This window comes from Oncorhynchus clarkii, chromosome 32 (genome assembly GCF_045791955.1).
Source record: "Oncorhynchus clarkii lewisi isolate Uvic-CL-2024 chromosome 32, UVic_Ocla_1.0, whole genome shotgun sequence".
In the NCBI taxonomy this organism is placed as follows: domain Eukaryota; kingdom Metazoa; phylum Chordata; class Actinopteri; order Salmoniformes; family Salmonidae; genus Oncorhynchus; species Oncorhynchus clarkii.
This window is the reverse complement of record NC_092178.1, coordinates 40,446,757-40,590,935: the sequence shown is the minus strand read 5'-3', so window position 1 is coordinate 40,590,935 and position 144,179 is coordinate 40,446,757. Positions and strand designations below refer to the sequence as shown.

The 144,179-nt window shown below is 43.7% G+C and overlaps 1 protein-coding gene and 1 pseudogene across 1 annotated transcript; both read right to left on the bottom strand.

Annotated features, from left to right (window-relative positions):
* Positions 1–46,886: 46,886 nt before the first annotated feature.
* Positions 46,887–99,737, bottom strand: LOC139391971 (uncharacterized; annotated as a pseudogene).
* A 4,605-nt stretch (positions 99,738–104,342) lies between these two features.
* Positions 104,343–124,844, bottom strand: LOC139392111 (T-cell differentiation antigen CD6-like). Its single transcript, XM_071139829.1, has 12 exons — positions 124,683–124,844; positions 123,429–123,494; positions 122,602–122,883; positions 120,410–120,727; positions 119,968–120,279; positions 119,750–119,815; positions 119,474–119,620; positions 116,950–117,066; positions 116,654–116,773; positions 116,246–116,320; positions 115,641–115,724; positions 104,343–104,660 (listed from the first exon to the last, which is right to left on the bottom strand). The coding sequence occupies exons 1-12, from the start codon at positions 124,732–124,734 to the stop codon at positions 104,524–104,526; spliced, it is 1,776 nt and encodes a 591-aa protein (XP_070995930.1). The 5' UTR covers positions 124,735–124,844; the 3' UTR covers positions 104,343–104,523.
* Positions 124,845–144,179: the final 19,335 nt, after the last annotated feature.

Here is a 144,179-nt window from a genome sequence, read left to right as displayed (position 1 = left end):
ATGTTAATAGAATCCCTCCATTTCATAACCCATAACCCATACAAGTGGACAGTTATTACCCTGGAGCAACATTTTACCATTTCAAAAAGGTCCTGGAGAAAACAGAGGTTCATTTAGACACCAGCATAGTGGTTCTCTCGGTTGGGCATAAACAATATGGATAATGACCCATACAAAACATCAAACAGAATGCATCAATGCACAAGGAAGCAAGAGTCACTTTTTCCCTAATGCAATTATTTACATCCCCATTATTAACCACTCACACCTCCTTTCAACAGATCGAAAACGGAACCTCAAAGTCATTAACGGTTACATCACCACACATGGCCCATTTCTCTTGGAGATACCCCATGATGAATTCCACACAACAGACCTGATACACTGGACAACAACCACAGCAGACCTCATTTTTAAGAATTGGTGTGAGCAGCTAAATTTAGAATAGGCTCTACCCACAATTTGGATCCACACCACACCCTTCTTTTCCCCCCAACCCCCTGTACTCTCCCCCCTTTCCTCCCCCATAAGCCACCACAAGACCTCAAAGCTCACAATTTCCATTTTCGACAGATAAAGTTCATTATAAACATACCAGCTGCGTGCTTGCAGACGCGATAAAGACACGCAGGTTAAAATATCAAAACAAAATATGTGACCAATGGCATTAAATTGGGGACAGGCCGAAAAGCATGAAACATGTATGGCAATTTAGCGAGTTAACCCGCTAGCTAATTTGTCCTGTGATATAAACATTGTGTTATTTTTTTACCTGAATTACACAAATTCCTCTACTCCGACAATTAATCCACACATAAAACGGTCAACTGAATCGTTTCTAGTCATCCCTCCTTCTTCATCTTTGAATTTATATGGTAATTGCCATCAACACAAATCAGTTCTTCAATCAACCACGTGAGTGAGGAGATATCACGTGCATAGGCAGAAATCCCAGGGGGGACACGACCCCCCTATCCTGGGAAAAATATGATTTCCCCCCCCAATATATCACTGTAAACATATCTATGTAATTTCAATAATATGAATGAACGCAATGAAAGCACTTATGCTGATTATAGACACTTAATAGCGCGTTTTTAAGTTTCAAAAGATTGCGACCCCCGCCCTTTGCCTCACAATGGTTTGATCCACTGCAGGTCATTAGTTTTGTTGGAAGCGTTCAGACACACACACCTGCTGAATTTGCAGAGCTGGCGCGCAAACTAAAGCAAACATTAACTATCAGGCTAGCTAGCTAGCACCCCTCAACTGAAGCTAGACAGCTAACTACCAGCAAACCATTGCTAGCGGTCTTCAGTTAACCGGTCATCAGCTAACCTTCAGCGCGGAAAGCTCTCGCCAGTTCGAACAACGCGACTCTAACCAGAGCATAACGGACCTATTATTATTATTTTTTTTTTATCCCCGGATTCCCACCGGATTCCCACCGCAAACGGAACATTTTCAGCTGGGTCTTCACAACTAGCTAACTGCAACCCCGGATGTTAACTCCTGGCTAGCGTTTCCATCCATTTAGCTTGAAGCTAGCCCGGCCAGAGCTCCTGTGCTACCACCGAAGCATACTCCTGGGCTACAATATCCGGACCCACGACAGGTCTATCGATGTCACCGCATGAAGAGGCATAAACAGACTCACCCCATCGCGACGTCCCCCAAAGGCTAACTTTCTAGCCCTTGCTATCTCCTTGCTTGCTAATTCGGCCTGCTAACTGCTAGCTTGTTTAGCCCCGGTCCGCTAACTGCTACCTTGTTCAGCCCCGGCCTACTAACTGTTAGCACAGGCCTGCTAACCGTCTGAATCGCAGCGTCCCAACCACTCACCGGACCAAATATTTTCTTTCAATCTCTTTTCGATTTTTAATTTGATTATACCTTCCGGTAACCTGCCTCACCCAATGTGATACGGAATCGCTATTATTTTTAATTTTTAGAACACATTCAAGAACCTCCAGAAGCTAACCAGCTAACTAGCTACAAGCTATTTAGTCATTGTTAGCCACTGCTAGCGGCCTTTACCTTCTGCACAGCCAGCCAGTTTTCTTAACCTGGATAATACTCGCCAGTCTAGCTTCTCTGCCCCACCCACCGCTGCCCCCTGGACACTGATCACTTGGGTACAAAACAGTATACAACCACAGACACAGCTAAGGACAATAATAAAAAGACTACGACCAACACTACATCACAGCAAAACAATGGGACTTTCTCAACGGTACAGACACCTCACGACCTAGACTATTCTACTTACTGTTAAAAGTACACAAGGGGGGGGATCACGTGACCCTTGAACGAGATGGCCGCATGAACTAAGAGCTCCGCACAAGTAGTTTCCAATTCCTAATCTTACCTCCACTCCAAGTTCACACTCATTTAGCTTTAGCAAGAAAAAAGTCATGGCGGCTACAAAAGGCGACACTACAGGTGACATTTTTACCCGGACTCGAGTATTAGCGACGGAAAAAGCCTCCAAGAAGAAGCTAGCTTCAGAAAAAACTAGCGCCATTAGCCAGGAGCAAGAGAACCCGCTCCCCCACGAGGCACAACGAATGCCAACCTCGCACTCTGTCGAAGACATCCTTTCTGAGTTGAGATCCCAACGTACAGAACTAAACATTAAATTAGATGCCATTAATTCTCAGCTCAGTGCGATAGGGGGCAAGGTGACAATCCTGGAAAACGCTTTGCCTGACATCAACAACAAGGTAACATAAACGCGGGGCGCCTGGACGAGGCAGACGGGCGAATCCTATCCATGGAAAACTTATTGACAGATGCCATGGAAACAATAGCATATGCTAAAAAGAAAATCGAGCATCTGGAAGAGAAAACAGAGGACCTGGAAAACAGGGGGCAAAGGAATAATTGTGTTCTATTCAATCTTGGCGAAAAAGAAGACATGCCACTGATCCGCTACCTGCAAGACACACTTCCCGAGTGGCTCCACCTGCCCACCGACAGGCCCATAGAACTCGAGAGAGCTCACCGAGCACTGAGGCCCCCACCAGCAGCCAGACAACCAGCGCGCCCAATCACCATACGTTTCCTGAGATTCACCGACAAGGAACGAGTCCTACAGGCGGCGAAAAACAACACCATCACAGTGGGAAACGCCAAACTCGCTTTACACCAGGACCTGTCAGCTGGAATACGCCGAAAGCGCCGAGAATTTGACGAAGTGAAGAAATACTCCATTGACCGAGGCATCTTCAGGGGATTCAAATACCCAAACGAGCTCAGGATTCTTCACCAAGGAGCCTTGCGACACTTCAAAACTCCCGAAGAGGCAAAACGTTTTTTGAAAGACAATCCTGGCCAATGAGAAACAGACCAATGACTAAATGCGATTAATGCCATTACTAAAGGAGGTAAGACGACATATAGCCGATATCCAGAGATCCACCCCCTAAATGTCATTATAGCCGTCCAATTTATATTTATTGTCCTTTAACTGAGAGGGATGGGCTGTATAGCCTAACCTAGGCCTACTAATGTTTCAGCCTACTTTTATTTCCCAGTTTTTTTGTTGTTGCTATTATTACCTGGGGTTCCCTATGTCCCTTGGGGGAGGCATATGTAGGCTGGGCTATTGATTTTATTTTTCTCCCCTCTTTTACTGGGGTCTGGACGAGGGCAACTGTGTTATTTACTCAATGCGGGGTGGAGAGGATGAGGCATTTCTTTGGTGGGGAGAAGGAGACGTTGTGCGTTGCTAACTGTTCCCGGTTTTTGTTTTATTCGGAACACAGAATTGAGACGGAGCGGGGGGGTAATAGATCCAACGGGATGTGTCGAGTTGTTTGGGAACTCGGCTGGGGTGTTCAGATATTATTATTTTATGTACACCATTTATTTTCCTTTTATGTGAACGCAGCTGTAATTACTATCCACTTTTACCCAGCGATGACTTGCACTAAAGTTCGATTACTGCTCGATGACGATGACTAGTACCTTAAATCTATTGACATGGAACTGCCATGGTCTAGGGCATGCAATAAAACGAAAAAAGATACTATGTGCTCTAAAAAAGGAAAAAGCAGACATTGCGCTATTACAAGAGACACACCTCTGTGATGCTGAACATGCCAAACTCCGCAGAGCTTGGGTGGGACAGGTGTATTTCTCATCTTTCAAATCAAACAGTAGAGGCACAGCCATACTTATCCATAAAAATGTTCCATTCATAATTGACAAAAACATATCTGATCCGGAGGGGAGATTTATTTTGATAACTGGGTCACTATATGGTCAACCAATTACTATATTAAACATATACGCCCCTAACACAGATACTCCTGCCTTCATGTCAAAAATTATAACCCTGTTCAATGAGCATTGTGTCTCCTTTGGCGTGGTGGCCGGAGATTTTAATTGTACCCTTAACCCAACCCTAGACAAATCACCTCAAGTCCCCACCACAAATCCTAGATCTGCAAAGATGTTGAACTCTCTTACTAAAGAGATGGGACTGATAGATATCTGGAGAGAGAATAATAGCTCATCTATGGACTATACATACTACTCTAATGTCCATAACGCCTACTCCCGTATAGATTACATTTTTATCCCAAAGAGTTTCATAAATTCAGCCACATGTACAATCGGACCCATAGCACTTTCAGATCTCGCCTTTGTCCACCTCTGCTTTGACCTCTGCAAAAACATCCCGAGGTCAAAGAGCTGGAAATTCAACACCTCCATGCTATCAAATGACGAGTTCCATACATTGGTAACTACATGGATAGACAACTACACACAAGACAATAAAGACTCTCCTGTTTCTCCGGCCACAATGTGGGACGCTGCTAAAGCCACACTAAGAGGTCATCTAATTGCATATGCTTCCTCTAAGAAAAAAGCAATGGAAGCACACAGGCTAGATCTTGAGAGGGAGCTGGAATGCTGTGAAAAAATACATAAACAATCCCTAGACAGCACCTCCTGGAGGTTAAAGCAGCCAAAGCCAAACTGAATTTGGACTACACTCGGGAGATAAAAAAAAAAGTTTTCTTTACTAAACAGAAATACCATGAGTATAGCAATAGGCCCAGTAGATTGCTTGCTTACCAATTAAAAAAGGAGCAGTCAGAGCGTACAATCATGGCTATCCGAACAGCAGAGGACGAGGTCACATATGACCCAAAAAAGATCAATTTAACTTTTCATGATTTTTACTGCAAACTATATACCTCTGAGAGAAAACACACAGAGGCAGAACTCCACTCTTTCCTAGAGGGAATCTCGCTACCTAAACTATCAGAGACCGACCAGGAAGATCTCAACTCCCCCTTGACTCCTGAGGAGATCCTGGAGGCAATTACCTCCATGCCACCTAATAAGTCCCCAGGCCCAGATGGATTCCCCAGAGAGTTCTACAAAGCTTTTTGGCCCCAGCTCAGCCCTATCTTCATGCCAATGCTGGAGGATTTTTGCAAAAACGGAGTTCTCCCAGACTCAATGCACACAGTGCATTACAGTGTTGCTAAAAAAGGACAAGGACCCCCTATCCTGCTCGTCCTTCCGGCCCATAAGCTTGTTGGATTTCGACAATAAAATAATTACCAAATTGCTCGCCAAAAGACTAAACACTCTTCTTCCCAAAATAATAAAAGCGGACCAAACTGGATTTATTAGAGACAGATACTCTTCTGATAACATTCGCCGTCTTTTTGATATTATTGATCAAGTAAACGCACAAAAGACCCCTGTCCTGCTGGCTTCACTGGATGCTGAGAAGGCGTTTGACAGGATGGAGTGGAGCTTTCTGTTTTCAGTCTTAGAAAAGTTCAACATGGGCCCACATTTTATTAAATGGATCAAATCACTATACTCTCATCCAAATGCCATGGTGACTACTAATGGACTGAACTCTGACAGATTCCCTCTGGAACGGGGCACAAGACAGGGGTGCTCGCTGTCCCCGCTGCTCTACTTGTTGGGGGCGGAGCCTCTGGCAGAGCTGATAAGGAGCAATCCAAGTATTATGGGTGTTTCTGCAGGTGGCCTGCAGCACAAGATTTCGCTTTACGCGGATGATGTCTTGCTCTACATATCCAACCCTGAGAAATCCCTCCCTCTCATTTTAGACACAATTGCTCAGTATGGCAAGTTTTCAGGTTATAAGATCAATTTTAACAAATCCACTGTCTGCCCTCTCAATATTACACTCACCAGCTCTATGAAGACACTTTGTCCTTTCCAATGGAAAACACACGGGTTTCAATACCTCGGGATCTTCATAACACCAGATCTGAATAGCCTTTTTAAGGAAAATTATCTTCCACTCCTGGATCGAATCAAGAACGATCTCCAAACCGGGATCTCCCTCCCAATTAGCTTAGTAGGAAGAATGAATGTAATCCGTATGAACGTCCTCCCTAGACTAAACTACTTATTTCAGATGCTCCCATGCTATCTCCCAGTTTCCTTCTTCAAAACAACTAACCAAAGCATCACCAAATTTATATGGGGCAATAAAAAACCTAGGATCAAGTTTTCCACTTGATCAAAACCTGAATCTAAAGGTGGTCTTGCCCTTCCCTCCCTTCAACTGTACTACTGGTCTGCCCAAATCCGCAACATGCTAACATGGATCACAAACAGACAAGAGTCAACGTGGATTCAGATAGAAGCCCAATCCTGTGGTTCATTGCCCTTAAGTTCAATTATATTCATTAATAACTTTAGTGAAGTGGGCAACATAGCCAAAACCTTTGCGATTTACAGCACCCTACTAGCGTGGAGGGACTGTAAGAAATACCTGGGCATTTCCTCCCAAATATGTTCTCACTCGCCTATAGTAGGCAACCCAGACTTGCCAAAAGCCCTGAGGGATGCCAACTTTAATCTTTGGCATACTCTAGGAATCAGGACCTTTTCAGACCTATTTCATCAGAAAACCACTACACTGAAATCCTTTCAAGAGCTCTGCAGTGAATTCGATGTGCCAAGATCCCATTTTACGGCATCACCTGGTACTCGAAATGTCCCATCGGAGTATTGAACCCAGTCAACCACTCGTCTCCCTCCTTGATCCGAACCAAATGATAAGCATTACGTAAATCCAGCTTCGTAAAAACCGTAGCACCCTGTAAAGAATCGAAAGCCGAGCTCATCAAGGGCAGGGGATACTTGTTCTTGACCGTAATATCATTCAAACCCCGATAATCAATACACGGTCGAAGAGAGCCATCCTTCTTGCTCACAAAAAAAAATCCTGCTCCCAGAGGTGATGACGAGGGCCGAATGAGACCTGCAGCTAGAGACTCCTTGATGTAGGTCTCCAAGGCCTCACGTTCAGGTCGAGAGATACTGTATAACCGTCCCTTGGGTAAGGAGGCTCCAGGAAACAGATTAATAAGGTCGGTGGGGAGGAAGGGACTGAGCCTTCTGTTTACTGAATACTTCACCCAACTCGTGATATGTTTCTGGAACCAGGGACAAATCAGGAGGAACAGAGTCACTGACCTGACTGGAAATGGCAGGAGAACAGGCAGTCCTAAGACAGTTAGCATGACAATCACTGCTCCAACTAGTTACCTTACCCGTCACCCAATCAAACGAGGGATTGTGTTCCTTCAGCCAGGGGTAACCAAGAACCAGAGGAACATGGGGTGAGGACAGAATGAAGAAGGAGATAAACTCTGAATGATTCCCAGACAACAACATCTTAACCGGTTCAGTCCTCATAGTGATCCGTGCCAGACTACTGCCGTTCAGAGTGGTTGCTTCAATGGCTTCCGGCAATTGCTCCTTAGAAAGCCCCAGCTGTTCCACCAAGTCGGCATCAATAAAGCTGCCATCGGCACCTGAATCGATAAGAGCGTTCATCTCTAAGCTCTGATCCTTATTCATAAGGGTCGCAGGAAAACGGGGTCTGACAGGATTCTGGAGAGGTTGAATCTGGCTCGCTAAAATTCCTCCCAAAACTAGCGAGCCGGGCAGTTTAACGAGCGCTGTGGACAAGTGGAGATGTAATGTCCTGAGCTACCACAGTAGAAACAGCTGTTGGTCTCACGTCTACGTTGGCGCTCCTCCTTAGTTAGCCCGTGTCGCCCCACTTGCATTGGTTCAGGATCTGGTGGCAAGACCCCTCCACTAATCCCGTGTGGGGAATAACGATCAATACGTTCTGGTTCACTTCCTGAACCGAATGGTAACCGAGTTGCTGATTGATTGGATGGGCCCCACTGCTTCTCCCTCCTTCTCTCTCGGACTCTATTATCTACCCGAATAGATAAAGTGACCAAGCTGTCTAGATCACTAGGCTCTGGATAGGATATCAGCTCGTCCTTGAGTTGCTCCGACAACCCCTGGTAAAAAGCCGCTTGTAGTGACTCCTCATTCCAACCACTCTCCACAGACAATGTCCTGAACTCGATCATAAAGTCTGCCACACTGCGAGCTCCTTGGCGAAGAGTGAACAAACGTTTAGCTGCGTCCTTACCTCGGACTGGATGATCAAAAAGCCTTCTCAGCTCTCCCGTGAATTCCTGGTATGAAGACATGCAGGTCCCCTGTCGTTCCCAAACGGCTGAAGCCCATTCCAGAGCTCTTCCACGCAGCAGTTCAATAACAAAGGCTATCCTAGCCTTGTCAGTGGCGTAAGAATGGGGCTGCAGATCAAACACTAACCCACACTGCATAAGAAACGAACGGCATCTTCCCAAATCCCCTTCATATTTATCAGGCGTCGGTACCTTGGGTTCACGGAAGGAAAACGCATCAGGCACGGCAGGTGAGATGGGTGAAACAGGTGGTGAATGAATCGCCAGCAAACTGAGCTGATACTGGATCTGTGTCAAGCTAGCAGATAATTTCTGGATTGCAACCGCTATCTCCTGTAGCTCAGTCTTGTGTTGTCCCAATGTCTTCCCCTGCTGGGTAATGGCATGGCAAACGGAATCCAGGTCCGCTGGGTTCATTCTTGGCCGGATCGTTCTGTCACGATTCTTCAAAGTCGAACCCAGAAGCAGACCAGGACAAGGAGAGTAGGAAAAAGGTGAGTATTTATTTACAAGTGAATGGGTAGATATATCCAGGTGGTGTAGCGGGTAGCGGTGATGAGTTGATGGGAGTAAATAGGTGGATCCAATGGGGAAGCGGAATCTTCTGACGACCAGGCGGGAATGGGGTAAATGATCCGGGTGAGTAACTGAAGACAGAACAAACAGAGGTAAGTTCAAGGCAAGCAATACGTAACAAACAACAAAACAACTTCTATCCAACTTGAGGCTGATACTCTGGCACAACATACTGTTCATGGCTAACGATCCGGCAGGGAATGGATGTCAGGTCCGGGCTTATAAAGAGGAGAGATGATGATCAGGACCAGGTGTGCAGATAGCTGATGGGATACAGGTGCGGGTAATCAGAAACCCCAACTGGCTACATTGCCCGGCAACCAGACAGGGTGCGTTCCAGGAAGCCGGAAAAACTCTCCAGGACAGAACATAGGCAAAAACAGACTCAGGAAACGGGATTCGTGACAGATTAAAAAAATAAATGCTTTTATTTGACTTTATCATTCATTTTAATTGTATTTTTATTTTTTCAAAAGTATTATTATTTTTTTATTTTTTATTTTTTTAAAGCCTGTCACATCTGTGAATGTGGAATGTGTTTTGTTGGTTGATTGAAAAACAAGAAAACTTAATAAAACTTTAAATTGAAAAAAAAAAGTACACAAGGAACCGGAGACATGGACAATTCCCTTTGAAGTTCCTCCTGGCAGACCGATTGTCTCAGACTGCAATAGTGAATCCTATAACATTTCACAATATATAGATCACCATATCAACCCTCTCTCCACAAGGCACCCCAGCTTTCTCAGGGACACCTACCACTTCATGGAGAGGATTGGACCCATAGTTGTTCCCTCCCATACACACATATTCACGATAGATATTGATAGCCTATACACCAACAGGAATACAAGCAATTAGAAATATCTTTAAGAGATACCCAGACCACACTAGACCGGACAAAGAAATATTACAACTGTTAGAAATCAGCCTGACTAGCAATGACTTTTTATTCAATGATCATTATTACCTGCAGGTGGAGGGAACAGCTATGGGCAAAAAAATGTGCACCTGCTTATGCCAATATATACATGGCTGAATGGGAGAGAGAGGCACTGGCCAAGTGTCCATATCAACCCACTTGTTATTACCGCTTTTTAGATGACATAATAGGAGCCTGGCCCCACGACATCCAGTTATTCACAGATTTTATAAACATTCTCAACGGTCATCATCCATCCATTTAGGTTAAATACACAATTCATCCGCAAGAAGTCAACTTCTTAGACACAACAGTTTTTTTCAGTAATAACAATCAATCACAGAAAACACTACACACTAGAGTTTACTTCAAACCAACAGACACACATGCTTTACTTCATAAACACAGTTACCATCCTAAACATACATTTAAGGGAATAATAAAATCACAAATTATACGGTTCTACAGGATATCATCTTGCAAGCAAGACCTGGATTATGCAATAAATACACTTAGAAGAGGATATTCAAAACGATTTTTAAGAACCATTAAAAACACATTGGCCGGCCGCCCTCCCTCCCATTCATCCAACACTCACAGACCACAGCAAATCATCCTACTCCTAACCTTGACCCCTCCCCAAACCTCACGCCTAACCCTAATGTGTACCATTACCCTGGTTCTCATCCTATCTCCCTCCCTCACCCTGACTCCCCTATGGAAAGTGATCTGCACCAATCACTAAACCGGAACACTTCCTCTGTCTCTTCTCCCTTGTCATCAATACTCAATCAACAGACAATTATCATCCCCCTAGTAACCACATTTTCACATAGAATTAGACCCCTATATCAATCAAACACAACTTCTCTACAGTTCAGCACACTTACATACCACTCAAACCATACAGAATTATTTCAGCATTTAGAAAGAACAAAAACTTAAAGGACCTCCTCACCAAAGCAAGATTCAGTAGAAAGCCACCACAAGACCTCAAACCTCATAATTTCCATTTTCGACAGATAAAGTTCATTACAAATATACACAGTCACACATCAGCACCAGTACAAGAATCATATTCATTGAACACACATAACACCATTTATATCATTACATGTACACTTTGCAATAAACAATACATTGGAGAAACCAAACACACCATAGAAACCAGACTCAAACAACACCTGTATAACATTAAAAGGGCACACCTACAAACGGAACTCATAACCCACTTCCAGGAGCACCCCATCACTCACCTTACCATATCAGGGTTACAGTCACATATAGGCTGGACCTGTGGGCAGCGAAAGAGGGTAGAACGGGAGTGGATCCAGCACCTACAGACAATAACACCAAATGGCCTGTATTAGAAAATGGGTTTTAACAGACAGGAAAATGGATGGAGAAGAACATGGTTTTATTCATAATTTATTTATTTTTACTCTATATATTTATGGTTTGTTTGGTTTTAGTTTGGCACTTCCTCTTTTAGGTTTTTCCTTTCCTTTAACAAAACAATAAAACCATTTAAATGCACAATATGGCGTTTATGTTCATATTTAACAACACCATGGTTGAATGAATCTCTCACCACATCGACTTCTGCACTGCCACCCAGAAAAAGAGGCAACTTGGAGCTTACCTCAGTTGAATTTATGATCCTAGGAGGACATCTACGGGCCTTTTTAAGTATTACACCAAATGGCAAGGTGGCAGATTGGAATTTTAAGGGAAATAAACCAATACTAGTCTTGGGAGACTCAAATGTTAATAGAATCCCTCCATTTCATAACCCATAACCCATACAAGTGGACAGTTATCCTGGAGCAACATTTTACCATTTCAAAAAGGTCCTGGAGAAAACAGAGGTTCATTTAGACACCAGCATAGTGGTTCTCTCGGTGGGCATAAACAATATGGATAATGACCCATACAAAACATCAAACAGAATGCATCAATGCACAAGGAACCCAAACTGTCCCAGATAGGAGGGTAAAGAACCTAATCAGAACCGACCAAGACACCCTTCACAACTATCACACCCAGGCAGATAGAGAGGACAACATCACCCGCATCGAAAGACAAGCCATAAAATAACTTTAACCCTCACATAATATTGAAACCGGCAGATAAGCGATCTAAAACAGTGATCCTAGATAAACATCAATACATATACGAGGCAAAAAGACAGTTATCCAACACCAATAGGAAACAGCCTACAACCACAGACCCAGACTAAATTACGTAGAATCATACAAACACTTTCTGATAAACGGCACATCACGAAAAAACAACGAGACTTTCTATTTGGACCAAACAATCCACGACCTAGACTGTTTTACAAAATTCATAAAGAACCAGAAACCTGGACTATTCCCTATGAAGTTCCTCCTGGCTTGCCAATCGTATCAGACTGCAATAGCAAATCATACAACATAGCCCAATATATTGATCATTATATCAACCCTCTCCACTAGACACCCCAGCTACCTCAGAGACACTTAGCACTTTCTTGAGAAGATCAAACCCATAGTTGTTCCCTCCAAAACATATATATTCACTATAGACATTGATAGCTTATACACTAACATGAATACAGCAACAGGAGTACAGACAGTCAGAAATATTTTCCATGCACACCCAGATAGCAATAGATCAGACAATTAAATACTACAATTATTAGAAATCAGCCTCACACACAATGACTTTATATTCAATGATAAGCACTACTTACAGGTGGAGGGAACAGCTATGGGCAAGAAATTTGCCACGGCATATGCAAACTTACATTGCTGAATGGGAGAGAGAGGCATTGGCCAAGTGCCCACATCAACCTACAATCTATTACAGACTTCTAGACGACATTATAGGAGCCTGGCCTCATGATATCCAACTATTCACTGAATTAATTAGCATTCTCAACAGTCACCACCCATTCATTAAGGTTAAATACATAATAATAGATCCATGTGAAGTACACTTCTTGGATACTACAGTTTCACATAAATCAGTCTCAAAAAAACAATATTCACTAACGTTTATTTCAAACCAACAGATACACATGCTTTACTCCACAAACACAGTTATCACCCCAAACATACATTTAGAGGCATCGTTAAATCACAAATTATACAGTTTCATAGGATTTCCTCCTGCAAACAGGACCTGGGAAAAGCAATTCAAACATTATTTCAGGCACTCAGACAGAGAGGTTACTCTAAACAATATCTCAGACCATAAAAAACAGCACCTTGGGGGCCCTCTCTCCCATTCAACCTACACACTCACATAACACAAGTCTGTCAATCACTCTTTTGGACCCCAACCTCCATTATAGAGGTTCCAGAGATATTTCCAAATCCTCCCTTCCCCTGATTTCAACCCTGACCACAACCTGAAGCCTATGTGGGTTATGAATGCCTTATGAACCTGTCTTCTATGACAGTCCATCAGACCACTATGAGGTCTACCTGTGTCAATTCTAAGGTTCCTGAAGCAACCGGAAGTGGTTAAATTCACCCAAAAGGTATTTTGATGTACATAACCTGCAAACGTGAAAATGACTGCATTCAACCCTGTGTAGATCAGTCAATGTTTAACATAAAGACTTTAAACTCAGGATTCTGTAAGAGAATACCCCAAGCAAGATATGTGTTTACGTATAGCTTCCTGTGCCAACCGGAAGTGCCTTTAATTGGGTCACACTGTCTGTTTTGAAGGGTTAAAAAAGTCACATCTTTCCAAAACTTCATATGTGTGACTAGGTAACCCTCCTAAACTGTAAATCAGTCATTTCCCCCAGCAGATGTCAAAGAAAAGCTCTCACACTGTTATATAAATATTCATACACATAGCTCATATAAACAAAGACATTCCATCGTAAGAACACATACACCCAGCCATAAGACTGACCCCCTCTGTTCTCTTCTTTCCTCTGCTCTCCTGTATCAGATTTCCAGACACACAAATATCTCCTTGTATAAACACACATCTCATCCCCCTCTAACTGGCCGGTCCCAAGAGCAAAGGACTTTTGCTGTGCACCAATGGGGCCCGCTCTGGCTAGAGCAAGGCCCGCCTCCAACTCTCCGACCAGTCAGAAGACCGAAACGACAAGACTCCACCTACTTTATTCTATGTATAAAAATGAATGTAACCTTTGTATAAGGTCTCTTTTTCACCTGACTCTTTGCCGAGTTATGTGAACTAGATCCGTGCACCTAAAACTGCGGGACAAGATATCTTTGACTCATTAAAACTGTCTTTTGTTACAACTGAAATCCACTCTGTCCAGCGTCCGTGATTTGGTCTCAACTCTCCAGTATTTAAACACTAACAGAACTTGGTAGCGTGAGGATGGTTATTCTTGAATTTGATCTATGATAAGTTAGTGTGAGAGGACGAGACTGATCACGGCTAAAAAATCCGACGGAAGAGTGAGCCATTCATCTTGCCTCAGGAAATCTGATCGGAGCGCTCTATATAAGGTGAGCAGAGCCTGTTAAATCGAAATCTGCATATTGTATTATAGCCTAAACCAAATTTTGATCAGAAAGTACTGGGCGTGAGTATGAATCGGTGCCCAAAATTTTTTACATAAGAACCTAAGACATTGATTAAAGATATCTTGTTTTGTAGAAGAAAAAAAAAGAAAAAAATATATTCTTATTAATTGGCCTATACTCAGTTATTTTAATAGGAATGTTTGAATTGTGATTGACCAATGTGTTAAATTCCTTCGGGATGCTGTTTGTTCTGAAATCTGCATAGAAAACTGTCCTAATCATATATATATTGGGTTGTGTATAGAGGTGAGGAAAAGCAGAGGCTGTGTTTTAACATGTAAAGGACACAATTATGGATGTTGGAATTTCAATGTGAAATTCGTATGAATGAATGTAGTATTGAGAAAACATATGAACCAAAGTTGACGTTCCATGATTTTGAGACCGGGGAAATTAAATTGAAAGAAACGTTTGTCGCGGAGTAAACCGCTAGGTTGGGATACGTAACTGGGCTATTATGCACACGTGCTGATAGACATAGCTACCTTAGTATCGAATGGCCGTGCAACTTTGATTGACAGCAGCCGGGCTGAAATACTGATTTTCGCTTTTTTCATTCCTGTTGATATTGTCTAAAGTTTAAAATTATTCTGACAATTGCTATAGGATCGCTGGAATTTACTGATATAAGTTCATAAAGGAACTTACTGAATTGTTTCTAGAAAGTATTTAAATAAGCCGCCGAGCTTAGTACAGACTTTGTTTGACAGATGCTAAAAGCTACACACTGATTTTTGGGTTTTTCTATTCTATCCATATTTCCTAAAGAGATAGAATTATTCTGACAATTGCTATAGAATCGCTCAAATTTACTGATATAAGTTCATAAAGGAAGTTACTGAATTGTTTACAGAAAGTATTTAAATAATTCACTGAACAACTCTTAGTTGTCTAGAAATTCTATCTATATTTCCTACAGAGCTAAAATTACTCTGAAAATTGTTATAGAACCGCATATATTCACTGATATATTGTTCCAAAAGGAAATCGCCGAATCATTTCTAGAAAATACCTAAACGAATCGCTGAACAAATTCAAATAAAATACCGGAGAAACACACACGTGGCGGGCGTCACATACTGATAACCCCCTTTGTATGCGAGGGTGGGGGTGGAAGAGATAAGCCAGAGCCAGCACAGCAGTACATCCCTGGTCTCGACCAGGGACGGGCTAAGCATACAACGATAGAAATAAACACCACATAGTAAGGATTGAATATACCTAAATAACGCATTATACACATTATCAGACGAACTAGATAAAATGTCTGCAGCCACCACGCCCAAACTAAAATTCAATGAATATTTAGATCAGAGTATGATTGATAGAGCGGGAGGTAAAGAACAGTATGGGAAAGTGAAGAAAGTGTGGAAAGGATTACGGATAAAATGGACACAAGCAGGTTATTTTAGCGGAGGACCACCTACAGGGGGGAAACTCCAAGATATGCAGACAGAATTAGAGGACGCAGTAGAGCATGCAAAAGCGAGTGAGGCGGAGAGAAACAAGATACACAGGTTCAAAAAAGTAGGTACGAGAGAGAGAGAGAGAGCGGAGGTGGAGCTCAAGATAGGGACATGGGCCATACAGGAGAGTAGGAGGGTGCTACCCAAAAACACACCAGACATGATGTGCGTGGCTATTGTGGCGTCGGGGGATGTTAAAGCTCCGCCTGAGAACTTGCCCACGGCTCCCCCTGTGGCCGTTTCTCCCTCACTATATCCACAATTGACAATGGAGGCAGTTCAGCCCCCGCCATACTCAAAGGGACAAAATCACCGGAGCCCGTCACACAACCCATTCCTGCCCAGGGCACCTCCCACAATACAGGCTCCAGTTCTGAGAATAGACCAAGGGGAGTTAAAAGGGGAAATGACACTGGGGATAACGGCTGGCCATATGGTATGTGAACAGTTCGAAACTGGGATTCCAGGAGCAGGAGGCCTCCCCCAGGAACGGAGGCCGCAATGCTCCTCTGTGAACTCTCTCACCTCTGAAACCAGAGGACACCTACAAACAAGATTAGATTCAAACCACTTCTATCAGACGGATAGGGAGGACTGTCATCAGAACATGGATATCGAAAACGAAGAAGAAATTGACATGGTGCTCACCCCAGCTCCGATGGGAGCTCCAAACGTGACTAAGATGCAGGAGCTGCTGAAATCATCAATAGCTCGAGCTAAGGAACTCAGGGAGCTAATAGCTAACCAAGATAACAACAGAGAGGGAGCCTACCGTGTGGAAGGCATAATGAGAGGAACAGTAACCAAAGTTACCGAATCAATGGGGTCCGAAACACTCCGTCAGTCCTCCAGAATTGCTGATAGAAGAGAGCGAGAGCAGGAGATGGCAGGACAGTACCCCCTGCGACCGACACCAGGTGATGCACACACTGTGGAGTACCAGCCCTGGAAAATGACTGATTTAACAACACTGATGGGACAGATGCCTAGCCTACATGGAGGAGCTTCAGCGTGGCTACTTCAACTGCAGACACTTACGTCAGGCCTGCAACTCTGCCTAGGAGACATGAAAGCACTTCTAGCAAGAGCTACCGACCACGGAACCATGGAGGCCCTCATGACAGCAGCTGACCTTGGATGGCGGGCCCCAACACTGCCCATAGACCACTTCTGTACCAGATTATGGGAAGTTCTACGGAGAGCATACCCTACAGAAAGAAACCATGCCACCTTATCCTCCTTTACAATCAACCCAGGTGAGCAACCTGCAGCATACCTGGGCAGGGCTAAGACCACATGGAGATCGGTCCACGAAGAACCATTCGATCACACTGATACCACACTCAGCATGTGGAAGGAAATGGTGGTCAACGGGTGTCCTGGAGATGTTAAAACCAAACTCAGAGGAACGGTAGGGTTGATTGCACTTCCTCTGACCCAATTCAATACGCATGTGCACCACCATGTGACCCAGCACAACAAGGAAAGAGGGGGTGCTGAGAGCCAGGTGCAGTCCCTCCAGGTACAACTCCTGAAACTCCAATTGAAGGAAGCACAACAAGGAGAAAAACCTAAGAAACAGATGGTGGCGGAAGAAACGAAGGAGCCAGGAACCAAAACAGACATCTCCCAAATAGTGGCCCAGACTGTCTCTCAGATGATCCAACAGCAGGCAGCCTCACTCACGGCCACTAGGGGGGCCCAACCACCCCAATACCCTCCCCCACAGCAGTATATCATGCAACAACAACAGCCACAATGGGCTCAACGAGGTCCCTACACTGGACAACCCAGAAAGGGAAACTACCAGTGTTATAACTGCGGAATTACCGGTCACTATGCCAGATATTGCACGAAACCACTCTCCCCGCACCAACTGCAATGGAGAGGAAGAGGAGGACCACCCCCTTTTCACTACAACCACCCAGGACCTCAGCAACAGCCAGCATACAACCACCCAGAATCTAGCCACATGCAGCAGGAGCAGCAAGATTACAACCAATCACAGTTCCAAGGCATGGCAGGGAACACCATGCCCTGTCCATAAAAGATGCCCACCACCCACGGCAGGAAAAGGAAAGACTGTGAATATCTATACAGACTCAGCCCATGCCCATGAAGCAGTCCACACTGATGGACCCAGAACTTTTATGAGAAGCACATGGCCCCACACACGAAGGCAAACTAAAGACCCTCCAAAAGGCCTCGCACATCTGGTGGCACCCTCACATAAAAAATATGACTGACTTATTTTATGACGATGATTTATTTTGTGACGAATGCAATGTTTGTGACAGACACAACCCAAAGAAACCATATCGAACACCTATGGGCTCATACTTAATACCTAATGCAGGTTTTCAGGATATTAGTATAGACTACACCGACATGGGCCCCGACAATGTATCTAAAGGCAAACGCTATCTCCTAGTTATAGTAGATAGGTTCTCCAAATGGGTAGAGGCAATACTAACAAAAGGGGAGGATGCTAGGTCAGTCTTTGAGTGGCTACAAACCAAACTAATACCCAGGTATGGCATCCCAAGACAAATCAAATTTGACAAATGGCTCACATTTTAGTAACTAACACCTGAGACAGGTGGAAGAAAGATTTGGCATAACCCACAGATTTGGATCTGTGTACAGGCCCCAATCCCAAAATCTGGTGGAACGTCAAACCAAAAGCAAAAGCTAAGATAGCTAAAGTGTGTGCAGGTTCGAAGTTGACATGGGTTGAAGTCCTGCCTCTGGTGTTGATGGCAATGAGAGCCTCACCAGGAGCAGGCACCCATCTCTCTCCTCATGAGATAATGACTGGTAGAGTCATGCCTGGTCCACCAAGGGAGGGAGGTCATATGCCCGCCCTTGATGTACAACAAATTGTAATGTCTAATTATGTGAAAAAACTGACGGTTCTCTCTGCAGCACTCTCTACCCAGGTTCACAAGGTCCAGGAGGGGGAGCTGCCGGGGGACACGCCACTACTGAAGGTAAAGGTTGGTGACTGGGTGAGGGTTAAAGTCCACAAGAGAAAGTGGCTGGAACCCAGGTGGACTGGACCGTACGAAGTGAAGGAGGTTACTTCACACTCAGTCCAGGTCAAAGGTAAATCAGGCGCACCTTGGCACCACCTGACACATTGCACCCTAGCCCCAACTCTTTCCAGAACACTGACTGAAGTCAGAGCTGATTTGAGCGGCCTAAATTCGATTCCAAATGAAGACACTCCTTCCTCAGGTGATGCGGCATCAAACTCCGCCTCCCCTGAGAAGGGAACCTCGCCCAGTTAGAGGGACATTTCTCCCTCCCTGGGTGAGGCTGGGGATATCTGGCCCTTTATTTGTGATATTCTTACTGATATCTGGGGTGTCCCTGGGTACTTTCACATGGTTAATTGAACAACTATTTCACCCTGCCACAACACGTACACCAACATGTCCCTAACTCCGTTCCTGATATCACTCCCTCCAATCACTCCCGTCCCAAACGTAGCACTACACCTACAGACCCACCATGCACACCAGACAAGGTTAGAAGCACCACCTACCCACGAATGCAACCACCACCATTGCACTATAGTTTTCACGTCTAATAGTTGTGAAGAGGGGGATTTGTGATATAAATATTCATACACATAGCTCATATAAACAAAGACATTCCATCGTAAGAACACATACACCCAGCCATAAGACTGACCCCCTCTGTTCTCTTCTTTCCTCTGCTCTCCTGTATCAGATTTCCAGACACACAAATATCTCCTTGTATAAACACACATCTCATCCCCCTCTAACTGGCCGGTCCCAAGAGCAAAGGACTTTTGCTGTGCACCAATGGGGCCCGCTCTGGCTAGAGCAAGGCCCGCCTCCAACTCTCCGACCAGTCAGAAGACCGAAACGACAAGACTCCACCTACTTTATTCTATGTATAAAAATGAATGTAACCTTTGTATAAGGTCTCTTTTTCACCTGACTCTTTACCGAGTTATGTGAACTAGATCCGTGCACCTAAAACTGCGGGACAAGATATCTTTGACTCATTAAAACTGTCTTTTGTTACAACTGAAATCCACTCTGTCCAGCGTCCGTGATTTGGTCTCAACTCTCCAGTATTTAAACACTAACAACACACACACACAGCAAGGATGGAGTGAAAAAGTGTGGTGCTGAAAGACACAGAGAGCAGGCAAGGGCATAAACATAATCTCTAGGCCGTGCCGAGTTCAACGAGATATATATTGAGATAGAAGTTGTTTTTCAGTCTCTCGGTCCCAGCTTTGATGCACCTGTACTGACCTCGCCTTCTGGATGATAGCGGGGTGAACAGGCAGTGGCTCGGGTGGTTGATGTCCTTGATGATCTTTATGGCCTTCCTGTGACATCGGGTGGTGTAGGTGTCCTGGAGGGCAGGTAGTTTGCCCCCAGTGATGCGTTGTGCAGACCTCACTACCCTCTGGAGAGCCTTACGGTTGAGGGCGGAGCAGTTGCCGTATCAGGCGGTGATACAGCCCGCCAGGATGCTCTCGATTGTGCATCTGTAGAAGTTTGTGAGTGCTTTTGGTGACAAGCCGAATTTCTTCAGCCTCCTGAGGTTGAAGAGGCGCTGCTGCGCCTTCTTCACAATGCTGTCTGTGTGAGTGGACCAATTCAGTTTGTCTGTGATGTGTATGCCGAGGAACTTAAAACTTGCTACCCTCTCCACTACTGTTCCATCGATGTGGATAGGGGGGTGTTCCCTCTGCTGTTTCCTGAAGTCCACAATCATCTCCTTAGTTTTGTTGACGTTGAGTGTGAGGTTATTTTCCTGACACCACACTCCGAGGGCCCTCACCTCCTCCCTGTAGGCCGTCTCGTCGTTGTTGGTAATCAAGCCTAGCACTGTTGTGTCGTCCGCAAACTTGATGATTGAGTTGGAGGCGTGCGTGGCCACGCAGTCGTGGGTGAACAGGAGAGGGCTCAGAACGCACCCTTGTGGGGCCCCAGTGTTGAGGATCAGCGGGGAGGAGATGTTGTTGCCTACCCTCACCACCTGGGGGCGGCCCGTCAGGAAGTCCAGTACCCAGTTGCACAGGGCGGGGTCGAGACCCAGGGTCTCGAGCTTGATGACGAGCTTGGAGGGTACTATGGTGTTGAATGCCGAGCTGTAGTCAATGAACAGCATTCTCACATAGGTATTCCTCTTGTCCAGATGGGTTAGGGCAGTGTGCAGTGTGGTTGAGATTGCATCGTCTGTGGACCTATTTGGGCGGTAAGCAAATTGGAGTGGGTCTAGGGTGTCAGGTAGGGTGGAGGTGATATGGTCCTTGACTAGTCTCTCAAAGCACTTCATGATGACGGAAGTGAGTGCTACGGGGCGGTAGTCGTTTAGCTCAGTTACCTTAGCTTTCTTGGGAACAGGAACAATGGTGGCCCTCTTGAAGCATGTGGGAACAGCAGACTGGTATAGGGATTGATTGAATATGTCCGTAAACACACCGGCCAGCTGGTCTGCGCATGCTCTGAGGGCGCGGCTGGGGATGCCGTCTGGGCCTGCAGCCTTGCGAGGGTTAACACGTTTAAATGTCTTACTCACCTCGGCTGCAGTGAAGGAGAGACCGCATGTTTTCGTTGCAGGCCGTGTCAGTGGCACTGTATTGTCCTCAAAGCGGGCAAAAAAGTTATTTAGTCTGCCTGGGAGCAGGACATCCTGGTCCGTGACTGGGCTGGATTTCTTCCTGTAGTCCGTGATTGACTGTAGACCCTGCCACATGCCTCTTGTGTCTGAGCCGTTGAATTGAGATTCTACTTTGTCTCTGTACTGACGCTTAGCTTGTTTGATAGCCTTGCGGAGGGAATAGCTGCACTGTTTGTAATCGGTCATGTTACCAGACACCTTGCCCTGATTAAAAGCAGTGGTTCGCGCTTTCAGTTTCACGCGAACTGCCATCAATCCACGGTTTCTGGTTAGGGAATGTTTTAATCGTTGCTATGGGAACGACATCTTCAACGCACATTCTAATGAACTCGCACACCGAATCAGCGTATTCGTCAATGTTGTTGTCTGACGCAATACGAAACATGTCCCAGTCCACGTGATGGAAGCAGTCTTGGAGTGTGGAGTCAGCTTGGTCGGACCAGCGTTGGACAGACCTCAGCGTGGGAGCCTCTTGTTTTAGTTTCTGTCTGTAGGCAGGGATCAACAAAATGGAGTCGTGGTCAGCTTTTCCGAAAGGGGGGCGGGGCAGGGCCTTATATGCGTCGCGGAAGTTAGAGTAACAATGATCCAAGGTCTTTCCACCCCTGGTTGCGCAATCAATATGCTGATAAAATTTAGGGAGTCTTGTTTTCAGATTAGCCTTGTTAAAATCCCCAGCTACAATGAATGCAGCCTCCGGATAAATGGTTTCCAGTTTGCAAAGAGTCAAATAAAGTTCATTCAGAGCCATCGATGTGTCTGCTTGGGGGGGATATATACGGCTGTGATTATAATCGAAGAGAATTCTCTTGGTAGATAATGCGGTCTACATTTGATTGTGAGGAATTCTAAATCAAGTGAACAGAAGGATTTGAGTTCCTGTATGTTTCTTTCATCACACCATGTCACGTTAGCCATAAGGCATAAGCCCCCGCCCCTCTTCTTACCAGAAAGATGTTTGTTTCTGTCTGCGCGATGCGTGGAGAAACCCGTTGGCTGCACCGCCTCGGATAGCGTCTCTCCAGTGAGCCACGTTTCCGTGAAGCAAAGAACGTTACAGTCTCTGATGTCCCTCTGGAATGCTACCCTTGCTCGGATTTCATCAACCTTGTTGTCAAGAGACTGGACATTAGCAAGAAGAATGCTAGGGAGTGGTGCACGTTGTGCCCGTCTCCGGAGTCTGACCAGAAGACCGCCTCGTTTCCCTCTTTTTTGGGTCGCTGCATGGGATCCACTCCGTTGTCCTGTTTTTAAGGCAGAACACAGGATCCGCGTCGCGAAAAACATATTCTTGGTCGTACTGATGGTGAGTTGACGCTGATCTTATATTCAGTAGTTCTTCTCGACTGTATGTAATGAAACCTAAGATGACCTGGGGTACGAATGTAAGAAATAACACGTAAAAAAACAAAAAACTGCATGGTTTCCTAGGAACGCGAAGCGAGGCGGCCATCTGTGTCAATGACTGTAAATCAGTCATTTCTCCCAGCAGATGTCAAAGAAAAGCTCCCACACTCACACACAGCAAGGATGGAGTGAAAAAGTGCGGTGCTGAAAGACACAGAGAGCAGGCAATGGCATAAACATAATCTCTAGGCCGTGCCGAGTTCAACGAGATATCCCGCTTGACCGTAGCTCGCTCGGTCTGAGCACAGCGACCATGAGAAAAAGTAGGCCCAAGATGAAGCCTAGCCCTAAATGTCATTTGTTTTGGGTGACAGTGAGAGAACTGCTAGGGTGAGAAGCACAATTCGACCTCAGGTACGTTCCTGAGGTCCTCCCGATCCGTGCAAGCCTAACCTTGACCGTGTGGCATTAACCCTTAGCAGTTAAAAGAAGGTGTTTACTTCAAACAGTTTGCATTGACTTCTCTCCCCATAGGAATACATTGCCTGCACCTCTAAATTCAACCTGAAGCCTATGTGGGTTATGAATACCTTATGAACCTGTCTTCTATGACAGTCCATCAGACCACTATGAGGTCTACCTGTGTCAATTCTAAGGTTCCTGAAGCAACCAGAAGTGGTTAAATTCACCCAAAAGGTATTTTGATGTATATAACCTGCAAATGTGAAAATGACTGCATTCAACTCTGTGTAGATCAGTCAATTTTTAACATAAAGACTTTAAACTCAGGATTCTGTAAGAGAATACCCCAAGCAAGATATGTGTTTACGTATAGCTTCCTGTGCCAACCGGAAGTGCCTTTAATTGGGTCACACTGTCTGTTTTGAAGGGTTAAAAAAGTCACATCTTTCCAAAACTTCATATGTGTGACTAGGTAACCCTCCTAAACTGTAAATCAGTCATTTCCCCCAGCAGATGTCAAAGAAAAGCTCTCACACACACACAGAGCAAGGATGGAGTGAAAAAGTGCGGTGCTGAAAGACACAAAGAGCAGGCAATGGCATAAACATAATCTCTAGGCCGTGCCGAGTTCAACGAGATATCCCGCTTGACCGTAGCTCGCTCAGTCTGAGCGCAGCGACCATGAGAAAAGTAGGCCCAAAATGAAGCCTAGCCCTAAATGTCATTTGTTTTGGGTGACAGTGAGAGAACTGCTAGGGTGAGAAGCACAATTCGACCTCAGGTACGTTCCTGAGGTCCTCCCGATCCGTGCAAGCCTAACCTTGGCCGTGTGGCATTAACCCTTAGCAGTTAAAAGAAGGTGTTTACTTCAAACAGTTTGCATTGACTTCTCTCCCCATAGGAATACATTGCCTGCACCTCTAAATTCAACCTGAAGCCTATGTGGGTTATGAATGCCTTATGAACCTGTCTTCTATGACAGTCCATCAGACCACTATGAGGTCTACCTGTGTCAATTCTAAGGTTCCTGAAGCAACCGGAAGTGGTTAAATTCACCCAAAAGGTATTTTGATGTACATAACCTGCAAATGTGAAAATGACTGCATTCAACCCTGTGTAGATCAGTCAATTTTTAACATAAAGACTTTAAACTCAGGATTCTGTAAGAGAATACCCCAAGCAAGATATGTGTTTACGTATAGCTTCCTGTGCCAACCGGAAGTGCCTTTAATTGGGTCACACTGTCTGTTTTGAAGGGTTAAAAAAGTCACATCTTTCCAAAACTTCATATGTGTGACTAGGTAACCCTCCTAAACTGTAAATCAGTCATTTCCCCCAGCAGATGTCAAAGAAAAGCTCTCACACACACACACAGCAAGGATGGAGTGAAAAAGTGTGGTGCTGAAAGACACAGAGAGCAGGCAATGGCATAAACATAATCTCTAGGCCGTGCCGAGTTCAACGAGATATCCCGCTTGACCGTAGCTCGCTCGGTCTGAGCGCAGCGACCATGAGAAAAGTAGGCCCAAAATGAAGCCTAGCCCTAAATGTCATTTGTTTTGGGTGACAGTGAGAGAACTGCTAGGGTGAGAAGCACAATTCGACCTCAGGTACGTTCCTGAGGTCCTCCCGATCCGTGCAAGCCTAACCTTGGCCGTGTGGCATTAACCCTTAGCAGTTAAAAGAAGGTGTTTACTTCAAACAGTTTGCATTGACTTCTCTCCCCATAGGAATACATTGCCTGCACCTCTAAATTCAACCTGAAGCCTATGTGGGTTATGAATGCCTTATGAACCTGTCTTCTATGACAGTCCATCAGACCACTATGAGGTCTACCTGTGTCGAATCTAAGCTTCCTGGAGCATCCGGAAGTGGTTAAATTCACCCAAAAGGTATTTTGATGTACATAACCTGCAAATGTGAAAATGACTGCATTCAACCCTGTGTAGATCAGTCAATTTTTAACATAAAGACTTTAAACTCAGGATTCTGTAAGAGAATACCCCAAGCAAGATATGTGTTTACGTATAGCTTCCTGTGCCAACCGGAAGTGCCTTTAATTGGGTCACACTGTCTGTTTTGAACTTGCATTGGCCAAGTGCCCACATCAACCTACAATTTACTCATAACCCACTTCCAGGAGCACCCCATCACTCACCTTACCATATCAGGGTTACAGTCACATATAGGCTGGACCTGTGGGCAGCGAAAGAGGGTAGAACGGGAATGGATCCAGAACCTACAGACAATAACACCAAATGGCCTGTATTAGAAAATGGGTTTTAACAGACAGGAAAATGGATGGAGAAGAACATGGTTTTATTCATAATTTATTTTTACTCTATATATTTATGGTTTGTTTGGTTTTAGTTTGGCACTTCCTCTTTTAGGTTTTTCCTTTCCTTTAACAAAACAATAAAACCATTTAAATGCACAATATGGCGTTTATGTTCATATTTAACAACACTATGGTTGAATGAATCTCTCACCACATCGACTTCTGCACTGCCACCCAGAAAAAAAGAGGCAACTTGGAGCTTACCTCAGTTTAATTTATGATCCTAGGTGTCTGGTAACATGACCGAATACAAACAGTGCAGCTATTCCCTCCGCAAGGCTATCAAACAAGCTAAGCGCCAGTACAGAGACAAAGTAGAATCTCAATTCAACGGCTCAGACACAAGAGGCATGTGGCAGGGTCTACAGTCAATCACGGACTACAGGAAGAAATCCAGCCCAGTCACGGACCAGGATGTCTTGCTCCCAGGCAGACTAAATTACTTTTTTGCCCGCTTTGAGGACAATACAGTGCCACTGACACGGCCTGCAACGAAAACATGCGGTCTCTCCTTCACTGCAGCCGAGGTGAGTAAGACATTTAAACGTGTTAACCCTCGCAAGGCTGCAGGCCCAGACGGCATCCCCAGCCGCGCCCTCAGAGCATGCGCAGACCAGCTGGCCGGTGTGTTTACGGACATATTCAATCAATCCCTATACCAGTCTGCTGTTCCCACATGCTTCAAGAGGGCCACCATTGTTCCTGTTCCCAAGAAAGCTAAGGTAACTGAGCTAAACAACTACCGCCCCGTAGCACTCACATCCGTCATCATGAAGTGCTTTGAGAGACTAGTCAAGGACCATATCACCTCCACCCTACCTGACACCCTAGACCCACTCCAATTTGCTTACCGCCCAAATAGGTCCACAGACGATGCAATCTCAACCACACTGCACACTGCCCTAACCCATCTGGACAAGAGGAATACCTATGTGAGAATGCTGTTCATCGACTACAGCTCGGCATTCAACACCATAGTACCCTCCAAGCTCGTCATCAAGCTCGAGACCCTGGGTCTCGACCCCGCCCTGTGCAACTGGGTACTGGACTTCCTGACGGGCCGCCCCCAGGTGGTGAGGGTAGGCAACAACATCTCCTCCCCGCTGATCCTCAACACTGGGGCCCCACAAGAATGCGTTCTGAGCCCTCTCCTGTACTCCCTGTTCACCCACGACTGCGTGGCCACGCACGCCTCCAACTCAATCATCAAGTTTGCGGACGACACAACAGTGGTAGGCTTGATTACCAACAACGACGAGACGGCCTACAGGGAGGAGGTGAGGGCCCTCGGAGTGTGGTGTCAGGAAAATAACCTCACACTCAACGTCAACAAAACGTCAACAAAACTATTAACGGTTACATCACCACACATGGCCCATTTCTCTTGGAGATACCCCATGATGAATTCCACACAACAGACCTGATACACTGAACAACAACCACAGCAGACCTCATTTTTAAGAATTGGTGTGAGCAGCTACATTTAGAATAGGCTCTACCCACAATTTGGACCCACACCACACCCTTCTTTTCCCCCCAACCCCCTGTACACACCCCCTTTCCTCCCCCAGTTGCTTTCTTAGATTACCCAGCAGAGGGGGTAGTTGACCCCCTCTCATCATGAATTTATCCAAGTCTTTTCAACTCACAACAGCACAGACCCAACTTTTGGAGAGGGGGGGTTGTCTTTCATTTCACTCTACACTCCAAATGTCATATATGTATATAATCACTTGCACATTTAGCAAAAAACACTACATTGGGGAAACCCAGTATACAATAGAAAATAGACTTAAACAACATTCTATACAATATCAAACGGGCCCATTTACACACAGAACTAGTGACTCATTTCCAGGATCACCCCATCACTTACCTCAATATATCAGGATTACAGTCGTGTTCTGGGTGGACCAGTGGGCGGCAAAAAGCAGTGGAACGAACGTAGGTGGATAAGAGACCTACAATTACACCGAGCGGTCCACAAATCACGAGAAAAAAAAAAAAAAAAAAAAGGTTTCCGGACCCGTATCTCCCATTTCCCAAGTGGACGCAAACACGGCAAAAATCTACCGCATACACAGGATCCCAAATGGACAAAAACGCGATGGTTGCTAGACCATCCCGGAGCGGGACAAAGTAGTAAGCCACCACAAGACCTCAAACCTCACAATTTCCATTTTCGACAGATAAAGTTCATTATAAAGACACGCAGGTTAAAATATCAAAACAAAATATGTGACCAATGGCATTAAATTGGGGACAGGCCGAAAAGCATGAAACATGTATGGCAATTTAGCGAGTTAACCCGCTAGCTAATTTGTCCTGTGATATAAACATTGCGTCATTTTTTTACCTGAATTACACAAATTCCTCTACTCCGACAATTAATCCACACATAAAACGGTCAACTGAATCGTTTCTAGTCATCCCTCCTTCTTCATCTTTGAATTTATATGGTAATTGCCATCAACACAAATCAGTTCTTCCATCAACCACGTCCTTCAATCAACCACGTGAGTGAGGAGATATCGCGTGCATAGGCAGAAATCCCAGGGGGGGACACGACCCCCCTATCCTGGGAAAAATATGATTTCCCCCCCCAATATATCACTGTAAACATATCTATGTAATTTCAATAATATGAATGAACGCAATGAAAGCACTTATGCTGATTATAGACACTTAATAGCACGTTTTTAAGTTTCAAAAGATTGCGACCCCCGCCCTTTGCCTCACAATGGTTTGATCCACTGCAGGTCATTAGTATTGTTGGTGAATTTGCAGAGCTGGCGCGCAAACTAAAGCAAACATTAACTATCAAGCTAGCTCACCCTAAAAGTGTTTTGAAACACATAACCTGTCATTATGAAAATCACTGTATTCAAACCTGTGTAGATCAGTCAATTCTTAACTTAAAGACTTAAAACTCAGGATTCTGTAAGTGGCTATGTCAATAAAGACAAGTGTTTACTTATAGCTTCCTGTGCCAACCGGAAGTGCCTTTAATTGGGTCACACTGTCTGTTTTGAAGGGTTAAAAAAGTCACATCTTTCCAAAACTTCATATGTGTGACTAGGTAACCCTCCTAAACTGTAAATCAGTAATTTCCCCCAGCAGATGTCAAAGAAAAGCTCTCTCACACACACACAGCAAGGATGGAGTGAAAAAGTGTGGTGCTGAAAGACACAGAGAGCAGGCAAGGGCATAAACATAATCTCTAGGCCGTGCAGAGTTCAACGAGATATCCCGTAGCTCGCTCGGTCTGAGCGCAGCGACCATGAGAAAAGTAGGCCCAAAATGAAGCCTAGCCCTAAATGTCATTTGTTTTGGGTGACAGTGAGAGAACTGCTAGGGTGAGAAGCACAATTCGACCTCAGGTACGTTCCTGAGGTCCTCCCGATCCGTGCAAGCCTAACCTTGGCCGTGTGGCATTAACCCTTAGCAGTTAAAAGAAGGTGTTTACTTCAAACAGTTTGCATTGACTTCTCTCCCCATAGGAATACATTGCCTGCACCTCTAAATTCAACCTGAAGCCTATGTGGGTTATGAATGCCTTATGAACCTGTCTTCTATGACAGTCCATCAGACCACTATGAGGTCTACCTGTGTCGAATCTAAGCTTCCTGGAGCATCCGGAAGTGGTTAAATTCACCCAAAAGGTATTTTGATGTACATAACCTGCAAATGTGAAAATGACTGCATTCAACCCTGTGTAGATCAGTCAATTTTTAACATAAAGACTTTAAACTCAGGATTCTGTAAGAGAATACCCCAAGCAAGATATGTGTTTACGTATAGCTTCCTGTGCCAACCGGAAGTGCCTTTAATTGGGTCACACTGTCTGTTTTGAACTTGCATTGGCCAAGTGCCCACATCAACCTACAATTTACTCATAACCCACTTCCAGGAGCACCCCATCACTCACCTTACCATATCAGGGTTACAGTCACATATAGGCTGGACCTGTGGGCAGCGAAAGAGGGTAGAACGGGAATGGATCCAGAACCTACAGACAATAACACCAAATGGCCTGTATTAGAAAATGGGTTTTAACAGACAGGAAAATGGATGGAGAAGAACATGGTTTTATTCATAATTTATTTTTACTCTATATATTTATGGTTTGTTTGGTTTTAGTTTGGCACTTCCTCTTTTAGGTTTTTCCTTTCCTTTAACAAAACAATAAAACCATTTAAATGCACAATATGGCGTTTATGTTCATATTTAACAACACTATGGTTGAATGAATCTCTCACCACATCGACTTCTGCACTGCCACCCAGAAAAAAAGAGGCAACTTGGAGCTTACCTCAGTTTAATTTATGATCCTAGGTGTCTGGTAACATGACCGAATACAAACAGTGCAGCTATTCCCTCCGCAAGGCTATCAAACAAGCTAAGCGCCAGTACAGAGACAAAGTAGAATCTCAATTCAACGGGTCAGACACAAGAGGCATGTGGCAGGGTCTACAGTCAATCACGGACTACAGGAAGAAATCCAGCCCAGTCACGGACCAGGATGTCTTGCTCCCAGGCAGACTAAATTACTTTTTTGCCCGCTTTGAGGACAATACAGTGCCACTGACACGGCCTGCAACGAAAACATGCGGTCTCTCCTTCACTGCAGCCGAGGTGAGTAAGACATTTAAACGTGTTAACCCTCGCAAGGCTGCAGGCCCAGACGGCATCCCCAGCCGCGCCCTCAGAGCATGCGCAGACCAGCTGGCCGGTGTGTTTACGGACATATTCAATCAATCCCTATACCAGTCTGCTGTTCCCACATGCTTCAAGAGGGCCACCATTGTTCCTGTTCCCAAGAAAGCTAAGGTAACTGAGCTAAACAACTACCGCCCCGTAGCACTCACATCCGTCATCATGAAGTGCTTTGAGAGACTAGTCAAGGACCATATCACCTCCACCCTACCTGACACCCTAGACCCACTCCAATTTGCTTACCGCCCAAATAGGTCCACAGACGATGCAATCTCAACCACACTGCACACTGCCCTAACCCATCTGGACAAGAGGAATACCTATGTGAGAATGCTGTTCATCGACTACAGCTCGGCATTCAACACCATAGTACCCTCCAAGCTCGTCATCAAGCTCGAGACCCTGGGTCTCGACCCCGCCCTGTGCAACTGGGTACTGGACTTCCTGACGGGCCGCCCCCAGGTGGTGAGGGTAGGCAACAACATCTCCTCCCCGCTGATCCTCAACACTGGGGCCCCACAAGAATGCGTTCTGAGCCCTCTCCTGTACTCCCTGTTCACCCACGACTGCGTGGCCACGCACGCCTCCAACTCAATCATCAAGTTTGCGGACGACACAACAGTGGTAGGCTTGATTACCAACAACGACGAGACGGCCTACAGGGAGGAGGTGAGGGCCCTCGGAGTGTGGTGTCAGGAAAATAACCTCACACTCAACGTCAACAAAACGTCAACAAAACTATTAACGGTTACATCACCACACATGGCCCATTTCTCTTGGAGATACCCCATGATGAATTCCACACAACAGACCTGATACACTGAACAACAACCACAGCAGACCTCATTTTTAAGAATTGGTGTGAGCAGCTACATTTAGAATAGGCTCTACCCACAATTTGGACCCACACCACACCCTTCTTTTCCCCCCAACCCCCTGTACACACCCCCTTTCCTCCCCCAGTTGCTTTCTTAGATTACCCAGCAGAGGGGGTAGTTGACCCCCTCTCATCATGAATTTATCCAAGTCTTTTCAACTCACAACAGCACAGACCCAACTTTTGGAGAGGGGGGGTTGTCTTTCATTTCACTCTACACTCCAAATGTCATATATGTATATAATCACTTGCACATTTAGCAAAAAACACTACATTGGGGAAACCCAGTATACAATAGAAAATAGACTTAAACAACATTCTATACAATATCAAACGGGCCCATTTACACACAGAACTAGTGACTCATTTCCAGGATCACCCCATCACTTACCTCAATATATCAGGATTACAGTCGTGTTCTGGGTGGACCAGTGGGCGGCAAAAAGCAGTGGAACGTAGGTGGATAAGAGACCTACAATTACACCGAGCGGTCCACAAATCACGAGAAAAAAAAAAAAAAAAAAAGGTTTCCGGACCCGTATCTCCCATTTCCCAAGTGGACGCAAACACGGCAAAAATCTACCGCATACACAGGATCCCAAATGGACAAAAACGCGATGGTTGCTAGACCATCCCGGAGCGGGACAAAGTAGTAAGCCACCACAAGACCTCAAACCTCACAATTTCCATTTTCGACAGATAAAGTTCATTATAAAGACACGCAGGTTAAAATATCAAAACAAAATATGTGACCAATGGCATTAAATTGGGGACAGGCCGAAAAGCATGAAACATGTATGGCAATTTAGCGAGTTAACCCGCTAGCTAATTTGTCCTGTGATATAAACATTGCGTCATTTTTTTACCTGAATTACACAAATTCCTCTACTCCGACAATTAATCCACACATAAAACGGTCAACTGAATCGTTTCTAGTCATCCCTCCTTCTTCATCTTTGAATTTATATGGTAATTGCCATCAACACAAATCAGTTCTTCCATCAACCACGTCCTTCAATCAACCACGTGAGTGAGGAGATATCGCGTGCATAGGCAGAAATCCCAGGGGGGGACACGACCCCCCTATCCTGGGAAAAATATGATTTCCCCCCCCAATATATCACTGTAAACATATCTATGTAATTTCAATAATATGAATGAACGCAATGAAAGCACTTATGCTGATTATAGACACTTAATAGCACGTTTTTAAGTTTCAAAAGATTGCGACCCCCGCCCTTTGCCTCACAATGGTTTGATCCACTGCAGGTCATTAGTATTGTTGGTGAATTTGCAGAGCTGGCGCGCAAACTAAAGCAAACATTAACTATCAAGCTAGCTCACCCTAAAAGTGTTTTGAAACACATAACCTGTCATTATGAAAATCACTGTATTCAAACCTGTGTAGATCAGTCAATTCTTAACTTAAAGACTTAAAACTCAGGATTCTGTAAGTGGCTATGTCAATAAAGACAAGTGTTTACTTATAGCTTCCTGTGCCAACCGGAAGTGCCTTTAATTGGGTCACACTGTCTGTTTTGAAGGGTTAAAAAAGTCACATCTTTCCAAAACTTCATATGTGTGACTAGGTAACCCTCCTAAACTGTAAATCAGTAATTTCCCCCAGCAGATGTCAAAGAAAAGCTCTCTCACACACACACAGCAAGGATGGAGTGAAAAAGTGTGGTGCTGAAAGACACAGAGAGCAGGCAAGGGCATAAACATAATCTCTAGGCCGTGCAGAGTTCAACGAGATATCCCGTAGCTCGCTCGGTCTGAGCGCAGCGACCATGAGAAAAGTAGGCCCAAAATGAAGCCTAGCCCTAAATGTCATTTGTTTTGGGTGACAGTGAGAGAACTGCTAGGGTGAGAAGCACAATTCGACCTCAGGTACGTTCCTGAGGTCCTCCCGATCCGTGCAAGCCTAACCTTGGCCGTGTGGCATTAACCCTTAGCAGTTAAAAGAAGGTGTTTACTTCAAACAGTTTGCATTGACTTCTCTCCCCATAGGAATACATTGCCTGCACCTCTAAATTCAACCTGAAGCCTATGTGGGTTATGAATGCCTTATGAACCTGTCTTCTATGACAGTCCATCAGACCACTATGAGGTCTACCTGTGTCGAATCTAAGCTTCCTGGAGCATCCGGAAGTGGTTAAATTCACCCAAAAGGTATTTTGATGTACATAACCTGCAAATGTGAAAATGACTGCATTCAACCCTGTGTAGATCAGTCAATTTTTAACATAAAGACTTTAAACTCAGGATTCTGTAAGAGAATACCCCAAGCAAGATATGTGTTTACGTATAGCTTCCTGTGCCAACCGGAAGTGCCTTTAATTGGGTCACACTGTCTGTTTTGAACTTGCATTGGCCAAGTGCCCACATCAACCTACAATTTACTCATAACCCACTTCCAGGAGCACCCCATCACTCACCTTACCATATCAGGGTTACAGTCACATATAGGCTGGACCTGTGGGCAGCGAAAGAGGGTAGAACGGGAATGGATCCAGAACCTACAGACAATAACACCAAATGGCCTGTATTAGAAAATGGGTTTTAACAGACAGGAAAATGGATGGAGAAGAACATGGTTTTATTCATAATTTATTTTTACTCTATATATTTATGGTTTGTTTGGTTTTAGTTTGGCACTTCCTCTTTTAGGTTTTTCCTTTCCTTTAACAAAACAATAAAACCATTTAAATGCACAATATGGCGTTTATGTTCATATTTAACAACACTATGGTTGAATGAATCTCTCACCACATCGACTTCTGCACTGCCACCCAGAAAAAAAGAGGCAACTTGGAGCTTACCTCAGTTTAATTTATGATCCTAGGTGTCTGGTAACATGACCGAATACAAACAGTGCAGCTATTCCCTCCGCAAGGCTATCAAACAAGCTAAGCGCCAGTACAGAGACAAAGTAGAATCTCAATTCAACGGCTCAGACACAAGAGGCATGTGGCAGGGTCTACAGTCAATCACGGACTACAGGAAGAAATCCAGCCCAGTCACGGACCAGGATGTCTTGCTCCCAGGCAGACTAAATTACTTTTTTGCCCGCTTTGAGGACAATACAGTGCCACTGACACGGCCTGCAACGAAAACATGCGGTCTCTCCTTCACTGCAGCCGAGGTGAGTAAGACATTTAAACGTGTTAACCCTCGCAAGGCTGCAGGCCCAGACGGCATCCCCAGCCGCGCCCTCAGAGCATGCGCAGACCAGCTGGCCGGTGTGTTTACGGACATATTCAATCAATCCCTATACCAGTCTGCTGTTCCCACATGCTTCAAGAGGGCCACCATTGTTCCTGTTCCCAAGAAAGCTAAGGTAACTGAGCTAAACAACTACCGCCCCGTAGCACTCACATCCGTCATCATGAAGTGCTTTGAGAGACTAGTCAAGGACCATATCACCTCCACCCTACCTGACACCCTAGACCCACTCCAATTTGCTTACCGCCCAAATAGGTCCACAGACGATGCAATCTCAACCACACTGCACACTGCCCTAACCCATCTGGACAAGAGGAATACCTATGTGAGAATGCTGTTCATCGACTACAGCTCGGCATTCAACACCATAGTACCCTCCAAGCTCGTCATCAAGCTCGAGACCCTGGGTCTCGACCCCGCCCTGTGCAACTGGGTACTGGACTTCCTGACGGGCCGCCCCCAGGTGGTGAGGGTAGGCAACAACATCTCCTCCCCGCTGATCCTCAACACTGGGGCCCCACAAGAATGCGTTCTGAGCCCTCTCCTGTACTCCCTGTTCACCCACGACTGCGTGGCCACGCACGCCTCCAACTCAATCATCAAGTTTGCGGACGACACAACAGTGGTAGGCTTGATTACCAACAACGACGAGACGGCCTACAGGGAGGAGGTGAGGGCCCTCGGAGTGTGGTGTCAGGAAAATAACCTCACACTCAACGTCAACAAAACTAAGGAGATGATTGTGGACTTCAGGAAACAGCAGAGGGAACACCCCCCTATCCACATCGATGGAACAATAGTGGAGAGGGTAGCAAGTTTTAAGTTCCTCGGCATACACATCACAGACAAACTGAATTGGTCCACTCACACAGACAGCATCGTGAAGAAGGCGCAGCAGCGCCTCTTCAACCTCAGGAGGCTGAAGAAATTCGGCTTGTCACCAAAAGCACTCACAAACTTCTACAGATGCACAATCGAGAGCATCCTGGCGGGCTGTATCACCGCCTGGTATGGCAACTGCACCGCCCTCAACCGTAAGGCTCTCCAGAGGGTAGTGAGGTCTGCACAACGCATCACCGGGGGCAAACTACCTGCCCTCCAGGACACCTACACCACCCGATGTCACAGGAAGGCCATAAAGATCATCAAGGACATCAACCACCCGAGCCACTGCCTGTTCACCCCGCTATCATCCAGAAGGCGAGGTCAGTACAGGTGCATCAAAGCTGGGACCGAGAGACTGAAAAACAGCTTCTATCTCAAGGCCATCAGACTGTTAAACAGCCACCACTAACACTGAGTGGCTGCTGCCAACACACTGACACTGACTCAACTCCAGCCACTTTAATAATGGGAATTGATGGGAAATGATGTAAATATATCACTAGCCACTTTAAACAATGCTACCTTATATAATGTTACTTACCCTACATTATTCATCTCATATGCATACGTATATACTGTACTCTATATCATCGACTGTATCCTTATGTAATACATGTATCACTAGCCACTTTAAACTATGCCACTTTGTTTACATACTCATCTCATTTGTACATACTGTACTCGATACCATCTACTGTATCTTGCCTATGCTGCTCTGTACCATCACTCATTCATATATCCTTATGTACATATTCTTTATCCCCTTACACTGTGTACAAGACAGTAGTTTTGGAATTGTTAGTTAGATTACTTGTTATTACTGCATTGTCGGAACTAGAAGCACAAGCATTTCGCTACACTCGCATTAACATTTGCTAACCATGTGTATGTGACAAATAAAATTTGATTTGATTTGATTTAGGAGGACATCTACGGGCCTTTTTAAGTATTACACCAAATGGCAAGGTGGCAGATTGGAATTTTAAGGGAAATAAACCAATACTAGTCTTGGGAGACTCAAATGTTAATAGAATCCCTCCATTTCATAACCCATAACCCATACAAGTGGACAGTTACCCTGGAGCAACATTTTACCATTTCAAAAAGGTCCTGGAGAAAACAGAGGTTCATTTAGACACCAGCATAGTGGTTCTCTCGGTGGGCATAAACAATATGGATAATGACCCATACAAAACATCAAACAGAATGCATCAATGCACAAGGAAGCAAGAGTCACTTTTTCCCTAATGCAATTATTTACATCCCCATTATTAACCCATTAATACACCTCCTTTCACCAGATCGAAAACGGAACCTCAAAGTCATTAACGGTTACATCACCACACATGGCCCATTTCTCTTGGAGAATTCCACACAACAGACCTGATACACTGGACAACAACCACAGCAGACCTCATTTTTAAGAATTGGTGTGAGCAGCTAAATTTAGAATAGGCTCTACCCACAATTTGGACCCACACCACACCCTTCTTTTCCCCCCAACCCCCTGTACTCTCCCCCCTTTCCTCCCCCATAAGCCACCACAAGACCTCAAAGCTCACAATTTCCATTTTCGACAGATAAAGTTCATTATAAACATACCAGCTGCGTGCTTGCAGACGCGATAAAGACACGCAGGTTAAAATATCAAAACAAAATATGTGACCAATGGCATTAAATTGGGGACAGGCCGAAAAGCATGAAACATGTATGGCAATTTAGCGAGTTAACCCGCTAGCTAATTTGTCCTGTGATATAAACATTGCGTCATTTTTTTACCTGAATTACACAAATTCCTCTACTCCGACAATTAATCCACACATAAAACGGTCAACTGAATCGTTTCTAGTCATCCCTCCTTCTTCATCTTTGAATTTATATGGTAATTGCCATCAACACAAATCAGTTCTTCCATCAACCACGTCCTTCAATCAACCACGTGAGTGAGGAGATATCGCGTGCATAGGCAGAAATCCCAGGGGGGGACACGACCCCCCTATCCTGGGAAAAATATGATTCCCCCCCCCAATATATCACTGTAAACATATCTATGTAATTTCAATAATATGAATGAACGCAATGAAAGCACTTATGCTGATTATAGACACTTAATAGCACGTTTTTAAGTTTCAAAAGATTGCGACCCCCGCCCTTTGCCTCACAATGGTTTGATCCACTGCAGGTCATTAGTATTGTTGGTGAATTTGCAGAGCTGGCGCGCAAACTAAAGCAAACATTAACTATCAAGCTAGCTCACCCTAAAAGTGTTTTGAAACACATAACCTGTCATTATGAAAATCACTGTATTCAAACCTGTGTAGATCAGTCAATTCTTAACTTAAAGACTTAAAACTCAGGATTCTGTAAGTGGCTATGTCAATAAAGACAAGTGTTTACTTATAGCTTCCTGTGCCAACCGGAAGTGCCTTTAATTGGGTCACACTGTCTGTTTTGAAGGGTTAAAAAAGTCACATCTTTCCAAAACTTCATATGTGTGACTAGGTAACCCTCCTAAACTGTAAATCAGTAATTTCCCCCAGCAGATGTCAAAGAAAAGCTCTCTCACACACACACAGCAAGGATGGAGTGAAAAAGTGTGGTGCTGAAAGACACAGAGAGCAGGCAAGGGCATAAACATAATCTCTAGGCCGTGCAGAGTTCAACGAGATATCCCGTAGCTCGCTCGGTCTGAGCGCAGCGACCATGAGAAAAGTAGGCCCAAAATGAAGCCTAGCCCTAAATGTCATTTGTTTTGGGTGACAGTGAGAGAACTGCTAGGGTGAGAAGCACAATTCGACCTCAGGTACGCGAGTCCTCCAGCCGCAGCGCCTGACCCAGCGCCTGACCCAAAAGCCCCACTTTTCGAGGACTTAACTGCCCCAACCCGCTAGGATGAAACACACGCTACTGAACATACAGCCAATCCAATTCTAAACTGATAGTCGTCCAGCGCGATACGTGAGTCTCCTGTTTTTGTGGGGCTGGGAGGGTTGAGCCGATTGGTCTGCCAACAGGTCCCCAAGAGGTCCCGAAGGAGTCCGGTCTATCCATTTCCTCCTGTCTTCTTGCTTGGTGTATGGAAGAGCCTAATTGCTTAGGGTTTAATCGCTGCGGGGGAGTCGCCAGGTCGGGGTCCCCAGAGTAGTTGGAGAAAAAAAGTTCTCGTCCGTTGGTGGGTATCTACAAAAAAGTGTTTTAGAAGGATGGTGGTAGTTTGAACAGTTATGTTTAAAACATTGTTTCCAGAGTGCATCAAACATGATTTTAGACCTTGTCTATGGAAAAGTGGTTATTTCTGTAGTTCAATTGCTGCAACTTGCTGAAAATTGTCCAATGTGTCAATATCAATCTAGTTTGAACAGTTATGTTAAAAACATTGTCAGAGGACACCCCCGGACAGGGCCAAACAGGAAGGATATAACCCCACCCACTTTGCCAAAGCACAGCCCCCACACCACTAGAGGGATATCTTCAACCACCAACTTACCATCCTGAGACAAGGCTGAGTATAGCCCACAAAGATCTCCGCCATGGCACAACCCAAGGGGGTGCGGCAACCCAGACAGGATGACCACATCATTGAATCAACCCACTCAGGTGACGCACCCCTTCCAGGGACGGCATGAGAGAGCCCCAGTAAGCCAGTGACTCAGCCCCTGTAATAGGGTTAGAGGCAGAGAATCCCAGTGGAAAGAGGGGAACCGGCCAGGCAGAGACAGCAAGGGCGGTTCGTTGCTCCAGAGCCTTTCCGTTCACCTTCCCACTCCTGGGCCAAACTACACTCAATCATATGACCCACTGAAGAGATAAGTCTTCAGTAAAGACTTAAAGGTTGAGACCGAGTTTGCGTCTCTGACATGGGTAGGCAGACCGTTCCATAAAAATGGAGCTCTATAGGAGAAAGCCCTGCCTCCAGCTGTTTGCTTAGAAATTCTAGGGACAATTAGGAGGCCTGCGTCTTGTGACCGTAGCGTACGTACGGCAGGACGTGTAGGTATGTACGGCAGTCCAGTATGTATGCAGGTATATGTACTTACAACCAGCCTTTCTTGGTATTGCTGGTTGTAAGTACATATACCTGCATACATACTGGACAGTAGGTGGCACTGTACACTGACTGTATGGGTGCAACAAACTTACCTGAGACTCCCTGTCTCTGCCAGTCTGTCCCTGCATATCTGTCCCCAGTTCTGCTGTCTGTTGCCTGCTCTGCCTAATGACATCATTGTGAAACATTGATGACATCTCTTTTTTCTGCCATTTTTCTTCCTGTCTGGCTGACCACACACACAAGGTTATTTACAGTAGGCGATGGGCTTCTATCATTCTATATGGACTTCGCTAGCCATTTAGCTAGCCATTTCACATCGGTTACACTCACCCCCCCCCCTTTTGACCTCCTCCTTTTCCGCAGCAACCATTGATCCGGGTAAATCCCAGCAGTTTTTCAATGAAACACACGATCTGTTATAGTCACAGCCGTGATTTAACCAGTTTTAGAAACTTCAGAGTGTTTTCTATCCACACATACTAATCATATGCATATACTATATTCCTGGCATGAGTAGCAGGACGCTGAAAAGTTGCGCGATTTTTAACAGAATGTTCGAAAAAGGAGGGGGTAGAAGTAAGAGGTTAAAGGAAAGGAAAAACCTAAAAGAGGAAGTGCCAAACTAAAACCAAACAAACCATAAATATATAGAGAGTAATAATAAAATATGAATAAAACCATGTTCTTCTCCATCCATTTTCCTGTCTGTTAAAACCCATTTTCTAAAACTTCTCGCTCAGGCCATTTGGCATTATTGTCTGTAGGTGCTGGATCCACTCCCGTTCTACCCTCTTTCGCTGCCCACAGGTCCAGCCTATATGTGACTGTAACCCTGATATGGTAAGGTGAGTGATGGGGTGCTCCTGGAAGTGGGTTATGAGTTCCGTTTGTAGGTGTGCCCTTTTAATGTTATACAGGTGTTGTTTGAGTCTGGTTTCTATGGTGTGTTTGGTTTCTCCAATGTATTGTTTATTGCAAAGTGTACATGTAATGATATAAATGGTGTTATGTGTGTTCAATGAATAGGATTCTTGTACTGGTGCTGATGTGTGGCTGTGTATATTTGTAATGAACTTTATCTGTCGAAAATGGAAATTATGAGGTTTGAGGTCTTGTGGTGGCTTACTACTGAATCTTGCTTTGGTGAGGAGGTCCTTTAAGTTTTTGTTCTTTCTAAATGCTGAAATGATTCTGTATGGTTTGAGTGGTATGTAAGTGTGCTGAACTGTAGAGAAGTTGTGTTTGATTGATTGATGTAGCGGTCTAATTCTATGTGAAAATGTGGTTACTAGGGGGATGATAATTGTCTGTTGATTGAGTATTGATGACAAGGGAGAAGAGACAGAGGAAGTGTTTTGGTTTGGTGATTGGTGCAGATCACTTTCCATAGTGGTGAGGGAGGGAGATAGGATGAGAACCCTGGTTAGGGTGATGGTACACATTAGGGTTAGGCGTGGGGTTTGGGTTGGGGTTAGAGTTAGGGTTAGGGGGTTGGGGTTAGGGGGTTGGGGTTAGGGGGTTGGGGTTTGGTTTCTAGTTTTGAGTCGGTTGATCCACTTCCATCTCTGACACGTGGAAACCGGAGGGGGGAAGGGCGCGTAGGCCGGAGGGGGGAAGGGCGCGTAGGCCGGAGGGGTCCGGGCGCGGCCGGCCAAAGTTGTAGGCCCCATGGTTGCCCACTTGTTGGTTGGGTTTAAAGACGGTCTGTCTGTAGGGTTAGGGTTAGGTATAGTTTTTAGAATGGTTTAGGTAAGTCTGTCAACTCGACGTAGGAACAGGCAAAACCATAGAGTTGCGTACCTTGTGCAGGTCCGGACCTCAGTTGTGTAGCGGTATTTATTAGAGAGGGGTAAAGAAAGCTTTTGTTCGGGCGCCAGGCAGGTATTAACCATGCCGAAAGGAAAAGAGTAGAATAGAGAGAACCACTACCAGACCCACACACATCAGCAGAAGAGACTGCCTAGAGTGTAGCCTGTTTTCCAGATAGCCAGTGGAGAGAAAAGAGAATACACACCATATAAAACCCACATCACAGCACAGGGGTAACCCAAACAAGAATACCTCATACAATAATACTAATAATGGCATAGCAATTCAACAGCAACTTCATACAAGAACGAACCCAGTCATCAACATAGGATTTGCAATAATCTGTATTATTTTCTAGTGGATGAGTGCAGAGGGTATGAATGTGGGGGGGTGTTCATCGACACAACAAAGGCCTTAAAAATGTCCAGTCTTCTCGGCCACATGTCATTAGTACATCTCAATACAGTTCACATAACAATACACAATTTGCAAGCAACCTCCCTTTTAACTGAAATGTCCAAATACTTCTGGCAGGGCAATAATAGTCCAGCTCTAATGAACTTCAATGGGAAGTGCATTGGAAAAATAGAGAGTCTGTTTCAGGGTAAAGCACTGGAACGATAGAGGGAAGAGAAAAAGAGAAAGAGAACAAGAGAGATCTTAGCTGTGGTCTTCAGGCGTGCAGGTGTACTGTCTGACTGTCCGATGGTTTGTATGTTAAAGCTTCGCAACAATGTTGCTACTAATCCATGCGATCCATAACGGGCGCGGTCCCAAACGAAAACAACCACGACCTAGAGTGATTACACCGATGATTGAGTTAAACACTCTATAAACTACACACGCTGAAACCAAACAAAACTTCTGCAGCACAGCACACACAATCAAACTGTCGCGCCACCAAAGAGCCCCTCCCCAAAGAGCTGAACGAGCTCTCTTTATATTCTTCTTCCTTACTGCTCATGCGCTCTTAAAGTGGCAGTGCACGGTGAAGGCTCTGTGCAGATTTCGCCACACTCCTCCCCCCATGAAAAAACAATGCCTGTAGAAACAGAGAGGATGCAGGCTTTGACAGGTTCATGTTCCTGCTACACAAAACCAGGGAAGTCCTCCTCATCAGAGTCCTCCACGAAGAGGTCCTGCAGGTGTTGCTTTCGCCTGCGATCCAGCTCTTCTGCCGTAGGGTAGCAGGGCTTTAGGTCAACAACATGCACTGTCCTGACATCTTCCCCAGTGTCCTCCAAACAGACCAAGTAGTTCACTGGTCCCAACTGCTGCACTACACGGTATGGACCTTTCCATCTCGAAGCTAGCTTGGCAGTGAACTTCTTAGATGCCTTTGACAGATGATGTGAACGTAACCAGACACGAGACTGGGGTGGAAAACACACATCTCGTCTATGTTTGTCATAGTTTCTCAGCTGTCGTTGTTTGGCTTTGGTTTTGCTGGCCTCCACTCTGGCTAGCAAGGTGTGGTGGTGTTGTACGGCATCAAACGCTGGGCAGTCCGGTGAAACATTCGAACTTTGCAAGACCCTGTCCATCGGACCTTTTAGTGGTCTTCCCAGGTGGAGTTCGGCGGGAGTGACCCCAGAAGTCTCCTGCACGGCAGAGTTCAGTGCAAAGCGAAATTCTGGAAGATGCTGATCCCACCTTGTGTGCTGATCCCCCACGAATGAAGCAATCATCCCCTTCAGGGTTCGGTTTACCCTCTCGGTCAGGTTGGTCTGAGGATGGTAGGCTGTGGTCAGCTTGGCAATTACACCCCAGTAGGTACAGAGCTCTTTGTATATTCCTGATATGAACTGCGGACCTCGGTCAGAGAGGATTTGGTCCAGAATTCCGAATCTGGTAAAAACCTCCCTTCGCAGAATTAGAGCAATGGCTGATGCAGTGGCTTTGCGGAGGGGAAACAACTCCACCCAGTGTGTGTAGTAGTCCACTACCACCAATAAAAATTAATTCCGTGTCCCTCGGCTGGGAGGAAAAGGTCCCATGAGGTCAATTCCCAACATTTCATTTGGATGGTTCACCACGGTCTGCTGCATTTTCCCGGCAGGTCTGCCAATGTCTGGTTTGTATTTCTGGCAGACTTCACACTGCTGTACAAACTTCCGGGTATCAACCCACATGCCTGGCCAGTAAACCACATCTTGTAGTCTTCGATAAGTTTTAAAAACTCCAAGATGGCCACTCATGGGATTGGCATGATAATCCAAGCTTATCTGGTCACACAATGTAGAGGGAATGAAGACGCGATAATGGGTGCTGTGTATTCCATCTCCTCTTGGAGTTTTTCGATACACTTTATCCTGAATTATGCTATACTTATCATTGAAGCGACTCTTGGAGTCTTCTTCAGACAGACTCTTGTGGATCGCCATGATGGCAGCATCCTTCTGCTGTGCTCTCCATACACTCTCATCATCCAGAGGAAAGGAATCATCCAGACATTTAGCAGTAGTATAGGTACTGCACAAGGGAGGACAAACATTGGCAGTCTCTGTAATCCGAGAAAGGGCATCTGGTACAACGTTCAGTTTTCCTTTGCGATACTCAATGATGAAGTCAAACTTCTGCAGTCTGATAGACCAGCGAATAAGACGGCTGTTGGTCTTGCCTGATGCCAGAACCCACTGCAGAGCAGCGTGGTCTGTGACAACGGTGAAGATCTTTGCCTCCAAGTAGTAGCTCAATTTCTCCAAAGCCCAGACGACAGCGAGGCATTCCCTTTCAGTCGTTGAATAATTCCTCTCGGCTGAATTAAGGGTGCGACTTGCATAGGCAAGAACTTCTTCTGTTCCAAGTCCTGTTTGTTGAGCCAAGACTGCTCCAAGTCCTGTTTGACTTGCATCCGTGTACACAATGAAATGAGCATTCAGGTTAGGATGTCCAAGCACTGGGGGAGTAATTAGACTGTTTTTGAGTGCTTCAAATGCACCTTGGCATGCAGGGGTCCATTGGAATTTCACACCTTTCTTCTTAAGGTGATTGAGGGGTTCGGCTACCTTTGAAAAGTCAGGCACAAACCTGTGGTACCATCCAGCCATACCCAGAAACCGCTGAACAGCCTTGAGGGATGTGGGAATTGGGAATTCCTGCACGGCTGCAACTTTGGCTGGATCTGCATGGATACCTTCAGCATTAACCACATGACCAAGGAACTTGAGTTCTGGCAGACAGAAACGACACTTCTTCAAGTTCAAGGTCAAACCTGCAGCCTTTAGTCTGTCGAAGACGGACTGAATGTCTTGCAGATGATCCGCAACAGAGGAGGAGTAGATTATGATGTCATCCAGATAAACAAGACAATTTCTACCCCTCAGATCTCCCAGGACAGTCTCCATCAACCTTTGGAAGGTTGCTGGAGCATTCTTCAAACCAAAAGGCATGACTTTGAAGGAGTACAAACCAGCAGGGGTGACAAAGGCAGTCTTGTCCTGACTAGCGGGATCCATTGACACCTGCCAATAGCCACTGTTCAGATCCAGATTACTAAAGATGGATGCTCCTGCCAGAGATTCCAGTATGTCATTTATGTTTGGTAGAGGGTAGGCATCGCTTTCTGTTATGGCATTCGGCTTCCTGTAGTCCACACAGAATCGATATCCACCATCTTTCTTAGGAATCAGGACAACCGGAGAAGCCCATCCGGAAAAAGAAGTTTCCACAATTCCATTCTCCAACATGCTTTTGAGCTGTTCATTGAGAATTGCTAGTTTGGCGGGGGACAGCCTGTAGGGACGCTGCTTAATGGGGACCTCATGCCGGGTATAGATTTTGTGTTTGAAGACGGTTGTACGGCCGAGTGTAAGAGTACAGACCTCACTGTTCATGTCCAACATCTGGGATAGCTGCCACCTTTCATCATCCGACACACATGCCTGTTCCACCGCTTGTTTGATGTAAAAATCAGCATCAGGTTCGCTTTTGCTCTCGGATAGAAGGGGGGGTACGGCGGTAATCAGGGTGATAGTTGGGTTCTCAGACTTCACTGGTGGAACATGTTTTTGTCTTTGCCTCTTTATATTTTCTCTGTCTCTGACTTGACCTTGTCCGGACTCTGCATAATGTAGCAGGCTCCAACCTGAAATCAGTGCATTACCAGGTTGAAATGGATGAGGCTGAGAATTGTCAGAGTGCAGCCGATAGGAGGGTTCGGACATCGAGATGGTCAGTCCACTGAAGAACAGGAAGTCTAGGCCAAGGACTACAGCAAATGCAAGGCTTGAATCTGCAAGAATTGCCACAGGAAGGTTAATAGTTTTACCATGCAGTTGTATTATTATACTAATCCAGCCCAAGGGAGTGGTAGGTTCTCCATTGGCCAAGTACAATGGTCCCTCCTCCCATGTTCGTAGCTCCTCATGAGGTAATGCCATGTTCTGCCACAGGGCCTCTTGCATCAGGGTGTAAGATGCCCCTGTGTCGATTATGGCCTTCCCTCTCCAGTTCCTAACAGTCAGAGGAACCAATAGTTGTTGCGGAATAGTAATAAGACCGCTAGCTGTGCTGTCTAAAGGCTTCATGGTGGGCATTAAGGCTGACCCAATTGTATGCAAGCCACCACGCCTGTCTAGACTTTCAGTCTTCGGTCCTTTCTGACCTTTTCCTGAATCCTGACGCTGGACATAGAGCGGGCAAGAATCTGGAGGATGTTGAACTTTACACCTCCAACACATAACTGGACTTTTGTCCTGGATCTTGGGTACAAATATCTGAGACGGTTTAGCCCCAGGAGAGTTATTGGTATACTGGGATGAGGGAACCGGGTTTTTAGTTTGGAGGTGGCGCTTCCAGTCCTTCTCAAACTGAGTCCCAAGACGCACCAGATCATCCACATTTTGCACACGTTCTCGAAGTTGACTAGCAAGGCGGGGAACCATGTTCTTAAGAAGGAGTTTGACCATCTCCTGCTCAGTAATGTCAGCCTTCCATTTCCTACATAGAACTCGATAGGAGAAGGCAAAGTCCCGTATTGGCTCTGCTTCACCCTGGACTCTGTTACGAACACGTTCCGCCAGTTCATCCCCATAGTCCTCTGAGAGGAAGGCTAAGAGGAATATTTTTTGAAACTCCTCCCAGGTTGACACATGTTCACGGGCTATCTCCCACCAGTCTCTTGCTGTACCATGGAGAACACTGCGGAGGGTGGCAAGAACCTCCAAGTCAGTAAGGGGCCGGATAGAAAGAAAATCATTACACTTAGATAAGAAAAACAGTGGATCAACATCATCTTCTGGGCTGCCAAAAGTGGGGAAAAGGAGTTTGATAGGGAGGGAGCGCTCTAGAGGAGGCATGACAGTGGCAGCGGGAGTTCTGTTATTTAACAGTATCTTCAGAGGGGTTTTTGTAGTACTACCTGTTCCTATTACCTTACTGGCCAAGCCAGTGGCAGAGGTAAAACCTGAGGGCGGTGCAGAAGATTTGTCCAGAAGGGAAAAGCACTGCATTACCTCCTGGTGCAGCCCTTCCAGTTGAAGGTCTGTGGCCTTCTGTGTTTTTCCATCTCATTAACGGTGACCTTTTGAGTCTGTTCAATCAAAAATCGTAGTTCCCCTGTGAGAGAGTTCTTCATGTCCTCCATAACTTCCTTCAGATAAGAACACACTCCCTTCACAACAGAGGCTGACTCCTCTGCTCTCTGTTTTTGTTCGTCCTCAAGAAAGAGTATGACTTGATGATGGTTAGTTTCCATTTGTGTTTTGAACCGGTGCAGTTTTCCTTGAATATCCTGCTTCAGAGAATCTTGTAAATATTTCTGTCTCTGAACAATTTGTTGTTGGTTTTCCTCCATTTGACAGGGAAGGTAATCCAACCTCCTCTGCACATCTGTCTGATGAGCCTCCACACATTCACTGAGTTTGCGAATGGCATTCTCCTGCATTGTCAAACTATGATTGGTGTGTGTCCATTGATGTTCCAGTTGTCCAGTGATCACAGAGACACCTCTCCCAGTCTCTTTGGACAGGGTAACCGGAAGGGTTTGAGGGGAGGGTAATGGTGGAGATGTTATAGGTGAGCCAGAAACCTGGGGATTAGAGTCAGTGCTATCCAACTCCATTAGTTCATCAAGTCCTTCCACAATGAAAGAATCCCGAACATGATTACCATCAGGTGTGTCCACATTGACACAGTATGGGGTTCCAACAAAAGACATGATTCAACCTTGTGCGGATGGTGTCATGGGTGTTTCTCTTCAAGTCCCTGTTTGGGCGCCAATTCTGTAGCGGTATTTATTAGAGAGGGGTAAAGAAAGCTTTTGTTCGGGCGCCAGGCAGGTATTAACCATGCCGAAAGGAAAAGAGTAGAATAGAGAGAACCACTACCAGACCCACACACATCAGCAGAAGAGACTGCCTAGAGTGTAGCCTGTTTTCCAGATAGCCAGTGGAGAGAAAAGAGAATACACACCATATAAAACCCACATCACAGCACAGGGGTAACCCAAACAAGAATACCTCATACAATAATACTAATAATGGCATAGCAATTCAACAGCAACTTCATACAAGAACGAACCCAGTCATCAACATAGGATTTGCAATAATCTGTATTATTTTCTAGTGGATGAGTGCAGAGGGTATGAATGTGGGGGGGTGTTCATCGACACAACAAAGGCCTTAAAAATGTCCAGTCTTCTCGGCCACATGTCATTAGTACATCTCAATACAGTTCACATAACAATACACAATTTGCAAGCAACCTCCCTTTTAACTGAAATGTCCAAATACTTCTGGCAGGGCAATAATAGTCCAGCTCTAATGAACTTCAATGGGAAGTGCATTGGAAAAATAGAGAGTCTGTTTCAGGGTAAAGCACTGGAACGATAGAGGGAAGAGAAAAAGAGAAAGAGAACAAGAGAGATCTTAGCTGTGGTCTTCAGGCGTGCAGGTGTACTGTCTGACTGTCCGATGGTTTGTATGTTAAAGCTTCGCAACAATGTTGCTACTAATCCATGCGATCCATAACGGGCGCGGTCCCAAACGAAAACAACCACGACCTAGAGCGATTACACCGATGATTGAGTTAAACACTCTATAAACTACACACGCTGAAACCAAACAAAACTTCTGCAGCACAGCACACACAATCAAACTGTCGCGCCACCAAAGAGCCCCTCCCCAAAGAGCTGAACGAGCTCTCTTTTATATTCTTCTTCCTTACTGCTCATGCGCTCTTAAAGTGGCAGTGCACGGTGAAGGCTCTGTGCAGATTTCGCCACAGTTGGTTGCCATGTGTCCCTGCATCCGCCCTTAGAGTTCCGTCCTGTGTTTCGGTAGGTGTATGGAGGGTTTAGCATCAGGCAAATCTTCTCTGGTTTTCGTATCGTACGTCTGCCAGTAGTAGAAGTTGATTGCCATGTGTCCATCCCCACCATCTCAGTCGTAGGTTATTCAGTGGTTTGGGCGATAGTGACCCGTGGAGCTACTCCCTTCCAGGATCGTAGTGTTCCAGTGGTATGTCAACCCAAGACAGTGAATTTTTTTTCTGTAGTCTAGGTAAAAAAGTGGTTTGGTTGTCCAGGCTTAGTACGGCGGGGTAAGGGATCCCCCAGTAAGAAATTATTCTGTGGGATCCAATTCTCCGCCAGACATTATCTGGGCACCCCAGGGATTACACGGCCAATGCGAGTCCTCCAGCCGCAGCGCCTGACCCAAAAGCCCCACTTTTCGAGGACTTAACTGCCCCAACCCGCTAGGATGAAACACGCGCTACTGAACATACTGCCAATCCAATTCTAAACTGATAGTCGTCCAGCGCGATACGTGAGTCTCCTGTTTTTGTGGGGCTGGGAGGGTTGAGCCGATTGGTCTGCCAACAGGTCCCCAAGAGGTCCCGAAGGAGTCCGGTCTATCCATTTCCTCCTGTCTTCTTGCTTGGTGTATGGAAGAGCCTAATTGCTTAGGGTTTAATCGCTGCGGGGGAGTCGCCAGGTCGGGGTCCCCAGAGTAGTTGGAGAAAAAAAGTTCTCGTCCGTTGGTGGGTATCTACAAAAAAGTGTTTTAGAAGGATGGTGGTAGTTTGAACAGTTATGTTTAAAACATTGTTTCCAGAGTGCATCAAACAGGATTTTAGACCTTGTCTATGGAAAAGTGGTTATTTCTGTAGTTCAATTGCTGCAACTTGCTGAAAATTGTCCAATGTGTCAATATCAATCTAGTTTGAACAGTTATGTTAAAAACATTGTATAAACGAGGGGATGGTAGGGGACGCCATGTGTGACTGACGTGTTCTCCGTTTGCTCCCGTGGTATTCTTAAAGTTTATGTGAATTCTGCAGCAGAACCGTATTTATTTTCAAATATTAATTTGGTGATCCCTTTCCGTAAAAACCAAGACTACTTTGCTTCCGAATGTCAGCATGTCGACCAAACATAAGGCCAAGAGCATGACTTTGAGAAAACCCGGCCTACAAGACCCGCTCTCATCACCGCCCTCCCCTGAGTCTGAGGGCCCGGGGATGCACACTTTACCCGGGGGCGCGGCTTGGCCTGGCGGCGCTGAAATGAACATTCTTGAGGCCATCAGGCTACTACGCTCTGAGATAGTTGAAATGAAAACACAGGTGGTTGCTACGATTGAGGCCAGAATACAGGAGGTTTCTGATACTTTAAAAGCAGATTTAACCATCCTGCGGAACGAGACTGTGCCGGCAATTACATTACTCAAAACAACAACTGCGTCACACACTACAACGATTGCAGCACTGGAGGCCTCCGCTACTAATGTCTCCGATTTAACTACATCCCTGGAGACTGAAGTTAAACGACTAGCTGTGGATTTGAAAAAGGTGAGGGAGCGCTGTGTGAGTTTAGAGGGACTCTCTCGACGTAATAATCTGAGACTTGTATTAATCCCAGAGTCCGCTGAAATGCATCGCGCCACGGATTTCGTTTCAGGGCTGCTGAAGGATGTTCTTGCCTTAGATAAAAAGCCCCTGATTGATCGAGCCCACCGGTCGCTGCGCCCAAAGCCCTGGGATGGGGAGAGGCCCCGTGACATAATTCTTCGAGTGCACTTTTTTCATGAGAAGATGGAGATCCTCCGACGAGCCCGCAATACCACTCTGAGCTTTCAAGGACAGAGCTTCTCCATCTACCAGGACTACTCCCCCACTGTTTCCAGGCAGCGCGCAGCTTTCGGACAGGCCAAACTGAGTACTTCGGGACCATCCAAGTGTGAAGTATGGACTGCGATTCCCGGCCCGTTTATGGATATCTCATGAGGGTAAAGACCACACATTTGAATCTCCGGATGAGGCTATGGCTCACATTCAACGTCACATCAAGAAGTCTTGAATATGCTCACAGTGTGGATTGTAAGTACCCCACTTGTGGTACAATTATGTTTAGATATAACAGGCTAGTCTTGTATAGCTGGTGAAACTATTCAGGCTTATTTGATGTGATCTAATGTTTTGATTATCTAGTGTGCGTGCCTTATCTCGCTCACCTATTTAGTTTGTTTACACATTGTCTCAGTGATTCAAAATAGTTTTGGTTATTTGTTGACTGCATCCGTTTGCATTGACCCAGTAAACAGTAAATGTCTCCTGAGGCTACATGGTTTCTGGAGCCTCGCTTTCATTTAAAAAGTTTTGAGCGTCATTTATGCCCAGCAAACGTTCAACGTTGCGCACACGTAGTTTTTTGGTATTGGTTGTAAGCTGTCTCAGCTTCAACTAGACTACTATTATAATTACTATTATTTTTGATTGTCTAACTACGATTTCCTTACTTCAAATTAGATTTTTGGCTGAGAGCCTTTATACATTTTATTTATTTTCTCTCTCAATGCCTGTTATAAGACGGGTGAATACAATTATATACATCTACAAGTGGTGCTTTTGTCACTCCGTTTGCACAAGGGATTCGCCTTTTTTTTATTTGAAAAAATACATACAAATCTTTCTTTTTGCTGCTTGATCCACTAACAAAACACAACTTTAAAGAGCGGGACTGTGGGTTTAGGTTTAAGACCGCACTCTCACAGACATACTGTGCGAAGAGAACATGTTCTATTTAGGCTTGTACCTCGTTTGGGGAGGTATTGTCTGGGATGGGGGGGGGGGGGGGGGGGGCAGGTTGAATTGTTCAGTTCTAATGTTGTCATTCTGTCTTTTTAGTTTTTTTTTTTTTTTTTTTTTTCTGTACTTTTTCCAAACATTTACCACCGTACATTATTACTCTGGGACAAGTTATTCTATGGGTTTTGGGCGCTCATTGCTTTTCCATTCTATGCTCTGATGACAGGGTTGAATAACGGGAATGCCCAGAGGGGCCGAAATAATACGATCAAGTACATTTCTTGGAATACGAAAGGGGTTAACAACCCGGTGAAGCGTAAGAGGGTGTTGACGCACTTAAAGGGTTTGAATGCAAATATTGCATTTCTACAAGAGACTCACTTGAGGACTGGTGAGCATTTTAGGATGCGTAAGGACTGGGTTGGTCAAGTGTTCCACTCAAACTTTCATAGTAAATCAAGAGGTGCTGCTATTCTGGTTGATAAAGCTACTCCCTTTGTAGCTTCTGAGGTTATTGCTGATCCTAAGGGACGATACGTCATAGTAACTGGTGAACTGTTTTCTACCCCTCTTGTTTTGGCTAGTGTTTATGCTCCCAATTGGGATGACACAAGTTTAATTTATTCCTTTCTGTCTGCTATTCCCAATTTAGATTCTCATTTGTTGATTTTAGGGGGGGATTTCAACTGTAAAATGTCCCCAGTTCTGGACAAGTCCTCACAAATAAATACAGGCCCATCTAAATGTGCCCTACTTATTCAATCCTTTCTTCAGAAATATGCTATGTTTGAGGCCTGGCGTTTCCTACATCCTACAGATAGACAGTATTCCTTTTATTCTCATGTTCATAAAACATACTCCCGGATTGATTACTTCTTTTTGGACAAAAAACTTCTGCCTAACCTTCGGCAGTGTACTTACGAGAGTATTGTTATCTCTGACCATTCACCATTAGTGCTTGAACTAGAGTTTCCCCAGCGACCCCCTAGGTGTTATCAACCCCATTTTACTCTCAGATAAGGAGTTTGTCAATTTCATTTCTTCTGAAATTGCCTTATTCCTAGAAACTAATTCAACACCAGGTATGTCCTGCTCTACCATATGGGAGTCTCTCAAAGCATACCTACGTGGCCAAATTATTTCTTATACAGCCAACCAAAACAGAGTTCGCTCCCAGCGACTTCGGGACCTGAGCGAGTCCATAGCCACATTGGATGAGAAGTATGCTACGGATCCTTCCTCTGATCTGCATAAAGAGCGCCAACTACTCCAATCTGAATTTGATGAGCTTTCTACCAGGCAAGCTGAACAGTTACTCTTGCGAGCTCGATACAAAGTCTATGAACAAGGCGACAAGGCCAGTAAACTCCTTGCACATCAGATCCGTAAATCTGAGGCCTCACGGCTAATCCCACAAATAAGGACCCCGTCTGGTGCCACCACAGTTATACATAAAGAGATCAATGATCAATTTAAACAATTTTACTCTGCGCTATACACCTCTGAATCCCCTCAAGACCCTTTGCTGATTGACTCCTTCTTTAATGGCTTGAATATGCCTTCAATTGATACAGACTCCCATGACTGTCTAGAAGAAGAATTTACGCTTGAGGAGATTGTAACAGCAGTGTCCGCAATGAAAAGTGGTAAATCACCGGGTCCGGACGGTTTTCCAACCAAATTTTACAGGACGTTTTCTGGTCTGCTTTGCCCATTCTTGTCCCGACTATTTGCAGAGTGCCTCAATACTTCAAAGCTGCCGCCTAGTCTTTATCAGGCTTCAATTTCATTACTACTAAAGAAAAACAAAGATCCCCTGGAATGTGGATCCTATCGCCCAATCTCGCTTTTAAACTGTGATTACAAAATCCTAGCTAAGCTTTTAGCCATCCGTATGGAAGGCTTGCTGCACCAAGTAATACACTCTGACCAGACTGGCTTTGTGAGAAATAGGCATTTATTTTTCAATATTAGGCGCCTTATGAATATACTGTACTCCCCAGCGTCGGAGGACCCGGAGGTGGTGGTCTCACTTGATGCCGAAAAAGCGTTTGACCGCGTTGAGTGGGATTACCTAACAGCTGCCCTTTATAGATTTGGCTTTGGCCCCAAATTCATTGCGTGGATAAAGATTCTTTATTTTTCCCCCATGGCTTCGGTACGGACTAATAACTTGTCCTCTGACTATTTTCCCTTGCACCGCGGATCCAGACAGGGTTGCCCACTCTCCCCCTTGTTGTTTGCTTTGGCCTCTCGCCATTGCACTACGCTCTAATGATGCCATTCAAGGCATAATCAGGGCGGGCTGGGAGCAGAAAGTCTCGCTATATGCTGACGACCTCCTTTTGTTTATCTCCAATCCCGATACCTCATTGCCACGTGACCTATCTGTTCTTAAAAAGTTTGGATCAATCTCAGGGTACAAGCTGAATCTAGGCAAGAGTGAGCTTTTTCCGGTAAACAAGGCTGCTTTAAAGTGCTCTTTCACAAGTTCTCAGTTTAGGATTGTCCGGGATCAATTCACTTACTTGGGAGTAAAAGTGACAAGGAAATATTCAAATTTGTTTCAGGAAAACTTTGTTGCTCTAGCAGACAGATTGTTTCAATCTTTTACTTTTTGGAATTCGCTACCCCTTTCTCTTATCGGAAGGGTTAATGTCATTAAAATGAATGTGTTGCCCAAGTTTCTATATTTATTTCAATGTTTACCCATTTTTATTCCAAAATCTTTTTTTATTTCACTGGATCAAACATTCATGCATTTTATTTGGGATGGCAAGGTACCACGGATTGGTAGAAAACATTTACAGAAGCCTAGGTCATTGGGGGGTTTAGCTCTACCAAATTTTCAGACATACTACTGGGCTGAAAATTTTAGAGCCGTTCTGTACTGGCTGCAGACTGATCCTACTGGCCCTAGACCACTCTGGGTCCAGATGGAGTCTGAATCGTGTAAACCTGCAGCACTTTCCTCTGTGCTGTGCTCGTCCCTCCCAGTGTCCCTAGGCAAAAGGTGTGCCAACCCAATTGTAAAGCAGTCTCTTAAAATTTGGAATCAGTTCCGTTTAGCCTTTAACCTCCGAGGCTTTTCTCTATCAGGCCCAATCAATCAGAACATTTTATTTCCTCCATCTTTGAATGATGGGGCTTTTGGCATTTGGCACTCACTAGGCCTTTCCTCGCTAGCCCAATTATTCTTTGATGGTACATTTGCCTCTTTTTCTCAGCTGCAGGAAAAGTTCAATCTCCCCCAATCCCACTTTTTCCGCTATCTCCAGTCTAGAAACTTTGTCAGGGCTAATACACCTGGATTTCCCAATAGGCCTGCGAATACAGCTATAGAGAGCATCTTGGAGCTGAACAAGCTTCCTAGGGGCGCAATTTCAGATGTATATGCAATCATTCATGACTTACAGAACCCTTCTTTGGTGCCTTTAAAGACTCGATGGGAAAAGGATTTGGGGGAGGAACTTGGGGAAGACGCCTGGGAGTCTGTGCTGCACAGGGTGCACTCGTCCTCTTTTAGCACTAGACACAGCCTCATTCAATTCAAGGTGGTTCACCGTATCCACTGGTCGGGGGCCAAACTTGGAAGAATATTCTCTGATTTTGATCCTACCTGTGTCAGATGTAAGGTGGAACCAGCCACACTGTTGCATATGTTTTGGGGCTGTCATAAACTGTCAGGTTTCTGGGAATTAATATTTAAATGTTTCTCTGATATATATGACACTGTTATAGATCCGTCTCCCCTTACAGCCCTTTTTGGAGTACTGCCCATGGGTACCCCCCTATCAAGAATCCAGTCGGACACTGTTGCTTATACAACTCTTTTAGCTAGACGGCTAATACTACAGAACTGGAAGATGGCAGCTCCCCCATCTTATAAATATTGGGTGAGGGATGTGTTGTGCTCTCTGAAACTAGAAAAAATTAAATTCAATTCACGTGGGAACCCCAAACTGTTTGAGGCTTGGTCTCCATTCCGGTCTTACTTTAAACAGTCCATCCTCTGATGGCATTCCAATTAATAGTAAAATAAGTCTGTGACTTAAGGGTTGGGGGAGTCTCTCTCTGTGTTTTTGCTGGGGGGGGGGGATTAAGATCCATGTGCTTATTGATTGTGGTCCGCAGATGCCTTGTTCATCTTGCCCAGGCAGAGATTGAAGTGTGAGCTTGTTTTTCCCAGTTATTTTTACATTTTGTTCACGCCTACATGAATAATCTTTTTTTTTTAAATTATTTTAAAGCATTGTAAACTTTTTTTTTGTCCAGTGGATGGTCGGTCTGTGGCCATGACTCTCTGTTGAGTGGTTGCATTTCTCCACCCTTATCCCTTGACTGTTTACAGGAACAATGGTGAGGTGTTTGCCCTGTCCCTGTACTATAGATTGCCCTTTAACCTCTGTAGCCTTCTGCCTGGTGTGTTTAACTTGTCTAAAGTATGGTATCTTTAAAGCTATTTTTTTATTTGTATTTTTATTTAAATTTTAATTTTTTTTTTTCTAGTTGAGTATATTATTTATATTGCTTTGTCTTGTCTGTATGTGTGTATGTTCAAAACTTAATAAACAGAGTTAAAAAAAAACATTGTATAAACAAGGATATAACCCCACCCACTTTGCCAAAGCACAGCCCCCACACCACTAGAGGGATATCTTCAACCACCAACTTACCATCCTGAGACAAGGCTGAGTATAGCCCACAAAGATCTCCGCCATGGCACAACCCAAGGGGGTGCGGCAACCCAGACAGGATGACCACATCATTGAATCAACCCACTCAGGTGACGCACCCCTTCCAGGGACGGCATGAGAGAGCCCCAGTAAGCCAGTGACTCAGCCCCTGTAATAGGGTTAGAGGCAGAGAATCCCAGTGAAAAGAGGGGAACCGGCCAGGCAGAGACAGCAAGGGCGGTTCGTTGCTCCAGAGCCTTTCCGTTCACCTTCCCACTCCTGGGCCAAACTACACTCAATCATATGACCCACTGAAGAGATAAGTCTTCAGTAAAGACTTAAAGGTTGAGACCGAGTTTGCGTCTCTGACATGGGTAGGCAGACCGTTCCATAAAAATTGAGCTCTATAGGAGAAAGCCCTGCCTCCAGCTGTTTGCTTAGAAATTCTAGGGACAATTAGGAGGCCTGCGTCTTGTGACCGTAGCGTACGTACGGCAGGACGTGTAGGTATGTACGGCAGTCCAGTATGTATGCAGGTATATGTACTTACAACCAGCCTTTCTTGGTATTGCCGGTTGTAAAGTACATATACCTGCATACATACTGGACAGTAGTTGGCAATGGTACTACTGTACACTGACTGTATGGGTGCAACAAACTTATCTGAGACTCCCTGTCTCTGCTAGTCTGTCCCTGCATATCTGTCCCCAATTCTGCTGTCTGTTGTCTGCTCTGCCTAATGACATCATTGTGAAACATTGATGACATTTCTTTTTTCTGCCATTTTTCTTCCTGTCTGGCTGACCACACAAGGTTATTTACAGTAGGCGATGGGCTTCTATCATTCTATATGGACTTCGCTAGCCATTTAGCAAGCCATTTCACATCGGTTACACTCACCCTCCCTTTTGACCTCCTCCTTTTCCGCAGCAACCAGTGATCCGGGTAAATCACATCAGCCAGTGGTCCCAGTTGAGCAACTTTTATTTCTGTTGCTGTTGTTAAATGGGAAACAGCACGTTAGTTGTGCAGGGCTTAACGATATTGATGGCTGTCGTTAGCAAAATCTGTAGCATGAAGACAACTGTGTTAGCAGTGGGCTTAAGCGACAATTACATCGGTGTATGCTAGCTAACACACTTATTTACAGCAATCATATGCCAAAGTGTAGCGGGTTTCTTATGTACCACAGGAGAACCAAGAAATGAAGAGCGACACCACGGCTGTCTTTTAGGCTTTATGTTGATCTGCATTAGTATTGTGAAAAGACAGGACAGGAACACATCAGTCTCCAATGCACCATCTGACAAGTTGTTCTTTCTCTCTCAGGGTTATCTTGGACTGACACAATCACACTCATACATAAAGCCATAATGTATTCTATAAAATATTAACCAGTCCTTAATACAAAGAATGTATAATCCTAATTCTTAGACAATAGAACCATACCTGCAATAGTATTGTGAAAAGACAGGACAGGAACGCATCAGTCTCCAATGCACCATCTGACAAGTTGTTCTACACAGGAGCAAGGTAAAACACACATCCCCAATACATTGCTAGGTGCTTTCAGTGTTGACAGTACGAAAATACAACAACTCATGTACAAAAACACTGCAACATAAAAAAGTTACAACGTGAAATCTCCTATTCCATTCAAACCGTAGAGGACCAAACTACATCGTCCATGGACACCTAGGGTTCCGTGAAATCAAAAAGTATAATGAATGTATTCAGTACCACAAGGTTTCCACTAACTTTACATACAATATAGAGGGGGTGGAGGTCCCTGAGGACTGCTCAAAACCTTGCCTGCCTTGCCTCAAAATATGCAGTGGTTCTAGTACCCCCAAAAAAGGTTGAGAACCACTGCTATACACACCTACTGAACAAAATAACCAAACATATGTTTGCGGTTTTCAATGGATCCAACAAATTGCTGGCAGATATTTTCCCTCGAGACTAGCCTGTCTTTATGTACATTACAGACAAATATGCCGTTCAGTCTCTCTTGGCCCATGCAAGCCCGTAGCCAAATCTCTGAAACTAAGCACTGAAACTCCTCTCAGCCTCACATGAAGACACTGGCACCACAAACAAAATTCTGATCAGCACCTCAATTTGGTCAAACAACCCACGCACCTCCACTGGAAGCCTCCTGAGGCCCTCTGCTGTCTCGCCACTGCTGCTACAGGGGTAGCTGCTACATCTGTTGTGATAGAGAAGGTTCTGCACTGAAAGAGAATCCATGTGACCCATCTGCCCTAGCAGGGGCTAAAATCTAATATCAACTTTGGAGGGGACAATTACATGACATTTTCTCAAGAGCAATTCCTGAGGGGCACACCAAAAGTAGTGCTGTAACACATAGCCTACGTTGTAATATGTTAAATGTATATTGAGGAACCATAATCACTACTACTGGATAATTGATAGGTACAGTAGTTAACTGAAGGGTTGTCCCAACTTGTTCAAATCATTATAATACTACTACTAATAATAGTTATAGCAGTGTTCCTTATCAGTCCAGTATGTATGCAGGTATATGTACTTACAACCAGCCTTTCATCATTTATTTCAACGTGTTACAACGTGAAATCGCCTCTATTCCATTCAAACCGTAGAGGACCAAACTACATCTCCCATAATGCAACGCCAGCACAGGTGGCCAGCAAAGCTAATCGTCTACATCCAGAAAGGCTTGCTAGCTAGCAACAGCAGCACTTTTAGCACTCTGTAAACTATATTAATAACAACAATAAAACTCTGAAAGTTACATGTTTCAATAGTCTCACACTCCCTTATAACAATATCTACAGCATTAACCTTGGGATGTTTAATTTATTTCATGTTATGGACTTCTACAAAGGAGTAATCTGCAACACATACCCTTCTCTCTCTGTGTTTCCTCGGACTGAGGAGAACTGGAGCTACACCATGGTGTTGGTAGGTGACACAAGCACCCAGATGAAATCAACCAATAAGAATGCTTGAACATTAAATACACATTTCTTTAGAGGCAGGTGGAAACATAACCAACCTTGTTAACAGACGATAGCAAAAGTTCAATTTTTGACAACTCTACATAAATTGAATAGGTACTAGCTAGCTAGCTTGATAGTTAATGTTTGCTTTAGTTTGCTCGCCAGCTCTGCAAATTCAGCAAGTGTGTGTGTGAACGCTTCCAACGTTAACCTCAAGTCAATTAGTTTCATTAGTTAGCTAAACTAATGACCTGCAGTGATCAAAGCATTGTGAGGCAAAGGGCGGGGGTCGCAATCTTTTGAAACTTAACGCGCTATTAAGTGTCTATAATCGGCATAAGTGCTATCATTGCGTTCATTCATATTATTGAAATTACATAGATATTTTTACAGTGAGGGGGGGGGGGAAATCATATTTTTCCCAGGATAGGGGGGTCGTGTCCCCCCTGGGATTTCTGCCTATGCACGTGATATCTCCTCACTCACGTGGTTGATTGAAGGACGAACTGATTTGTGTTGATGGCAATTACCATTTAAATTCAAAGATGAAGAAGGAGGGATGACTAGAAACGATTCAGTTGACCGGTTTATGTGTGGATTAATTGTCGGAGTAGAGGAATTTGTGTAATTCAGGTAAAAAAAATAACGCAATGTTTATATCACAGGACAAATTAGCTAGCAAGTTAACTGTTGACCTGTTGGGTGATGGAAAAATTGTGTTTGAACGCCTGATGTAACGGTCTGATCCTATGTGAGAATGTAGTAACTAGGAGGATGAGGATTGTCTGCTGCTCGGAAGGGGAATGAGAGGAGGAAAGAAGATTGTGGTTCCGAGGGGGGTCAATTTCAAAATCTGTTCTAGGAGGGGTAGGGTTATGATTAGGATTAGGGGTGGGGTTAGGGTTAGCGTTAGGGGTTGGATTATGGTTATGAGCAGGATACGAACCCGAATTAGGGTAAGGGTTAAGGTTAGGGTTGTGGTCAGGGTTGAAATCAGGGGAAGGGGAGGATTTGGAAATGTCTCTGGAACCTCTATAATGGAGGTTGGGGTCCGAAAGAGTGATTGACAGACTTGTGTTATGTGAGTGTGTAGGTTGAATGGGAGAGAGGGCCCCCAAGGTGCTGTTTTTTATGGTTCTGAGATATCGTTTAGAGTAACCTCTCTGTCTGAGTGCCTGAAATAATGTTTGAATTGCTTTTCCCAGGTCCTGTTTGCAGGAGGAAATCCTATGAAACCGTATAATTTGTGATTTAACGATGCCTCTAAATGTATGTTTGGGGTGATAACTGTGTTTGTGGAGTAAAGCATGTGTATCTGTTGGTTTGAAATAAACTTTAGTGAATATTGTTTTTTGAGACTGATTTATGTGATTAAAGAAAACTGTAGTATCCAAGAAGTGTACTTCACATGGATCTATTATTATGTATTTAACCTTAATGGATGGGTGGTGACTGTTGAGAATGCTAATGAATTCAGTGAATAGTTGGATATCATTGAGGCCAGGCTCCTATAATGTCGTCTAGAAGTCTGTAATAGATTGTAGGTTGATGTGGGCACTTGGCCAATGCCTCTCTCTCCCATTCAGCAATGTAAAAGTTTGCATATGCCGTGGCAAATTTCTTGCCCATAGCTGTTCCCTCCACCTGTAAGTAGTGCTTATCATTGAATATAAAGTCATTGTGTGAGGCTGACTTCTAATAATTGTAGTATTTCATTGTCTGGTCTATTGCTATATGGGTGTGCATGGAAAATATTTCTGACCGTCTGTACTCCTGTTGCTGTATTCATGTAAGTTATCAATGTATTCATGTAAGTTATCAATGTCTATAGTGAATATATATATATATGTTTGGGAGGGAACAACTATGGGTTTGTAGCTGGGGTGTCTAGTGGAGAGGGTTGATATAATGATCAATATATTGGGCTATGTTGTATGATTTGTTATTGCAGTCTGATACGATTGGCCTGCCAGGAGGAACTTCATAGGGAATAGTCCAGGTTTCTGGTTCTTTATGAATTTTGTAAAACAGTCTAGGTCGTGGAGTGTTTGGTCCAAATAGAAAGTCTCGTTGTTTTTTCGTGATGTGCCGTTTATCATAGTGTTTGTATGATTCTAAGTAATTTAGTCTGGGTCTGTGGTTGTAGGCTGTTTCCTATTGGTACATAATACTTGGTGTTGGATAACTGTATATTTGCCTCGTATATGTATTGATGTTTATCTAGGATCACTGTTTTAGATCGCTTATCTGCCGGTTTCAATATTATGTGAGGGTTTAAGTTATTTTATGGCTTGTCTTTCGATGCGGGTGATGTTGTCCTCTCTATCTGCCTGGGTGTGATAGTTGTGAAGGGTGTCTTGGTCGCTTCTGATTAGGTTCTTTACCCTCCTATCTATCTGGAAGGAAGGGTGAATGGTAAATGGTTGTCATTTGTCTGATAGTCAAAGTAGTCTAGAAGTTTAAGTCGTCGATGATATTTGTGTGTCCCTATGAAGTTCCTCCCAGTCAAATTTACCAGGGCGGGGAATGAAAGACAACCCCCCCTCTCCAAAAGTTGGGTCTGTGCTGTTGTGAGTTGAAAAGACTTGGATAAATTAATGATGTTTGATGAGAGGGGGTCAACTACCCCCTCTGCTGGGTAATCTAAGAAAGCAACTGGGGGAGAAAAGGGGGGAGAGAGTACAGGGGGTTGGGGGGAAAAGAAGGGTGTGGTGTGGCTAGGTGGGTCCAAATTGTGGGTAGAGCCTATTCTAAATTTAGCTGCTCACACCAATTCTTAAAAATGAGGTCTGCTGTGGTTGTTGTCCAGTGTATCAGGTCTGTTGTGTGGAATTCATCATGGGGTATCTCCAAGAGAAATGGGCCATGTGTGGTGATGTAACCGTTAATGACTTTGAGGTTCCGTTTTCGATCTGGTGAAAGGAGGTGTGAGTGGTTAATAATGGGGATGTAAATAATTGCATTAGGGAAAGTGACTCTTGCTTCCTTGTGCATTGATTGTTTGATGTTTTGTATGGGTCATTATCCATATTGTTTATGCCCACCGAGAGAACCACTATGCTGGTGTCTAAATGAACCTCTGTTTTCTCCAGGACCTTTGTGAAATGGTAAAATGTTGCTCCAGGGTAACTGTCCACTTGTATGTTTGGGTTATGAAATGGAGGGATTCTATTAACATTTGAGTCTCCCAAGACTAGTATTGGTTTATTTCCCTTAAAATTCCAATCTGCCACCTTGCCTTTTGGTCTAGCTTTATGGTACGATGGTTTCTGAAGGGTTGCTGGGTTGGATTAAGGTTAAGAGAGGTGGATGATTTGCTGTGGTCTGGGTTAGGGGGGTTAGAGGGTTAGGGGTTAGGGTTAAGGGTTAGGTTTCTAGTTTTGAGTCTGTTGATCCAGGGTTAGGGTTACGGGGGTTAGGGTTAGGTTTTGAATATAATTGTGTTTCGTTTCAACTGGTTAGGGTTAGGTTTCTAGTTTTGAGTCTGTTGATCCAGGGTTAGGGTTAGGGTTGGGGGGGGGGGGGGGTTAGGGTTACGGGGGTTAGGGTTTCGGGGGTTAGGGTTACGGGGGTTAGGGTTTGAATATAATTGTGTTTTGTTTCAACTGGTTAGTTTTACGGTGCACAGGTCTATCTCCTGTTTATCCCTCCCATTTCTGATGATTTAATATAATAGGTGTAATACTTAAAAGGGCCTGTAGATGTCCTCCTAGGATCATAAATTAAACTGAGGTAAGCTCCAAGTTGCTTCTTTTTCTGGGTGGCAGTGCAGAAGTCGATGTGGTGAGAGATTCATTCAACCATAGTGTTGTTAAATATGAACATAAATGCCATATTGTGCATTTAAATGGTTTTATTGTTTTGTTAACTTCTTTCTTCTACTTGAGACGCAGATGTCTCAAGTAGACACCTGGAAATGCAAATGCGCTACGCTAAATGCTAAATGTACTCGTTAAAACTCAAACGTGCATCATTCACAAGCAGGGTATTGAATTAAAGCTACACTCGTTGTGAACCTAGCCAACAAGTCAGATTTTTAAAATGCTTTTCGGCGAAAGCATGAGAAGCTATTATCTGATAGCATGCAACACCCCAAAATGCCTGAATGCGATGTAAACAAAGATATAGCTTAGCCGGCGGTACACAAAACGCAGAAATAAAATATAAAACATTCATTACCTTTGACAAGCTTCTTTCTTGGCACTCCTATATGCCCCATAAACATCACTATTGGGTCTTTTTTTCGTTTAAATCGGTCCATATATACCCAAAATAGCTTTCTATGGAAGCTGTGTCATTCAGAAAAAAACATTGTTTTTAAACGCTGCGTCATTTTTTTAAATTAAAAAAGTCGACGATAAACTTTCACAAAACACTTCGAAATACTTTTGTAATCCAACTTTAGGTATTAGTAAACGTTTATAATCTATCAAAATGATTACAGGGCGATGTATATTCAATAGCTCCTCGTCTGCAAATCAATGGCTGCCAATGTGCACATTGAAAACATCCTGGTGGAGACCGGAAGAAACGGAATCCAGTTAGTTGGATTTTCCAACAAAAAACTCAATTGAAAATGACGACAATGGCGACATCGTGTGGAATCTGTATGAATTGCATGCAGGTCGATATTAAATTTTGTGCCCTTTTAACAACGCATGAAAGTGACTTATGGAAATTATTTTTAGCTTTCAGAGAGCAGTTTTTCAATGAAACACACGATCTGTTATAGTCACAGCCGTGATTTAACCAGTTTTAGAAACTTCAGAGTGTTTTCTATCCACACATACTAATCATATGCATATACTATATTCCTGGCATGAGTAGCAGGACGCTGAAAAGTTGCGCGATTTTTAACAGAATGTTCGAAAAAGGAGGGGGTAGAAGTAAGAGGTTAAAGGAAAGGAAAAACCTAAAAGAGGAAGTGCCAAACTAAAACCAAACAAACCATAAATATATAGAGAGTAATAATAAAATATGAATAAAACCATGTTCTTCTCCATCCATTTTCCTGTCTGTTAAAACCCATTTTCTAAAACTTCTCGCTCAGGCCATTTGGCATTATTGTCTGTAGGTGCTGGATCCACTCCCGTTCTACCCTCTTTCGCTGCCCACAGGTCCAGCCTATATGTGACTGTAACCCTGATATGGTAAGGTGAGTGATGGGGTGCTCCTGGAAGTGGGTTATGAGTTCCGTTTGTAGGTGTGCCCTTTTAATGTTATACAGGTGTTGTTTGAGTCTGGTTTCTATGGTGTGTTTGGTTTCTCCAATGTATTGTTTATTGCAAAGTGTACATGTAATGATATAAATGGTGTTATGTGTGTTCAATGAATAGGATTCTTGTACTGGTGCTGATGTGTGGCTGTGTATATTTGTAATGAACTTTATCTGTCGAAATGGAAATTATGAGGTTTGAGGTCTTGTGGTGGCTTACTACTGAATCTTGCTTTGGTGAGGAGGTCCTTTAAGTTTTTGTTCTTTCTAAATGCTGAAATGATTCTGTATGGTTTGAGTGGTATGTAAGTGTGCTGAACTGTAGAGAAGTTGTGTTTGATTGATTGATGTAGCGGTCTAATTCTATGTGAAAATGTGGTTACTAGGGGGATGATAATTGTCTGTTGATTGAGTATTGATGACAAGGGAGAAGAGACAGAGGAAGTGTTTTGGTTTGGTGATTGGTGCAGATCACTTTCCATAGTGGTGAGGGAGGGAGATAGGATGAGAACCCTGGTTAGGGTGATGGTACACATTAGGGTTAGGCGTGGGGTTTGGGGAAAGGTTAAGATTAGGCGTGGGGTTTGGGTTGGGGTTAGAGTTAGGGTTAGGGTGTTGGGGTTAGGGGGTTAGGGTTTGGTTTCTAGTTTTGAGTCGGTTGATCCACTTCCATCTCTGACACGTGGAAACCGGAGGGGGGAAGGGCGCGTAGGCCGGAGGGGTCCGGGCGCGGCCGGCCAAAGTTGTAGGCCCCATGGTTGCCCACTTGTAGATTGACCCGTTGGTTGGGTTTAAAGACGGTCTGTCTGTAGGGTTAGGGTTAGGTATAGTTTTTAGAATGGTTTAGGTAAGTCTGTCAACTCGACGTAGGATCAGGCAAAACCATAGAGTTGCGCACCTTGTGCACGTCCGGACCTCAGTTGGTTGCCATGTGTCCCTGCATCCGCCCTTAGAGTTCCGTCCTGTGTTTCGGTAGGTGTATGGAGGGTTTAGCATCAGGCAAATCTTCTCTGGTTTTCGTATCGTACGTCTGCCAGTAGTAGAAGTTGATTGCCATGTGTCCATCCCCACCATCTCAGTCGTAGGTAATTCAGTGGTTTGGGCGATAGTGACCCGTGGAGCTACTCCCTTCCAGGATCGTAGTGTTCCAGTGGTATGTCAACCCAAGACAGTGAATTTTTTTTCTGTAGTCTAGGTAAAAAAGTGGTTTGGTTGTCCAGGCTTAGTACGGCGGGGTAAGGGATCCCCCAGTAAGAAATTATTCTGTGGGATCCAATTCTCCGCCAGACATTATCTGGGCACCCCAGGGATTACACGGCCAATGCTAGTCCTCCAGCCGCAGCGCCTGACCCAAAAGCCCCACTTTTCGAGGACTTAACTGCCCCAACCCGCTAGGATGAAACACGCGCTACTGAACATACTGCCAATCCAATTCTAAACTGATAGTCGTCCAGCGCGATACGTGAGTCTCCTGTTTTTGTGGGGCTGGGAGGGTTGAGCCGATTGGTCTGCCAACAGGTCCCCAAGAGGTCCCGAAGGAGTCCGGTCTATCCATTTCCTCCTGTCTTCTTGCTTGGTGTATGGAAGAGCCTAATTGCTTAGGGTTTAATCGCTGCGGGGGAGTCGCCAGGTCGGGGTCCCCAGAGTAGTTGGAGAAAAAAAGTTCTCGTCCGTTGGTGGGTATCTACAAAAAAGTGTTTTAGAAGGATGGTGGTAGTTTGAACAGTTATGTTTAAAACATTGTTTCCAGAGTGCATCAAACATGATTTTAGACCTTGTCTATGGAAAAGTGGTTATTTCTGTAGTTCAATAGCTGCAACTAGCTGAAAATTGTCCATAGTGTTCCAATCATCTAGTTTGAACAGTTATGTTTAAAACATTGTTTCCAGAGTGCATCAAACAGGATTTTAGACCTTGTCTATGGAAAAGTGGTTATTTCTGTAGTTCAATTGCTGCAACTTGCTGAAAATTGTCCAATGTGTCAATATCAATCTAGTTTGAACAGTTATGTTAAAAACATTGTCAGAGGACACCCCCGGACAGGGCCAAACAGGAAGGATATAACCCCACCCACTTTGCCAAAGCACAGCCCCCACACCACTAGAGGGATATCTTCAACCACCAACTTAAAATCCTGAGACAAGGCTGAGTATAGCCCACAAAGATCTCCGCCATGGCACAACCCAAGGGGGTGCGGCAACCCAGACAGGATGACCACTGGTCGGGGGCCAAACTTGGAAGAATATTCTCTGATTTTGATCCTACCTGTGTCAGATGTAAGGTGGAACCAGCCACACTGTTGCATATGTTTTGGGGCTGTCATAAACTGTCAGGTTTCTGGGAATTAATATTTAAATGTTTCTCTGATATATATGACACTGTTATAGATCCGTCTCCCCTTACAGCCCTTTTTGGAGTACTGCCCATGGGTACCCCCCTATCAAGAATCCAGTCGGACACTGTTGCTTATACAACTCTTTTAGCTAGACGGCTAATACTACAGAACTGGAAGATGGCAGCTCCCCCATCTTATAAATATTGGGTGAGGGATGTGTTGTGCTCTCTGAAACTAGAAAAAATTAAATTCAATTCACGTGGGAACCCCAAACTGTTTGAGGCTTGGTCTCCATTCCGGTCTTACTTTAAACAGTCCATCCTCTGATGGCATTCCAATTAATACTAAAATAAGTCTGTGACTTAAGGGTTGGGGGAGTCTCTCTCTGTGTTTTTGCTGGGGGGGGGGATTAAGATCCATCTGCTTATTGATTGTGGTCCGCAGATGCCTTGTTCATCTTGCCCAGGCAGAGATTGAAGTGTGAGCTTGTTTTTCCCAGTTATTTTTACATTTTGTTCACGCCTACATGAATAATCTTTTTTTTTTAAAATTATTTTAAAGCATTGTAAACTTTTTTTTTGTCCAGTGGATGGTCGGTCTGTGGCCATGACTCTCTGTTGAGTGGTTGCATTTCTCCACCCTTATCCCTTGACTGTTTACAGGAACAATGGTGAGGTGTTTGCCCTGTCCCTGTACTATAGATTGCCCTTTAACCTCTGTAGCCTTCTGCCTGGTGTGTTTAACTTGTCTAAAGTATGGTATCTTTAAAGCTATTTTTTTATTTGTATTTTTATTTTAATTTTTAAAATTTTTTTTTCTAGTTGAGTATATTATTTATATTGCTTTGTCTTGTCTGTATGTGTGTATGTTCAAAACTTAATAAACAGAGTTAAAAAAAAAAAAACATTGTATAAACAAGGATATAACCCCACCCACTTTGCCAAAGCACAGCCCCCACACCACTAGAGGGATATCTTCAACCACCAACTTACCATCCTGAGACAAGGCTGAGTATAGCCCACAAAGATCTCCGCCATGGCACAACCCAAGGGGGTGCGGCAACCCAGACAGGATGACCACATCATTGAATCAACCCACTCAGGTGACACACCCCTTCCAGGGACGGCATGAGAGAGCCCCAGTAAGCCAGTGACTCAGCCCCTGTAATAGGGTTAGAGGCAGAGAATCCCAGTGGAAAGAGGGGAACCGGCCAGGCAGAGACAGCAAGGGCGGTTCGTTGCTCCAGAGCCTTTCCGTTCACCTTCCCACTCCTGGGCCAAACTACACTCAATCATATGACCCACTGAAGAGATAAGTCTTCAGTAAAGACTTAAAGGTTGAGACCGAGTTTGCGTCTCTGACATGGGTAGGCAGACCGTTCCATAAAAATGGAGCTCTATAGGAGAAAGCCCTGCCTCCAGCTGTTTGCTTAGAAATTCTAGGGACAATTAGGAGGCCTGCGTCTTGTGACCGTAGCGTACAGGACGTGTAGGTATGTACGGCAGTCCAGTATGTATGCAGGTATATGTACTTACAACCAGCCTTTCTTGGTATTGCTGGTTGTAAGTACATACACCTGCATACATACTGGACAGTAGGTGGCACTGTACACTGACTGTATGGGTGCAACAAACTTACTTACTTGTCTCCAATGCACCATCTGACAAGTTGTTCTTTCTCTCTCAGTGTTATCTCGGACTGACACAATCACACTCATACATAAAGCCATAATGTATTCTATAAAATATTAACCAGTCCTTAATACAAAGAATGTATAATCCTAATTCTTAGACAATAGAACCATACCTGCAATAGTATGGTGAAAAGACAGGACAGGAACGCATCAGTCTCCAATGCACCATCTGACAAGTTGTTCTACACAGGAGCAAGGTAAAACACACATCCCCAATACATTGCTAGGTGCTTTCAGTGTTGACAGTACCAAAATACAACAACTCATGTACAAAAACACTGCAACATAAAAAAGTTACAACGTGAAATCGCCTCTATTCCATTCAAACCGTAGAGGACCAAACTACATCTCCCATAATGCAACGCCAGCACAGGTGGCCAGCAAAGCTAATCGTCTACATCCAGAAAGGCTTGCAAGCTAGCAACAGCAGCACTTTTAGCACTCTGTAAACTATATCAATAACAACAATAAAACTCTGAAAGTTACATGTTTCAATAGTCTCACACTCCCTTATAACAATATCTACAGCATTAACCTTGGGATGTTTAATTTATTTCATGTTATGGACTTCTACAAAGGAGTAATCTGCAACACATACCCTTCTCTCTCTGTGTTTTCTCGGACTGAGGAGAACTGGAGCTACACCATGGTGTTGGTAGGTGACACAAGCACCCAGATGAAATCAACCAATAAGAATGCTTGAACATTAAATACACATTTCTTTAGAGGCAGGTGGAAACATAACCAACCTTGTTAACAGACGATAGCAAAAGTTAAATTTTTGACAACTCTACATAAATTGAATAGGTACTAGCTAGCTAGCTTGATAGTTAATGTTTGCTTTAGTTTGCTCGCCAGCTCTGCAAATTCAGCAAGTGTGTGTGTGAACGCTTCCAACGTTAACCTCAAGTCAATTAGTTTCATTAGTTAGCTAAACTAATGACCTGCAGTGGATCAAAGCATTGTGAGGCAAAGGGCGGGGGTCGCAATCTTTTGAAACTTAAAAACGCGCTATTAAGTGTCTATAATCGGCATAAGTGCTTTCATTGCGTTCATTCATATTATTGAAATGACATAGATATTTTTACATATTGGGGGGGGAATCCTATTTTTCCCAGGATAGGGGGGTCGTGTCCCCCCTGGGATTTCTGCCTATGCACGTGATATCTCCTCACTCACGTGGTTGATTGAAGGACGAACTGATTTGTGTTGATGGCAATTACCATATAAATTCAAAGATGAAGAAGGAGGGATGACTAGAAACGATTCAGTTGACCGGTTTATGTATGGATTAATTGTTGGAGTAGAGGAATTTGTGTAATTCAGGTTAAAAAAAATAACGCAATGTTTATATCACAGGACAAATTAGCTAGCAAGTTAACTGTTGACCTGTTGGGTGATGGAAAAATTGTGTTTGAACGCCTGATGTAACGGTCTGATCCTATGTGAGAATGTAGTAACTAGGGGGATGAGGATTGTCTGCTGCTCGGAAGGGGAATGAGTGGAGGAAAGAAGATTGTGGTTCCGAGGGGGGTCAATTTCAAAATCTGTTCTAGGAGGGGTAGGGTTATGATTAGGATTAGGGTTAAGGTTAGGGTTAGCGTTAGGGGTTGGATTATGGTTATGAGCAGGATACGTACCTGAATTAGGGTAAGGGTTAAGGTTAGGGTTGTGGTCAGGGTTGAAATCAGGGGAAGGGGAGGATTTGGAAATGTCTCTGGAACCTCTATAATGGAGGTTGGGGTCCAAAAGAGTGATTGACAGACTTGTGTTATGTGAGTGTGTAGGTTGAATGGGAGAGAGGGCCCCCAAGGTGCTGTTTTTTATGGTTCTGAGATATCGTTTAGAGTAACCTCTCTGTCTGAGTGCCTGAAATAATGTTTGAATTGCTTTTCCCAGGTCCTGTTTGCAGGAGGAAATCCTATGAAACCGTATAATTTGTGATTTAACGATGCCTCTAAATGTATGTTTGGGGTGATAACTGTGTTTGTGGAGTAAAGCATGTGTATCTGTTGGTTTGAAATAAACTTTAGTGAATATAGTTTTTTGAGACTGATTTATGTGATTAAAGAAAACTGTAGTATCCGAGAAGTGTACTTCACATGGATCTATTATTATGTATTTAACCTTAATGGATGGGTGGTGACTGTTGAGAATGCTAATGAATTCAGTGAATAGTTGGATATCATTGAGGCCAGGCTCCTATAATGTCGTCTAGAAGTCTGTAATAGATTGTAGGTTGATGTGGGCACTTGGCCAATGCCTCTCTCTCCCATTCAGCAATGTAAAAGTTTGCATATGCCGTGGCAAATTTCTTGCCCATAGCTGTTCCCTCCACCTGTAAGTAGTGCTTATCATTGAATATAAAGTCATTGTGTGAGACTGATTTCTAATAATTGTAGTATTTCATTGTCTGGTCTATTGCTATATGGGTGTGCATGGAAAATATTTCTGACCGTCTGTACTCCTGTTGCTGTATTCATGTTAGTGTATAAGTTATCAATGTCTATAGTGAATATATATGTTTGGGAGGGAACAACTATGGGTTTGATCTTCTCAAGAAAGTGCTAAGTGTCTCTGAGGTAGCTGGGGTGTCTAGTGGAGAGGGTTGATATAATGATCAATATATTGGGCTATGTTGTATGATTTGTTATTGCAGTCTGATACGATTGGCCTGCCAGGAGGAACTTCATAGGGAATAGTCCAGGTTTCTGGTTCTTTATGAATTTTGTAAAACAGTCTAGGTCGTGGAGTGTTTGGTCCAAATAGAAAGTCTCGTTGTTTTTTTGTGATGTGCCGTTTATCATAAAGTGTTTGTATGATTCTACGTAATTTAGTCTGGGTCTGTGGTTGTAGGCTGTTTCCTATTGGTACATAATACTTGGTGTTGGATAACTGTCTATTTGCCTCGTATATGTATTGATGTTTATCTAGGATCACTGTTTTAGATCGCTTATCTGCCGGTTTCAATATTATGTGAGGGTTTAAGTTCTTTTATGGCTTGTCTTTCGATGCGGGTGATGTTGTCCTCTCTATCTGCCTGGGTGTGATAGTTGTGAAGGGTGTCTTGGTCGCTTCTGATTAGGTTCTTTACCCTCCTATCTATCTGGGACAGTTTGGGTTCCCAGATTGAAGGAAGGGTGAATGGTAAATGGTTGTCATTTGTCTGATAGTCAAAGTAGTCTAGAAGTTTAAGTCGTCGATGATATTTGTGTGTCCCTATGAAGTTCCTCCCAGTCAAATTTACCAGGGCGGGGAATGAAAGACAGCCCCCCTCTCCAAAAGTTGGGTCTGTGCTGTTGTGAGTTGAAAAGACTTGGATAAATTCATGATGTTTGATGAGAGGGGGTCAACTGCCCCCTCTGCTGGGTAATCTAAGAAAGCAACTGGGGGAGAAAAGGGGGGAGAGAGTACAGGGGGTTGGGGGGAAAAGAAGGGTGTGGTGTGGCTAGGTGGGTCCAAATTGTGGGTAGAGCCTATTCTAAATTTAGCTGCTCACACCAATTCTTAAAAATGAGGTGTGCTGTGGTTGTTGTCCAGTGTATCAGGTCTGTTGTGTGGAATTCATCATGGGGTATCTCCAAGAGAAATGGGCCATGTGTTGTGATGTAACCGTTAATGACTTTGAGGTTCCGTTTTCGATCTGGTGAAAGGAGGTGTGAGTGGTTAATAATGGGGATGTAAATAATTGCATTAGGGAAAGTGACTCTTGCTTCCTTGTGCATTGATGCAATCTGTTTGATGTTTTGTATGGGTCATTATCCATATTGTTTATGCCCACCGAGAGAACCACTATGCTGGTATCTAAATGAACCTCTGTTTTCTCCAGGACCTTTGTGAAATGGTAAAATGTTGCTCCAGTGTCCACTTGTATGTTTGGGTTATGAAATGGAGGGATTCTATTAACATTTGAGTCTCCCAAGACTAGTATTGGTTTATTTCCCTTAAAATTCCAATCTGCCACCTTGCCTTTTGGTCTGGCTTTATGGTACAATGGTTTCTGAAGGGTTGCTGGATTGGATTAAGGTTAAGAGAGGTGGATGATTTGCTGTGGTCTGGGTTAGGGTTAGGGGGGTTAGAGGGTTAGGGGTAAGGGTTAAGGGTTAGGTTTCTAGTTTTGAGTCTGTTGATCCAGGGTTAGGGTTACGGGGGTTAGGGTTAGGTTTTGAATATAATTGTGTTTCGTTTCAACTGGTTAGGGTTAGGTTTCTAGTTTTGAGTCTGTTGATCCAGGGTTAGGGTTGGGGGGGGGGTTAGGGTTACGGGGGTTAGGGTTAGGTTTTGAATATAATTGTGTTTTGTTTCAACTGGTTAGTTTTACGGTCTGTTAAAACCCATTTTCTAAAACCTCTCGTTCAGGCCATTTGGCATTATTGTCTGTAGGTGCTGGATCCACTCCCGTTCTACCCTCTTTCGCTGCCCACAGGTCCAGCCTATATGTGACTGTAACCCTAATATGGTAAGGTGAGTGATGGGGTGCTCCTGGAAGTGGGTTATGAGTTCCGTTTGTAGGTGTGCCCTTTTAATGTTATACAGGTGTTGTTTGAGTCTGGTTTCTATGGTGTGTTTGGTTTCTCCAATGTATTGTTTATTGCAAAGTGTACATGTAATGATATAAATGGTGTTATGTGTGTTCAATGAATAGGATTCTTGTACTGGTGCTGATGGGTGGCTGTGTATATTTGTAATGAACTTTATCTGTCGAAAATGGAAATTATGAGGTTTGAGGTCTTGTGGTGGCTTACTACTGAATCTTGCTTTGGTGAGGAGGTCCTTTAAGTTTTTGTTCTTTCTAAATGCTGAAATGATTCTGTATGGTTTGAGTGGTATGTAAGTGTGCTGAACTGTAGAGAAGTTGTGTTTGATTGATGTAGCGGTCTAATTCTATGTGGTTACTAGGGGGATGATAATTGTCTGTTGATTGAGTATTGATGACAAGGGAGAAGAGACAGAGGAAGTGTTTTGTTTGGTTTGGTGATTGGTGCAGATCACTTTCCATAGGGGAGTCAGGATTAGGGTGAGGGAGGGAGATAGGATGAGAACCCTGGTTAGGGTAATGGTACACATTAGGGTTAGGCGTGGGGTTTGGGGAAAGGTTAAGGTTAGGCGTGGGGTTAAGGGAAAGGTTAAGGTTAGGCGTGAGGTTTGGGAAGAGGTTAAGATTAGGTGTGGGGTTTGGGGAAAGGTTAAAGTTAGGTGTGAGGTTTGGGGAGGGGTTAAGGTTAGGAGTAGGATTGAGGTTAAGGTTAAGAGAGGTGGATGATTTGCTGTGGTCTGTGAGTGTTGGATGAATGGGAGGGAGGGAGGGCGGCCAATGTGTTGTTTTTAATGGTTCTTCAAAATCGTTTTGAATATCCTCTTCTTCTAAGTGCATTGAATAGTGTGTTTATTGCATAATCCAGGTCTTGCTTGCAAGGGTTAGGGGTTAGGGTTGGGGGGGGGGGGGGGTAGGGTTAGAGTTAGGGTTAGGAAATTTGGTCAAGGGTCCATGGTCAAGGAAACCCCAAGAGAAGAAAATTAAATGTTTTGTTAAATATAAATTGGTTCTGTTAGTGTTTAAATACTGGAGAGTTGAGACCAAATCACGGACGCTGGACAGAGTGGATTTCAGTTGTAACAAAAGACAGTTTTAATGAGTCAAAGATATCTTGTTCTGCAGTTTTACGTGCACGGACCTAGTTCACATAACTCGGCAAGGAGTCAGGTGAAAAAGAGGCCTTATACAACGGTTACATTCATTTTTATACATAGAATAAAGTAGGTGGAGTCTTGTCGTTTCGGTCTTCTTGACTGGTCGGAGGGTTGGAGGCGGGCCTTGCTCTAGCCAGAGCAGAAGCCCCATTGGTGCACAGCAGAGCCTTATCCTGAGCATCCGACCAATAGAGGGGGTCAGTCTTGTGGCTGGGTGTATGTGTTCTTGCGACGGAATGTCTTTGTTTATATGAGCTATGTGTATGAATATTTATATAACAAATCCCCCTCTTCACATCTATTAGACGTGAAAACTATAGCAGAAAGGTGGCGGTTGCAATCGTGGGTATACATAAGGTGGTGCTTCTAACCTTGTCTGGTTTGCATGGTGGGTCTGTAGGTGTAGTGCTACGTTTGGGACGGGAGTGATTGGAGGGAGTGATATCAGGAAAGGAGTTAGGGACATGTGTAGGGGTTGGTGTACGTGATGTGGCAGGGTGAAATAGTTGTTCAATTAACCATGTGAAAGTCCTAGGGTTACTCCAAATATCAGTAGGAATATCACAAATAAGGGACCAGATATCCCCAGCCTCACCCAGAGAGGGAGAAATTTCCCTCTAACTGGGCGAGGTTCCCTTCTCAGGGGAGGCGGAGTTTGATGCCGCATCACCTGAGGAAGGAGTGTCTTCATTTGGAATCGAATTTAGGCCGCTCAAATCAGCTCTGACTTCAGTCAGTGTTCTAGAAGGAATTGGGGCTGGGGTGCAATGTAAGGTGGTGCCAAGGTGCGCCTGATTTACCTTTGACCTGGACTGAGTGTGAAGTAACCTCCTTCACTTCGTACGGTCCAGTCCACCTGGGTTCCAGCCACTTTCTCTTGTGGACTTTAACCCTCACCCAGTCACCAACCTTTACCTTCAGTAGTGGCGTGTCCCCCGGCAGCTCCCCCTCCTGGACCTTGTGAACCTGGGTAGAGAGTGCTGCAGAGAGAACCGTCAGTTTTTTCACATAATTAGACATTACAATTTGTTGTACATCAAGGGCGGGCATATGACCTCCCTCCCTTGGTGGACCATGCATGACTCTACCAGTCATTATCCCATGAGGCACATACTTTAGCTATCTTAGCTTTTGCTTTTGGTTTGACGTTCCACCAGATTTTGGGATTGGGGCCTGTACACAGATCCAAATCTGTGGGTTATGCCAAATCTTTCTTCCACCTGTCTCAGGTGTTTGTTAAATGTGAGCCATTTGTCAAATTTGATTTGTCTTGGGATGCCATACCTGGGTATTAGTTTGGTTTGTAGCCACTCAAAGACTGACCTAGCATCCTCCCCTTTTGTTAGTATTGCCTCTACCCATTTGGAGAACCTATCTACTATAACTAGGAGATAGCGTTTGCCTTTAGATACATTGTCGGGGCCCATGTCGGTGTAGTCTATACTAATATCCTGAAAACCTGCATTAGGTATTAAGTATGAGCCCATTGGTGTTCGATATGGTTTCTTTGGGTTGTGTCTGTCACAAACATTGTATTCGTCACAAAATAAATCATCGTCATAAAATAAGTCAGTCATATTTTTTATGTGAGGGTGCCACCAGATGTGCGAGGCCTTTTGGAGGGTCTTTAGTTTGCCTTCGTGTGTGGGGCCATGTGCTTCTCATAAAAGTTCTGGGTCCATCAGTGTGGCCTGCTTCATGGGCATGGGCTGAGTCTGTATAGATATTCACAGTCTTTCCTTTTCCTCTGAGGGCCTGCGTCAATCCGATGATTTCAGCTAATTTGGCCGATGCTGGTTGAGGGATGATGGCTGATTCAAGGGTGACATCACGAGGTGAGCTGTTTTTTCAATAGCTTTTGCTACTGCAGCAACGTATCTGGAGCATGTTGACTGTCCTACCTCAATGTGGTCAAGTTTGAAGAGTAGTACATCAAGACCCTTCTCTCCCCCTCTTGTTTCTGGAATAGGATGGATGAGGTGAATCCTTCCCTTTCAGAAACATCCAAATGGAACTTGTTCTTGTAGTCAGGTGCAGTCAGAGCTGCTGCCGCTGATAGATCTGTTTTCAGGAGTGCTATGGCTGTTGATGCTTCAGCCGTCCAGGCCAGGGGTGCATGGAGGTTCCTTGATCGTAGGATGACCGGTGCTGCCACCCCCTCTGGGCCACACCCAATGGTACAACACTTGATAGGTGGGGTCAGGTGCATCATGTCTTCGTCCCAGTCTGCAGTGTAGAGGCAGTCATCAGTTTCTGTTGCATTGAGTGTGCAATGGATCTCAGCTTGGGGAGTCTTATATGGGTGCAGAGTGTAGATTTGAGCTTTCAGTTGGTTGAACTTAAACTGGATGTGAGGGGTGGCAGGCCCTGTGGGTAGGCATTTTAGCCAGTACACTTCTTGGGCTTCAGACAGTGTGGTCATCGGCAGGAGTGGCATCCTCATCATTCTTACTGGGCGATCAGGTGTTGAAGTGGGAGGGTTGGTTGTAATCTTGCTGCTCCTGCTGCATGTGTCTAGGAGAGGGTCCTCTTCCTCTTCCTGGTGCCCCTCCACGTCCTCTTTCTCTTTCTCTCCATTGCTGTTGCTGCGGGGAGAGTGGTTTCGTGCAATATCTGGCATAGTGACCGGGAATTCCGCAGTTATACCACTGGTAGTTTCCCCCTCTGTATAGTCCAGTGTAGGGGCCTCGTTGAGCCCGTTGCTGTTGCAGGATATACCGCTGTGGGGGAGGGTAATGGGGTGGTGGGGCTGCCTGCTGTTGGATCATCTGAGAGACAGTCTGTGCCACGATCTGAGTGTTATCTGGCTGCTCCCCTTGGTCTTGAGTTTCTACTGCAATCATTTGTTTGGGCGTGGTGGCTGCAGACATTTTATCTAAGTCGTCTGATAATGTGTATAATGCGTTTATCAAAGTTTTAGTCAGTCCTTTGTGTGGTGTTTATTTCTATCTTTGTATACCCAGCCCGTACTGTGGTGTTAGCTCAAACTTCTCTCGCCCCCACCCTGGCACAGAAAGATCTTATCAGTAATGTGGTTGCAGTTACGTGTGTGCCTCTCCGACATGTAATTCGAATCTGTTCAGTGATTTGTTTAGGTATTTTTCTAGAAATGATTCGGCGATTTCCTTTCGGAACAATATATCAGTGAATATATGCGGTTCTATAACAATTTTCAGAGTAATTCTAGCTCTGTAGGAAATATAGATAGTTTTCTAGAAATTCTAAGAGTTGTTCAGTGAATTATTTAAATACTTTCTGTAAACAATTCAGTAACTTCCTTTATGAACTTATATCAGTAAATTTGAGCGATTCTATAGCAATTGTCAGAATAATTTGAAACTTTAGACAATATCAACAGGAATGAAAAAAGCAAATCAGTATTTCAGCCCGGCTGCTGTCAATCAAAGTTGCATGGCCATTCGATACTAAGGTAGCTTTGTCTATCAGCACGTGTGCATAATAGCCCAGTTACGTATCCCAACCTAGCGGTTTACTCCGCGACAAACGTTTCTTTCAATTTAATTTCCCCGGTCTCCAAATCATGGAATGTCAACTCTGGTTCGTATTATGTTTATTGTTTGATGTGCAATAGCCACATCATTCCCGATCTCTGTCTTGTGGAAGGCCAAACTTACATATCCTATATCTATTCGACTACACCTCTAACATAACCAATTAAACAGTTTACAACTTATTCAATAGGATCTTTTACATGCAGATTCAGTCGATCTATTAATTAACTACACCTCTAAACACAACCAATTAAACAGTTTAGAACTTATTTAATAGGATCTTTTACATGCATACTACACCTCTAAACACAACCAATTAAACAGTATAGCACTTATTTAATAGGATCTTTTACGTGCATACTTATTCGATCTCATAATAGGCCAATTAATAAAAAAAATAAAAAAATAAAACAATTAAAATAAAGATCTCCCCGATCAATGTCTTAGGTTTTTATGTAAAAATTTGGCAACGATTCATACTCACACCCAGTACTTTCTGATCAAAATTTGGTTTAGGCTATAATACAATATGCAGATTTCGATTTAACAGGCTCTGCTCACCTTATTTAGAGCGCTCCGATCAGATTTCCTGAGGCAAGATGAATGGCTGGGGAAGTCACTCTTCCGTCTGATTTTTTTTTTAGCCGTGATCAGTCTCGTCCTCTCACACTAACTTATCATAGATCGAATTCAAGAATAACCATCCTACGCTACCAAGTTCTGTTAGTGTTTAAATACTGGAGAGTTGAGACCAAATCACGGACAGAGTGGATTTCAGTTGTAACAAAAGACAGTTTTAATGAGTCAAAGATATCTTGTTCTGCAGTTTTACGTGCACGGACCTAGTTCACATAACTCGGCAAGGAGTCAGGTGAAAAAGAGGCCTTATACAACGGTTACATTCATTTTTATACATAGAATAAAGTAGGTGGAGTCTTGTCGTTTCGGTCTTCTTGACTGGTCGGAGGGTTGGAGGCGGGCCTTGCTCTAGCCAGAGCAGAAGCCCCATTGGTGCACAGCAGAGCCTTATCCTGAGCATCCGACCAATAGAGGGGGTCAGTCTTGTGGCTGGGTGTATGTGTTCTTGCGACGGAATGTCTTTGTTTATATGAGCTATGTGTATGAATATTTATATAACAAATCCCCCTCTTCACATCTATTAGACGTGAAAACTATAGCAGAAAGGTGGCGGTTGCAATCGTGGGTATACATAAGGTGGTGCTTCTAACCTTGTCTGGTTTGCATGGTGGGTCTGTAGGTGTAGTGCTACGTTTGGGACGGGAGTGATTGGAGGGAGTGATATCAGGAAAGGAGTTAGGGACATGTGTAGGGGTTGGTGTACGTGATGTGGCAGGGTGAAATAGTTGTTCAATTAACCATGTGAAAGTCCTAGGGTTACTCCAAATATCAGTAGGAATATCACAAATAAGGGACCAGATATCCCCAGCCTCACCCAGAGAGGGAGAAATTTCCCTCTAACTGGGCGAGGTTCCCTTCTCAGGGGAGGCGGAGTTTGATGCCGCATCACCTGAGGAAGGAGTGTCTTCATTTGGAATCGAATTTAGGCCGCTCAAATCAGCTCTGACTTCAGTCAGTGTTCTAGAAGGAATTGGGGCTGGGGTGCAATGTAAGGTGGTGCCAAGGTGCGCCTGATTTACCTTTGACCTGGACTGAGTGTGAAGTAACCTCCTTCACTTCGTACGGTCCAGTCCACCTGGGTTCCAGCCACTTTCTCTTGTGGACTTTAACCCTCACCCAGTCACCAACCTTTACCTTCAGTAGTGGCGTGTCCCCCGGCAGCTCCCCCTCCTGGACCTTGTGAACCTGGGTAGAGAGTGCTGCAGAGAGAACCGTCAGTTTTTTCACATAATTAGACATTACAATTTGTTGTACATCAAGGGCGGGCATATGACCTCCCTCCCTTGGTGGACCATGCATGACTCTACCAGTCATTATCCCATGAGGCACATACTTTAGCTATCTTAGCTTTTGCTTTTGGTTTGACGTTCCACCAGATTTTGGGATTGGGGCCTGTACACAGATCCAAATCTGTGGGTTATGCCAAATCTTTCTTCCACCTGTCTCAGGTGTTTGTTAAATGTGAGCCATTTGTCAAATTTGATTTGTCTTGGGATGCCATACCTGGGTATTAGTTTGGTTTGTAGCCACTCAAAGACTGACCTAGCATCCTCCCCTTTTGTTAGTATTGCCTCTACCCATTTGGAGAACCTATCTGCTATAACTAGGAGATAGCGTTTGCCTTTAGATACATTGTCGGGGCCCATGTCGGTGTAGTCTATACTAATATCCTGAAAACCTGCATTAGGTATTAAGTATGAGCCCATTGGTGTTCGATATGGTTTCTTTGGGTTGTGTCTGTCACAAACATTGTATTCGTCACAAAATAAATCATCGTCATAAAATAAGTCAGTCATATTTTTTATGTGAGGGTGCCACCAGATGTGCGAGGCCTTTTGGAGGGTCTTTAGTTTGCCTTCGTGTGTGGGGCCATGTGCTTCTCATAAAAGTTCTGGGTCCATCAGTGTGGCCTGCTTCATGGGCATGGGCTGAGTCTGTATAGATATTCACAGTCTTTCCTTTTCCTCTGAGGGCCTGCGTCAATCCGATGATTTCAGCTAATTTGGCCGATGCTGGTTGAGGGATGATGGCTGATTCAAGGGTGACATCACGAGGTGAGCTGTTTTTTCAATAGCTTTTGCTACTGCAGCAACGTATCTGGAGCATGTTGACTGTCCTACCTCAATGTGGTCAAGTTTGAAGAGTAGTACATCAAGACCCTTCTCTCCCCCTCTTGTTTCTGGAATAGGATGGATGAGGTGAATCCTTCCCTTTCAGAAACATCCAAATGGAACTTGTTCTTGTAGTCAGGTGCAGTCAGAGCTGCTGCCGCTGATAGATCTGTTTTCAGGAGTGCTATGGCTGTTGATGCTTCAGCCGTCCAGGCCAGGGGTGCATGGAGGTTCCTTGATCGTAGGATGACCGGTGCTGCCACCCCCTCTGGGCCACACCCAATGGTACAACACTTGATAGGTGGGGTCAGGTGCATCATGTCTTCGTCCCAGTCTGCAGTGTAGAGGCAGTCATCAGTTTCTGTTGCATTGAGTGTGCAATGGATCTCAGCTTGGGGAGTCTTATATGGGTGCAGAGTGTAGATTTGAGCTTTCAGTTGGTTGAACTTAAACTGGATGTGAGGGGTGGCAGGCCCTGTGGGTAGGCATTTTAGCCAGTACACTTCTTGGGCTTCAGACAGTGTGGTCATCGGCAGGAGTGGCATCCTCATCATTCTTACTGGGCGATCAGGTGTTGAAGTGGGAGGGTTGGTTGTAATCTTGCTGCTCCTGCTGCATGTGTCTAGGAGAGGGTCCTCTTCCTCTTCCTGGTGCCCCTCCACGTCCTCTTTCTCTTTCTCTCCATTGCTGTTGCTGCGGGGAGAGTGGTTTCGTGCAATATCTGGCATAGTGACCGGGAATTCCGCAGTTATACCACTGGTAGTTTCCCCCTCTGTATAGTCCAGTGTAGGGGCCTCGTTGAGCCCGTTGCTGTTGCAGGATATACCGCTGTGGGGGAGGGTAATGGGGTGGTGGGGCTGCCTGCTGTTGGATCATCTGAGAGACAGTCTGTGCCACGATCTGAGTGTTATCTGGCTGCTCCCCTTGGTCTTGAGTTTCTACTGCAATCATTTGTTTGGGCGTGGTGGCTGCAGACATTTTATCTAAGTCGTCTGATAATGTGTATAATGCGTTTATCAAAGTTTTAGTCAGTCCTTTGTGTGGTGTTTATTTCTATCTTTGTATACCCAGCCCGTACTGTGGTGTTAGCTCAAACTTCTCTCGCCCCCACCCTGGCACAGAAAGATCTTATCAGTAATGTGGTTGCAGTTACGTGTGTGCCTCTCCGACATGTAATTCGAATCTGTTCAGTGATTTGTTTAGGTATTTTTCTAGAAATGATTCGGCGATTTCCTTTCGGAACAATATATCAGTGAATATATGCGGTTCTATAACAATTTTCAGAGTAATTCTAGCTCTGTAGGAAATATAGATAGTTTTCTAGAAATTCTAAGAGTTGTTCAGTGAATTATTTAAATACTTTCTGTAAACAATTCAGTAACTTCCTTTATGAACTTATATCAGTAAATTTGAGCGATTCTATAGCAATTGTCAGAATAATTTGAAACTTTAGACAATATCAACAGGAATGAAAAAAGCAAATCAGTATTTCAGCCCGGCTGCTGTCAATCAAAGTTGCATGGCCATTCGATACTAAGGTAGCTTTGTCTATCAGCACGTGTGCATAATAGCCCAGTTACGTATCCCAACCTAGCGGTTTACTCCGCGACAAACGTTTCTTTCAATTTAATTTCCCCGGTCTCCAAATCATGGAATGTCAACTCTGGTTCGTATTATGTTTATTGTTTGATGTGCAATAGCCACATCATTCCCGATCTCTGTCTTGTGGAAGGCCAAACTTACATATCCTATATCTATTCGACTACACCTCTAACATAACCAATTAAACAGTTTACAACTTATTCAATAGGATCTTTTACATGCAGATTCAGTCGATCTATTAATTAACTACACCTCTAAACACAACCAATTAAACAGTTTAGAACTTATTTAATAGGATCTTTTACATGCATACTACACCTCTAAACACAACCAATTAAACAGTATAGCACTTATTTAATAGGATCTTTTACGTGCATACTTATTCGATCTCATAATAGGCCAATTAATAAAAAAAATAAAAAAATAAAACAATTAAAATAAAGATCTCCCCGATCAATGTCTTAGGTTTTTATGTAAAAATTTGGCAACGATTCATACTCACACCCAGTACTTTCTGATCAAAATTTGGTTTAGGCTATAATACAATATGCAGATTTCGATTTAACAGGCTCTGCTCACCTTATTTAGAGCGCTCCGATCAGATTTCCTGAGGCAAGATGAATGGCTGGGGAAGTCACTCTTCCGTCTGATTTTTTTTTTAGCCGTGATCAGTCTCGTCCTCTCACACTAACTTATCATAGATCGAATTCAAGAATAACCATCCTACGCTACCAAGTTCTGTTAGTGTTTAAATACTGGAGAGTTGAGACCAAATCACGGACAGAGTGGATTTCAGTTGTAACAAAAGACAGTTTTAATGAGTCAAAGATATCTTGTTCTGCAGTTTTACGTGCACGGACCTAGTTCACATAACTCGGCAAGGAGTCAGGTGAAAAAGAGGCCTTATACAACGGTTACATTCATTTTTATACATAGAATAAAGTAGGTGGAGTCTTGTCGTTTCGGTCTTCTTGACTGGTCGGAGGGTTGGAGGCGGGCCTTGCTCTAGCCAGAGCAGAAGCCCCATTGGTGCACAGCAGAGCCTTATCCTGAGCATCCGACCAATAGAGGGGGTCAGTCTTGTGGCTGGGTGTATGTGTTCTTGCGACGGAATGTCTTTGTTTATATGAGCTATGTGTATGAATATTTATATAACAGTTTCCTAGTTATTATTGGTACAGGATCCGAGGGATCATTTAGGATAAATATAAAGTAAATGTTTAAGAGTCTGTGGTCACGGTAATTCTGAAATGCTATTAAAGATCTATGTTTACGGTCCTAATGGCCACCATCTATTTTTAGGGTAGCCTACTGGTAAAAAGGCCCTGAGTGCCAGTGTCTCTCCGTCAGTAGGGTTGGGACCAAGGATGGGGTGGGGATACACATGCATACACACATGAACATAAAAGGGGATGTGCCTATACACATATTTTTTACATATACAAAAGCATACACATACATCCTGGAGAGATTGTTTTTATGGAGTAACAACCGAACCTATAGTGGGAATTTCGTACGGACTGCTCTCTGGTATATATTCCCCTTCCTCCCTCCCCTCATTTTTTTGAGGGGTTCCATTTGATAGAGAGGAGAAACCAGGCTTCCACGAACGATATATCATCGAAGAGATATGTGAAAAACACCTTGAGGATTGATTCTAAACAACGTTTGCCATGTTTCAGTCGATATTATGGAGTTAATTTGGAAAAAAGTTTGGAAAAAAGTTCGCGTTTTGAGGACTGAATTTTCGTTTTTTTTGGTAGCCAAATGTGATGTACAAAACGGAGCTATTTCTAATACACAAAGAATCAAAGAAAAACTGAGCATTTGCTATCTAACTGAGAGTCTCCTCCTTGAACACATCTGAAGTTCTTCAAAGGTAAATTATTTTATTTAAAGGCTTTTCTTGTTGTTGTTGAAATGTTGCCTGCTAGATGCTAACGCTAATGCTAACGCTAAATGCTACGCTAGCTAGCTACTGTTACACAAATGATTGTTTTCCTATGGTTGAGAAGCATATTTTGAAAATCTGAGATGACAGTGTTGTTTACAAAAGGCTAAGCTTGAGAGATGGCATATTTATTTCATTTCATTTGCGATTTTCATGAATAGTTAACGTTGCGTTATGGTAATGAGCTTGAGTCTGTATTCACGATACCGGATCCGGGATGGGGAGATCAGAGAGGTTATTAACAAATAAAACAAGTAACCCCCAAACTCAACCCAGTATTTCTACAGTGGAATCTAGTCTTTCTCTCTCTGTCTCTCTCTTTTGTTTCACGTCCTCTGTCATGGTGTTATCAAGCTCACCCATTATTCAGCTGGACCTTACATTATTAAGAGACAAACGTCCACACCAGTACAAAGCCACTTGAGCTGACAGACGATGGTCAGGATTTTGCACAACGATATAGTTGCTGATCTGCCCATTTCATGCACAGCCATGTGAATGTGGTGTCTTGTCCTATGATATACAAAACATTTTCAGCCTGTTTTTTTTAAACTGCTGTGACATTTCTGATTTAATAAACAGCTGCAAAGTTACTCCCGTGACAGATGAGCCTTGTGTCCACATGGCCAAATTTTGGTTTTTGCGACCATTTCACAAAAAAGGTAAAATTGCACAAGAGGTCACTTGTGCCTGAATTCAACCCAAAACCAACAAGTATTCAGTGAGTGTTGAGCAGTTGTATGAAACCAATCGGAAAGGCAAGCTAGGCTTGCCAGCCGCTCTTGATTTCCATTCGACGGACCATCAGTTCGGCTGAACACTGAACTGTGGCAAACCAAAAGGATAACATTGAGTAAAAAGGTGTAGGTAACGCCAACATTAACCTTTTCACACTCGAGTTCCAAATATCTTCAACAGTCGCCCCAGTGGGAGTTGATTTTTTGCGCGTGATGTCAGAATGCACTCCCTGTTCCAAAATGTGGACAGTTAACCCGCGCTGACCTCAACATAAGGCACACTACCTGCTCATTTTCATTCACAAAAGTAGCTCATTTCACTGTTGCAGATCATTTCTTTTTGAGAATTTAAGGAGCCGGACAAAATTCCCTTCAAAAGAAAGCCCAAGCACTTCCCCAGAGCAAGTATACAGGCCTTGTACATTTATTGCCTTCCTTACAAATAACTGTGGACGTGTGCATTCCTAGCAAAATGCCTTATTTTCTGTATAACGTGTTGTTGTTTCTACTGTAGCGTACCGTAAGTATCATGTACTTAGCGTTTTATTCATGCTTTCTGATTATTGCCTAGATTGTAAGGGACACGTGTAAAACACTTTTGAAGGTGGTACTTAACATGAGCTAATGCTAACGCCATACAATGCAGTCCGGTTATCACGTAAGCGTCTGTCAGACTTCTGGTGATCTCAACTGGAGTACCCCCATTGTCTTGAATGCATTGAAGTCTTTAGTTGATTTGAACACGGCATCAGAGTGTAAACTATGGTACCTCAGGGTTGTCAGATCAGACCCCCCTTTCCAGGGGTATTTAGCTTAGAAAAACTGTCTGCCCCCTCCATTTATTGTTGATAAATGCCCCATCTTAGTATTAGTTCCTGCATCATCCTCTCCACAATATTTTCCCCAAGGACTTAACCCCCCAAAAATGGATTGAGCTATATCTTGCAACTCTGTTTAGCTTTCGTGCTACGGTTGCATTTGGGGTGACAACAATTGGCTTTTTGATTAGTTAACTGTAAACTACTTGTCATGTGTACGCCGTAACAAGTACAACGATTTGTCACATGCTGAAGTGGCCAAACTAAGTTACAATCTCAGGCAACGGGCGCAGTGAACGGCATTTTTTTTTTCTAAACTAGATTTACATGGCTCCCTTGTACCGCATCACATTGTAAAACAAGTCAACCTGTTATTTAGACTAGATGATAACGTTAACATTTATATATTTTACAAGCAAAGGTGGAATAAAGTTGTGAAGACCTTAATTTCTCATCAGTACAAGACATTGTTTAGCTGCTTTTCAGACAACGCGGTGTAGAGTAGTTTGTTGCAGCATACGTTCCATTCCAATGGTACGCTGCAGGGACCACTCAGTGATAACAAGCATGTGATCGTACGCGCCAGAATCTCCCATAAGTGTTAAATTGGGTGGAGATCTGGTGACAGACCGCACACGGCTCACATCGTTTTGAAGCATTGTGACCACTCAGGACCTATGGATGGGGCATAGCCACAGTAGCCAAAGTAAATGGCCTGCCAAGCGTGATAGGTTGCTAATTACTCAGGAACCACACCTGTGGAATAACACTTGTTTAGGCCCAGAAACAACATGTTACCCATTTAATGATGAGATTCCACCGGGGTCGGGAGTCGCGGTCCTCGTTGAGGGTGGCCCAGCAGTGGTCAAGCACCAGCGCTACCTTGGGGTCAGAGGACGTGGTCAGCTCCACCTCAAAGTGCAGAGGCTGTCTCAGGTACCTCACCACTGGATAGTCCTCCTCCTGGTGGAACGTGTTATACGAGGTGTCTGGAACAAAGAACAAGACAACCGGGGGTCGTGTTCAGTGGGCACCATCTGAACTTGTCCATTTAAGAAACGTTTGTTTATCATATCCTGTTGTGCCCCGACGAACACAAGCCATTTATAGCCAACACTACCCCCCCCCAAATCAGCTCCTCACCGTTACTCCATAGCCACACCTGTAGATCTCAGAACGCAAGAGTAATATATCATAAGGCTTACATTTTTGGGAATGGTTTTGTAAATTAGACCTTCCAAGATTATTTTAGAGGCTAGGGGTCAAGTTGAAATTCTGAATTTGTGCACGGTTACCCTGAGCGAGTCTCATTCTGACCATTAGTCGACCCATCCAGTCTCGGCAAAAGGCTCGTTGTCATGCGACCTGGTCAGGAAGACCAATGTGCGAGTGATGTTGGCCACGTAGTAGCAAGGAAACCTTTAACCTAAAAAGAGGGATGTATGCAACTTCAAGCAGTGGAGTGGACACACTGGTAGTAGAGGCACATTTTCCCTGTATACAAAGTATTGAGCAATTGGTGAAGGAAAAAAAACACCCTATAAAAGCTAATAGCTACAATTGTGATGCGTAATACACTTACTGATATTCCTCCTCTGAAGACGCCGTTGCATTCAGCTTCACCTCAAGTTCATCTGGCAAGGAGATTTCGTTCTCATACAGCATGACATAGTTTATCAACAATGTAGTAGAGGGGAATTGCTTATTACAGCCTGCAGAAGCAAACAGTCCGTAAATACACAGTACCCATCACCTCAGGGTAATAGTCATTTTACCTTCCTGATGGTGCAACAGGAGTTCACAGTGAAGTGGAAGTAGGCGAAGTGATCGTCGCTGTAGGTGGGACCACAGGCGGGGTCGCTCAGGGTCAGCTGACCAGGGTTCAGACCGGGAGCAGACTCCACCTTCACCGCCAGCGCAGTCATCGTTCCGTTAGAGAAACACTCTTGGAGGTGGGGGAGTAAAAGACAGGTAGCCATCAGACCTGGGTTCTGTATTTGTTACACTTAATTGAGCTTGCCGAGCACAGTAGAACCAATGGAATAGCACCAAAAGTGCAAACCATGCCCATCCGGCACTACTATTAGACTCACAGTATTTGCAAGGAACCCAGGTTTGGTAACAATGTCAAACGACTATTTATCGGAAGTAATTGTTTGAGAACCAACCAGTCTGCGTTTTGAGGAAGCTGCAAGCCATGGAAAAGTATTTGATGGTCATGTTGTTGTAAGGATTCAACAGAGCCACATCCAGTCTGCTCCTGACAGAGGACGAGTGAACCGACTGGGAACCAATGGGAGAGTTCATTAGTCCAATATTGTATGCATGTATACAAGTTAACCTGATGACGGGTTAGGGATCCCTTTTGGGAACATCCCCTCCCACGTTCAGCTGGAACGTGGCGCATGGAACGCAAAAATATTCTTAGAAATATTTAACCTCCACACATTAACAAGTCCAACACCTCAAATGAAAGATAAACACCTTGTTCATCTACCCAGCATGTCAGATGTTTTAAATGTTTTACGGCGAAAACACACCACATATTTATATTAGACCACCACCGAAACGAAGACAAGAGGCAGCCATTTTGTCCCAGAAAATATACAATTATAAAAGCAGGATTAAAAAATAAATCATTCACTAACCTTTTGAAAATCTTCATCAGATGACAGTAATAGGACATGTTACACAGTAAAAAAAATTCAATAATATGCCATTTATATCCATAAATGTCCATTTACATTGAATTCATGTTCAGAAAATACTCAAAAATGTCAGCAGAAAATATAGGTAGCGCAAGATAACGTAAATAGACATCATAAACTTTGACTAAATATACATGTTCAACATATAGTTAGAAAGATACACTGCTTCTTAATGCAATCGCTTTGTTACATTTCTTTTTAACGTTACAGAAATCGCTCACTATTCAATATTCTGAGACGGCGCTCAGATATAAGCTATATTTCTCCGCTATGTTGGAGTCAACAGAAACACACAATTTCAGCATAAATATTCCCTTACCTTTGATGGTCTTCGTTCAGAATGTACTGGAAGGGTTCATACTTACCCAAAACATTGTTTGGTTTCAAGTATTGTGTCTTTGTATTAGCATCTGCTAACAATATCAGCTGAAATGCACCCAAAATGTCCTCTGGTCCGGAAAAGTTGCGCATCAAAACTTTAAAATGACATATTATATGTCGACTAAACAGGTCAAACTAAGTGCAGAATCAAGCTTTAGGATGTTGTAAACATACAAAACAATTTTCAATTCAACCGGTCATTGTTAGTTCTCCTCCGGAGTGCTGGAACAAAGGAATGGCTGGGACCAATTCGCGCCCTAACGCACAGGTATTTTCTCGCGGCACTCACTCAATTCACTCCCATAGGGCCAATTCTCGCGGGATTTGAACGATTAAACGCTCTACTGAATGAGGACATCTAGTGGAAGACATAGAAAGTGTCCCCAGATTCATAGCTGGTTGGGAAGGGTGGGGGCGATCACGTCAAAGTTGCCCCAACTTTCATGACCACAAAACTAGTTTTGAAGAAGGTGTGAGCGTGTGAGCAGAACTGTGAGTTCTGCTATACTTACAGACATAATTCCAACGGTTTTAGAAGCTTTAGAGTTTTCTATCCAATAATAATTATTATATGCATATATTAGCAATTTTTGACAGATTTTTTTTCAGTTTACTATGGGCACGCAATTCCTCCAAAGGGGGCAGTATTCTGCCTAGCCTTGGAAAGCGAGGCTAGCTGCAGGAATTTAGGTTAACATGTTTTGGGAGAGCGTCGTACCTCAAACACTGCGTCCGGCGAAGCGAAGGGCAACGTGATGGTGAAGTCTGCGTCGCCCTCTGTTAAATACTGTTGAGCAAGCTCATGGTAAAGCAGCCGCTTGCCAACCAAGACCACGAAAAAGGGCTCTTGGTTCCTGTAGTCCACAGTGATGTGGAAGTTATCCTGATCACAGTTGCCAGTGACTGAGGGTGGCACTACAAGGACAAACAGGGTTGTGTTCATTAACCTGTAGTGACTCCCAGCCCGTGAACGGGCCCGTTATCATCATCTGACACTAATTAGCATAACGCAACGGACATAAATCTTCCTAGAAAATATTCCTATTCATGAAAATCACAAATGAAATATATTGAGACACAGCTTAGCCTTTTGTTAATCACACTGTCATCTCAGATTTTCAAAATATGCTTTACAGCCAACGCTAGACATGCATTTGTGTAAGTTTATCATAGCCTAGCATAGCATTATGCCCTGCTAGCAGCAGGCAACATTTTCACGAAAATAAGAAAAGCAATCAAATTAAATCATTTACCTTTGAAGAACTTTGGATGTTTTCACTCAGGAGACTCCCAGTTAGATAGCAAATGTTCCTTTTTTCCAAAAAGGTTATTTTTGTAGGCGAAATAGCTCCGTTGGTTCTTCACGTTTGGCTGAGAAATCGATCGGAAAATGCAGTCACTACAATGCCAAACTTTTTTTCAAATTAGCTCCATAATAATCGACAGAAACATGGCAAACGTTGTTTAGAATCAATCCTCAAAGGTGTTTTTCACATATCTATTCGATAATATATCCACCGGGAAAATTGGTTTCTCATTAGAAGCAATTGGAATAATGGCTACCGCTGTACTTTACGCAAGATTTTCTGCGGGAGTCATCATGTGACCACTTGCTCAATGTGGTCCCTTACGGATATTCTTCAACATAAATGCGTAAAAAGACGTCACAATGCTGTAGACACCTTGGGGAATACGTAGCTCATTCGTAGCCCATTCACAGCCATATAAGGAGTCATTGGCATGCAGCGCTTTCAAAATATGGGGCACTTCCTGATTGGATTTGTATCTGGGTTTCGCCTGTGACATCAGTTCTGTTGCACTCACAGACAAATATCTTTGCAGTTTTGGAAACGTTAGTGTTTTCTATCCAAAGCTGTCAATTATATGCATAGTCGAGCATCTTGACGTGACAAAATATCCCGTTTACAACGGGAACGTTTTTTTATCCAAAAATGAAATACCGCCCCCAGAGTTCCAAGAGGTTTAAGCACAAAAAACAGGAAGGTACTACTTGAACTTGTCCAAGAAAAAACCCTTGTTTTGCAACGGTGGGCCTGAATAAACACGATCCTGGCAAATCAGGAACAGGACAACTGGGTCCAAATACTCTAAAGCTTAACATTTTCTTTGTAGAGAGACCGCATAGGAAAAACCTACAGTATGGCTAGTTGGGCTTTCACTGCCAATTTCCTTTCAGAGCAATCATTAACGAGAGGAAACCATTCAACAGTAGTTTGGCGTAGTCCAGAGACATACCAATGTCGGGCAGTACAGCGTCCACAACGGCAGAGTAAGAGAAAAGAGGGTACTCTGGAAAGATGACCAGGCCGTAGATCAGTTGAAGAGTGAAGGTTGTGACACTTTGTTCCGCCCTTCTTTCTTTTGAAGTTAAAAGCATTGGTCAATTGATACCATTGTTGTAACAGAACCTTATTCAACATCAACTGACAACTAAGTACATATGGGGACAATTAAAACAAACTATATACGGTGCTCAAAAAAATAAAGGGAACACTAAAATAACACATCCTAGATCTGAATGAATGAAATATTCTTATTAAATACTTTTCTTTACATAGTTGAATGTGCTGACAAAAAAACCACACAAAAATTATCAATGGAAATCAAATTTATCAACCCATGGAGGTCTGGATTTGGAGTCACTCAAAAATAAAGTGGAAAACCACACTACAGGCTGATCCAACTTTGATGTAATGTCTTTAAAACAAGTCAAAATTAGGCTCAGTAGTGTGTGTGGCCTCCAGGTGCCTGTATGACCTCACTACAATGCCTGGGCATGCTCCTGATGTGGCGGATGGTCTCCTGAGGGATCTCCTCCCAGACTAAAGCATCCGCCAACTCCTGGACAGTATGTTGTGGAGCGAGACATGATGTCCCAGATGTGCTCAGGTCTGGGGAACGGGCGGGCTAGTTCATAGCATCAATGCCTTCCTCTTCCAGTCTAGCATTGCATATGGTCTCACAAGGGGTCTGAGGATCTCATCTCGGTACCTAATGGCAGTCAGGCTACCTCTGGCGAGCACATGGAGGGCTGTGCGGCCCCCCCAAAGAAATGCCACCCCACACCATGACTGACCCACCGCCAAACCAGTCATGCTGGAGGATGTTGCAGGCAGCAGAACGTTCAGACTGTCACGTCTGTCACATATGTGCTCAGTGTGAACCTGCTTTCATCTGTGAAGAGCACAGGGCGCCAGTGTCGAATTTGCCAATCTTGGTGTTCTCTGGCAAATGCCAAACGTCCTGCACGGTGTTGGGCTGTAAGCACAACCCCCACCTGTGGACATCAGGCCCTCATACCACCTTCATGGAGTCTGTTTCTGACCGTTTGAGCAGACACATGCACATTTGTGGCCTGCTGGAGGTCATTTTGCAGGGCTCTGGCAAGTGTTCCTCCTGCTGCTCCTTGCACAAAGGCGGAGGTAGCGGTCCTGCTGCTGGGTTGTTGCCCTCCTACGGCCTGTTCCACGTCTCCTGATGTACTGGCCTGTCTCCTGGTAGCGCCTCCATGCTCTGGACACTGCGCTGACACAGCAAACCTTCTTGCCACAGCTTGCATTGATGTGCCATCCTGGATGAGCTGCACTACCTAAGTCACTTGTGTGGGTTGTAGACTCCGTCTCATGCTACCAATAGAGTGAAAGCACCGCCAGCATTCAAAAGTGACCAAAACATCAGCCAGGAAGCATAGGAACTGAGAAGTGGTCTGTAGTCACCATCTGCAGAACCACTCCTTTATTGGGGGTGTCTTGCTAATTGCCTATAATTTCCACCTGTTGTCTATTCCATTTGCACAACAGCATGTGGAATTTATTGTCAATCAGTGTTGCTTCCTAAGTGGACAGTTTGATTTCACAGAAGTGTGATTGACTTGGAGTTACATTGTGTTGTTTAAGTGTTCCCTTTTTTTTTTGGAGCAGTGTACTTAAAGTAATGTTGCCCTCATTCCACTAAATCAAGCACTATTGGCAAGTGAATGCATACAACTGCCAAAATAATGGAAACACTTGAGTAAATGAGGGATACAAAGTACATTTGTGCCATTATTTATATTTTGTTGGTGGCTCACTTATTAGGGCATGTACAAATCACTGCGGGTGGCTTTGCATTTAACAGAAACACACCTCTTTAAAGACCACCGAGTCTGAGAAGGGCACCTCCATCCTGAAGGTCTTCAAGGTGTTGTCCGGGGATCTCTGCTCCTGAACATTGAAGCCTCTGGCGTTGCACTCTGCAACAGTTAGCACCATGGTGGGAAAGGTGATGTTCAGCAGCTCCACATCAAGGTTGAAGGTCCCCAACTCAAGCACAAACACTGCCTGCTCAGGAACTGTGTCTAAGGGTGTGTCTGTTCAATGGCAAACAAAGGAAAACATTGTGCAATGCGGTACAATGGAAGTTGAAAATTGACATTTTGTTATTGGATATGTCCGGGTATTGCCTCCCTGTTTCAGTACATTTTCTTCTGTTTTGTGCCTAATGAACAACCCAGGCATCCCAAATTACCATAGGCACTATTTAACTAAACCAGACTCCCAGTTGCGAACTTGTGGAGGCCTGGCCATCGGAGGTGTTGTGATGGGGAAGAGGACTTTGTAGCTGGTGTCCTCATGTGCGACCTCCTCGATCCACAGAAACTCAAGCATGGACTCAATGGTGTAAGTGACAAAGTACTGGTCATCCTGAATATGGCTCTGTAAGGGAGACGAGTGATGCAGTCAGGCTGTAATACACAATTGGAGTGCAAAAACAGGTCAATGTTCCGTATAAGCCAGAAAGTTAAATACAATTATTCTACCGCTTGTCTTTTAGCCGCTCGTAATTTAAGACAAAATATCCAAAGGAAAGTATTGTTTACCATACTTTAGACTGCTGGTAGGTATATGGTTGTCAACTTGCATTTCTGGCGGTGTGCATTTTCAAAACAACTGACACGCAAAGTAACCACTTGCACAATATGTAAACAGCAGCCGAGTGTTGCTTGCATTCAGTTGACAGTGGCAAAGCTACCGGCTCCCTAAAAAGTCAGGTAAACAATACTTTAGTGTGGATATTTGGTCTCAAATTTCAAGCGGCTAAAGGACAAACTGCAAAGACAAGCTGTAGAGTATGTTTAAGTGTCATTTTATGCAACATTCACACAATTTTGCAATCCATTGTATATTAGCCTGATTAAGCAGATAATTGCTCAATAAGAAACATTTTACACAAGACAACGTTTCTAGGAGTTTACCCATGAGAGATGGCAAAGGGTTACTGCAAAGCACTGACAACTGCTGCAGTAAAAAAGGCTCTACAAATTAGATTTAGAAATTAAACAGGAACATTTTACTCATCCAACGCTGACCTTGAAATAGCCGCCAACTGCCCCCACCGGAATTTCAACAATAATATGAGCCTCTGTGACTAAAACCGAGTAGTTTCTGGCAGCCATTTCCTCAGTGTCCAGCCTCTTCGCATCAATTCCCTTCCAATGGTGAAGGCACCAGAGGAGAAAAGTGGGTCTATGTGCTTGGGCATGTACCAGGTGATCACTTCTGGAGTAAAGGCCACTGCCTCTGCAGTGAAACAAGAAGGCAAGTGCACATCATAACAGAACATTTTGCAACTGAAAACAAATGTGCCATTATTTGGAAAAAGTTAACCCCAAAACATTTCCCAATTGAACACTACATAACACAAATGAAAGTCTTGTCTAGAGCCAATTAAGAACTGGGTTTAAAGGATCTTAAATTATTTCACACTCAACCTGGTGTTGGACAAACAGCCGTGGCATCTATTCGAGTAGCCACTTCTGCTCAAAGAAGGTTGAGGTTGAGAGCACCCGCATCAGAACCCCAGCTACCTGTTCAGGGGGCAACCACACCAGGGCCGTGTTCAGTAGGGCAAACCGTATTAACAATATGTTGCAGAGTTCAGGTAGGGCCACCATTTCCAAATGTTTGCTCTACTGAACATGACCCAGTTCATGGAGGAAGTGGAGAAAGTCAGCTTACATTCTGGAGGTATGTCTCCTCTGCATTATGAGGGCTTCTTAACACCAGCCGTGTGGGAGTGTTGGCTATTGCATAGCCCTTTCTTTGGACCTCATCCACATTCATGACCTTCTTGCAAGGACTAAAGACGACTGCTGTCATTTTGTATCCTGAAGTCTCAGGAAATGGAAATATGAATTAAACAAAACTGTTTAGCGCCATCCTGTCATGTTGTAGTAAAATTACAGAAACTGAAATATGGCTACCTCAGCTCCTCTCCGGAAGTTGGCGCTCCTTGCTTTCAAGGCCCAGTGGGGCCTCAATTTTATAGATAACTTTGACACCTTCTGGAAACAGAAGATACTCTACAGGAATGACAGAGTCCATCCAAATCATCTTGGCTCCTGGAGCTCCTGGAGCTACAATAATATTTTAGCCAGTACACTGGGAAGCGTTGGAGTCAACATGGGCCAGCATCCCTGTGGAACGCTTTCTACTCCTTGTTGAGTCCATGCTCCGACAAATTGAGGCTGTTCTGAGGGCAAAAGGGTGTGCAACATAATAAGGTGTTTTGTACACTCAGAGTACATTCTACAGGCCCTATTGAGTATTCCCTACAATGCTTTTACTGCGGCACCTAAAATAGTTTAAGCTCTACAAGCCAATATGTATTTCATTATTTGCATTGGGGGCATGTATTTGACCTTGGAACATGTTTTAAAACCCACATTTAATGCAAATGTTACGTAAATATGAACAAATATGAATTATTGTTAATGTTTCATATATCATGAAGTTATTGACACTTTTGTACTATTACGTGGGGGACTTAGTTGTTGACGGGGGGGGGGGGGGGAGTTAGTTGTTGTGACCTATATATCACTCAGTCACCTGTAGTATTTTTGTATTTTATTCCGGATCCCCATAACATACACATCACTCAGTCGGTGCAAGCATCTGAACCATTTGGCCCTTGAGACATTTCCCTGCTCTTCTTCTATGCAGATGTTATCAGAGAAAAGGGCTTGGAACACATAACAGTGGAGGACCTGGTAGCAGAAATCACACCAAAAGGAAGAGGTATGTAGAACATAAATACTCACCACACCATTTCAGCTAATATTGTCACGTTCTGACCTCTATTTCTGTTGTTTTGTATTTATTTAGTATGGTCAGGGCGTGAGTTGGGTGGGCAGTCTATGTTTGTTTTTCTATGTTTGGGGCATTTCTATGTTTTCGGCCTAGTATGGTTCTCAATCAGAGGCAGGTGTCATTAGTTGTCTCTGATTGAGAATCATACTTAGGTAGCCTGGGTTTCACTGTGTGTTTGTGGGTGATTGTTCCTGTCACTGTGTTTGGTGTCACAGGATAGGACTGTTTTGCGTTTTCACATTTCTTGTTTTTGTTAGTTTGTTCATGTGTAGCGATTTATTAAAACATGAATAACCACCACGCTGCGCTTTGGTCCGCTTCTCTTCCTCCTACAGACGAACGCCCTTACAGAATCACCCACCACAACAGGACCAAGCAGCGTGTCAACAGGCAGGAGCAGCAGGAGAAGCAACAGCGGCTGCAGGAGATACGTAGTAAGGAATTCTGGACATGGGAGGAAATCCTCGACGGGAAAGGACCCTGGGCTAAGCCAGGAGAATATTGCCGCCCCAAGGCCGAGCTGGAGGCAGCAAAAGCAGAGAGGCGGCATTCTGAGAAGCAAGCACGGCGGCGCGGACGGAAGCCCGAGAGTCACCCCCAAAAATTTCTTGGGGGGGGGCACAGGGGGAGTGTGGCAGAGTCAGGAGTCAGACCTGAGCCAACTCTCCCCGTTTATCGTGAGGAGCCAAGGAGGAGCTCAGAACCAGAGCTGGTGTTGGAGGTGAGCGAAGCAGAGACTGTGAAGGAGTTAATGGGGAAATTGGAGGAGAGTGATATGAGGGACTTGCTGGTTTGGTGCATGAGGCACGACATTCGCCCGACGGAGCGTGTCAGGGATTTAATGGCACCGGGGTCAGCTCTCCATACTCATCCTGAGGTGCGTGCGAGGGGTCTGGTGAAGACTGTGCCAGCCTCACGCACCAGGCCTCCTGTGCATCTCCCTAGCCTTGCACGTCCTGTGCCATCTCAGCACTACAGTGCTCCTAGCAGTGCTAACTGTGGCGGGCGTGGTGCTGGTCAGGCACCGTGTTATGCAGTTGTGCGCACGGTGTCCCCAGTACGCGTGCTTAGCCCGGTGCGCTACATCCCAGCTCCCCACATCTGCCGGGCTAGGGTGAAGATCCTGCCAGGGCGGTTGGTGCCAGCCCTGCTCTCAAGATCTCCAGTACGCCTTCACGGCCCGGTCTATCCGTCACCACCTCCACGCACCAGCCCTCCGGTGGCAGCCCCCCGTACCAGGCTGTCTCTCCGGCCCATCCTTACAGGGGCTTCCTCCTCTCCAGCGCTGTCGGAGCCTCCCGCCTGTCCGGCGCCTCTGCCGGAGCCTCCCGCCTGTCCGGCGCCTCTGCCGGAGCCTCCCGCCTGTCCGGCGCCTCTGCCGGAGCCTCCCGCCTGTCCGGCGCCGCTGCCGGAGCCTCCCGCCTGTCCGGCGCCTCTGCCGGAGCCTCCCGCCTGTCCGGCGCCTCTGCCGGAGCCTCCCGCCTGTCCGGCGCCTCTGCCGGAGCCTCCCGCCTGTCCGGCGCCTCTGCCGGAGCCTCCCGCCTGTCCGGCGCCTCTGCCGGAGCCTCCCGCCTGTCCGGCGCCGCTGCCGGAGCCTCCCGCCTGTCCGGCGCCGCTGCCGGAGTCTCCCGCCTCTCCGGCGCTACCAGGGCCTTCCTCTTCTCCAGCGTTGCCGGAGCTTCCCGTCTGCCCAGCGCCAGCTGAGCTTCCCGTCTGCCCAGCGCCAGCTGAGCTTCCCGTCTGCCCAGCACCAGCTGAGCCTCCCGTCTGCCCGGCGCCGCCAACGCCGCCCGTCTGCCCGGCGCCGCCAACGCCGCCCGTCTGCCCGGCGCCGCCAACGCCGCCCGTCTGCCCAGCGCCGCCAGTGCCGCCCGTCTGCCAGGAGCCGCCAGTGCCGCCCGTCTGCCAGGAGCCGCCAGTGCCGCCCGTCTGCCAGGAGCCGCCAGTGCCGCCCGTCTGCCAGGAGCCGCCAGTGCCGCCCGTCTGCCAGGAGCCGCCAGTGCCGCCCGTCTGCCAGGAGCCGCCAGTGCCGCCCGTCTGCCAGGGGCCGCCAGTGCCGCCCGTCAGCCAGGGGCCGCCAGTGCCGCCCGTCAGCCAGGGGCCGCCAGTGCCGCCAGTCAGCCAGGGGCCGCCAGTCAGCCAGGGGCCGCCAGTGCCGCCAGTCAGCCAGGGGCCGCCAGTGCCGCCAGTCAGCCAGGGGCCGCCAGTGCCGCCAGTCAGCCAGGGGCCGCCAGTGCCGCCAGTCAGCCAGGGGCCGCCAGTGCCGCCAGTAAGCCAGGGGCCGCCAGTGCAGCTGCCCCTCTGTCCAGAGCAGCTGCCGCCCCTCTGTCCCGAGCTGCTGCCGCCCCTCTGTCCCGAGCAGCTGCCCCTCTGTCCCGAGCAGCTGCCCCTCTGTCCCGAGCAGCTGCCCCTCTGTCCCGAGCAGCTGCCATCGCCCCTCTGTCCCGAGCTGCTATCGCCCCTCTGTCCCGAGCTGCTATCGCCCCTCTGTCCCGAGCTGCTATCGCCCCTCTGTCCCGAGCAGCCCCTCTGTCCAGTGGGGTCATTGAGAGGGGTGGTCATGGTGAGTAAGCCAGGGAGGCGGACAATAAGGCGGACTAAGACAATGGTGAAGTGGGGTCCGCGTCCCGCGCCAGAGCCGCCACCGCGGACAGACGCCCACCCAGACCCTCCCCTATAGGTCAAGGTTTTGCGGCCGGAGTCCGCACCTTTGGGGGGGGGTACTGTCACGTTCTGACCTCTATTTCTGTTGTTTTGTATTTATTTAGTATGGTCAGGGCGTGAGTTGGGTGGGCAGTCTATGTTTGTTTTTCTATGTTTGGGGCATTTCTATGTTTTCGGCCTAGTATGGTTCTCAATCAGAGGCAGGTGTCATTAGTTGTCTCTGATTGAGAATCATACTTAGGTAGCCTGGGTTTCACTGTGTGTTTGTGGGTGATTGTTCCTGTCACTGTGTTTGGTGTCACAGGATAGGACTGTTTTGCGTTTTCACATTTCTTGTTTTTGTTAGTTTGTTCATGTGTAGCGATTTATTAAAACATGAATAACCACCACGCTGCGCTTTGGTCCGCTTCTCTTCCTCCTACAGACGAACGCCCTTACAAATATGTTATTGTAGATAGCTTTTTGTTCCTCCTGAGTCTCCAACTACTATGGAACTGTGACTTTGCTAACAACTATGTTATCTTATTTTTCTTGCAGCACTTGTACCAGATAGTGTGAAGAAGGAACTATTACAGAGAATCAAAACTTTTTTAGCTCAACACTCTACCTTGTGAATGAGGCTGTAGATGTTTTTTTTTATCTCAATACATTTTTTTTTTGCCGCTGATGTTATGTTATTTTTACTTTGTTTTTTTTATATTGATTTAGTTTGTTCTTATGCTACAATTTTAACAATAAAGCCATTGTTATGTTTTGTCATTAAAAGTCCAGTAACATCCTTATTGTAAATTCCATCTTGGACACTTTCAAAACTAAAAGGTGCATTTTTTTGACAGAAGTAGATTTTCTTATGTCCCCTTATTCAATGATAATTGATACCACTTTACATAGCTTCTGTCTCTGACGTTTCAACCAAAAATACACCATAACAATAAGTCTTAACTACCATCATCGCATGACTTAGTCAAACCTACCTGTGGAGATGTTTCCATAGAGGCCTCATATTACACAATACGTTTTGTTTCCTAGTGAATGAATGCATCCTCAGATGTTATGTCAAAGTACTTTGTGGTTAGGTCATTGTAACACTGCTCATGTGAAAGAAGCCGGGTTGCTCTTTTCTATTGTGCAATGTGGGTAGATTTATTGTTTTGTCTTGACAACATCTCATGAAATACAGTAGAGTAACATAATTGCTTCCAGTCCTGTCCTGCTCTTTATGCAATACAATTCTGACTGCAGGAATGTCCACCAGAGCTGTTGCCAGATAATTGAATGTTAATTTCTCTACCATAAGCCACCAACTATGTTTTAGAGAATTTGGCAGTACGTCCAACCGGCCTCACAACCAAAGACCACTTGTATGGCGTCATGTGGACGAGAGGTTTGCTGATGTCAGAGTGCCCCATGGTAGCTTTGGGGTTATTGTATGGGCAGGGCAGGCATAAGCTACGGACAGCAAACACAATTGCATTTTATCGATGGCAATTTGAATGCACAGAGATACCATGAAGAGATTCTGAGGCGCATTGTCGTGCCATTCATCTGCTTCCATCATGTTTCAGCACAGCCCCATGTCGTAAGGATCTGTACATTATTCCTGGAAGCTTAAAATGTCCCAGTTCTTCCATACTCAGCAGACATGTCACCTATTGAGCATGTTTAGGATGCTCTGGATCTACATGTAAGTTATCGTGTTCCAGTTCCCACCACAGCCATTGAAAGGTTGTGTCGCGCTGCAAGATGCAAATGGTGGTCACACCAGATACTGACTGGTTTTCCTGTCTACGTCCCAACTTTTTTAAAGGTATCTGACCAATAGATGCATATCTGTATTCCCAGTCATGTGAAATCTATATATTAGGGCCTAATGCATTTATTGCAATTGACTGATTTCCTTATGATCTGTAACTCAGTAAACAGTCAAATCTATGAAATTGTTGCATGTTGCGTTTGTTTTTTTAATGTTTAGATCAAGCAATATCTGAATTAGATAATGACGTAAACGTCCAGTCTCGAGTTTTAAAATGTACCTTACAATATTTTACCTCAAACTCATCCATTTTACTATGGTTTTATTCCTTTTCCAAATTTTCTCTAACTGTAAGATGTAAATATTGTGTTTTTTATTGTTCCTGGAGGCTGTTGCTGTCGTGATAACCAAAAGATACCTGTGTTGTTAGTAACTAAGTAATCTCAGCACCCAAGAACGAAAATCTCACTCCAGTATATGTTACATAATGGAAAAAGGCCTGACTGTCTCCCAAGATCCTGGTGAACTTTTACCGCTGCACGGTCAAGAGCATTCGGACTAACTGCGCCACAGTCTGGTTTGGCGGATGCTCCATGGCCGACCGGAAGGCCCTGCAACGGGTGGTGAAAACAATCCAGCACATCACTGGTGCCCAGTTCCCTGCCATCGTAGACCTCTAGCGCAAGCAGTGTCTGTGTTGGGCGCGCGGCATCATCAGGGACCCTTCACATCCTTGCCATAAACTGTTTGCCCTCCTACCATCAGGCAGGCGGTATAGGTCTCAACGTTCCCACACTAGCAGGCTCAAGAACAGTTTCTTTCCAGCTAACCCTGCTGAACTCTGTGACATGGCACTAGCCATATCCACCCGCCCACCACTTAGTACTGCCTCTCAGGGATCTTGCTGCATTACTCTCTTTACGGTACTACTGGACTCTGATATTGCTTTGCAAAATACATTATTCAGTTGTACATGTACATGTCTACCTCTGTAACCTCATTGCTGCTATCCCTGTATTTCAGGAATAGCATGTCTCCTTACACTTTCAATTTGCCTTCATTGCACATTTAGACTTGCCATTTGTACTTGCCATTTGCCTTCATTGCACATTTATGCATCCCACTTAATAATATACATTGTACTTAATTGTTTCACTTGTACATTTTTTGTACCCTTTTATTTGCACTTCTGGTCAGATGCTAACTGCATTTCGTTGTACCGTACATGTACTTGTTCAATGAAAATAAAGTTTCATCTAATCTAATAATGTCTGTCCGTGACAGGTTACTGTGTGAGTGACCATGCATTGAAGGTCACACAGCTATGGCTGAACCTGTCCCACATAATATTCTCCTTTTGTCCCTTAACAGTTTTTAAATTATTTTTTTTTCATTTCTAATTGAACCTTTATTGTAACAGGGAAGACATATTGAGAACTAGGTCTGTTTTACAAATGCGTTAGAGTACCTGCTGTCCTTTCTTTCAAGTTTGACTATTGTCCAGATATGTGGAGGTGATTAACCTCTTGTTCAAGTTTGACTATTGTCCAGCTATATGGAGGTGATTAACCTCTTGGTGACCTGTCAACATGATGTGAAAGAATCCCACATACTTTTCTTCTACACATGACTGCTCACATATGAGCAGTTAAAGTTACAATCTGTAATTCCAACAGCCTGACCCTGGCATCTGGGATGGGACTGGGGAAATGTAACAACTAAATTTTGTGGATGGAGCTATGGATGCAAGGACTGACAGTCCATGAGTTTGACATGTTTTATTTAAGTTGCGGCTTTATATAGTTAATTTTAAAACAAAAACATAAACAAAAGAGTAATACCACTTTAAATGTAGGTTCATGATATAAGGCAGTTCTACAGCAGAAAAATAGACCTTTAAGTGCCTTGAAGATGTTTTTTGCAAACAATGCCAGTACATTTTAAAGCCATTTTAAGAAGGTTCCTTGTTTGACATGTAAGCTCTCATATTTTAATTTGAATCGATTTGTAACTATAATTCATCAAAGTTTTACTTTATGTTTAATGGTATATAGAATATCAATATCTCCCTTTAATTAAATCCTTATGTGAAGAGATCATTGGAATATCTTGATAAAATATCCTGTGGCCCTCCATCCTCAAGAATACATTCATTTTTAGGGTAAAGAATGTTGTTTAAATGTTGTTTTACATTTAAACATAGCATGTGGCTATTTTTGGCAAGGCAAGTGTTTCATATTTTACAGGAAAATTTGTGACTGGAAAATGGAATAAAAAGCATAATTTATAAACCACTGTCATAATCTAATATAACGTTAATACATTTTTCTGCAAACCTATGTTTGACATGCAGAAACAAGTTAAACTTCTTTAGATTAATCAATGAAATCATTAATGAATTAAAGGTCATATACGTCATATACGTTTGATATACGTTTGATTAATAAGTCATCAGAAAGTCTAGTTAAGTGTAGTTATTTCCTTGAAATGATACTATTGAACTGTGCATGCATGCAAGTAGGCATTGTGTAATTTCTAAGATATGCCTTCATATGATTTTCATATTTTAAATGATATGAAGTTAAGAGGAAGATAAGACCTCTTTCCCTTCTGATAATTTTGTTGTCTGACAGTTTAATGTGTGTGTGTTTGTGTCACTTGAAGTGTGTGTTTGTGTCACATTATTGACAAAGCACAAGCGTCCTGTTTGGGGCAGGCGCTGTGAGCTCAAGAGGCTCTCTCTCTCTCTGTACAGAGACATATAGTGTAGCCTATCTGAGCATTTTGCCCGACAGGTCATTTCTTATCTCAACCAATTTAATTTTGACTTATATTAATAGGGTATTTGTGTGTATGCATGTGTCTGTGCCTATGTTTGTGAAGCAACACAAACATAGGCACAGACACATGCATACACACACACAATATGCACACGTACATGGATTTTGTATTGTGTATATATGTGGTAGTGGTGGAGTAGGGGCCGGAGGGCACACAGTCTGTGAATGTATTGTAATGTTTTTAAAATTTTATAAACTGCTGCCTTGGCAGCAGCTAATGGGGATCCATATTAAATACAAATGTTTAGGCACATTTTTCATTTAAAGACTAATTGCAGATTTAGCCAATTTCAATAATAGCCTATTAACTGTCTGAAATAAATTGGCTTTGAGGAGTATAACTGAATTGTCATCATACAATATAAATGCTTATGGTATGTGTGCATGCTAATTTATTATGTAAAATGTTGCAGTGGCGTCGAACAGGCCAGTTGTAGCTGCTGAAGTTGCGTCATCGGACGGACCCATTGTGACAACGGGCCATTCCCACTGTCTCCCTTAATGGGTGATTATTCTGTCATGAATTTCATTAAGCCCAAATTACGGCGTGCCGTGTGAAAGCACGGGGACGAAGACCAAACAGACATATCAAAACATAGGGTAGAAACCCAAAACAAAAGAGCGTGGAGTACCTCGAATAAATAACACATGCGCACAATGATTAACACAGAGCCTCCAGCATCTATGTAAGTGACGTGGGATAAACAATTAGTACAGAAGGTCATAAGCTTATGTTCTTGAAAGAGGGTTAATGGCATGTGAACCTTATAAATTAGATCTCTGGAGACGGGGATGGGGTCGAGTGGGTAGGTTGACGGTAGGCTGGACCTCACTAGTCACAGGACTCATCTGGAGAGAGAGGGGAGACAGAGGTCAAGGCGTAGGTTAGTTCTGTGAGTGAGACCAGTGGACTTAATAGGCTGAGTGAATGTGGAGCGGATGTTGTCATCCTTCTTTTTAAAATGGTTGACAAAGTCATCCTTAGAGAGGGAGTGGGAGTGGGTGCACTAACAGTGTGCAATAACAGTGTTTAACATGACTTTTGAATAAATACCTAATCTCTGTACATCACACAAATAATTATCTGTAAGGGAATGAACCCGGGTCTGTAGTAACGCCTCTGGCACTGTGATGCAGTGCCTTAGATCGCTACGCTACTCGGGAGTCCCCCCCCCCTAACTTTTCTGATTAAAGAAAACAATAATACGTTTTATTTCTTTTTAGACAAGACTGTAAATACTGTGATCATATTTTAGGACATTTATTCCAAAGTACTCCCACACATAATAGAGAGTTATATGTGATTTTGTAGAAATGTAAGCAAGGTTTCTAGTTGATGATTCCTGCTGTGAGGGTTTCCTCTGTAGGCTCCGTCGGTAATCATTGTATGTTACCAACTGCACAAATATCATAACTGCATATTAAACAAATATTACATTTTTATTATCACACCTAAAAATACAAAATACAAAACATACATAATATACCTACATACTATACATTAATACATAATTTCAAACATTGCAAACAATTAGCTAGCCACTCTTTTATATTAACAGAAACATTGACATATACAGTAAAATGTAGGTTCTTCCAGCTCATTCAGTAGCCTTGCTCTAGGTTTGAGTCCAGGTAGTTAGCGATGTCATCATAGTCAGCCTCTGAGGAGGACTGGTTGGGGTCAGGAGAGTTCAGGTGGCCCTCCTCCTCATAATCACCACTGTTCCCATCAGCCACTCCTGGGTGACAAACCATGAAAAACAGAATACAGTGTCAGAAAATAGAGTAACATCCCAAATCCCTTATTGTCAAAATAGAGAAGAGGAGAAAAGAGATAAGAGAAGAGATGAGAAGAAAGAACAGCTTGTTACCCTGGTCATGTGAATGGGTTTGATCAGTTTTCCTTGAAGGTATTTTGGGAGAAAGATGTACATATAGAGAGGAACATAATACTGTAACACAAGAGAAAGATACACTTAGAGTGCATTTGCCATTCTGGTAAAATGCATTGGCTATTGTATAGGACAGGAGGCCAGAGTAAGGACATGAGAGCATAGGACAGCTGGACATACCAAGGTCAGAGGGACATACAAAGGAGGGGGTCAGCCAAATGACCAACTGATGGACTATAGACATAGGCCATATATTTTTAGGACATGAAGATGCTGAAGGAATGTCAGAAGAGACACATAGTCTACGAGTCCTAATAAGGACAGACATACCAAAGAACACACCAGGCTGAACATAAGGGGGCCCATAGCATAAGATAGGCATGTATTATTTTTGGGACATGAAGAGGTCCTGTCACCATTATAACTTAACTGAAAGCGGATATGGGCGTTAGCGAGCTGAACAAGCAGGATGCACAGATTGGGATATAATGGTGGCAGATGGACTGAGGGAAGTAACTTAATTTGCATGTGGGATGGACTCATATGTTGTTTGTGTATAAATCAGAGCCAGTGCTCTGGACAAGGGTGTGTTCCGCGGACCATCTAGGCTTCTGATATGTTTGTATTAAAAGCCTATATTGAATTCACAAGTTCTTGTAAGTGTTACATTTTGTTAAGATTCTCCACGACATAACTTGGCAAGCTTTTACCAGGAGACCAAGGGATCGCAAAGACTGACGTTCCGGGATGGTGATAGTTTCTTTGGACAATCTTGCAAACAAATGTGGCCACACAACTATAAAAAGGTAAGCTTGTTCTTATGTAGTTGAAATGTTTGTATAGATTGCTTCAGAGATCCTGTCTCAGCGAGAAGGGTGTCACGTAGGTCTCTCTTTAAAATGTCCTAAAAACCCAGTAAATGTTGAAGAACTTTTGAATTCAATGAATTGCATGCATGTGTGATTTTGGGGGTTGTTAAAAATAGATAAATAAACATATGTGCAGGTGTAAGGACTAAGTGACTAGGGGCTGTGAACCTTGCGGGTGTCGGGCATTTAGCGGAGGGGGCATGCACTCGTTCTGATCGGTCGGTTCAAACGGACCCACGTGTTTGGGTTGGTTGAGGGGAGTTGTTCCGTCTGATTCTGCTTGGCCGGGCTCGACTGTCTCGGGATTTGTTTTGGGATGTGTGTACAACGCAGCCCAATCAACCTGAGCGAGCAACTTGGGTCGAGTGTGTGTGATTCGGACTGCCCCCCTCACCAGACCATTCATTTGGGGACCTTGTGGTGCGGTTGTTTGCGCTCTATGGCTGAAATTGCATATGTGGGACAGCCCATACGGTCAAAACAGATAAAGTAGGTAGAAAAATCCTGTAATACCGCTTCAATAAAGTTAGTAGAAGGGCTGAATGGACAGGTTACTTATGAATACAGCTCTAAAAGAATAGAGATCTGCATAAATAAGTAGTTAGAAAAATCCTGTAATACCGCTTCAATAAAATTAGTAGAAGGACTGTATGGACAGGTTACTTATGAATACAGCTCTAAAAGAATAGAGATCTGCATAAATAAGTAGTTAGAAAAATCCACGAATACCGCCCTTTATTAAAAGAGATTAGAAAAAGGGGTCTGCTTGGGTGGTGTATTCACGGTTACCGCCTTTAGAAGAGAGAGGGACTGCTCAGGTGAATAGATAGGGAGCGGAAGAACTCTGACCCGATTTGGCTGGGTTCAACTGCAAAATAAATCCTGCGGATAAAACGCTCTGTCTCACTAAACGGGGGTCTGTAAAATCGGTAGGTCACGCCACAATATTGATCTAATACGAAACGAAGAACAATATGAGGTGGGTGAGTAGGATATGAAGATAGGCTAAGAGTATGAGAAATTATAGAAATGTTTCTGGCTTATGTTAAGAAAGTGAATTAAGTTTAGAAACTATAGATTGGTTTAGGTAAAACAAAGGGAATGAATGAACGAATGTGAATAAAGAAATTGAACGAATGAAAAGAAACTAATGAATGACAATTCTTTGTGATGAATGAGCAGATTAGAAAAAAGAGGAAGAACAGGCTGTGTGTCTGTGACCAACTGGTAGGAAGAGGAATGTGCAGGCCTCTTTGACAGTTAACTGAGTGTAATTTGAGAAAGAGAGTGCATTTAACTCTCACTGGGAAGAGGAACGAAATCGATAAATATTGGGCAAAATAAGTTATACATAAGGATAAAACATTGACTGGATAATGTGTTAAACGACCATTGTAAAAAATACAATAGGTGTTAAAAAGAGGTATTAAACAAGGCATGGATAGTATATAACGGATGCGAAGTAGGAAGAAAGAACTTAAAAATATACAGATAAACTAAAATATACTGGTTAAAATAAATCTAGGCGGTCTAGAATAAAGTGACAAAACTGCATGAGAGACACCAAAACAGAAGTCTAGAACACATATTAAAAATATCACAAGCCCTGTAAACGAAATAGGAGGAAAACAGCAGGCGACTCTGGCACTCTGTAGCAACAGAGGCTGCAATTTAAAAATAGCCTGGACAGGAGAGACTTTGTTTCACTAAAACCATGAATCAGGAATTAAACAGTAAAATAGGCTAAGAGAGAATATAGCAAGCGGATAAATAAAGAGATAAGAAAGTGCAGACATTATAAATAGCTGAATTAGAAGGAAAATTATATGAAATGGGATTTAATACACTGAATAAAGTTAAAGTAATAGAATAAGCAAACTAATAAAATGATGATAGTAATGATATCTGTGAAAGGGAAAACACAGTGATATTTGAGGTACTGTACTAGAATAAGACATTAAGGCTTCTGTAGTATTCAGTAATACAGGTGTAGGCTTTAATAGGAGGTATTAAGTGCTGTAACTAATGAATTATTATCTGGGAAAGTGGGTGGCCCTACCTTGGGAAATAGTTAATAAAAGGGAGTGTTTAGGAAAAAGAAATAAATAGTGGCATGGAAACAAATGAACTGTTTCTCCCTGGAATATAGAGATAGCGAAATTTAATAAAGCCATAGAGTCGCTGAAAGAAGCGCACGTTAATTCTACCAATTCGGCTTGAATATGAAAGAGCAAACTGGATAATGTAGGGCAACATTAAAGTAAAGTAAACAGGATAAATAAAATTATGAATTGGAACAATCACATAAAACCATAACAAGAAGCTTAACTTACCAGCGTTTTGATGTTAATTAACATTCTATCATCAGAAAATACATTACGATGGGGGACAGATATGATTCTGCTTGCCCTCCCAGACGTGCGAGTGGTTTGTAGAACTATAGAAAATATCTAAGCGTAAGAAGTGGTAGATCAGGAGCTAACAAGTATGGGGGAAGAATGAGTGTAAGGTGACCCTGGAACTTAGTGTGGTAGCAGAGAATGCCGCTATACAGGAGTTTGCATCCTTTTCAAAAGAGCAACAACTAATCGTTTTGAGGTTAGTAAGAATGGAATTTTCACCAAGCGGTGTATAGTCTCTGATCGATCAATAAGTGGTTCATAGAGAGTACAGTTTATATGTGATGAAATACGTACTAGATCACGTTTTACCTAACTTCTAGTAAGGTACCGATGTGATTTACTAATAGCCCCACTTGGAATCATTTTGCATTGAAACAACAGTTTCAGTGGTGATAAAATACGTAGAGAAGTTGTTATTAGCGTCAAAAGACAGAAAATAAACTTATATGAGAAATCACCAACGTGGTAAAATTAGTTCGAAGAAAAGCTAAATGTAATATATGGGTGTTTTCAATTTCTAAGGGTAAGATACAGATAACCGACCAGGAAGAAACTATGCGTTCTGTGCATGGCTAAAACTTTTATCGCATGCTCAGGAAAAGTAAGGGGATTTTAGTTTTGTTAGACATTCTATAGCGTCATTCTCTGAAACTGCTAAGACGCTTATAGAATAAAATCAATATATATGTAATACTATTGGCTTGCTGATTTAAAAGGTAACATTGTGAATGTTAACGAAATGTACATTTCTTTTCCAGAAAAAAGGGGTTACATTTTCTCTGGTCAAAATGTCATTGGAGACTGTGGTACTGAGGAAAGCAGTTAGAGATATTCGGCCACTTTAAAAGTCTTAGTATCTGTATAAGGCTATAACTGGAGTTCCGGATAAGTGAGGCCAGCTCATGTGTGTTCTTGGCCTATATGCGATAGTGGATTTCCTTTGGAAGGGTTTTTTCAATTCAGTTTCAGATTGGGTATGCAGAAGGATGGAAATGTTTTTGAAAATGTATTTAAGTTGTTTCTAAAGAAAAGGGAGTGGAAACATTTTAATGGTGTCAAATGCCCTGAACCCTAAGAATTTCCCGTGAAGACTGATCAACTTCACTAGAAATGGTTGGAACAGGTGGGATTTAATTATAAAATGATTGAGAAACACCAGTCTCTATTCAAAGTGTACCATCACTTTGAAATTCTATTATTTCCTTGGGAAAATGATGAAGAGTTGTAATCTTAAATTGACTAGTTATTCAAATAGGTTTATTTTTTATTTATAACAGTGACTCCAAATGGTTTATTGGAGTGGGGGTCTCTGCGAGGGTTATGTTGATAACTACATAATCTGTAACTCGTCTGAGAGATCGCCAGTAGAATAAGGGAGTTATCATGGAATGTGACGTCAGAATGCTTTAATGCATGGGAGAGATTATCACCACAACAAGTGTGTGTGAAACTCAAACCCACCCTACTGGCTGAATAGTGAGGGACAACTGTGTCTGATGACCTGTGAACTGTATCTAAAATAGACATGCTGGAATGATATGTGCTGGGAGAAGAAAGACTAAAGGGGATTAGGCTAATGACCTTTTATTACCAGGCCACTCATGATAGAAAAGAGACAAAAGGGCGTATTGGAAAATAGATATTACTGGTACTAAAAGATTTTAGTATAATGTTATTTATTAAAGGGATGATGTATTCAATTGAGAAGGTCAAATTTGAGTTAAAGTAAGCACTAAGTACTGTTATCCTGAATATTGGGTTGGACAATTTATAAACAACATTTAGTTATGATTTGGATATAGGACTGTTTAAATTTACTAGGCTAGGGAAGCTCTGGAAACTAATCCTGAGACAGGTTGATTGACAGAACTTGCAGAATATTAGATTAAAGGTTTTTGTTTCTTTTGTTTTACAATGTCATTGTAATTGGAGTGATACATTGGAATGATATAAGTAATTGAATAAAATGTATAGTCTGTTGTGCAATAACACCCAAGGATGAAGAAGAAAGAGACCAATATGGGCATAGAGCGAAACGGATGGACGTTTTCCCCAGGTTTAATTACATTACAAATAGTGGTAATTTATTGCAAATATGCAGTTATTATAATTTACTTTACTATTTTTTCTTGTTTGGTCAATTTATTTTTGTTTTGAGGAAAATAAGTGTGTATATTGTTCCTGAGGAGGGACTGATATAAATTGACTAAAAATGATTTGAGAATGTTTAAGTATGTATCAAACTATGGAAGGAAATTATGAGTAGTGACTTATGTGTTATGGGTTAGAAAAACTGTAACTACATTGGGGGCTCATACATGAAGGTTATGGTAGCGGAGGGGTGTTATTTCTAGATACAATGTATATTAATAGACAAGATAACTCACAGAAAAGGAAGGACAGTTGGTCTTGTAAAAATATAGGGATATAAAATATAGGGACAATTCTAAAAGTAAATAGAACATTACACATACCTAGATTATGGTAAAAGTAATAAGTAGTGGCATTTTGAACACTAGAGCAAAAGTTTACTAAGAAACTTATGACTTAGTTTTGTTAGGATTGGATATTCTTCCAACTGGAAGACACTTGACTGATTACATGTTATTCTTACAGCAGTTGCTGTAGGGACCATAATTTGGCTATCATTATGAATATTTTTGTGGCAGGAGGCCAGGTATTTGAGACAGAATGTTTACATAGGGCTGTTATTTAAAAATTAAGATTTAGTGATCTTGCTATAAGAAGAAAGTCTGTTGTCAGGAAATAACCCATGTGTTAGTGTGTATGTCCCCAGGAAAAAAACAGCACATAAGAGGCCAGATGGAAGGGCATGGGCTGAATTATGGAGACTGAGTGTACATCAAGATACACCAGGCTGGGGGTATACTTCTTACAGCTCCTGCAGTGGTAAATATCGTCATGTCTCTCTTTGGTGGGTGCATAAGTCTCACAAGAAGTAAGGTCCAGCTGAATAATGGGTGAGCTTGGAAACACCATGACAGAGGACGTGAAACAAGAGAGAGAGAGAGAGAGAGAGAGAGAAATACTAGATTCCACTGTAGAAATACTGGGTTGAGTTTGGGGGTTACTTGTTTTATTTGTTAATGTATCATGTGAAAAAGGATAGATGTTAGTGTAGTTGTACTCTAAACAACATGTTGAAGGCTTGATGTGAAAGCCCATTCAGTGTTGAATTACTTCAAGAAGAAATAATGTTGATTAAGGTTATGCACATGCTTATCAGTTGAAATAGAGCAGATGGGGAACTAAGTAAAAAATTACATAATTTGGGAACACCTCTCAGAACCTGGGGCCGAAAGGGGAAGACTGGGTAAAAGCACGAGGAAGCTTATCAGGGCTTTCATTTTTGTGGAGTCCAGCAGAAAAGTATCCTGGAGGCATAGAGTCAGGTGAAGAGAGAGTGGGAATTGTCATGGTCTCAGATTTCAGTATTCATGAATATATTCATGCATAACACATAACATTGTCAATACTGTTATGTTTTGTCCTTTGTTTTCCAATTCTTATGTTTAGGAAACCAGATGGAGAAGGGTTCGCCAGCTTCAGCTGGAATGTCAGTTTGTGTGATGAGTGATGGAAGTAAGAGAATGTATGGTGTAATCATAGAACAGAGGCCATAAGTCTCTAAGTCTGAATGCCTCACAGAAAGAAGGCAGAAACCTGAACCAGGACGAGAGGTTCCACATCTGATGATCCAAGGGGACCAGAAGGACCTCTCCCAGTGATACCAGGAGATCTAGTCTATGTTCGAGTGTTCCGGAGGAAGTGGGATCAACCGAGGAGAGAAGGACCCTACGAGGAGGCCGCAGCAACAAACACGACCGTCCAAGTGAAAGGAAGCAAGATGTGGTACCATGGTACCATCTGAATCACTGCACCTGAGTCCCAACAGAAAGAAGGACACAACCATATAGAGATGAGGACACAGAGGATGCTGATCCATCAGGCAGGAGCTCGGAAGAGCAGGAACAGCGAAAGCAATCGAGACGCCAGGGAGGAGCCAAGAGAACAGCGAACCAAGTAAAAGCGAAAAAACGTCAGGTGCACCGCCTAAGGCGCCCAGAAGAAGATGAAGGAGAGACAACACTGGAGAGAGAACCTGCAAAAAAACAGAATTCACTCCTGTGGGGCCAGAGAGTCCAGGGATGGGAGGGAGTAACATGCCTGATACTCTGATGACATACCTGTTGTGGCAGACCTCTTTGACAGAAGCCCTCCACAGTGGGACCCCGAAGTACCACCTGCAGAATGGGAACATCTCTTCCCTAAAATTGACACCCTTCCAGAGGGAAGCCCAGTCCGGCCTGAGGAGGGAGCCTCAGGGGAAGAAAGAGGAGGAGAGGCCTCACAAGGAACAGAAGGAGAGACCCCACAAAGAGGAGGAAAAGTCCAGCAAGCTGAAGAAAATGGGGATTTCCCCAAAATTGACTTTTCAGCTCTTGAATTGTCTCCTTAACAGAAGAAGAACAATGACATTGACATAACAGAAGTAACAGTGAACGCTATAATAGAAATACCAGACTCACACACGATCAAGATGTAGGGTGGAAACAGGAAGAGAAGAGAGGAACCAGTCAAACAATCTAAAAAGACTGACAAGGTTAGAAGCTCTGTTCCACCTCAACACATAACTGAAACAGGAGAACAGAAGACAAAAGGATCAAACCCTTACCGGAGATTGCATCCGGTGGAGGGACACATCATCAAACAAGGGAGAAGTAATTTGGGACTCAAAAGGATGTGACCTGACGTTAACCAAAGAAGTAGACGAGTGGGTGCTCACCATGAATCAGACTGAACCAGTTGAAGGTGAAGAATTAATAGTTGAAATAACGAGAACAAGATCGACCGAAGGGAGTAGCACCTCTGTCATTAGAATTGGTCTTACGCCAATACCTAAACAGGAAGAGCCTGTGGTAGCTAGAACGATAACAACAGTGGAAGCTGCTGTGAAGACCACAGTAGCTACCACTAAGATAACATCAACTTCCCTTACCAAGCAGTCCACTGTACTCACAAAGAAACCTAAAGCATCAGAACCAGGAGGGTTCTTTACTGACATTTGGAACTTTTTGACAAACTCTAATGATATACCTCAAGACAAAAACATTGTAGAATCGACAGATATCTCAGAATCAGAACCACTCAAGGACACCACACGAGAAGAAGTAGTGAAGAACGAGTGGTACGAATGGGCTAAGTATAAAGCAAAAACAAACATAGGATGGACAATTGTATTTTTTGTAGAAAATCACCTTTGTCTGATCTTTTGATAGTACCTGAACTTGCATCATTTGAAGAATGTGTTAAATGCAAAATGTTCAATATTCAGAGAAAATACTACATTCCTTTGTGTAACATAGAATGCAGTTTGGCACTAGGTAACACTAAAGGCAGAAGTGAATTAAATAAAAATATGTTGGGAGAACATGAATGTGCAACATAAGAACTGAATTGAATGATCGTCAAAATAGGGCCTCCCGGGTGGCGCAGTGGTTAAGGGCGCTGTACTGCAGCGCCAGCTGTGCCATCAGAGTCCTGGGTTCGCGCCCAGGCTCTGTCGTAACCGGCCGCGACCGGGAGGTCCGTGGGGCGACGCACAATTGGCCTAGCGTCGCCCGGGTTAGGGAGGGCTTGGTCGGTAGGGGTGTCCTTGTCTCATCGCGCACCAGCGACTCCTGTGGCAGGCTGGGCGCAGTGTACGCTAGCCAAGGTGGCCAGGTGCACGGTGTTTCCTCCGGCGCATTGGTGCGGCTGGCTTCCAGGTTGGATGTGCGCTGTGTTAAAGAAGCAGCGGCTTGGTTGGTTGTGTATCGGAGGACGCATGACTTTCAACCTTCGTCTCTCCCGAGCCCGTACGTAGCCCGTAGCTACTACAACAATTGGATACTACGAAATTGGGGAGAAAAAGGGGTAAAATTCCCAAAAAAAATAAAATACAAATTTTTTAAAAAGAATGATCGTCTCTCCCGAGCCCGTACGTAGCCCGTAGCTACTACAACAATTGGATACTACGAAATTGGGGAGAAAAAGGGGTAAAATTCAAAAAAAAAAATATATATTTTTTTTTTAAAAAGAATGATCGTCAAAATGATGGGTTTACTATTGTAAAAAGAAAAGAAAGGGAAAAATAAATAAATAAATGAATGTTTCTACAGCATAATGGGATGGATGTGGGAAACACTATAGTTAATTTAATAAACTATTTGGGTGTTAGAAACTGCAGGAGTTAGTCAATTTGATAAAGTAATGATTGTAAAACATAAAATGTAAAATGTAAAATGTGGTAATATAACTCAAGTAACATTATATCTTGAAATGTTAAAGAATCAGGATTAAGGAATAGCTGATTGTTTCTGGATGTGTGGGCATACTACATGCTCATTGCTTCTTCACAATATAATGATTGATTATAAGTGTTTTATTCTTTACAGACTAGATATTTTACTCCTATCTATGTTATTGTTTGGAGATGGTTGGTCTAGTTGGGTTTTGTAAGTCTTTTATGTTTCAAATAGGATCTGGAGATGTATGGTCCAGGTGATTTGTAAGCTTTATTTTTGTCAATCAACTGGTGGTATTGGCCTCCACCCTATATGTCCTTTTAGTATACATTTTGGTTCTAAATAAGCACCAGAGGAGGGTTTTGTGGGAGAAAGATGTACATATAGGGAGGAACATAATACTGTAACACAAGAGAAAGATACACTTAGAGTGCATTTGCCATTCTGGTAAAATGCATTGGCTATTGTATAGGACAGGAGGCCAGAGTAAGGCCATGAGAGCATAGGACAGCTGGACATACCAAGGTCAGAGGGACATACAAAGGTCAGCCAAATGACCAACTGATGGACTATAGACATAGGCCATATATTTTTAGGACATGAAGATGCTGAAGGAATGTTAGAAGAGACACATAGTCTAAGAGTCCTAATAAGGACAGACATACTAAAGAACACACCAGGCTGAACGTAAGGGGGCCCATAGTATAAGATAGGCATGTATTATTTTTGGGACATGAAGAGGTCCTGTCACCATTATAACTTAACTGAAAGCGGATATGGGCGTTAGCGAGCTGAACAAGCAGGATGCACAGAATGGGATATAATGGTGGCAGATGGACTGAGGGAAGTAACTTCATTTGCATGTGGGATGGACTCATATGTTGTATTTGTATAAATCAGAGCCAGTGCTCTGGACAAGGGTGTGTTCCGCGGACCATCTAGGCTTCTGATATGTTTGTATTAAAAGCCTATATTGAATTCACAAGTTCTTGTAAGTGTTACATTTTGTTAAGATTCTCCACGACAGTATCAGGTGGTTATTTGCATTGTGGGTAACTGGAGGTTGCCATGGATCCATTCCTTCTGGGAGAGAAAAATAAAGGTACAGCTTGAATAGAAAATTAACTAAGCAATTGAAACATTAGCACAGTGACTTGTTTGCAGTGCTGTCTGCTCCTATTGAATCCATAGGGACTGGCATTTTTCCATGTCGGGTCCCATAAAGTTAGGAAAAAGTCAGGGACATACCTGATGTCACTAGATTCTCTACATCTTTGCCTGTGTTTTCATAGCATTCCTCGGAGGAGGTGCTGGAAGAATCAAAGGAGTCCACTGCAGCAGAAGTAAACACAAATCATCATTAGATTGTCTCATCCTTTTCACTGAATTGCGATTGGATGGAGACATGTTGGCTGGGTGGGTTTGGGGGAATGGGATGGGAGGTTGGGGGTATAAGCCCATTATTCATTTTTATACTGAATTTATTATTCCTTAAACTCTATGTATTTCTTACTGTTATTTTGATTTTGGTTAGCAGCCTACTTGTACATGTTTTATAAACTTAAACATTGAATGGTATAATGTACCTTTAACCCCCCCTATCAAAAAATTGACATATCAAATAAAACAAATAAAAAGTGACCCTCACCACTTGGGGGCCCTATATTGCATCCTGGATCTTGGTCAACAATGCCTCCTATGAAAACGGTATGGTTGTCTCCTGCATGTGCTACATTGCTGGTGAATAACTCACATTTAAAACTGATTTGCTATCAAATGTTGTGCATTTGTGTCTGTCATGTAGGACAGGCATTGAGACCGTTATTGGAGTGCACCACTAAATATGGACTCACCTTCCTCAGATAGACTGTCCAGAGCTGTAACCCTCATAAAAGTGTTCCTGGTATCTTGTTTGTATCGTATAGAATCTGAATTACAAGTGAGAGTTAAGATATATTAGCTACACAACAGTGGAGGCTGCTGAGAGGATAACGGCTGATAATAATGGCTGGACCAGCGCAAATGGAATGGCATCAAACACATAGCAGACATGTATTTGATACCTTTCCACTCCAGCCATTACCACAAGCCCATCATCCCCAATGAAGGTGCCACCAACCTCCTGTGCTACACAAATATGAGTAGTGTAGTCCAAAATGATTGTGTATTTTGGAGTCTTGATTAGCCCTTCTGAAGTGCAATGCTTAGATAAAGTATGTAAGAATTAAATGTGATTTGGGAGAAAAAAATACACTGTTTACTCTGAAAGGTGGTCATATGCACAGCTGCCTCGGTGCTTAGATCACACTGCTCATAGTCTGTATCCACTGAGGTGCTGTCCACACTACTCTGGGTCCACTGATATCTGGGATTTGATGGGACTGCAAAGCAAAACAAAAGAGAAATGAAACAATGTTCACTATCTTTACAGAGAGTTACCAAAAATGTTATACAAATCAAAACAGATTTGATAATATGTGGCAATGTGGGTCTAGATGAAGTAGTAGCTCTGTACAGAGGAAAACAGGGTCAAAGAGGCGTGTTCTAATTCACTAACCATCATTTTCTGTTGGGCTGCTGGTTGTGACCTTGATGAGATTCACAGAGTCCCGGTAGTCGTTGTCATGCTCAGTTGGCGTTTGCAGGTTAGCATGTTGGTGCTGGACTAAGAGAGCTATGGACAGTAAAAACACATGCTGTAATATTAGAGTATCAGCTTCTATCCAATCCAAAATTATCTATATTGGATTATATAGGTGATTCTACAGAAATGATGCAAATTGCAGTCCCACCCCAAAATAACTATTTAAAAAAGGACATTTATTTACGTGTTGATATGGTCTTAATTAATTGAATACAAGGCAATAACAAACATATTGTTAAATTAATATAGTACAAAGTCATTGTTTATACATATATTTCTATAGAGGTCGCTGTCCTAAACCCGGACTCCTAAACGTAATGTTTAAAAATAAAAGCAATTAAGGATTTCTGTAATTTTTTAACACCATTTCAGAGCATCTTGAGTTGTTCTATTATTACATTGAAATATGCTAATCTAATTTGTAGTTGTGTGTGTGTGTGTATATATATATATATATATATATATAAAAACGTTTTGGGGCAGAAATGCCTTCTCGAACATGTGAACTTTCATGTGCCTCTGTAAATACGGATAAAATTGTGAAATTATGAGCCTAGTTGGTTTAGCCCCAGAAAAAGTCAGCAGCCTTCCCGCTAGCCATGATTGGCTGAGATAATTAGTGGGCTGGACATGCCAAGAGAGGAGTTCGGACTGGTCTGGCATGTAGCGTGCTTCTGTCTATGAAATGAGCTGGTCAGTATGTGTAGGTAATCCTTTCTACCATGGCTTTTTTGAAAGATATCACATAGTAGAACTGCACAAGTGTTGCTTTCCACTTTCTGGAGGACAGAGTTTTGAAATCAGTGGACTTAAGAGTTTGGATAGCTAAGAAGATGGAGAAAATTCTGGCGTTTGATCGCAAATATGCAGACGGAGTTGAAAACAGAACACACAGAAGGCTGTTGTATAAAATATCTGTCAAACTAAGGGCAAACATGTAATCCGTGAAAAAGAGGGAGAAGCGCCCAGCCGTGCATACGGGTAAGACAGTCTAGCTCGCTACATTTTCAGATATTACACATTTCTAATTTTGTCAGAAAGTTGTTTTCATTTCAAGTTAAAGTGTACTGTTAGGTAGCTAGCTAACGTTAGCTGGCTGGCTAGCTAGCAAACGTTACTTGTATGATCTCTGTAGTAATATTATTTGTATCTCAGAGCCATTTGCATTGCTAGTTATAGCCAATGTTAGTTAGTTAACATTGAACCTGGTTGGTTAGCTACGTGCAGATTCATGCAGGGTAGTAACGTTATGAGTTGGGATTATGATTCATTATTTAGCTAGCTAGCTACATGTCTAAGCAAAAGACTCCACTTTGCAAGTAACTATTTCAATAGAACATTTATGATGTCACTGCAACAACTGTTGATAGACGTAGCTGGTAAATTCGCTCTGGCTATCTACTCCGTTTTCAGAGCACTTTTGTCTGAGTGTGCCAGAGCGCAGAATAACTGATGTATTTACGAACGCTCAACACACATTGAATATGGCCGGTGTCAGTAAAGGTTGGCAAAAGAGCGTAATTAAATTGTTGCCAGCAGCACAGTTGCAGTCACCAACGGATAACATAAAAACATCCTAACAGCTCTGCTAGGGCGAGTAAAATAGTCAGAGTGAGTTGTTCTCTCATTTGTGTCTGGAAGTAGATAGCAAGCTAGCCAACATTACCCAGTTAGCTTGGGTGCTTGACTGCTGCTGTTAGGTCAGAATGCTCGGATCGACCCTACTCCTCAGCGAAAGAGTCCAGTGTGCACTCTGAACGCTCTGAAAGCGAAGCGCTCTGACAATGCTCTAAGTTTACGAACGCCCAGAGCACACTCTTTCACTCAATATTACATTTACGAACACACCCGTAGTATAAACTAGCTTTTAGTCTTGAAATATTTGGTTGTTTAGTACATAGTCTCACATGTGAATCCTTAAAAAGATGGGTGGGGTTAAAGTTTAAGAGGGTGTGAACAACGCTGAATGGGTGTAGACAAAGAAGAGCTCTCCAGTAGGTACCAAAACATTCAAAGGCCATTTTCTCAAAAGTGAAGTAACAAGTTAATCAACTTTCAAAGCAGAATTACTTTCCAATTGTTCCTCAACTGTAGTGTAGGATATATAATTTTCCAGCTCTGAGTCTCTACTTTTATCCAATGTAAAAAATGTTGCTACATAAGACCGAATCGAGCCAGTTGGTCACATATATCAAATATGCAATACAAACAAAGTGTGTGAGTAGTACTGTATATATGTCTATCATACATATGTTGTAAGAAATGTGCGCTGGTTTGGGAAAAATAGGATACAAATTAGATATTTTTTCCAATCCCCAATTTGCACCACTTCTGTAGAATAAACCATTTACAAAGCTATATTACAGTATGAACTGCCAGATACATGGACATATGATGCATGGAGATCACTGAATGTATGTGGCAGTTTGGGACCAACCATCTCTCCTCCTGTAGTGGCAGCAAAGCAGAGCGTTTGTGACCAGAGCCATGAGCAAAAGGAAGGAAAGGGAGATGCACCCCAGCAGCTCTAGGGACATGGAGAATGGGAAGCCATCATTTGAAACACTGGCTGTAGTCACTGGGCCTAGGAAGTAAACAAAATACAGGAACAAAATAAAATTTTACACACATTTGATCTTGAATATATTACATTCTCAAAAGCCTGAATAGTTTTGTCAATCTTAAAATTCAGACTCAGGTTTAACTTTTTCACCTGGCCTCCTGCTTAATACTGTTGTAGTTGCTTCTGTTGTAACTGGAAGATATCGTCCATGTGATCCTATGAGAAAAAGTACAGTAGAAAATATTTGTTTCTGCTTCAAGTATCACATGTCCTTCAGTGGTTTGTCAGAGTCTCTCTGAAAAACCTAAATTGTGCTCACTGTATACATTAATTAAATATTTATTTAGTGCACAAATAATCTCACTTACTACTACAAATAAGTCCAGCCGCTTTAGAGTCAACGCACAATGTTGTCTTGTTGGCATACTCCTTACACTGCCAAAGGTCTGTGTGATTTGGAAAGCATTGGTAGTACCACAGGGTACTATCATTGTGAGTGAAAGGGGGTATGAAAGCTAGAAAATGAACTGGCTCCCCACAGCCCAACATGGAACACACCATTGAGGCTTCCTCCTTCCCCCAGCAGGTATCACACACTGTCCCCCATGATCCATTACGGTGGATCTCCACTTTACCAGAACAGCGGTCCACACCTCCGGTCAGCCTCACTGCCTTCAGCTCTGTAAAGGAGGAAGAGAAAAGAGGGACCATGAAGATCTTTAGATAAATAAGGGGAAGTTGGTGCAATCTGGCCTGTTAGTATATTTAATAATGTTTGTTGTGGGTATGAAACATCATGGTGAGAGTTACCTGAGCATACCACCCCAGCATCCTCCTTGTGCCCACAGTCATGGCTTTCATCTGACGCTGGGCACTGCCACAGGTTTTCCTCTTTGCCAGTACATTTCAGCTCATCCAGGTAGATGGGATCCTTGCCCTGAGGGAAGGCACCATCCTGCCCTGTCACACTCAAAGCATACCCACAGCCAAGCTGGGCACATACCACATCAGCGTCCCTCAAGTCCCACTCATCGTCACACACCGTGCCCCACTGCTGCCCCTCTCTCCACAGCTCTACACGTCCAGCACAGCGGTGCTCGCCTCCAGCCAGCCTCACAGCCTGATGCTCTGCAACCACAGACACAAGTACTGTATATGAGTTTCAATAAACATGATTTGCTCTACTCAAGCCCTAGAGTTAGGGTTAGTGTGCAACTCATGTTTTTCAGCTTGAAAAACTACTGTGCCTTGCGAAAGTATTCGGCCCCCTTGAACTTTGCGACCTTTTGCCACATTTTAGGCTTCAAACATAAAGATATAAAACTGTATTTTTTTGTGAAGAATCAACAACAAGTGGGACACAATCATGAAGTGGAACGACATTTATTGAATATTTCAAACTTTTTTAACAAATCAAAAACTGAAAAATTGGGCGTGCAAAATTATTCAGCCCCTTTACTTTCAGTGCAGCAAACTCTCTCCAGAAGTTCAGTGAGGATCTCTGAATGATCCAATGTTGACCTAAATGACTAATGAGGATAAATACAATCCACCTGTGTGTAATCAAGTCTCCGTATAAATGCACCTGCACTGTGATAGTCTCAGAGGTCCGTTAAAAGCGCAGAGAGCATCATGAAGAACAAGGAACACACCAGGCAGGTCCGAGATACTGTTGTGAAGAAGTTTAAAGCCGGATTTGGATAAAAAAAGATTTCCCAAGCTTTAAACATCCCAAGGAGCACTGTGCAAGCAATAATATTGAAATGGAAGGAGTATCAGACCACTGCAAATCTACAAAGACCTTGCCGTCCCTCTAAACTTTCAGCTCATACAAGAGGAAGACTGATCAGAGATGCAGCCAAGAGGCCTATGATCACTCTGGATGAACTACAGAGATCTACAGCTGAGGTGGGAGACTCTGTCCATAGGACAACAATCAGTCGTATATTGCACAAATCTGGCCTTTATGGAAGAGTGGCAAGAAGAAAGACATTTCTTAAAGATATCCATAAAAAGTGTTGTTTAAAGTTTGCCACAAGCCACCTGGGTGACACACCAAACATGTGGAAGAAGGTGCTCTGGTCAGATGAAACCAAAATTGAACTTTTTGGCAACAATGCAAAACGTTATGTTTGGCGTAAAAGCAACACAGCTGAACACACCATCCCCACTGTCAAACATGGTGGTGGCAGCATCATGGTTTGGGCCTGCTTTTCTTCAGCAGGGACAGGGAAGATGGTTAAAATTGATGGGAAGATGGATGGAGCCAAATACAGGACCATTCTGGAAGAAAACCTGATGGAGTCTGCAAAAGACCTGAGACTGGGACGGAGATTTGTCTTCCAACAAGACAATGATCCAAAACATAAAGCAAAATCTACAATGGAATGGTTCAAAAATAAACATATCCAGGTGTTAGAATGGCCAAGTCAAAGTCCAGAACTGAATCCAATCGAGAATCTGTGGAAAGAACTGAAAACTGCTGTTCACAAATGCTCTCCATCCAACCTCACTGAGCTCGAGCTGTTTTGCAAGGAGGAATGGGAAAAAATGTCAGTCTCTCGATGTGCAAAACTGATAGAGACATACCCCAAGCGACTTTACAGCTGTAATCGCAGAAAAAGGTGGCGCTACAAAGTATTAACTTAAGGGGGCTGAATAATTTTGCACGCCCAATTTTTCAGTTTTTGATTTGTTAAAAAAGTTTGAAATATCCAATAAATGTCGTTCCACTTCACGATTGTGTCCCACTTGTTGATTCTTCACAAAAAAATACAGTTTTATATCTTTATGTTTGAAGCCTGAAATGGCAAAAGGTCGCAAAGTTCAAGGGGGCCGAATACTTTCGCAAGGCACTGTATGTGATGTAATGCATATGGTACATTTGTAGAAAATAACAGACTGTATGATCAACAATATAAAGTATCCTATTATAATTTTAAATGTATTTTGTGAAATGAGAGCATATGATGAAATGCCTGTCTATTCAAACCGTGTCTTACCACAAACGACATCGGACACCATTGTGCAATTAATCCTCACAACATGGGAACAGTTCTGAAGATGATATTCATGGTAGGTGCAGTTTGTGAGGCAGGTACTGTTGGGTGGTGCGCTGGTCTCATTAAGACTGTAGACTCCACCACAGCCAAGTTCCATACAGATCTGATGGGCTACTTGGTCTCTGGACTCTGCAGTGAATGTGACTGAAGTCCATACCTCATCTCTAAGGATCCTGGGACTCCAGGAGCATGCATTGGATTGTTGAGTTATATAGGGCTCAGCTGTGAATGAGACATTTTAAGTGAATGAAGTCTAACTATTAAACAATATCACTAAATTAAATCGCAATGGTATAATAAATTAAATCGCAATTTATAGAGAGAAAACGTTATGGGTATTAATGTGCAGAATCCAGGAACATTTAAGATCTTGATGAGTGGGTGAAATAGTTTTACAACATAGCACTGTAATTTAGTGCCTTTCAAACTCTTGGTTGGAATGCACCTGCAAAGTTCAAACACAGAAGCAAAGCCTTAACCACCTCCACATCCTGTTTGACATTCTTTTGACACTGAACAAAAACATTCATACGGAGAGCACACTGGGTTTAACCAAGCACAAGTGGTTTCAAACTCTGCACCAAATGCTTTATTAATGCTCTGAGAACTGGATAATTTGGGGTGGTCTGGTCATGATGCATGAGAGTGTCTGTGAATGATGGAGTAAAAGGACATGTGAAACTCAAAGCCAGCAGTAATGAATGGAGATATTTTTGTAGAAGTGTGTGTGGCTTTGTCAGAAAATAAAAATAAATATAGCAACTCACTTTGATTCTTATTAAGCTCTGATTGTGATGCCTTTTTTCCAGTTTGAGAGGAGTCATCTTTATATGCTGAAAGAAAGTTGAAAAATGGCACATCCCTTTAGATCACAGATATAGCAATGAAATGTACCATTATTTTATTGGTTAGAGTGTCAATGCTATTGTGACCTCCTTTGACCACTAGGACTTCCCACATGGAAGACTTTCAAACTAACCACTTGACCAAGCACTATCCTTTGTTGTTAATCCAGCATGTGAGATGCATGTGAAATGTGGTAAAATGACTTGAGCCATAAAGCCCTGTGGCCTAACCACCTGCTTACTGTACAAAGTAGTTAGTGGTAGTAGTTCATTATATTTTCCATGTAGGCCGTACAGTGTTTATTATTACATTAAAAGTAAAACAAAAATAAGGGTTATCCAGCTAGCACATTTGGTTCCTTGGAAGTTGTGGGGACATGTGTTATTGGTTTCCCATTGGTTTTGAGAACAAAGACATGAGTTTCATGACCGGGAAAACATTTTGTTAAACATTCTGAGAACGGAAGTGAACATTTTTATTAAAGTTCTGAGAACAAAAATTATAGGTCATTTGAAGGTAATTAAATAAAGTTCTAAGAACATATTTCGATAAGACTTTTAATAACACTGCTAGCTTAGTTTGGGTTAACTCCCAGCACAGATCGAAATTATTTTGCTTTGGCATTAATCATGCAAAAAACATTTTAAATTATTGTGGCACAGCATCAATATCATTCAAACCAATTACCTTTTGTTCTCTAGTCATGTAATTTAGTCCACTGTGCCACCAGGATGGAGCGAGCATGCCATGTTGTTTTTAACTCATAACAAAGCGGTTAATTTTAGTCTATTCAAACATTTAAGTAGAACCATGAGGAAACCTGCAGAAAATGTTATGCTGAAGTACTGAAATTCCCACAGAATAAACATATGGTTCTCAGAACATTATGTGTGAGCTGAGATAATTCCTTCACTGCTATTGTTATTCAAATAGATAATATGTGTGCCTTTTTTGCCTTATGTAAAACGTGTAATACATAAAATCCAAAAGGTGTTTCAAATCCTTAGCCTGTGGACTGGTTAGCATCTGTCTAGTACTCTTCACATGAATAAACAAATGTTATCTTCACTTATCGGGTGTGACAGAATCAAGGTTACTTTTACTGTAAATATTAAACAAGTAAATCAAAAAGAATAGTTCATAAAGAAATTATTGTGTAGAGTGGCATCTATTACCTTGACAAGATTGAAGCGTTTGGAGGATTAAAATGAGTTTCACCAAATTCATAGTGTATTTGTCTATTCAGACACACTATTGGAAAATAAAACAATGAAAACAGGAAAATGTAAGTTTCCCTTGATATCTAGCTCTGATCACTGCATAACCCCAAACTGTGTGAAAATGTCATCCGGAGCGCTCTTTTCTTTTCTTCTGTGCCTGTACAATGCGTGGTTTCCTCTCTCGTTCCTCTGGCATAGGCCATCAATTCACATTTCCTCTATAACACCAAATAGCTAGTGTGTGCTCACATAGGCCTACTCACAACATATGAAATATGTCAAGAAACTAAGAACACCTGATTGGGTCTGTCACTAAAAGACCAGTCAAGTCCAAGTTCATTATTAGAACATAGTCAAATATTTTAAATCTAATTTTAAATTCATTATTTTTTTTGTTTGATTAACCTGAATTTAGTTGGTTAGAATTTGATTGACCCTGCCAACAGTCAGTCATAGTTGTTTGTCATCAGAAATGTAATGTGGGCGGGAAATTAATGTAGAGAATTCATGATTCAAAAACTGTATATCATGGTAGTCAACGATAGTACAGCCTGTACTGTCTAAAAAGGGCTTCAGTTTTTTTTATACCCTTACCCGAGGTAGAACGAAATACAACCATCTCTAATGCCTCTAATTTTTTCACATTGATTGTTGAGAGGGAAAAAAACTGAAAAAGTTGTTTTATTGATAGATACTGTGACACCCCCTAAACTCAAAACTTCCAGAATAATGTTGGGCTGAAGGCGGGGTGGGCCACATTATCACGTTTCAGGGAAGACCCAGATGCAGACAATGTCGAAGTAACAAAAGTTTATTACTAGAACAGGGGCAGGCAAAATGACAGGACAAGGGCATGCAGAGGTCAATATTCCAGATCAGCAACAGACAAACGGAGAACACAGGTATACAGTTCCTTGCAAAAGTACTCATCTCTCTTGGCGTTTTTCCTATGTTGTTGCATTACAACCTGTAATTGAAGTTGATTTTTATTTGGATTTCATATAATGGACAAAATAGTCCAAATTGGTGAGTTGAAGAGAAAAAAATTACTTATTTAAAAAAATTAAAAGATTTGGTGCAACCAATTACTTTCAGATGTCACATAATTAGTTAAATAAAGTCCACCTGTGTGCAATCTAAGTGTCACATGATCAGTCATATGACCTCAGTATATATACACCTGTTCTGAAAGGCCCCAAAGTCTGCAACACCACTAAGCAAGGGGCACCACCAAGCAAGTGGCAATATGAAGACCGAGGAACTCTCCAAACAGGGACAAAGTGATGCAGAAGTACAGATCAGGGTTGGGTTATAAAAAAATAGCAGAAACTTTGAACATCCCACGGAGCACCATTAAATCCATTATTAAAAAATGTAAAGAATATGGCACCACAACAAACCTGCCAAGAGAGGGCAGCCCACCAAAACCCAGGCAAGGAGGGCATTAATCAGAGAGGCAACAAAAGAGACCAAAGATAACCCTGAAAGAGCTGCAAAGATACACAATGGAGATTGGAGTATCTGTCCATACACTTTAAGTCGTACACTCCACACAGCTGGGATTTACGGAAGAGTGGCCAGAAAAAAAACATTGTTTTCACCAAAATGCATGTGGGAGACTCCCCAAACATTTTTTTTATTTATTTCACCTTTATTTAACCAGGTAGGCTAGTTGAGAACAAGTTCCCATTTGCAACTGCGACCTGGCCAAGATAAAGCATAGCAGTGCGAACAGACAACACAGAGTTAGGTATGTAAGGGAATACCCCCCCCCCCCCCCCTGAAATGGACAAAAATGAATGGCAACATATTGGCATTGGACAAACCATATACACAATGTCCAATACCACCCAATGTGGCGTTGATTCATGCAAAGTATATTGCAAATGCCTTATGGCAATTGCCAGTTGTAACACTTCAAAAATCCAACAGGGGGCGAGTGCGCTCCACCGGGGTTTTTCATATTGGAAATGTAACCCAAGTCAACATCCAAAAGCAAAATTTTGAAAAAATTATTTTTTTGTCAAAAACTTATCACCCCTTAAAAAAGTGCTTTCTGGACCGTTTTTCGAAATTCTTTCGATTTTTTTGTCAATTACACATGTGTAAGAACTGTATGAATATACTTTTGTCCAATTTTGTTATCATATTTTTATTTTTTTAATTACATGCGCATAAGGCATATGTTTTGTCCATTTGCAATATGATTTCATAGGAAGTCAAAAGTCAAAAGTAAAAAATGTCAAAATTTGGTAAAAAACTTCACACATCCTTAAAAAAGTGCTTTCTGGACCGTTTTTCGAAATTCTTTCGATTTTTGTGTCAATTACACATGTATAAGAACTTTATCAACATACTTTAGTCATACTTTATTATCATATATATATATTTTTTTACTTGTGCATAAGGCATATGTTTTCTCCATTTGGAATATGATTTCATAGGAAGTCAAAAGTCAAAAGTCAAAAATGTCCAAATTTTATAAAAAACTTCACACACCCTTAAAAAAGTGCTTTCTGGACCGTTTTTCAAAATTCTTTCGAATTTTGTGTCAATTACACACGTATAAGAACTGTATCAACATACTTTATTCGTATTTTATTATCATAATTTTTTTTACATTTTTTTTACTTGTGCATAAGGCATATGTTTTGTCCATTTGCAATATGATTTAATAGGAAGTCAAAAGTCGAAAATGTGATTTTTTAAAAACGATTTTAAGACAATTAATCATGTGTAAGAACTGTATGAATATACTTTTGTAAAATGTTATTTTCACTTGTGCATAAGGAACATGATTTGTCCATTTGCAATATGATTTCATAGGAAGTCAAAAGTCAAAGTCAAAAGTCAATTTTTTGGGGGCCAAAATTGACTGAACTGATGAACTCGGGATGGCCGGGCAGTGATAGTTGTTAATTTCTATCACTCGTTGTGTTGATTTCATCATGTCCATTTGGTGATGTTTTTTTCACCATTGAATCATATTGCAAATGCACGTGCATTTGCAATATGTTTCAATTGGCAGGTACCATCACGAATTTGTCATGCTATAAAAATCCTGCAGGAATGTGAAATTGACTGGCCCGATGAACTCGGGATGGCTTTGCAGTGATTCTGGGTCATCTCAATCGCTCGTTTGGGTTGATTTCAGAATGTCACTTTGGTGATGTTTTTTTCACTATAGAATCATATTGCAAATGCACATGCATTGTTGTGCAACTGGTAACCGAAAAAAAAAATGATGATTTCATTATGTCCATTTGTTTATGTTTCCTTACTTTTTCAAAGTCACTGTGCATTTGCAATATGTTTTAATGGGCAGGTACCATCACGAATTTGTCATGCTATAAAAATCCTGCAGGAATGTGAAATTGACTGGCCCGATGAACTCGGGATGGCTTTGCAGTGATTCTGGGTCATCTCAATCGCTCATTAGGGTAGATTTCAGAATGTCACTTTTGGTGATGGTACCTCACTGTTTAACCTCTTGGAACTCCCCATACCGGATCCGGTATCAGGAATACAGACTCAAGCTCATTACCATAACGCAACGTTAACTATTCATGAAAATCGCAAATGAAATGAAATAAATATGCCATCTCGCAAGCTTAGCCTTTTGTAAACAAAACTGTCATCTCAGATTTTCAAAATATGCTTCTCAACCATAGGAAAACAATAATTTGTCTAACAGTAGCTAGCAAACAAAGGATTTAGCGTTAGCATTAGCGTTAGCATCCAGCACGCAACATTTCAACAAAAACATAAAAGCCTTCAAATAAAATAATTTACCTTTGAAGAACTTCTGATGTTTTCAATGAGGATACTCTCAGTTGGATAGCAGATGCTCAGTTTTTCCAAAAAGATTCTTTGTGTATTAGAAATAGCTCCGTTTTATACATCACATTTGGCTACCAAAAAAAACCCGAAAATTCAGTCCTCAAAACGCGAACTTTTTTCCAAATTAACTCCATAATATCGACTGAAAACATGACAAACGTTGTTTAGAATCAATCATCAAGGTGTTTTTCACATATCTCTTCATTGATACATCGTTCTTGGACACATGCTTTCTCCCCTGAATCAAATGGTAAAGTGGAAGCAGCTGGCAATTGCGCACCGAATTCGACGCAGGACACCAGGCGGACACTTGGAAAATGTAGTCTCTTATGGTCAATCTTCCAATGATATGCCTACAAATACGTCACAATGCTGCTAAGACCTTGGGCGAACGACAGAAAGTGTAGGCTCATTCCTTGCGCAATCACAGCCATATAAGGAGACAATGGAAAACAGAGCTTCAGAAATTCTGCTAATTCCTGGGTGATGCATCATCTTGGTTTCGCCTGTAGAATGAGTTCTGGGGCACTTACAGACAAAATCTTTGCAGATTCTGAAACTTCAGAGTGTTTTCTTTCCAAAACGGTCAAGAATATGCATAGTCGAGCATCTTTTCGTGACAAAATATCGCGCTTAAAACGGGAACGTTTTTTATCCAAAAATGAAATAGCGCCCCTAGAGATCCAAGAGGTTAAACATATTGCAAATGGACAAGAGTCAAGTGGACAAGAGTCCATCAGTCAATTAGATAGCATTCTGACACCAAACTGATACAAACTGACACCAAACTCACTTTTTCCAACTCGTTTAGTAGCCAACTATTACATACTTCAGAGCTGGCCCAAAATTCACAACGCCTTCGGTTCAAACCATAAAAAAAACATAAAACACGTAGTTACGTTCTAGCTGCGGGTCCATTTCTATATGGGCCGAGACGTTCGCAATGCACCTAGTCTTGCGACTCAGGGACATTTCTAAATGTCGTCATTTTCGTGATGCAAAAATGAATTGAAAGTATTGCAAATGTACGAGGCTGTTTCTCGGTCCGAGAACCTTCTAGAACCACCTAACTCACCATGCACTATCGACATGAGGTCTAGAACAGGATTCTAAAGTTTCGGAACTCTAGGTCTGACGGTTCTTTTTTAGCTCGAACAAAGCTAACTATTGCAGCCACTGTCTGTCTCTACGCACCCCAATACGTCCCTCCATCCAAGTTGTGTTTTAGTGTGATTTATTTTTCCTTTGATTTTTTGGGGGAAAAATGACTGATTTACAGTTCATGGGGGTTGCCTAATCACACATATGAAGTTTTGGAAAGATCAGACTTTTTTAACCCCTCGAAACAGCCCCTGAGACACCAATTATGGCACTTCCGGTTGGTTATAAATCAACACATATCCTCATTGGGGTATGCTTTTACAGAATCCTGAGTTTTAAGTCCTTACGTTAAGAACTGACTGATTTACACAGGGTTGAATGCACTATGTCTATCAAACTGCAGGCAGGGTATGGGTAAACACTTTTAGGGTGATTTTAACCACTTCCGGTTGGTCCAGGAAGCTTAGAATCAACACAGGTAGACCTCATAGTGGCCTGATGGACTGGTACCGAAGACAGGTTCATACGGCATTCATAACCCATTTAGGCTTCAGGTTGAATTTAGGGGTGCAGGCAATGTATTCCTATGGGGAGAGATGTCACTGTAATCTGTGAGATCAAAAAACCCTGTTTTACTGTTAAGGGTTAATGCCACACGGTCAATGTTAGGCTTGCACAGATCGGGAGGACCTTAGGAACATTCCTGTGGTGGAATTTTTCTTCTCACCCTAACGGTTCTCTCACTGTCACTCAAAGGCAAATTACATTGTGGGGCAGGCTTCATTTTGGGCCTACTATTCTAATGGTCGCTGCGCCTAGACCGAGCGAGCTACGGTCAAGCGGGATATCTCGTTGAACTCGGCACGGCCTAGGGATTATGGTAATGCCATTGCCTGCTCTCTGTGTCTTTAAGCACCGCACTTTATCACTCCATCCTTGCTGTGTGTGTGTGTGTGAGAGCTTTTCTTTGACATCTGTTGGGAGAAATGACTGACTTACAGTTTATGGGGGTTGCCTAATCACACATATGAAGTTTTGAAAAGATCTGACCTTTTTAACCCTTGGAAACAGCCACTATCACTTCTGGTTGGCACAGGAAGCTATAAATAAACTCATATCCTGATTGGGGTATGCCTTTACATAATCCTGAGTTTTAAGTCTTTACGTTAAGAACTGAGTTATTTACGGAGGGTTTAGTATGTGTGTGTTATTTCAGAAAATCATAGAAAATCACAGAAATCTCGCAGAGCTCCGCAGCACACTTTAAAAAGATTCGTATGAACACCCTGCAACTGGATCTGTAACCGTTGAAAAAAAACCCGCCTATTTGTGAACATCACCAATTTGTCATTGTTCCGTTTCTCTTAAATGACGATAGATAAATGGCTGGTTCTTTTTTTATTGACACCGGAGGCTCCTTGACTTTGACCTGAAGTGGAAAAATAATTTCTCTATTTCCATTTTGGACCTTTAATCCCAGAAAAATGGCCATAACTCAAAAACCGTTGAGGCCTAGACGCCATCTTGTTCGGGGCCAACTGCCCATTATGCCAAACCTACGCTCACCAAGTTTCGGCTTCTAAATATTTTCCGTTTTCGAGATAAGGCCCCGTCGTGATTCGTGACGTTTTGCCAAATTGCCATATGATTCCTTATGCCCTCTTGTGGGAATTTCCGGGATAGCGGAAAAATGGTCCAAAACTTGTTTATTTTATAAAACTGAAACCGAATGTCCGACAAAGTTCATTTGATGACTTCCCGGTAGGTCCGGCCCTACCGCACGGCCCGACGCCGACCGCGAATTTTACAAACGTTTTCGGACGTCTAGTAAGGGACCGTACATTTGCAATATGGACTTTCTCACTAACCATACACGAAATGCCAAAATGTTCCCTTAAGGTATGGAGTAAACAATTAACAAGTCAATAACACAGTAGAAAAAAAAGAGAGTCTATATACATTGTGTGCAAAAGGCATGAGTAGGTAGGCGAATAATTACAAGTGATAAATGATCAGATGGTCATGTACAGGTATTGGTGTGCAAAAGAGCAGAAAAGTAAATAAATAAACAGTATGGGGATGAGGTAGGTAAAATTGGGTGGGCTATTTACCGATAGACTATGTACAGCTGCAGCGATCGGTTAGCTGCTCAGATAGCAGATGTTTGAAGTTGGTGAGGGAGATAAAAGTCTCCAACTTCAGCGATTTTTGCAATTCGTTCCAGTCACAGGCAGCAGAGAACTGGAACGAAAGGCGGCCAAATGAGGTGTTGTCTTTAGGGATGATAGTGAGATACACCTGCTGGAGCGCGTGCTACGGGTGGGTGTTGCCATCGTGACCAGTGAACTGAGATAAGGCGGAGCTTTACCTAGCATGGACTTGTAGATGACCTGGAGCCAGTGGGTCTGGCGACGAATATGTAGCGAGGGCCAGCCGACTAGAGGATACAGGTCTCAGTGGTGGGTGGTATAAGGTGCTTTAGTAACAAAACGGATGGCACTGTGATAAACTGCATCCAGTTTGTTGAGTAAAGTATTGGAAGCTATTTTGTAGATGACATCGCCGAAGTCGAGGATCGGTAGGATAGTCAGTTTTACTAGGGTAAGTTTGGCGGCGTGAGTGAAGGAGGCTTTGTTGCAGAATAGAAAGCCGACTCTAGATTTGATTTTAGATTGGAGATGTTTGATATGAGTCTGGAAGGAGAGTTTACAGTCTAGCCAGACACCTAGGTACTTATAGAAGAAGGTACTCTGGTTAGATCAGACTAAAATTTTGCTTTTTGGCTATCAAGGAAAATTCTATGTCTGGCGCAAACCCAACACCTCTCATCACCCTGAGAATACCATCCCCACAGTGAAGCATGGTGGTGGCAGCATCATGCTGCGGGGAAGTTTTTCATCAGCAGAGACTGGGAAACTGATCAGAATTGTATAAATTATGGATGGCTCTAAATACAGGGAAATTCTTGAGGGAAACCTGTTTCAGTCTTCAAGAGATTTGAGACTGGGACGGATGTTCACCTTCCAGCAGGACAATGACCATAAGCATACTGCTAAAGCAGCACTCGAGTGGTTTAAGGGGAAATGTTTAAATGTCTTGGAATGGCCTAGTCAAAGCCCAGACCTCAATCCAATTGAGAATATGTGGTATGACTTAAAGATTGCTGTACACTAGCGGAACCCATCCAACTTGAAGGAGCTGAATCAGTTTTACCTTGAAGATTGGGCAAGTGTATAGAGACAAGAGACTTGCAGCTGTAATTGCTGCAAAAGGTGGATCTACAAAGCATGGACTTTGGGGGGGTTGAATAGTTATGCACGCTCAAGTTCTGCTTTTTTTAATCTCTTTTCTTGTTTTTTTTTACAATCAAAAATATTTTTAAATCTTCAGTGGTAGGCATGTTGTGTAAATCAAATGATACAAACCACCCCCAAAATCTATTTTAATTCTAGGTTTTAAGGCAACAAAATAGGAAAAATGCCAAGGGGGGTGATTGGTTTCACAAGCCACTGTAAATACACTGGGGACAATGGGGAAGATGGGAAACACCTGGAGGGTGGTAGACACAAGCAAAGACATGTGAAACAGATCAGGGTGTGACAGTATCCCCCCACTCCCCTCTTGGAGTGCCACTTGGCGTCATACCTGGGCGCATACCTGGTTGACCGGGGTGCCGGCGTTGAAAATCAGCGATGAGTCCTCTGTCCAGGATGTCCCTAGTGGGGACCCAGCACCTCTCCTCTGGGCCATAACCCTTCCAATCAATCAGGTATTGGAATCCCCTGCCCCGAGGTCGAACCTTCAGGAGGCGCCTCACCGTGTACCGTTGGCCGTCGATTAGAAGGGGGAGAGGGGTGGGCGTGGAAACAGGAGACAAATGGTTGTGAGACGTACCCCTACCCGAGGTAGAACAAAATACAATCATCTCTAATGTCTCTAATTTATTAAATGGATAGTTGTGAGGAAAAAAATTCCTGCAAAAGTTGTTGTATTGATAGATATTGTGACACACCCCCTAAACTCAAAACATGCAGAATAATGTCGGGCTGATGGCGAGGTGGGCCACATTATCATGTTTCAGGGAAGAGCCAGATGCAGACTATGTCAAAGTAACAAAAGTGTATTACTAGAACAGGGGGAAGGCAAAATGACAGGACAAGAGCAGACAGAGGTGAGTAATCCAGATCAGCAACAGACAAACAGAGAACACAGGTATAAGTACACTTGGGTCAATGGGGAAGATGGGCGACACCTGGAAGGGGGGGGGGACAAGCACAAAGACAGGTGAAACAGATCAGGGTGTGACAGTACCTCCCCCTCTAGGGGCGCCACTTGGTGTCCTACCTAGGCGCATACCTGGTTGGAAAAAGGAGACAAAGGGCTGTGAGACATGGGTTTGTTTCTAGACACATGTAATTGCTGCAAAAGGTGGATCTACAAAGCATGGACCCACTTTTCATGTGTCTAGAAACAAACCCATGTCTCACAGCCCTTTGTCTCCTGTTTCCAACAGAGGGTACGAGGCAACAGAAGACAAACAGCAGAGGGGCTAATGATCATGGAGATAGGGAACGTTTGCAGGACTCGGGTGGACAGTCATACCCTCTGCCGGGGTCCGGTGGCGGTCCACTTGTTGTTGATACCTGGGGATGGTCTTGAGAAGAGCAGACCGGGCTCTCTTCCAGGTACGACATCAGAAGCCGACAAACATCTGGGCCAAGGGTATGCCAACCTCTTCGTCTTGCTATGGGAAGAGCGGGGGCTGATAATCCAGGGAAAACTCAACGGGCGAGAGACTCGTGGCAGAGAAAGGAAGGGAGTTGCGGGCATATTCAACCCACACTAGTTGCTGTCTCCAGGTGGTTGGGTTGGCGGAGTCCAGGCAGCGAAAAGTAATCTCCAGGTCTTGGTTGGCTCGCTCAGACTGGCCGTTGGACTGGGGGTGGTACATGGAGGACAGGCTGGCCGAGAACCCAATGAGTGTGCAGAAGGCTTTTCAGAAAAGGGACCAGAACTGAGGACCCCGGTCGGAGACCATGTCCACTGGGAGTCCATGGATCCGGAAGATGTGCTGGGCCGTCCCTTTGGCAGAGGGTAGCTTGGGGAGAGGAATGTAGTGGGGGGCAATGGAAAACCAGTCCACTACTGTCAGGATGGCGGTGTTGCCATCAGATCGGGGAAGACCAGGGACGGTGAGGAACAGGCAGTGGTTGAAGGAAACCAGCCGGAGCTTGCCGGGGAGTCTTGTTCTGCACACAGATCGTGCATGCGTCAACGAATGCGGAGAAGTCAGGAACAATGGTAGGGCACCAAAAGTGTTGTCTCACAAAGGCCAGGGTCCGACGGGACCCCGGGTGGCAGGAAAGCGTGGAGGAGTATGCACAGTCCAGAACCGAGGAGCGGACAGCATCAGGAACAAAACATCCAGTTATTTGGGCCCTCCCCGGGGTTCGGCTGGAAATGCTGTGCCTCACAAACCTGCTTCCCTATTCCCCAGCTGATTGCTCTTGCCAGGCTCGAGATGGGAATGATGGTCTCGGGTTCTAGGGGTGTAGCCACGTGGCTATAGCGGTGTGACAGCGCATCCGGCTCGACATTGTTGGATCCTGGTCGGTATGAGAGGGAGAAGTTGAACCGGGTGAAAAGCAGGGCCCCCCTAGCTTGCCTGGAGTTGTGACGCTTGGCGGCGCTGAGGTTTTCCAGGTTCTTGTGGTCTGTCCATACAATGAATGTATGTCCTGCCCCCTCTAGCCAGTGCCCCCCCTGCTCCAACGGCATTCTTCACCGCGAGAAGCTCACGATTCCCCACATCGTAGTTCCTCTCCATGGCGTTGAGGCAGGAGAAGATGAGGCAGGGATGGAACTTGAGGTCCAGGGCAGAACACTAGGACAGGACAGCACCCACTCTGGCATCCGAAGCATCGGCCTCCACAATAAACTGGACGGGTCAGGATGAACCAAGATAGGAGCTGGGGTGAAACGGTGTTTGAGATCCAGGAACGCCCGGTCAGCAGCTGGGGACCATGTGAACGTAACCTTGGGAGAGGTGAGTGCAGACAGGGGGGAAGCCAGGGTGCTATAACCCCGGAAAAAACGGTGATAGAAGTTGATGAATCCCAAGTAACGTTGCAGATGCACTCTGGATGTAGCCTGGGGCCAATACACCAATGCTCTCACCTTCATGGGATCCATCTGAACACTCCCTGCAGCAATGATGTAACCCAGGAAGGGGATGGTGGAGCAATGGAATTCACACTTCGCACTTGTTCAGGAGGCGTTGGAGAACCTGTCGGATCTGGAGCACGTGTTCTTGGGCAGAGCGGGAGAAAACGAGGATGCCGTCGAGGTAGACGAAGACAAACCGGTTCAACATGTCGCAGAGAACATCATTCGCTAGAGCCTGGAACACAGCAGGGGAGTTGGTAAGGCCAAATGGCATGACCAGATACTCGTGGTGACCGCTGGTCGTGTTGAAGGCTCTCTTCCCCTCGTCCCCTTCCCATATCCACAGCAGGTGGTAGGCATTCCGTAGGTCCAGCATGGAGAACACGGTGGCCCGCTGGAGTGGCTCGAAGGTTGAGGAGATGATTGGTAACGAGTAGCGGTTCTTCACCGTGATATTGTTGAGGCCCCAGTAGCCGATGCACGGGCGCAGGTTTTGTCCTTCTTCTCCACAAAGAAAAACCCTGCGGGGAGGCAGAAGGACGGATGAACCCTGCAGCTTGGGAGTCCTCAATGTAGGTCTCTATAGCCTTGGTCTCCAGACCTTACAGAGAGTAGAGTCATCCTCTGGGCATAGTCGTACCTGGGAGTAGGTCGATCCCGAAGTCATAGGGTCGGTGTGGTGGAAGAGATGTGGCCCGGAGGTTACTGAACACCTCCTGGAGGTCCTGGTACTCCGCGGGAATGGCAAAGAGGTCCGGGGCAACTTCCGAGCCCCCAGAAAGACATACCGGAGCAGGCTGCGCTGACTTCAGGCAATGAGCGTGACAGAATGGGCTCAAGCCCATGATGGCACCAGCAGACCAGTTAATAAGGGGAGCCAAGATAATCCTAATACCACGGGAACCTGAGGAGACTTAATAAGCAATAATTGGATTGTCTTGCTGTGGTTCCCTGACACCTGTAGGTTGACGTGGGATGATATTGTGGGTGACCCGCCTATAGAGCGCCCACCCAGCGCTTTAACATCCATTGGAATGGAGAGGGGCTGAGTGGGGATGCCCAGCTCGGACATCAGGGTAGCATCCATAAAGCTCTCATTGGCCTCAAAGTCAATGAGTACCCGGAGAGATTTTGACTGCTTACAGCAAGATAGCATTTAAAGGGGTGAGAGTAAGGGGATAGGAAAAGTTCTCCATATGGTCCATCAGAGTACTTGCTCTTACCAGTGAGCCTGGTCTTGTAGTGGACAGTTGGCCACGAAATGACAAGTAGTCCCGCAATGCAGGAAACTCTTCATGTGAAGCCTGTATTGCCGTTCGGGTGAGGACAGCCTAGCTGCATCGGCTCGGGAAAAGGTGAATTGGTAGACTTCGGAGACTCTTGGGAGTACTCGGGTAGCCTCAGGTTCTCTCGGCAACGGAGCCGTCGGGGTCTTCCGGGATGTCCCAGAGGCGTGGTGGAAGCCTTGGGCAGGCGAGAGAAATCAAACATCCTCTCCTACCTTAGCTCCCGTAGTCGCCCATCGATCCGAATGGTCAAGGCGGTGAGCGAGTCGAAATCCGTCAGTAGTTCCTGGGCTGCAAGCTCGTCCTTTACTTCCTCCGATACTCCATGCAGGAACATGTCGAACAGTGCTTCCGGGTTCCAGGCACTATCAGCTGCCAACGTGAGGATATTCACAGTCTGCCACACAGCAGGAGTCTTGCCGAAGCTGGAGTAATTCCCGGGCAGCCTTTCTCCCGGATAATGGAGCATTGAAAACTTTCTTCACCTCTGCCACAAACTACTCCAGACTGAAGCATACCCAGGTGAGAGCCCTCCCAGAAATCAGCATGATGAGGTACGCTATCTTAGAGCGGTCAGAGGGGAAGGAGGGGGGATGCAGCTCGACGATGAGGGAACACTGAGCGAGAAACATCTGACAGGTGCTCAACTCTCCATCGAAGTGTTCCGGGGAGATAAGCGGGGTTCCTGGGAAATCGGGGTGTCCAGGGAGGCAACACTGCTAACAGCTGGGTCACTGAGGGGCTGGGAAGTTATAGTCGTGGTAGGCTGCCTAACAGACAACCCGTGGAATTGCTCCAGCAATGTGTTCAACACTCGGTCATGGCGTTCGGCCAAGATCTGACCACAAGGCCACGAAGCAACTCCTCGTGCCTTCCAATGGTGGCTCCTTGGGAGATGGTGTTGCGGAGCTCGTCCAAGTCTACTGGGTTAGTCATGGCCAGTTTGTACTATCATATTTCAGGGAAGACCCAGACAGTGTCGAAGTAACAGAAGTTTATTACTAGAATGGTGATTACGCAAAACGACAGGTCAAGGCAGAGGTCAGTAATCCAGATCAGAGTCCAAAAGGTATAGAACGGCAGGCAGTCTCAGGGTCAAGGCAGGCAGAATGGTCAAACCCGGTAAAACCAAAAAACAGGAACTAGAAACAGACAGGAGCAAGAGGATAAACACTGGTAGGCTTGAAGAATAAAACTAACTGGCAACAGACAAACAGAGAACACGGGTATAAATACAAATGGGGACAATGGGGAAGATGGGCGACACTTGCAGGGGGGTGGAGACAAGCACAAAGACAGGTAAAACAGATCAGGGTGTGACACACATAGGCTCATGTAATTAAATATTGCAAGCTTTGATAGTAGTAAGTTGTCAGCAGTACATACACAAATAAACCGATTATCTTAATTAATCTTGGAAATAAAGACCTGTAAACAAAGAGATACAATATGCGGTAATATGTATTTAGTATTTGTATTTATTATGGATCCCAATTAGCTACTGCCAAGGGGTTCAGCAAAATTAAGGTAGTTCATACAATTTAAAAACATAGCAATAAGTTCAAAGATTTCACAACACACTCCACCACTAAAACATATCTACAGTACAAGATCCATGTTTAGGTGTGTGTATAGTGCGCATGTTATCTTGTCTGTGTGTATGCATGTGTGCCTATGTTTGCGTTGCTTCACAGTCCCCGCTGTTCCATAAGGTGTATTTTATCTGTTTTTTTAATCAAATTTGACTGCTTGCATCAGTTACTTGATGTGGAATAGAGTTCCATGAAGTCATAGGTCTATGTAGTACTGTGTGCCTCCCATAGTCTGTTCTGGACTTAGGGGACTGTGAAGAGACCTCTGGTGGCATATCATGTGGGGTATGCATGGGTGTCCGTTCAAACATACATTCAACATGTCAATACCTCTCATAAAAACAAGTAGTGATGAAGTCAATCCCTCTTCCACTTTGAGCCAGGAGAGATTGGCATGCATATTGTTAATATTAGCTCTCTGTGTGCATCCAAGGGCCAGCCGTTCTGCCCTGTTCTGAGCCAATTGCAATTTTCCTATGTCCTTTTTTGTATCACCTGACCACACAAGTGAACAGTAGTCCAGGTGTGAAAAGAGGGCCTGTGGTACCTGCCTTGTTTGTAATGCTGTTGCGAACAAGGCAGGTCCTACAAAGTAGAGTAGCGCTTTATTATTGACAAACTTCTCCCTATCTTATCTATTGCGGTTTTTGTAAGATGGCGCCAACAGCGATGGTCGCCTCACTTCATGTCCTTAGGAAACTATGCAGTAATACATTTATGTATTATTAGTTACATTGTTAGCCCAGAAAATTGGGTTATTACATACAGCCAGGAAGAACTGTTGGATATGAGAACGATGTCAACTTACCAACATTACGACCAGGAATACACCTTTGCCGAAGCAGATCCTTTTTTCAAACCTCCACTCTGGACAATGGTTCTAATCCCAGAGGCCAACCCAAACCAACGTCGTCGCTGCAGGAGAGGCAGATGGAGCGGCCTCCTGGTCAGAAGGCGAGCATACCTTCCACCGCTTCAAAGCATACAACTCGCCAATGTCCAGGCTCTAGACAACAAGGTGGATGACATGGCTCACTCGGGATATGTTGTCAGAGTCGGTACAACCACCGGGTTTCTTCATGCGTTGCTCCGTCAGAAACGAACATGTCCCTGGCAAGAAGAAGGGAGGGTATGCCTCATGATTAACGACGCATGGTGTAATCATAACAACATACAGGAACTCAAGTCCTTTTGTTCATCTGACCTAGAATTCCTTACAATCAAACCCTGACAGCACTATCTTCAAAAATAATTCTCTTCGATTATAGTCCCAGTCGTGTATATCCCCTCCAAGCAGATACCTCAACGGCCCTGAAAGAACTTCACTGGACTATGTAAACTGGAAACCATATACCCTGAGGGTGCATTTATTTTAACGAAGCTAATTTGAGAACAAGGTTACCCAAATTCTACCAGCACATTGATTATAGCACTCGCTCGAGCAAAACATTGGACCACTGCTACTCTAACTTCCACGATGCATACAAGGCCCTCCCCCGCCCCCCCCTTCGGCAAATCTGACCATGATTCCATCTTTTTGCTCCCCTCCTATAGGCAGAAACTAAAACAGGTCGTGCCCATGCTTATGTATATCCAATGCTAGTCTGACCAATCGGATTCCATGCTTTAAGATTGCGTGGATCATGTGGATATGTTCCGGGTAGCCTCAGACAATAACATCGACGTATACGCTGACTCGGTGAGTGAGTTTATTAGGAAATGCATTGGAGATTTTGTTATTTCCTCAGCAAGGCAATCAAACAAGCAAAGCGTTACTATAGAGACAAAGTAGAGTCGCAATTCAACGGATCAAACAAGAGACGTATGTGGCAGCGGCTACAAACCATCACAGATTACAAAAAAAGTCCATCCCGTCGTGGACATCAACGTCTCGCTCCCAGACAAATTAAACAACTTCTTTGCATGCTTTGAGGACAATACAGTGCCACCGATACGGCCCGCTAACAAAGACTGTGGGCTCTCCTTCAACATGGCCGACATGAGTAAAACCTTTAAACGTGTTAACCCTCGCAAGGCTGCCCTAGAATCCTTAGCCACGCCCTCAGAGCATGCGAGGACCAGCTGGCTTGTGTGTTTACGGACATATTCAATCCCTATCCCAGTCTGCTGGCCACAATTGTTCCAAAGAAAGTTAAGGTAGCTGATCTAAATGACTATCGTCCCGTAGCACTCACTTCTGTCATCATGAAGTACTTTGAGAAACTAATCAAGGATCATATCACCTCCACCCTCAACCGCAAGTCTCTCCAGAGGGTAGTGCTGTCTGCACAACGCATCACCGTGGGCAAACTGCTTGCCCTTCAGGACACCTACAGCACCCGATGTCACAGGAAGGCCAAAAAGATCATCTAGGACAACAATCACCCGAGCCACTGCCTGTTCCCACCGCTATTATCCAGAAGGCGAGGTCGGTACAGGTGCATCAAAGCTGGGACTGAGAGACTGAAAACAGTTTTAACCTCAAGGCCATCAGACTGTTAAACAGCCATCACTAAAATAGAGTCTGCTGCCAACAGTAACATTTTTTTACTTGAGGTTATTGATTATAGGGGTGCCAGGTAGGTTGTGCCTACCAGAGAAAATGTTGATTTCTCCTTTTGGTTTAAGTCCCGTCTGGTCCGTCAAGTCTACACCAATACAAAGGACTCAAGTAAAAGTCAGGATGGACATACTCTTTTCATAAACCCTTAAAACATTGGAAATAACTTCAAAACAACTGTTTCTTTTGCGTGGGTTGTATTACCAACATAAATGATCACACACACATAATAATGTAACAAATAATGAGCTCTGGTTCCTCCAGAAAAGTCCTGTACCTTGGGCCTAAAAGAGTCCAGCCTGGTAAAGGAGTTCAGGGAACTCAAATGACCTTAGTCACGCAATGTATGTCAGTTCATAAAATTGTAGCGTAAACCCAGTCTCAATCACACAATCAAAATATTAACTATTTTTATTAACTATTTTACCACACAACCATAAAGAGTATCAAATCTCAAGTCTTCAACTACAACTGACCACATAAATCCTCAGGGTATACATCACACCAAAACAAATGAAATACCTTATACAAAAAGGTTGTAGTCAGTCAGTCAGTTAGTCAGTCAGTCAGTCAGTCAGACAATCCAATCCGCCAACAGATCTCCAGCAGAGAAAGGCCACGAAGAACAACTGAGATGTGTATTCCAAAGGAAGCAATGAGTGGCTCTGATCCTGTGTAAACTTGCGAATAGGCTACAAAGCACACTTTTAAATACAACAAAACAAACAGAGTAAAGAAGATAAGGAAAAGCGGGTTGAACACATCCTCATTCGTGTCTCCATCACAACCTCACTTTTGTGCAGCTGATGCTGGCTATTTAATTGGGAGTTAAAGGGGAAGCAGCCTATTGGAAGGAGAAGCACAGAGACGGTTCAGACAAATTCAGGGCCGTCATACAACATAGCCTCAAATCACTGGCCACTTTCTTAAATTAATTTAATAATGGTATCACTAGTCACTTTAAAAAAATGCCACTTGAATAATATTTACATATCCTACATTACTCATCTCATACAGTGCCTTGCGAAAGTATTCGGCCCCCTTGAACTTTGCAACCTTTTGCCACATTTCAGGCTTCAAACATAAAGATATAAAACTGTATTTTTTTGTGAAGAATCAACAACAAGTGGGACACAATCATGAAGTGGAACGACATTTATTGGATATTTCAAACTTTTTTAACAAATCAAAAACTGAAAAATTGGGCGTGCAAATTTATTCAGCCCCCTTAAGTTAATACTTTGTAGCGCCACCTTTTGCTGCGATTACAGCTGTAAGTCGCTTGGGGTATGTCTCTATCAGTTTTGCACATCGAGAGACTGACATTTTTTCCCATTCCTCCTTGCAAAACAGCTCGAGCTCAGTGAGGTTGGATGGAGAGCATTTGTGAACAGCAGTTTTCAGTTCTTTCCACAGATTCTCGATTGGATTCAGGTCTGGACTTTGACTTGGCCATTCTAACACCTGGATATGTTTATTTTTGAACCATTCCATTGTAGATTTTGCTTTATGTTTTGGATCATTGTCTTGTTGGAAGACAAGTCTCCGTCCCAGTCTCAGGTCTTTTGCAGACTCCATCAGGTTTTCTTCCAGAATGGTCCTGTATTTGGCTCCATCCATCTTCCCATCAATTTTAACCATCTTCCCTGTCCCTGCTGAAGAAAAGCAGGCCCAAACCATGATGCTGCCACCACCATGTTTGACAGTGGGGGTGGTGTGTTCAGGGTGATGAGCTGTGTTGCTTTTACGCCAAACATAACGTCTTGCATTGTTGCCAAAAAGTTCAATTTTGGTTTCATCTGACCAGAGCACCTTCTTCCACATGTTTGGTGTGTCTCCCAGGTGGCTTGTGGCAAACGTTAAACAACACTTTTTATGGATATCTTTAAGAAATGTCTTTCTTCTTGCCACTCTTCCATAAAGGCCAGATTTGTGCAATATACGACTGATTGTTGTCCTATGGACAGAGTCTCCCACCTCAGCTGTAGATCTCTGCAGTTCATCCAGAGTGATCATGGGCCTCTTGGCTGCATCTCTGATCAGTCTTCTCCTTGTATGAGCTGAAAGTTTAGAGGGACGGCCAGGTCTTGGTAGATTTGCAGTGGTCTGATACTCCTTCCATTTCAATATTATCGCTTGCACAGTGCTCCTTGGGATGTTTAAAGATTGGGAAATCTTTTTGTATCCAAATCCGGCTTTAAACTTCTTCACAACAGTATCTCGGACCTGCCTGGTGTGTTCCTTGTTCTTCATGATGCTCTCTGCGCTTTTAACGGACCTCTGAGACTATCACAGTGCAGGTGCATTTATACGGAGACTTGATTACACACAGGTGGATTGTATTTATCATCATTAGTCATTTAGGTCAACATTGGATCATTCAGATATCCTCACTGAACTTCTGGAGAGAGTTTGCTGCACTGAAAGTAAAGGGGCTAAATAATTTTGCACGCCCAATTTTTCAGTTTTTGATTTGTTCAAAAAATTTGAAATATCCAATAAATGTCGTTCCACTTCATGATTGTGTCCCACTTGTTGTTGATTCTTCACAAAAAAATACAGTTTTATATCTTTATGTTTGAAGCCTGAAATGTGGCAAAAGGTCGGAAAGTTCAAGGGGGCCGAATACTTTCGCAAGGCACTGTAAACAGGCCCCTTGTCCATGAGCTCTATGATTTCTTCCTCTCCTTTGCCATCTATCCTGTTCCATATTGAAAGAAATTGCAAGTGTTCACACACCTTTTTATATGGTAACCAGTTGTGGTTACCACTATGTGAAATCAATTATCAATAACTATTAGTCATTATGTATGGTTATCTTCGTATAATCCATGTAATGTAGATGTTAATACAGTGCATTCGGAAAGTATTCAAACCCCTTTTCCACATTTTGTTACAGCGTTATTCT

Coding starts and splice junctions, on each gene's coding strand:
- LOC139392111 (XM_071139829.1), bottom strand. CDS start 124,734: ATGAATTTGGTGAAACTCATTTTAATCCTCCAAACGCTTCAATCTTGT. Junction 120,728..122,601: donor GGTGTCCGATGTCGTTTGTG/GTAAGACACGGT, acceptor CTGTGGTTGCAG/AGCATCAGGCTGTGAGGCTG. Junction 116,321..116,653: donor GCATATGACCACCTTTCAGA/GTAAACAGTGTA, acceptor CTTGTAATTCAG/ATTCTATACGATACAAACAA.